The 144,179-nt window shown below is 34.4% G+C and overlaps 1 protein-coding gene across 1 annotated transcript; it reads left to right on the top strand.

Moving 5' to 3' along the window:
• Nucleotides 1-34,525: 34,525 nt before the first annotated feature.
• BCHE (butyrylcholinesterase) lies at nucleotides 34,526-126,231 on the top strand. Its single transcript, XM_074190856.1, has 4 exons — nucleotides 34,526-34,705; nucleotides 41,804-43,328; nucleotides 111,724-111,890; nucleotides 124,019-126,231. Exons 2-4 carry the CDS (start codon nucleotides 41,812-41,814, stop codon nucleotides 124,141-124,143), a joined length of 1,809 nt encoding a protein of 602 aa, XP_074046957.1. The 5' UTR covers nucleotides 34,526-34,705; nucleotides 41,804-41,811; the 3' UTR covers nucleotides 124,144-126,231.
• The last annotated feature ends 17,948 nt before the right edge of the window (nucleotides 126,232-144,179 follow it).

The following is a 144,179-nucleotide window of genomic DNA, read 5'->3' as shown; positions in this document are numbered from 1 at the left end:
TGGAGGACAGAAGACCAAGGCTGTCTGTAAAGATGAAGGAGGGTCCAGGAAGAACTGGTCCTCCCTTCCAGGGGCTAAGAACAGTGCTTCCTTTGCACTCAATTTGCATGAAAAATACTTAGCAAGGATTGGGGGCCTAGAATGACAAGAGAGAAATAGACTCAATGTACCCATTCTTTTCCTCTATAAGTCCTTGCTCATAATGTTTCCTAGACTGTAAATCATGGTTCACCCACCAATATCTTCTACTTCCAGCCATGTAAATATCTTTTTAATAGACTTTGATCTTCCAAATGTACCCGTTTCCTGTCCTTATCTCTCAGCGGCTAGAAATGCCCTCTCTCTTTCTGAGTCTTGGATAGCCCTTATCTGTATCCTTCTCTGTCATTCATGTTGTATGACCAGTCATTTGCTTTCCTGTTCCCCTTATTACTTTGTGTCTGGCAACACAGTAAATGACTGATAAATGTCAAAAAAGAGAAAAGATTTAAACTAATTGAGAGCAAAGACTCATCTTTTTTCACAGATCTTAAATATTTTGTTCATTTATTTATTATAGTTCTAAATCTATGATATTATAAAATATGCCAGACTAGAGAGAATGTTTCCAAAGTTTTTCATTTCACACCCCACACCCCCAAATATAAAGGTTTTCAGATTGAGATGATTGCTGTTTTATTATGATGAAAAAAGTTTTTCATATTCAAAAGTAATATATAGACAAAGTATGTAGACAAATTTATTAGAGTTCTAAGTATTATAAAGGATAATGGAGGTGCGGCTAAGTGCCACAATGGATAGAGCACCAGGCCTGGAGTCAGGAGTACCTGGGTTCAAATCTGACCTCAGACACTTAATAATTGCCTAGCTGTGTGGCCTTGGGCAAGCCACTTAACCCCATTTGCCTTGCAAAAAGCTAAAAAACAAAGTTAAAAAAAATAAAGGATACTGGAGAGGAACTAGATTGAAGTGTACCCTCCAGGGAAAAATACAACAAAAATAGAAGGTCCTCATGGCAAAGTGATAATGATTAGCAGCTAGACTAGTGAAAGACCTGGGAAATTGACTCAGATCATAGTCTGTGACCAGACATTGAGCAACTCTGACCAGTGAGGTCAGAGAAATTTTTCAATACACTGTGTGAGGAATGACTTTTCTAGAAGAAACAAAGAAATTGACCAATACACATTTTTTCACCTTGTCCCTGATTATCATTAATAGCAGCTGATCTTTATTCCTGTTGCACAATCTTATCTTTTTAAAGCAAAAGTAGTAAATTATAGATACTCTGGAGAGATTGAGAGGAGGACTAGGGTGAATAGGAAGAGGAAGAAAGAATAAAATGGATGACTTTCACTGGATATGACCTGCTGTGGTTAGGGAAGGGTGTGTGGGAAGTGACATAAAAATTTTTCTAGCATTTTAGTGTAGTGATTTATTTGTCCTTCATCTAGACTTCTATTACCCCTCACTGCTCCCAAGTCTTATACCAAAAAATACAAATATACAAAAAAATTAATTATATATTTGTGATTTTTTCTTAACATTATTGAGATGCTGTTTTTCAGATTTTCTTTAAAAAACAGAAGGGTAAAAAAAGTTAATACAGAACTTTATTATCAATTAACTTGCTTACCTATATTCCTTCACTCGATGTTATCCTTCCCAGATTTCTCAAGATAGACCTCATTATTATTATTCTGATGTTATAGATGAGGATACTGAAACTATTGTATGAGTTGTCCAGGGTCACAAAATTAGATAGAGGCTGAGCTAGAATTAAGACTCAGGTCAACCTGACTCCAGTTCTATTCTTCTATCCATTATGTTACCCATATTGAGAAAATAATTGAATCAATAGTATAAGAAGTACAGCCTGGCTTTTTTACATAGATATTAAATAAACTTGTAATTATGAAAACATTCTAATCATGGTAAATGACACAATGATAAATTTGCAATTATCTTAACAGTATTCCTGATTGAATAACTTTATATCAAGGGTTCTTAATCCTTCCATGAATGGATGTTATGTAGTTTCTGAAATTAGATAGAAAATTATTCTATCTTCAATTCAATAAAATTGGTTTCCTTTTTAATCCAATGCATTTAAAAAAACATCATTCTGGGAAATACAAAGTTTACTAGGTTGTGAAGAGGCTCATTACAAAAACAAATCAGAAACCTTATTCTATATAAATGGAAAATGTTTAATTATCTGTTATGTGAAAGGTACAAGGGAAGTAAGGACAAAAATTAAATATCTCCTTACCCTCAAAGTGCTTATATTTTATTGTGATGGCAATTTGTACATTTTATAATAATTATTAAATAAAAATATATTATTGATCATAATTGAAGAAATATAGAAATAATTCAAAGGTATCCCATCATTCAATTTATTCACTATTATGATGAATAGATTATGAAGCATGGAGTCAGGAAGATCTGAGTAAGAATTATGCCCTTGGATTCTTTACAGCTCTGTAATTCTCTGAAATTCACCTGACTTCTTTCAACCTCAAGGGTGAAAGGGTTGCATTTCACAAGGAGAAATCTCAAGTATTGTCAAAGTCTAATGCAAATGAGGACAGGATGGATATATTATGCAGTTTCCCATCTGAAAAATGGGAACAATAATATAATAAACCACATAACAAAGGCTAGTTGTGAGGATAAGAAGAGACAATACTTGAAAACTGCTTTGCAAACTTTAAAAATATTTTTTTATCAACATTAGGTTAAATAACCAATATTTATATTATTTAGAGGAGAAATAAGAAGAAAAGGAAGAACAGGAAGAAGAGAAGGAACCATTGTTAGTGTTTCATCCTCTCTCAAACTTGGATTTGCTTTTTGTTTTCCTCATTTATTTCCAAGTGAAATGTAAGTTTATTCAAGGGCAGGAAAATTTTTCATTTTACCTTTGTTTCTCTGGTACTTAGCATAGTCTGCATATATAGTCAGTGTTGAATAAATGTTTGTGAAATGGAATTCAAACAAAATAAAATGTCTATAGAGAGGTAACTAGTGACCCCAGGGAATGATATTTAGAAAAATGTGCTACACTTCCAAGCTTTCAGAAGGAAAAAAAAGAGATATTTTGGCTGTTAATTCACTTTTTTGGGGGTTTTTTTTAGGTTTTTTTCAAGGCAATGGGGTAAGTGGCTTGCCCAAGACCACATAGCTAGGTAATTATTAAGTGTCTGATTCTGGATTTGAACTCAGGTCCTCCTGACTCCAGGGCCAGTGCTCTAACCACTGCACCACCTAGCCACCCCTGTTAATTCATTTTTGAAGATCAGTGACAACCAGTGAGAGTTTTACTTGATCATGAATTGCATTCATGTGAGGTAAAGTTCAAAGTCATCAATCTCACTCTCTCTTCCACATTCATTAATGTGTAGCTGTTTAAACAGAAATGATGATGACTGGTGGTAGTCTTCAGTGTAGTTGTTGACCTTGGCATCTTTGATGTCATACCAAATTCAGAGTTCTCCAGTTTACCCTGCTTCACTTGTGTTCACGACCATTAGAACAAATCTTTCTCATCCACCCATTTAACCAGGGAAACTGTTCACAAGCGTAGATAAGCATCCCCCTAGCTCATAGATGGGTTTGAAGTCTGTTAGTTATTTTCAACCTGCTTTAGTCTGTCTGCTGAGAAGATTTTAGTGGTGTATGACCATTGCACATGCTATATAGCTTCCTGGAGTCACAGGTGACAGTTGGGTGAAGGCAGACATCAAAAGTGAATGAACAACTCTGAAAAAAGCTCAACAAGCCCTTTCCCCAGAGGTGTTAGTGCTCCCCCAACAGCCTATATGCATTTATTAACATCTGCTAAGTAAAAATAAATCTATACAATATGATGCTACTAAATAGCAGTGCCATGCAAATCTAAATAAGAGAATGTATTTAGAAGAACAGTGTGTTCTACAATGTTGGATGCATCAGATGGATTTAAAAGAATCAGAACTGAGAGAAGACTATAGGATTTGACAGTTTACTATTTACCTTTCCCAAGCCATCTGCAAGTGGGTGAAAAATGAAATATGCTGGAGTAAATGGGATCTCCAATAGAGGGCATTATTAGAAAACAAAGGCAATAATGTGACACAAAGCAGGAGCTAAAAATAATGGTGTATGTTCCTCTTTATGGGAACAAGAGCATAAGGACTTCACAAAGAGCAATCAGAAAGATAGGATGAGAATGATCCAGAAACCCATTCACTAAAACTTAAAGGAGTTGTCAGCAAGTGGAATGGGTGTTCCTCCTATCAAATGAAATCTCCTTCACCTCCCTTTCTCCCACCATTCCCCTGAGGCATTTGCCTCTTTATCTTAGAATGATAATTAAGGAGTCTCAAGGGGAGTAATTCCTCTCCTTTTCATCTCAAAAAAAAAAACAAAAACCCTTGCACAATATACCCATCCTGTCCTCAATTCCATTAGTCTTTGACAATACTTGAAATTTCTCCTTATGAAATCCAACCCTCTACAGAGGTGCTTGATCCCATTTCACCTTACCTTCTTTAAGAGGTTACATCCTCGATGCTTTCCCCTTTCTCACATCTTTGACCTCTTCCACCTTTTCTCTTTCTACATCATCTGATTCTATCCCTCCTACCTTCAAATATTCCTGAACTACCCTCGTCCCCTCAAAAAATGATCTCTAGCCTCTGCCTGGACCTCAAACTCTTATCCCATATTTCTTTCCTCTCACAATCATTCTAGATACAATCATTCTAGATGAACTGTTTTCAACTATCTTTCCTCTTACTCACTTCTCAACCCTTTCAAACTGGCTACTGACCAATAATTCAACTATAATTGTTCTCCCCCAAATTCCTGATGACCTTTAATTATCAAATTAAAAAAAAGTTTTATCAGGTTGCATTCTTCTCTCCTGGGACTTGACATCAATGACCACTTTCTCATAAATCCTTTTCCTCAGTTTTCATAGCACTATTCTTACTTGTCTATTCTACTTACCTACCTTCCTATTCTATCTAGTCTGGCAACAGCTTCCTCCTCCACCTCACACTTCTTAGGTGAAGATGTCTCCAAAAGTTTTATCCTATTTTACTTTGTACATACATTCTCTACAGCTACATAATTTCTCAATAATCTTTTTAGTTGGTTTAGAAATATCTAGTCAATGATTCATTGATGTTTGTAACTAGCCCCCATCTCTTCACTGAACTCTATCCAGATATTACCATTTGGTTATTTAAAATTCAAAGTGAATGTCCTAGAGACATCTTCAACTTGGCAGATCTAAAGTTAGCTTCATTAGCAATCACTTTAAGCTGTCCTACATTGCAAATTCAATTATTTTTGTATTATTCTCCTGGCTGATCAGGTTCATAATCTAAGCATTATCTTTCACTCCACACTCTCTTTCATCATAGGTAGCCAGTTGTCATTCATATCTTTGTTTCCTCTATCATAATATCTCACATCTAATCCCTTCTTTCAGATTTATCATCTTGAGTCAGCTTTTATCATCATTGCATAGATTAGCACAATAGCCTCTTCCTAGTGAGCTTCCCTTAACTTCCTTACCACTCTAATGCATTCTAAAAATTTCTGACAAAGTAATTTTACTTAAGTGTAAATCTGATCATGTGATGCCTCTACTTAACCAACTTCACTGGCTTTCTATAAACTCTAAGACAAAATATAAGATCCTCTGTCTTAGTTTTAAAGTCCTTTATAACTTGGTGCAGTTCTACTTCCTCATCTATGTGCTATTTTGCCTCTCAAATTTTATAATCCAGGCACACTGGACTTCTCTTTGTTTCTCCCTAGAAATGATCCAGGGTTCATCTTTGTGCCTTTGTAAGGATGTTTACTCCAGGCTAGGAATGTACTCATTCCTCACATCAGCTTTAGAAAAGCCCTCTCTTCCTTAAGTATGTATAATAAACAATTTCTTCTTCATGAACTCTTACCCTAACTGTCCAACAGCCAGAGTCCTTATTTCCAAAATATTCATATTTTAACTATTAGTACTCATTTATATTTTTAATTTCATATTTTTTTATATTTTAATATTTCATTTATATAGAATTCCCTTGTTTTTGCTACTTCAATAAGCAATATAATATATATTATATATAAAATATATATTTTTATAGCTTGTGTAGTAGACAAGTACATGGGGCAGTGGATAGAATTTTGGACTTGGATCAAGAAAATCTAATTTCAAATAGAGCTTCAGAAACTTGCAAGTTTTGCAACAATGTCCAAATCTCTTAACTTCTCTCAATCTTAATCTTATCTTTAAAATGGAGAAAATAATATCATCTAACTCTCAACATCATTGTGAGAACCTAAGGATATCAAAGGTTAATTGGTTTACCAAGCTTGAAGCTATAAAATAGCAAGATGATTCATAATTATTAATAGAGGAACTAATATTAAGATTATTATTAATTTCCAGCTCTCCAATAGAATATAAATTCATTAAGATTGGGTTAAAAGGATGCCATTCCTTGTGCTTTTAAATCTAAATCCTAAATAGTTCTTGGCTTGGTATTTGATTATTATTAATAGATGTTATAAACATAGTGTTTAATATGTACCAATTGACTGATTGAGGATGAGAAAAAAATTATAATTATTTAATGATTAGGAGTTCTGCCTCCTGACTTCCTTTCAAGTCTTAGCTGGTTTTGCCTCTGCAAAGAAGTTTTTCTCAATCCTTCTTAATTTCGTTGCCTTTCCTCTGAGTTATCCACAATTCATCATATATAAAGATTCTTTTTGGTGCAAGATGTGTTACATGTTGTTTCCTTCCTTCAGTTGTGAAGTTTTGTGTTCTTAGTATGTGATAGGTAGGTATGCAACATAGTCTGGTTGACCTGTCTAGCTGCCTTGAGAGTTAATTCAATGTTCTGGAGGTGGGCTGCATGGAGAGGGGAAAGGCAGGGAGTTGGGATACAGATAGAAGGGGATGGGGAGTGAGTGAATTTTCTGTTAGTGCTTAGAATATATTTTTAAGAGAAATGAAGGTGAGGGGGATTATTTTAAGTTTTGGGGAAAACTGAAAGTTAAAGGTGTAATTAAAAAGGGAGAGTTAGAAGATTCACAAATCAGGATAATTAATGAATCCAGACAGTGGTCTTGGCATTAGCATTGGCAACCAGTTCGCTGCCCTAATGACCAATTTAAGTATACAAAAAGATATACTGAAAGGTAACTTAATATTTCATGCTTTTAATATGCAATAAGAAGAATAAATGAGGTACACCAAACTAGATGATGTTCTATTATTCACAGTAAGTAAACATATCCTTAGGGCGCAAAAGCAGCCCAAGTGACCACAGCAGCCAATGTTGAAGCACACTCATAACCAAAACTCATTTTACCTATTCTAACTCATTTTTTTCTGCTATTTTCATGGTTTCTGAAATGGGTGATGAGATAACCCTTGAAATCTATATTTCTATTGGGTGATGGTGTCCCAGATTCTTATTAGTTTCACTGTTCAGGGAACACCAGCACACTCACAATATCTCAGGGGAATTTTGAGAGTAAAACAAAAGAGGAAACAAATGATAACTTGTCACCCCCTGTTTGTTTGGCACTTTTTCTCTTTACCTTATTTGTTTGCTTACTGAAGTAACAAAAACAAGGGAATTAAACTGTTGTAATTCGTGAATGGTGTAATCAGCTTTAAGAAATAATTAAATATTACAAGCATGGTTCCCTCAATTTATTTTCACCCTTGGATAGAATGAACATTGCTACAGGTGCTTAGAAAACACTGTTGCACTGATGAATGTTAAAACAAATAGAGTAAAGAATGTAAATTTGTGATTTCCACTTTGGGCAGCTGTCCAGGCCCTCACCTTAGAGAGAACCTTGATTACAAGAGCCATTTTAACAGCCAGTTTCCCTAAAAGAATTATAAAATTAGATATGGGTTCTGCTAAATTAGTGAATCCCACCACTGGATCAAGGTCAGTGAGAAACTCAGAGGGAAGACAATTGAGACTACGGGTAGAGGGATGCCATTAAAGTATAGTCTATTTGTAGTGGCAGCAGTTTTCTCTTCAACTAGATGCAGAAAGTGAAATCTTTTCTAAGCACATCATCAGCCACCTTGATTCCAGCTTCCGATGTCTGAAAGTTTTGTATCTATCCCTATTTGATAGGTGTCAAGAACATGGGAAATGGTGAATTCAGGAGAAGTCTGCATCACGAGTGTGACCTCTTCTGAAAAGAAAAATGTTACCTAAGACATTTCTGAGTTATGACACAAGGCAGTAAATGTTAAAGGTGGAATTGACAAATTCCACAAATAATTAATAAATGTTCAAGCACGTCAGGCTGCCAAGACTGACAAGATAGAGGCATGTTTTATCTCAAGAAGCACTTACTGAATCTTTGCCATATGTCTAGCTTGGAAGGAGGTAGGTTTGTAGAACTCAGAAGATAGTTCAGTCTTTCTTTGGTCCTTGGGAGAAAGGAACTTCTCCCAATTCTGGTAACTGAGCTAGCTGCTCGGGGACTAAGAGCAGAAAGACAAAAGGACAAGTTGTCTTATTCCTGTGCCACATGTTAAAAAGAGATGAGAGTGTCACCACAAGAATTTTTTTTAATTTAAGGCAACCAGGTGAAGTGATTTCCCCAAGGTCACACACCTAGGCAATTATTATGTGCCTGAGGCAAGATTTGAACTCAGGTACTCCTGATTCCACAACCAATGCTCTATCCACTGCGCCACCTAGCTGCCATTCAAGATTTGTTTTGTTTTCTGTTTTCATTTAAGACTATTCTTGATCAGGGTTAAACCTCTTGACTCAGCTGTCCTTTCCTCCACCCTCCTCACCAACACCACAACTTCCATCAAGGAGAACAAAGAAACAACAAGGGAATTCTCTATCATCCAAAATTGCACATTCATCAGCGTTAAGATACCTATATTAACTGGGACTGGACAGGGAAACTCAATTTTATCTCCAAGTTTGCTCTAAGATTCTCCAAGGAGCTGATCAGTGGACTCACTTGGATTTGATACTAGTCAAAGATATTAACAACTCTTCCCCTGATCATCCTCAATACATATGAAACTTTTCAAACAATTTCTGTGACAATTCTGGGAGATAACTAAGACAATTCTATGTTTCATTTTATAAATAGGAAAAATGTATTAATGAATACATTATTAATAAATTAGAAATTAATAAATAGGAAAAAGGTATTAATTTGCCTAAGGTCTTGAAACTTGTATTTGTCAAAGTTGAAATCAGACATTGTCTTGAGGCTCACATCAGTACCCTATTTTCATTCTTTGTTCCACTTTATTAATACACTTCAATAATCTCTAACTCATGGTATCCATTATAACTATGAAATCATAACATGAATAAGATTAATTTCTGAAAATGAAAATATTATGCTTTATATTACATGGGATCATAAAAGTATAGGTTTAAAGCAAGAAGAAGTCATAGATGTTAGTCAGTCCAAAGTCTTCATTTACTGGGGGAATTATTTGACTCCCAAACAGAAAAGGTGATTTTCTCAGGTCAAACAAGTAGCAAATGACAGAGGTGAGATACTAACCCAGGTCTTCTTGTCTCTGCTGAATCCAGCCATTGAACCATGTATCAGTTTGTTTGTCTGCTTTTTGAACAGGGCAATTGTTTATTTTCCATTAATTTTGAACTATTTCATTAACATCCTCTGTCCTTACCAAAATCTATGTCAACGAAACTTGTATGAGTATTTCCAAAAATACAGCTCACCACATGAGGGCTCCAAAGATCAAGACCATTTTCCTACCCCAAATTGAAAGTGTTTCCTTTTAATTCAGTAACTATAACCTATGGGAGAAAAAAATCCAAGAGAAAACCCCACAGTAATTTGGAAAAGATACTAGAGGCTTCAAACAGTGAATGACACAGTTCATATCAGAGCTTAAATTAAAAAAGTCTATCAGTCTTCACTGATAAAGTTCAGTAAAATGAGTAAAATACTGTAATGGAAATAAATATTAATTTTTAGTTTGCTGACAGATAAATTTTAAATTTGCAAACCTTAATATAAAAATATGGAGTGCATCCTAGGGATAGATTGAATTAGATGGTTTTGGAATCCCTTCCAACTCTAAGCTGCTATGACTCTGGAATATATTAATTTTATGTGGTATAAAGTCATTTTCAAAAAGGATAATAGATTGAATCATTTAAAATAGCTCTGATTATGGAAAACCACCTAAATAGATATTAACATAAAATTGCTTGTGATAAGAACTAAGGAAATTGTATTAAAATAGTAGAAAATCAAATCAAATCACTCCCTTGAAGAATAAGTTTAATAAAATCAAAACCAACATATAGCACTTGGGGTTTGCTCTTTTTTTCAAGTAAATTCCAGAACAGAAAATAAAACTTAGGTCAGAAGGGACCACTTAATATTGGGGAATTGAAGAGCAAAATGAATTGGTAATAAAGCACAAATTCAGGATTATTTTAAGGTAGTCCTTAAATTAAAGGGCATTTTTCTATTTTAGTAAGATTTACTCATACCATAGAGGTGTATTTATTAAGATAGATATCTCATTGTATCTCACTAGTATTTTTCTTTCTTTAATAATTGAATAATACTACTTTTAAAAACACCATAGATTTAGAGCTGAAAGTTTGTCTTAGAGTTCAGAATATAATCCTATAATCCTTTGATTTTAGAGATGGAAACTAAATACTATACTAGAGAAGGGTAATAGCTTGTCATATTAAACTCTGGCTCCATGTAGGAGAGGTGAACTTTGAAGACAAACTCATAAGCATTTCTATTAAATTTCTAACTTTCAGATACTCTATCAAGACCCAGGCTGTACCCCTAAAATATGACACCTTTAAAAGGAAAATCATAACTAGAAATGTATTAGAAAATAATTAGACAGAATGAGGAGATAAAATAAAAGCATTTTTCATAAAAGCTCTAAGTACCTTGTGTGATATATCAGAAATGAGTTGGAAAAATACACTTTCTAATCTATGCAGAAATGGCCACTAATTGGTGTATAATATATAGTGCATTAGTAATTTATATACTGTTGGGACAGCTAGATGGCACAGTGATAGAGGACTGACCCTGGAAGCAGGAGGACCTGAGTTCAAATCCAGCCTCAAACACTTAATAAATGCCTAGCTGTGTGACCTTGGGAAAGTCACTTAACCCATAGCAATAAATAAATAAACAATTATATACTGTTAGTATCTTTGTTAGTGTTGCTGAACAAATTTTATCTTCTTTCTTTTTTTACTTTTTTTTTAAGAGATAGCCTTCTTAGTAGAAAGATTTGTGTGAGGTGTCTTGGAAAATTAGTGTTATATAGAGATGAGTTTACTAATTAGTTTTAATTTTTTTCAATTTGGAGAAAGTCATTTGATTTATTTTGGTAATCGCTAGGGTCTTTTCATTGTCTTTTCATTGACATTATCTTTCTTAAAGCATAACATAATTCATTTGGTCAAACTGCACAGTCTATCTATCGGACTATGGGATTAAGTATGAGAAGCTGAAGGTTTGTAGAAACTTTAAGATGTTATATGATTTTTAATCAACTTTTTCAGGAGTTGGGAACTGGTTCTTATCCAATTGAAGAGATCCCAAATATTGTACTGATTCACAGGGGATTGTCAAAGTTTTAAGAAAAGTTTCCAGTCCATTGGATAGATCTCTTAAGTGGAATTCATAAGAAAAATTACAGGAAATTAGAAAATTGGTTTGTAAACTGTACTGGAAAAGAGATCAACCATACAGATGAGATCATTGATTCAATGAAGAATGGACATATAATTCTCCAACCAATACTCTTATTACTGAAAACAGATCAAAACATGCAATTTTGATATCTTATAATTGGAAGCTGTCTAGTTCAACTAACTCTCCTATCAAGGTAAAAGTCCATCTATAACATTTCTAATAGGTGGTAATACACCCTGTATATGAATGCTTCATGTTTTAAGGAACTCATTGCCATATGTGTAAGTATTTTCCCTTATGATTTCATTTTCATATAGAATCAAAATTTGTTCTCCTAAAATATTACTCAGTGGTTCTGATTCTACTATTTTTTTAGGTGATGGAAGAAATTTGATTCCTATTTCAAATATTTGATAAAAATATTCCCAAAATTACTTTGTCTCTAGGGCAAAGAAATTAAATTTCTCAGTCATGCCTTATATTAAATCACTTGAATTCACTATCAATAGAAATGTCCAAAGGACTTGCAAGAAGAAGGGATTTGGAATCAGAAACCCTGAGTTTTGATCCTCATTCTGATACTTCCAAATGATGTGATTTTGTAAAGGTAACTTCATTTAGCCTCTCCTCAGTTTTCTGAATTGCAAGAGGATAAAGTTAAAGTAGATGTGCTCTGAGATTGCCACAAGAACAAAATCTATAATCTACCTCAAAAAATGTAATATCCAGAATAGAAACTAACATTTACAAATGCCTAATAACTTGGAAAAAAAGTTTTTTCCTTATGTAACCTTAAGAGATAGGATAACTAAATTTCAAGTGAAGTTAACATTATTTAATTAGTGAAAACTACTTGCTAGACATGGTGATGTACTCTAAAAATACATTAAAAATCAAAAACAATTCCTGCTTTCAAGGAACTCATAATCTAATGGAGGGGGAGGAGGGAAATAATTATATTAAAAACAAAATATATAGAGGAAATGAGAAGTAATCTCAAAGGAAATAGAGATAGCATTAAGGAGGATGAGGAAAGAATTCTTGAATAAAGTGGATTTTAGTGTGGGCTTAGAGAAAACAATAATAAACAAGGACAGAGCTAATGCCAAGCATGGGGAAATAGGGATTAAAAATGTAGGTATTCAGAGGCTAGATGGTCTTATTTAAACAACAGCGGGGAGGCCAAAGTACATTGAGAAGAGGAACATAAAAGAAGACCAGAAAATGTGAATGGTTCAGTTTATTAAAAGTTTGAAAAGCTAAACAGAAAACTTTAGATTTAATCCTCAGAGTAATATGGAGCCACTAGAGATTATGGAATAGGGGAATGATGAGCTTTAGGACAATCACTTTAATAGCTAATAGAATGAATTTGAGTAGAAAAAGATTTAAGGTAATGGGAAAGGCCAGAGAACTATTTTAGAGTAGTCCAGAGAAGAGGTAATGAGGACTTGTAACAGGATAGCAAAAAGTGTAAGAAAAGTGATAGAAAGCATGTACTATTGTAGTTCCCTGAAAACAATAATATTAATGTTTACTCCCAAAGATGCATTAGTGCTTCTTTTCAGTTGATGTCTTAATTTTTTCATATAAAACAATATATAACATATATAGATATAGATATATAAAACAATCTAAATTTATTCATGTACAAAAAATCTACATTTATTCAAATTCAATCATGTCATCTTCTGGAACATTGTCAAAACTCTCCAATCTCTGAATTCTGACCTGAATTTCTTGCAACTCCTTTTCCTGTAGAACCATTGGCCCCAATCTCTCATGTTGTTCCCCTTCAATGAATACTTCTTTTCCATGTAGCCTGTACATAGTGCATTGGCAACACAAATGTCAATGATTTTATCCCATGAATTCTTCAACCAAGTTATGTCTTGCAGGCTCAGCTTCACAAAATTTTCATGCTGATTTCTCTCCATTCTATTTCAATGATTCCATTGTGCAAATGCTCCTTGAATGGATGAGATAGGCAGGGATTCCTGTAGGAAGCATTATTTGGTCTATTCTCCTCTCTGCAAGACAGTTATTCATATCTTTAGTGTGGTGAGTGGAGCTCAGTCTCAGATTGGCAGACCTCTTTGACCACTCATAAAACAAGTGGCAGCCTTAAATCTACCTACTTCCTTATAACTATTTGTGTACAAGAGGGTTTTTTGGTTCTGAGAACATTAGAGTCTGAACCGAGTACAATCTTACCTGTCTTACCCTTAGTGATAATTAGAGGTGGGGTTTTTCAGCATTTCATATAATATCATTGGAAAACATTATTCATAGATTGTGTCAACTCGGAATGGTCATTTGGCAATTGATTTCAAATTCATCTGTTTACATAGCGTTTTTCCTCCTGTCCAAAGACTTGGGCATTTACAAATACTTTATTATGATTTATATTATTATTTCTTTTAAATATTAATGTCAACAATGTTATTCATTTATGTTTAATTATATATAAAATTAATGTTTTATAGTTAAATTCATCCATCATATGGTGCAATAGAAATAGTAAGTGCATCCATCTGGTTGATGATCTTACTGGAACTTATTTTTGGTTTGAGGTTTATATGACGAACATTCTGAAAAATCATGCTACTTCTTATTTTCAGGAAATTAACTGGACTTGGGGAAAGAGATCAAAAGAGAGAAAAAGAGAGACATAGACAGAAAAGAGAAACAGAGATGAAAACTGAGAGACAGAAAGATTGAGAGAAAAAGAGAGAGAAACAGATAGAAAGTTAGGAATGATGACTTAGTTGTCTCTCTCTCAATGATGAGGATGGTGCTACACTTAGTAGTAGTAGGGAAGTAATATGGCTGACATGGTTTTCAAGTAAAATTAGCATGAGGGCTGTTGAGCCCTTTTCAAGACTTCTTTTCACCTTTTGTTATCCATCTGATTCAACCATGTATATCTCCAAGAAACAAGAGCATGCACTGTGACTACACTTTGGAAACCATTTTAGCAGATGGCCCAAATCAGCTTAAGGGTAACAGAAGGATATCAAACTCATCAGTAATTTAGGGGTGTATATCTCAAGTATGGGTAGATACAGATAAGCAGGTAGAATTTGTCTAAACATTGAAGATGTTATTCACTGCATCCCCATTTGCCAGTCATCTTGAATTTTGTCTTTTCAGTAGACTCCAAATACTGTCTCACTCAACCTAATTTTTGAATGAGACAAAAGACATCACCTGGACTTCCTGGGCAGAGCCAAGAAGGCAGTATGAAGCTAACATGCTCTATGAATTTTTCCTTACCAAAGATAAATGAAGCCTCTGAACTGATATTCAAGCTACAGATACCCGCCAAGAAAAAGAGAAGCTCCAAAGAAGTTTTCAATGGTAGACATCATGGGGGATCTTCAGTAAAGTTCTGTCTCTTTGGGGGGAAAATGGAAGTAAAGTTCAGGAGGCAAGAGAGCAAGAAATCCAGTGGGAAATTTTTAGCCACAATGTGATCCAGGTCTGCTGACAATGAGAAAAAGAAATGAGTCATGCAGGAAAATTATGAAAAATTGATTAGAAAATTCAACAACTTTTAAGGAAATGCAAAAGATAATTGAAGAAAATGAAACCCTAAAAATTAGAATTGAACAAATAGAAATCAATGAATTTATAAGACTACAAGACTCTATCAAACAAAATAAAAAAGTTGAAAAAATTGAAGAAAACTTAAAGTATCTCATTGGAAAAATGAACGACCTGGAAAATAGATCCAGGAGAGATGATCTACAAATCATCAGGCTACCAGGAATGCCTTTACCAAAAAAAGAACCTGGAAAACATCATGCAGCAAATTGTAATGGAAAACTCTATGAATCTGCTAGAACAAGGAGACAATAAAACCACAGAAAGAATACCAAGAAAAAATCAAAATGGAAACAGGATTTAGACATTAAAGAAACAATGGTATAAACAAACCAGGAGATCAAGGAATAGTTTACCTCTAAGACCTATGGAAAGGGAAGCAGTTTATGACCAAGGAAGATATGGAGAACATCATTAAAAACAGACTAGATAATTTTGATTACATTAAATTAATAAGCTTTTGCACAGTGAAAGCCACTATAACCAAGATCAAAAGAAATATAGTAAATTGGGAAAATAGTTTTACAACTAGTACATCTAACAAAGGACACATTTATAAAATATACAGAGGACTGAATCAAATTTTTAAAAAACACAAGCCATTCCCCAATTGACAAATGGTCAAAGGACATGCAAAGGCAATTTACAGATGAAGAAATCAAAGGAATCCATAGTCATATGAAAAATTGCTCTAAATCACTACTTATTAGAAAAACAAAATTTAAAGCATCTCTGAGGTACCACCTCACACCTGTCAGACTGGTCACTATGACCAGAAAGTTCAACGATCAATGTTGGAAGGAATGTGGGAAATCTGGGACACTAATATATTGTTGCTGGAGCTGTGAACTCATTGGACAGTTTTGGAGAGCAAATTTGAAATTACGCCCAAAGGGCAACAGAAATGTGCATAACCTTTGATCCAGCAATACCACTACTGAGTCTGTACCCTGGAGAGATTATGAAAAAGGGTAAAAACATCACTTGTACAAAACTATTCAGAGGAGCCCTGTTTGTGGTGGCAAAAAATTAGAAATTGAGTGAATGTCAATCAATTGGGGAATGGCTTAATAGACTGTGATATATGTACATGGTGGAACATTATTATTCTATTAGAAATCAGGAGGGATGAGAATTCAGGGAAGCCTGGGAGTATTTGCATGAACTGATGCTGAAGGAGATGAGCAGAACCATAAAAACATTGTACACCCTAACAGCAACATGGGGGTGATGATCAACCTTGATGAACTTGCTCATTCCATCAGTGCAACTAGCAGACACAATTTTGGGGTATTTTCAATGGAGTATACCATCTGTATACAGAGAAAGAATTGAGGATTTTGAAGGAAGAACAAAGACTTCACTGTAATTTAAAAAACATTATCTTGTGTGTAATTTTGCTATCTCTTTTGTTTATTTTTTTCCTTAAAGATATGATTTGTCTTTCATGAAATTCAACTTAAGTCAATGTATACCATGGAAACAATGTAAAGACTAACAGACTGCCTTCTCTTGTGGGTGGGGGAAGAGAAATGTGATCAAGGATTCAAAATAAATAAATATTTTTTAAAAAACAGAAAGAATACACAGATTTTCCCAGAAAGAGACTCCAGGATAAAAACTCCAAGGACTGTTATGGCCAAATTCTAGGACTCTCAGATAAAGGAGAAAATACTGCAAGTAGCTAAAAATGAAATTTAAATACAAAGGAAATACAATCAGACTCACATGGGACCTATCAGCATCAACACTGAAGGACCAGAGGACCTGGAATACCCAATATTAGAGGGAAAAGGACTGGGGACTGCAACTAGGAATTTACTACCTTGTAAAATTCAGCAAACATTTTCAGGGGAAAAGATCAACTTTCAATAAAATAGAGGCCTTCCAAAATGACACAAAGACCAGAACTAAACAGACAAGTCAAATACATAACTCAATAGATTCATAAAATGATAAATGAAATGGGGAAGACAAAAAACAGAATAAAACAAAACAAATGTTAGTTAAATTGTTTACAACCCTAAAAAGCAATTCATGAGAATTTTACTTCTCTTAGTATAATTAAAGAGTTGAATCTAACTGAAAGATTGGACTTAATGGATAGGATAGAGTTGGGTCTTGTCTCTTCAATGAAGAGGTCCAAGCTGGCATCACTATGTTTGAAATAAAAATCCTCAATGAAAAGCAGAAGTGTTAACTCTAAAGTAAAGTGTCTCAATATTTTTTGACCCACTTCAGTTCTACTGTGGGTAAAGTTTAGCACTTTCTCTGATGAGGGCATCATAAGTCTTTACAAAGTTCTCAAGTGAGATCTTTAGAGCCCTTTAAGATTCCTAGAGTTAATTAAATCAGTTTGACTTAATCCTTTTTTCACTTATCAAGGGGTTAAGAACCCTAGGGGGGGGGGTGAAAGAAAATGGACTTGGAGGGAGGTGAAGGATACAAATAGTTCATGAAATGATTTGGCTTTAGATAATACTTTGATTCATAAGGATTGTGTGTCTTTGGAGGGTACTTGAAAAGGGCATGAGGAACAAAATGATTATAATTTGATGTAATTCAAAACTCTTGACAAGTGTACTAAGGAGACACAAGAAGTGTGAATACTCAATGAATTTGAAGCAATGCTGCTTATCAGAAAGTCATTCAATCAATCAATTTATGATGGTACTTTGATAATAATTTGGGCTTATCAAGCAATCAATTAATCAAGCTGGAATTGGAGATACCTGATTAATTTTACCTAAGTGACAAATAACACCGGGTGAAGAGGCACAAATATTTATAATTTTAGAAGAAAAGAAGGGAGGATGTGAACACTGGGTTAATTCTACTCAATAGACTTAGTTCAGAGAGGGAATAAGATACATTCCCACTTCGGTTTAAAAATCTACCCTATTCTACAGGGAGGGGGAGGCAGGGAAAAGTAAATATAAGGGAGGAAGGCAAACGTATAAGTAAATATAAATTGAAAGGTAAGTTTTTAAAAGAAAAGTCAACAGGGAATGGGATAAAATTTTGTTGAGGAGGAATGAGAGAAAAGGAACATAAAACATTTAATGGGGAAAGATAGCATGGAGGGGAATTCATAATTAATAATCTTAAATGTAAATGTGAATGGGATTAACTTTTCTATAAAATGGAGGTAGATAACAGAATGAACTAAAAATAAGAATCCTACAACATATTGTCTACAAGAAACACATTTGAAGCAGAGAGATACAAACAGGGTAAAGGTAAAAGGATGAAGCAAAAAATACTATGCTTCTGCTAAAGTAAAATCATCAGCGGTAGCCATTCTGATCTCAGATAAAGTAAAAACAAAAATAGATCTCATTAAAAAGGATAAGGAAAGAAACTACATCTTCTTAAAAGGCACCATAGATAATGAAGTTATATCATCATTAAACTTGTATGAACCTAGTGGCAAAACACACAAATAAATAGAAGAAAAATTGAGTGAATGACAAGGAGACATAGACAGCAAAACTTTAATAATCGGGGACCTCAACCTTCCTTTCTCAGAACAAGAGAAATCTAACCACCAAATAAACAAGAAGGTAGTTAAGAAGATAAATGAAATCTTAGAAAACAGCGATGAAGGACCTCTGGAGAAAGCTTAATGGGGGATAGAAAAGAATATAGCTTTTTATTTTTTTTTAAAAATTATTTATTCAAGGCAATGGGGTCAAGTGGCTTTTCCAAAGTCACACAGCTAGGCAATTATTAAATGTTTGAGGCTGGATTTGAACTCAGGTCCTTCTGACTCCAGGGCTAGTACTCTATACACTACATCACCTAGCTGCCCAAATATAGCTTTTTTTTTTCTGCAGTACATGGCACCCATTAAAATTTGATCATATATTAGGGCATCAATACTTCTTAATCAAATGTAGAAAGGCAGAGATAATAAATGCATACTTCTCAGATTATGATGCAATAAAAATTACATATAATAAAGGATGATGGAAAAAGAAGCTAAAAATGAATTGGAAACTAAATAACCTAATTCTAAATAATGATTGGATTGAACAGCAAATCCTAGAAATAATTAATAATTGTATCCAAGAAAATTATATTGATGAGACATCATTCCAAAATTTATGGGATGCAGTAAAGGCAGTTTTGAGTAGAATTTTTCTTTATCTCTAAGTACTTATATGAATAGAATAGAAAAATTGGAGATTAATGAATTGCAACTAAAAAATCTAGAAAAAATATTAAATATCTCCACTTAAATACAAATTAGCAATGCTGAAAATCAAGGCAGATTAATAAATTGAAAGCATTGATCTAATAAATAAAGCTAAGAGTTCCTTTTATTAAAAAAAGTCAATAAAATAAACTTTGGGCTAAACTGATTGAAAAAAGGAAAGAAGACAACCAAATTACCAGTATCAAAAATGAAAAGGATAAAAAAAATGAAAAGGGTGAACTCATCACCAATTAGGAGGAAATTAAAGCGATAATTCAGAACTATTTTGCCCAACTATATGCCAATAAATTTGATAAATGAATGAAATAGATGAGTATTTACAAAAATACAAATGGGACCTGCTAGGTGGTGCAGTGGACAGAACACTGGCCCTGGAGTCAGGAGTACCTGAGTACAAATCCGACCTCAGACATTTAATAATTACCTAGCTGCATGGCCTTGGGCAAGCCACTTAACCCCATTTGCCTTGCAAAAACCTAAGAAAAAATTAAAAAAATTAAAAATACAAATTGGTCAGATTAACAGAAGAGGAAAAACACACTTAAATACCTTCATTTCAGAAAAACTATCAAATAAAGAAACTATCAAATAAACACCCTAAGAAAAGGTCTCCAGTCCAGATGGATTTAGAAGTAAATTCTATCAAGGATTTAAAGAACAATTAAGGACTATTCTACATAAACTATTTTAAAAAATAAACAGAGTTCTACCAAATTCCTTTAATGACACCAAATTAGTGCTGATATCTAAACCAGGAAGAAGTAAAAAAAAAAAAAAAAAGAAAATTATAGAACAATCTCCCTAATGAACATTGATGCAAAAATCTTAAATAAATTTTTTACAATTAGAGTGCAAAAAAGTTATTACCAGGATAATACACTTTAATTGAGTAGAATTTGTGCCAAGTAGACAGGGATGGTTCAATATTAGGAAAATATTCAAAATAATTGAACAAATCAATAGCAAAACCAACAAAAATCATATGGTTAGTTATCTCAATAGATGAAAAAAATTCTTTGATAAAATACAGCATCTATTCCTATTAAAAACACTAGAAAGTTTAGAAATAACTGAAGTTTTCCTCAAAATAATAAGTAGCATCTATCTAAAATCATCAACAAATATGATATGTGATGCAGATAAATGCAGCACATTTCCAATAAGATCAGGGGTGAAACAAGGATGTAGTTTTAGAAATGTTAGTTCTAGCAATAAGGGAAGAAAAAGAAATTGAAGCAATCCGAACTGGCAATGACTAAGCAAAACTTTCACTCTTTGCTGATGATATGATCGTATCCTTAGAGAACCCAAATAAGTCATCTAAAAAAAATCTCCTTTAAACAATAAACAAAATTCAGCAAAGTAGCATGATGTAAAATAAACCCACATATATCATCAATATTTCTATATATGAATGACGAAGTTCAAGAGAAAGAGCTAGAAAAAAAAATTTCATTTAAAGTAACTGTAGACAATATTAAATACTTGAGAATTTACCTCCTAAGACAGACCATGAAACTGTATGAAGACGATTATAAAGCACTTCTCACTAAAATAAAGTCAGTTCTATATAATTGGAAAAATGTCAATTGATCATGGTTAGGTCAAGCTAATATAATAAAAATGACAATTCTATCCAAATTCAATTACTTATTCAGTGCCATACCAATCAAAAAACCAAGTAATTATTTTACTGAGCTAGAAAAAATAGTAACAAAATTTATCTGGATCAAAAAAAAGGCTAAGAATAGACATGAACTGATGAAAAAAAGGTGAAGGAAGGTGGCATAGCCCTGCCAGATCTGAAGCTATACTATTGAGTAGTAGTTATAGAAACTGCCTCTTACTGGTTACAAAATAGAGTAATGGATCAGTGGATTAGGATAGGTTCAAAAGAAATAGTAGTAAAGGACTACAGTAATCTCCTATTTGAAAAACCCAAAGACATTAGTTCCTGCGATAAGAACTTGTGGGAAAACTAGGAAATAGTATGACAAAAACCAGGCATAAATCCGTATCTCACACCCTGTACCAAAATAAGTTCAAAATGGATATGGAATTTAGACATAAAGGACGAATCATAGATAAACTAATAGACCAAGAAATACTCTTTCTATCTTATCTATGGAAAGGGGACAAATTTATGGCCAAACAAGAAAGGGAGTACATTATAAACTGCAAAATGAATGATTTTGACTATATTAAATTTTTTTAAATTGCATTAATAAAGTCAATGCTGCTAAAATTAGGGAAAAGCAGAACTCTGGGAAACAATCTTCACAACTAGGAGTTCAGATAATGATCTCAATTCTAAAATATATAGAGAACTGCATCAAATTTATAATGTTGCAAGTCATTCCCCAATTGATAAATGGGCAAAGGATATGAATAGCCATTTTTCAAATGAAGAAATTAAAGCTATATGTAATCATATGAAAAACTGCTCCAAATCATTATTGATTAGAGAAAATGAAAATTCAAATGACTCTGAGTATCACCTTACACCTATGAGATTAACTAAGATGACAGAAAGGTAAGACGATCAATGTTAGTGAGGTTGTGGGCAGATGAGATATTGATGCATTGCTGGAGGAGCTGTGAAATGATCCAGCTTTTCTGTTTAGCAATATGGAACTATGCCAAAAGAGCAAGACTACTGTTCATACCCTTTGACCCATCAGTTTCAATTCTAGGCCTATAACCAAAAGAAACCATAAAAAATGGGAAAAGTCACACATTTCAAAATATTCCTAGCTCTTTTTTGTAGTGGAAAAGAATTGGAAATTGAAGGGATGCCCATTAATTGGGGAATGACTAAACAAGTTATGGTATATGAATATTATGCAATAGGATTGTTATATAAGGAAACATAAATGGTCAGACTCTAGAGAAGCATGGAATGAATTACAGGAGCTGATGCTTATTGAAGGGAGCAGAACCAAGGGAACATCACCCACACTGTGAGATGATCAAACTTGATGGGAGTAAGCCCTCTCAGCAGTTCAGAGAGCTAGGACAACCCTATTAGACAAACTATGCACAATGTTATCCCTATGCAGAAGAAGAAAAACAAAACAAAAATCTAAAGAACACTACATTCACTTTTTTAAAATATATCTCTCATGCACTTCTTTCCCATAATCCAAATTCCTTATATCAAAAATGGCTAAGCTGTAAACATATTTAACACAAATGTGTACATTAAATATTAATCTGATTATTTACTGTTGAGGGGAGGACAGTGGGAAGTGAGGGTGGAAGGAAATTTTGTAACTTAGAAATATGCATAGGTATATGGATGAATGTTAAAAAAAACTTTCATAACATGTATTTGGAAAAATAAAACATCGATAAAAAATAAATTAGGAAAAAAACACCCAATGTTTGCAATCCTTTGTGCTTAATGTTGGGAATACAAAGAAAGGCAAAACCTCTCTTCCCACATAAATCTTACAAATGAACAATGTTGACAAGATATGTATCAATAAGTGATAAACCAAAAAAAAGACATCTCCCATACCATTTTTCCATCGACATGCATAATTGATTACGAGATGTGGTAGACAATGGCACAGGCAACATGGCATGCCTGCATTAAAGAAGGCAATGTTCTGTTAGGAGCAAAGCAGAATATTAGTATTTCAAAAATATGTGAGAGCTACAAACATAGAGATATTTCCACACCAAATGGTCATATGGCGTGTTTGTGCCTGTCCTGAGCAGGTATCGTTTGCTATGTTGTACCTTGACCACAGCTTATTGATTTCAGTTCAAGAATGAAGGACAAGAACCACAACAAAAAAGGACAGCTACCAATAGGGAAGGTCAGAAGATGTCTGTTTTCAGAGGAAAACATACAGAGTTTAAGGTGTCTATGGGACATCCACTTTCCATTTAGTAGAACAGCAATTTTCTATTTTAGAGTTAAGGAAAATGAGACTTGGAGAAATTAGATGTCTCATCTAAATGAAAATTCAAATCCAAGTCTAGTGTTTTTATTTTGTTTGCTTTTCATTTAATCAGAAATGGGTCTACTTCATATCCCTTCCATTCAATCACTATGGTCCTCTTCCCAACTGCCCTGAAGCCATTATTGCTTTATTGCATGGCATATTCCTCCACATCTACTTCCTACCTATTGCTTTGAATTCAATGATCACATGAACACCCCGGTTCATAAGACAATGTCTGGTAAACATATAATAAATGTTCTTGCTGCCACTGATCATGAAAATTATGCCGATAACGATGGTGATAAATAGGACATTATTGTTCCTGAAAAAGGGTATGTTTAGTGGATCAACTAACTCTCCTTTCTTGAGATTACCCAGATACTCATATACCTGGTTACCACTTCCAATAATGATTATTCTTCATCAGTACATAAATGTAAGTTTCTTGAGGACAGGAATGGCCACATTTTAAAATTAGCATTTCATGGACTTAGAAAGTATCTGGCACATATTTAAGTAGAGAATAAATATTTCCTTTTATTTACCCTTCCTTTTGTTCACCACCACTTTGACAAAGGAGTATGTAGTGCAGAATGCAAGCTCTAGCATCAAGCAGACCTGAATTCTCTCTAGACCTCAGATACTTACTAGCTGTTTTGTCAAGAAAACCTCAAATGGGGTCATAAAGAATTGGCCATAACTGATGACTAAATAGCAACAACTTGGAAGTTACTTATTTTTGCTAGATCGCTTTATTTCTATTCCAAGACAGTGTGTTGGCTGCTGTCAAGGTCTACGGGTTTAATTAAATGGCCAAAACCCTTCATGAATCAATCAAGGTTTACAGTACTTTATCAGATGTTAGTACATCAGAGGAATCTTATTCACATTCCCTTTTAAGTTAAGGTACTGAGCACCTTGCATGTACATGAGTGACAATCACAAAAACTAGTGCAGATAACACTGATTTTGAAGTGACTCTGACTCAGATCAGTCTTCCTTTTTTGGTGTTTTTTTCATAATTTACCATAATTTGACTATATATATATTCTCTTTTACTTGGCTCACCTGGTGATCAACTCCCACTTGGCTTCTATTGTTAATGCTTCTCAATTCCTTCTCCTAGTAAATCCGTGCTACACTCACCCCCCTACTGAGACATAGCTTCCACCTCCGTTATTTTCTCCCTGAAAATAACAATTTAGTGTTAGAAGTCATCCCAGGATTGTATTAACTTTTCTTTTTGGCTGCCACATCATACTGATGACTCAACTTTAAAATTCTAAACCATTTACATATCAAAAAAATATCTAGCCAAACCTTCCATACATACCTGTGCAGTTGATTTTTTGAGCCTACATATAAAACTTTATATTAATTAGTTTTCAATTTTATTTGGTTTTAATATTTTCCTTTTCCTAACTGATTCATCTGCCCTTTTCCTCATCACAATGGCATTTTCAAACATTCTCACTTCTCTTCAAACCTTCTAAAGCATTTCCTATTCTATGCTCTCACTAAAAATCTTGTATCATATTATGTGGTCAAAAATGATAGACTTCCTTTAGAGGCCTCTCTTGTTCCCTTCTCATCTTCCTCCACTTAGACATTTCCCTGACTTTCCTTTCTCCTTTTTTGTCATCAGAAATAAGAGGTGACTATTCCATGCCAAGGCGAAAATCCAAAAATGTACCATTAATGTCATCCAATCCTAACTTTTTAGCAACTTTCCTCTTTTGTCAGTCCCCTTCTTTCACTAATCTTCAATCTCCACCTTGATTTATTTCTTTTTATTTTACTTTCTTCCCTACAAACTTGAGTATCTCTCCCTATTCTTTAAACCAAAAAAAAAGAAATTTCCCCTTGCCTTGTCACTGATAGCTCAATCAGTTCAAATCTTAGAGAAAACTATCTACACTCACTGAGACCATTCCCTTATCTCTCAAATGCTTCTAAATCCTCTTTAACTGAGAAGACTTGATTTCCAAGTAAACAATAAACTTTTTTTGAGAATAAGTATTAATGAAAACCATTTTATTAAAAATGAGATGAGATCTTAAACTCCATAAAATGCAAGCTACTACTATAAAAATCATTCGTATCTACAATCAGAAGATGAAATATTAAAAAAACAACCTTCAATTATGAGTTTAATGTGATGTTTATATATTTTAACACTTTGAAATATGCAAAATTAGGTAAATGAATATTGAAATATTATATAAGTAAAGATCTTTACAATTATTTTCTTCTAATCAACTTACATTATACTGATGACTCAGAATGTTAAAAATCACAAACCATTTATATATAAGCATATATCTAGTCATACCTTCTACAATACCTATGTGGAAACATTTAAGTATTCAAACAAACATTGAAACATAATTTTATGAGGTGATAAATTCCATTAAAATGCTTAACATATATTACTTTAAGAAGGTATAATAATAAAAATATCCATTTTGGTTATTGTGTTCTGTATTTTTTCTTCCATGTGTTATTCTTATGGATGTGATTGATATCATCATCATCATCACCATCATCATATCATCCTCCTCCTTTTCTGCATTTTTCTGTCTTTCTTGCCCATCATGTCTGTGAATACATGAATATATAATACATATATATTTGTATGCATGTGTGAAGGTACGTATGTTTTTTGTTATCAAACTGACAATTATTCTATAAGGGCACAATTAGGTTATGTGACATCCCCAGGGTTCTAAAAACAATATAACCTAGAGGAGAGAGTGAAACCCAAATTCCTGATGACAGGTCTTTTAATATACACTATGATTTTCTTCCACAATTATTACAAAATATTATTTTTCCATTGCTTTCAAATACTATATAATGTTTAGCCATCCTTCAAACATTCTCCAAGTGTATCATGACAGTGACACACAGAATTCTTTAACAAAAATTTGAGTTCTTTGGAATTATGACTCATTAAGGGCATTTTTGTATACTTATATTTTCTTTCATTATCATTCTTAGCATATAGCCTAATAATATGGATGAGTATTTTTGAAAGGTAAGAATATTCTTGTCAAATGTATTTGTTTTCCAAAGACTGTACAAACTGATCATTGACCCTCTAGGAATGTCCTCCTCATTCCTAACAACATGCCCAACATTGTTGTTCCAGAAACATTCATTGAATGAAATAAGACAGCTGTGTCATTTGAGTATACTTAGAGATAATCAAAGGCAAATTGGACATGAGTTATAAAAATTTCCTTCCTTAAGACATGTAGATGGCACAACATAGATACCTAGGTTCAAATATGATTGCAGATACTTAGTAGATTTGTGATACTAAGCAACAACTTAATCTCCTTTTGACTCAATTTCTCCAAGTGAAAAATCTGGGCAGGATTGTTGTTAGGAACAACTGAAATAATATTTTAAAATGTACTTAGGATAGTGTCTGGCACAAGTTAGTGTTAAAAATTTTTTATTTCCTTCCCCCCTTTAAGTTATCTTATGATGAAAAGAATGACTTATGAGTCTAGATATATGGGAAGATAGGCAGTATGAAGGTTACAAGTCAAAATGAATGAATGAATGAACAAATGAATGGAATGAATACATAAATAATAAATAAACAAATAAATAGAAAAATAAATACACGAATAAATAAATAAATAAATAAAAATAATGAAGAATAAATAAATGTTGGCAATGACTATCAGGGAAAATCCATTTTAACAGTGAGGAGAAACATCAGTCATTCCATAAATAGGTTAGGAATGCTGAAATTCAAATCCTGTGCTAGATATTGGTACCAAGGGTAATTCACTTCCCTGATTTTCAATTTCCCTTTTCTGTTGTCAATCGGTTTTAGATATTTTATATGATATTTAAGGTCCTGGATGCTTTACATTTAATGGTCTATCCTAAAATTCTGTGATTCATTAAGTACCTCGTCTGTTCCAGATGCTATACTAGATTCTTCCTTAAACTGAGACATAAATTGATTAATAATTATTTATCTGATTTTACTACTGTAGTGCAAATTAAATAAAGTCTTGGTAAAATTTCTGTCTATTATGGACTAAATTTTCAATAATTTCAAAACTTAAAGAGGATTCTCTCTAGCCCAAAATTTCCAAAGAATTTACATTGTTCTTTTAGTCATAGAATGAAGAAAATATTTCATTGTATCTAGTCTTCTGAATATTTTTCAGTTTTTTTTTCATAAAATTCATCTGATTTCTTTAAAACAGTGGCTAAAACCACAGACAGACATATGTAAAGTATCAGTTTCTTAAGGTAGGTATCAGCTGATATATATCCTGAATGGTTCATCAGCAAATTCAGAAGGAAATTGAATTTCATTAGGAGTTATAATATGTTACTATTAGACCAGAGAAAAGGTATCTGAAAGAAGCAAAGACCATAGGGCACTATATGTTTATGGATGTATTTATGCATACCCACCCAAGCATGCATATTCATGAAATACACACATAGATATAGCTACTGTCTGTGCACATGTGTGCACATGCATATAACACAGAGACCTACCAATGTAGTGCATGTATGTGTGCATAGACATATGTACTTGGATATATACATACGTGCATACCTATAAATAAAAATGTATATACAGCTTTGATATGGTGGTTGTTTCCATCCTTTGTATTTTAAAAAGACCCCAAATGACATCAATATGTTGGAGTCGAGGTACAGTGTGTCTTACAGAGTCTGATCCATCCATTATGAACTCAGAAGGCTCCAGCACATGTCAGAAACAAATAGTCACTATGTGCATTGAGTGTGGAGATTTCTCTAAATTTGTATATCTACCATTTCTTTTAAGCTAGTTCAATTCTGCTTTGCTCACAAAGCATAGAGACTACTTTGAATCAGATATGGTATGTTGCACAGCCCTGTGCCAACATCTTTTATTTCTCATAATTAATTCTGAAGTTCTTTGAACTTTAGAGTACCCTTGATTTGCTTCTTCTGACTTCCATATGAGTATTTGTTTTGGGTGAGTAGTCTTTTAGGCTGGCATATCTTTGGCATACTTTGAACATTGCCAACCCACTCACTCTCTACAATAGATTTTGAATTCTTGACTTCAGTGCCTTATGTTATCAAGTGATCTTTAGATTCTTTCTAAGGCAATTCAAACAGAAGAGAAACAGTTTCCTGGAATTGTTGAGGTTTCACAGGCATAGAAAAATGAAAACTATGCAAAACTTCAGGGTTTTAGGCAGTCAAATAACTCTTCTCTCCCATATTTCTCCTTGAAGTTTCCCAAATATTGAGCTAGCTCTGACAATGTGTGCATCTATGTTTGTCAGCTTTTTGCAATCCTTTTGATCTTGGTTTCATTGGTTTATTTGTGCAAACTGTTTTTAATTTGATGTAATAAAAATTATCCATTTTGCATTTTATAATGTTCTCTATGCTTTACTTGGTCTTCTACTCCTTTCCTTTTCATAGAACTGACAGCTAAACTATTACTGGTTCTCCAAATTGGATTATGGAATCATATTTTATATCTAAATTATGCACTCAATTCAGCCTTATTTTGGAAGAGAATGTGAGATGTTGATCTATACCTTAGTTTTCTTGCTCACAATGACTAAGAGACCCCACTGAATCCCCCACTACCCCATGACTGGAATAGAATGACCTGTTTACTTTCTCTTTATAGAGATGAACATTGGAGAAATCCCTCAACTCCTGAGGCTTAAGGCACTCTTGCCATATAACCTGAAAAATTTTAGCCAGCTTTTGTATTAGCAATCTACTCCCTGTCTTGTAATCTCAGTTGGAATAGAATCAGCACCATTCACTTTGTCACATGGTAGGAGTCAAATAGCATTCAAAATCTTCTCTTCAGGTGGATGTTCGGTTAGTGAGAGATTGACCTGAGATATGTGGTCAGTGACTTCTATATAGTTGATAGCAGTTTTTAAAGAAAAACATGGAAGTGTTCAGCTCATTTCTCCATGATCTCACTGATCAATATGGTTCCATAAACATTGAGTAATTGAAATGCATCATAGATGTCTGGCCCCTAAAAATAGCCTTTAGAATATTACAGAAATGCTAAATTTATGTTTTTTTCTCTCAGGGTAAGGCTTTCATCTGCCTTCTTATTAAGCTAAAACTCCAAATTTTGCTAAATGTCACTTGTCCTTTATTTTGAATAAATGCTTCCTTCTTAGATACAGAAACAGAAATTATCTTTCTAGAAAACCTAGTGGAGTTCTAATTTATTATTTTACAGCTTCTGAATTTCCCCTCATTTTTTATCAAATCAATGCTGACTTTGCAATGTTTTGACCCAGATGAACAAACAAGAGTATCTCTAAAAGCTGCCCACTCTTTTTCTGTCCCACTGTTGCCAATGATGTGGACTCAGCTTTCCCTTCAAGGTAACAACAAACTGTTCACACATGGTGAAGCTCTCTAATCTCATGACCTTAAGTTTTCTGGGAGCTGTCTGGCCTTGAGTATGCATTTTTTGTTGATTGTAAATGTTTAACTTGAAAAGGGTAAGTCTTTGATTGGCACAATACTCTGTCACATATCACCATCATCACTCTGTGTCTTCTTAGAATAACAATCTATTAAATGTCATTTTTTTTGTAGAGTGCATATATGATGTTTTATCATATTTAAATAGGGGGAAGACAACATTGATGACGAAAAGGGCATGGGACATAGGTCTTCAGTATTAAGTGACCTTTGCTATTACTGTTTCTGACTCCACTCCTTTCAAGGACCCTTACAATATTTGATAATTTGTGCCTATTCTGTCATTAAAGTCATTCAGAATTCCAATCTTGTCTTCTTTCAGAACATTGATGATGAAGGTCTCCAGGTCCTCTTAAAATCTTTCCTTGATGCAATCAGGGTTCATCTTTGTGGGAGCATACACCCTGATGATGATGGTATGGCACTTTCCTCCAAGGGCAATCTCATTGCCCTAAGCCTGTCATTCACTCTTTTGGGGGAGGCATACAAGCTTTTTGACTTTCTAGATTTAAATGCAAAAGCTAAGCCAGCTTCATTGCTTTTCCCATCACTGTGCAACTCATGCCTCCAATTATTTGATTGTTTGGTGTGGTCCTCTTTGCTGCTGAACGTCTAGTAGCAGTAGCAGTCGCTTCAGAAAAATGTGGATCCAGCTCCAACTCTTAAAGGCCGGTCCTCCTTTGCCAGCCTTGTTTCACTCAGTGCTTCTATTTAGATGGGAGTTTTACCTTACAAGCTGTGTTTCTCTTCAGGTGTACTACATTCTGTTTTGTCCATAATTGTGTGCTCATTCCAGTTATCAATGGTGAGTCAAATCATGTTCACAAAGTTTTTGTACAAACTGTGATCTCTGCCTGCCACAGGGGGAGATCTTAGGGGGAGCCAACAACTTTTAACGCACTTTTCTAACTCCTTCCTCATGTCAGGGAGTGAGAGTGTGATCTTTTTAAAAAGTTGCTCAGATACCTGGTGGGACTGCTGAATCCCACTGATGCTTCAGTTCAATAAGAGGATGACCTCATTTTCCTGCGCCACCTGTATGCAGATTTGTGACAGTTCCCATGGTATCTGCATTTTTTTGTTTCAACACTTACCTATAGCCACAGGACTTGGAGCTAAGTCTAAAATAATAAGAAAAAGAAATAGTAAAATGTAAAATGGCAAAACAGTTTGGGAGATTTCTTTTGATTCATGAATAAATTGGATTTAAGTTAGGCAGAGTTGCATGAAGTCAAAAACTTCATTCTCTGTTCCAGAGACAAAGAGTGGCAAAAATAAAAGACTGACAAGGGCCTAGGATGAAGTGAATGACCTTGATGTCATTGAAGACTAATTAAGCTCTAAGTACTCCACAGTACCTGCTTCAATTGCTTTGTGGCCATTGGAACAAATTTCCTCTCATCTACCAGGGAAAGTTTTCACATACATGGGATAGACTCCCCCACCCCCCAATTCACCAATAGTTTTGAGACCTGTTAGTTTCCCCTCAACCTTCTTTAGTTCATGTTGTGAGATAGTTTCACTTAGGGGTGGTCTCTGCGTGGGCTACAACTTATTGGAGTCACAATTTTCCTTAGACTAGACAAAGAGTGCCTCATATTTATAGCTAAGTAATTACGTAGATAGATTGTTGAATGGATAGATAGATGATAGATAGATGATAGATGATAGATAGATAGATGATAGATGATAGATAGATAGATGCATATACATATTACACTCATGAACATATATACAAATATAGGATATATGAATGCATACACATACACAAACTAATCTCTGACCTTTGAATTTGGAAGCGATGTTTCTGGCCCTTAATTCCATATTCTGAACTGTTTTTTCTATTAAATGTTCACAATAACTGGTCATTCATTCTTTGTTTGAAATAATCCATTAAGATATTCCAAGGTAGCCCATTCCATTTTTGAATAATTGTAACTATCAAGACATGTGAGTGTGTATTCCCTTATATTAATCCTAGAGGATTAATTGATGTCTATTGATGAACACACTTATTTTGTGAATCTTGTTCTGTTCTCTAGGTCCAAGAAATAAAAGTTTTCTCCCTCTGCCATGTGAAAGCCCTTCATATATATTTAAAATATTTTATTCATTTACTCAAATACAAAGCAGGGGAAAAATTCTTGTGTATACTATCGAACACAGAGAAATCAGTATAAAAGCATAAATTTTCATTGTCTGTTTACTTTATCAAAATATATAATAAAGTCTAAACATTGTTTTCAAAATTAACATGGCTTTCTGTGCTTCCCTCTAGGCTATGAATATTTTAAATTTTTTTCCCTCCTTTATCCTTATTCTGCCTTTAAAAGACAACAATTAAAATGAATAAATACACCTATATTTCACCCGTATTTGCACATGCATAGTCATAGAAATAATTATGTATAATTATGTATATAAAGCCATAATTCTATGAGTTCTTTTGCATTGAATAGCAGCTTCCCTCATAAGTCCAAATCTTTCCATATATTTTAACCAGCTCATAACTTTTATAACCTTTCATATTTTTAAAACTCATAATTTTTTTCTAGTCCACTGACAAGCACAGATATTTTTTCTTTTTATTTGTATATTTATTTATTTTTAAATACATATAGCTTTGCTGATCTCTGTATATCATGATCTGAAGACACTTTCAAACTTTCTCTTTTTCATCTGCAAGTCCTCGAATTCATCAATATCTTTCCTAAAAGGTAGCATCAAAAATCGCCACAAACACCCAGATGATGTCTGGCAAGAGTCTAGCAGGGAACCTTCCTTGGCATATCCTGGGTAATGTTCTCTGCTCACTACAATGAGTTTGGGATTCTTCAGTTTGATTTTATGTCTTCAACAGAATTCGGAGGCATTTTCTTCTCATTCATTGTCGCAACTTGTTAGGATCATATGTCATATGCAGCCTAATCTGATCAAGTATGTGCTCCATTTTCTTGGCTCTGCTTTTTTTCAGTTTGAATAATTGTACTTTTCAGCCTTAATTGCCTGAGAGTCAGCCTTGGCATTGATGTATCATGATTTATTTAATCATTCCTCATATGTTAAAAATTTAGGTCACCTTCCAGGTTTTCTTTTTTTCTTTCTCTTTCTTTCTTTCTTTCTTTCTTTCTTTCTTTCTTTCTTTCTTTCTTTCTTTCTTTCATGGTTTAAAATAATTCTTTTCTAACAATAAATAGCTAGTTCTTTTTGTGTTTTTTAACGCAAACCAAAACTTTTTAGAAGACTGTGAGAATAATCCCCCCAAATTATTGCGTATACTATTCTATAAACACACACACACACACACACACACACACACACACACACACACACACAAATTTATTAATATCTATCTTGGGGACAGCTAGGTGGCACAGTGGATAGAGAACCAGCCCTGGAGTCAGGAGTACCTGAGTTCAAATTCGACCTCAGACAATTAATTACCTAGCTGTGTGGCCTTGGGCAAGCCACTTAACCTCATTTGCCTTGCAAAAAAAAAAAACTTAAAAAAAACCTATCTTGATATTTTTATCTATTCTCTCTGTGTCTGGATCTTTTAGTTTCTGTGTCTTTGTGTCTGTCTCTGTCTCTGTCTCTCTCTCTCTCTCTCTCTCTGTCTCTCTCTCTGTCTCTGTCTCTTTCTATCTGAGTCCTCTCTATCCCCCCCCCCACTTTTTTTCTTCTCTCTGTCTCTTGACCTGCCATATCATTGTTTTGAAACCCCCCAGACCAGGCTGGAATATCCCTTTTAACACAAACTTTGGCCAAACCCCTCACTCCTCCTTTCCCTCAGACAACCCTTTACAAGGGAAAGCCCAGCTGAGTGTCTGCTCTGCCTCCCTCTGTGCCTGCAGGTTTCCCAAACTGAATTCCTCCCACTTACAAACCCTGAAGTTTTCATTGAGAGCCAGAGCCACAGATAGAGATGGGGGGTGGGGGTGGGGGCCATCTAATCCACCAGGCAGCTGGGGGAAAAGCTCCAGCTTGGCTATGTACTCTCTCCAAATTTACATAGCCATTGTGAATCCTCTCCTGTTTGGTTAGGGGGCAGACACATTGAAAGAATGACAAAATGCTTCTTTAGCCCCAAGGGGCTATTAATCACCCTGTGGCTAATGTGGAAGCCTCTCTAATGGGTGGGGATGGCAGCTGCCTGGCACTGCCCACAGAGAACTTGTGGATTTCAAGGACCACAACCCCCAAAGGGACTGGGAATGATGGAAACTTCCCAGATCTGAACGACTTGCATTTCCCTGGAAAATCCAGGATAAAAATAACAAAATAACTTTATCCCAGATATGAAAGGGTTAATAGACCAACAACCCCCACCCCACCCCACTTAGCTCCTAGGAAGCATTCCATTGTTTCAAAAGTGTAGGTTTTGCCCCCTCTGAGTTGTCTCTCTCCTTTCTCTTTCAGATAAGCCCCCAACCCACCCCCAGGAACCCTGTAAGCTCTGGTAACTGAATCATTGCTCCCACCACCCCATTAGCCTGGAACAGATGTCAGCAACTCCAACTGGGTTGCCTCTGGATCAGATGGCTGGTGCCAAGTCTCGCGAGCTCTGTATTAGTGACAGTTGATCAGGGGCTGCCCAATTCCCAAGCTAAGAGCAGCAGCTGCAGGCTGCCTTCCTCTGAAATAGTAAGTGATCCCGAGTCCTGCCTAACTTTTCCATCTGTGCCTGGGGAACGGGGTAAGTAAGGCATTGTGCATGGAAGGGGTAGGGCTGCAGGGCAGGGGCGGGCAAGGTTTCTATCTGGGCATCAGCAGCTACTTCTCCATTTTTCCCCCTGTCTTTTTAGGATGCTTCAGGGGGACAGATGAGGCTAGAAGGGGTGGGCATCAAACCCTTGTTGCCTTCCAGGGATTTCAATCTTAAAGGACTTTCTCTGCACTGGGGGGGGGGGGGGGCAAGGGGGAGTGTTCCTGCAAACTTTGTTTTCTGCTGGCAAAGGAATTGTTTTGCTTAGATTTGGATCTCTTTTGATATGACACTTTGAGTAAGGATAGGCTTATATTTTGAATCCATTGAAGGCGACATGCTACTTTCAGAAGTTTAGCAAGGTTGATTATTAACTTTTCTTGGGGCATTTCCTTCTTTTTTTATTAGATTTTTATGGACTGAGCTTTAGCACTTAGAAATTCAGCTGTATTTGTCCACTTTCAACTTTAGTGAAACCAAACAATTCTTTCCATCTTTTATCCTTTTCCATTTTTGAAATGAATTCACTGGAAATTTGAATGAAAGGGGAGAATTGGACCAAGTTGCTCTTAATAGCTAATTGTTTCTGTAACAGTGCTAAGGTTTATTGATTCTCTTTCTGGAACAGAAATCAATGACTTTTCATTTTTAGTGACACATGCTAATACCTCGACAAGTTCATTCGGGTTGAGTTTGACCCATAATGTGATATATGAACAAACGATCATTAAATTCAGATATGAGTAGAAGACAGTTAAAATGATTTTAGGAAATGATGAATATTTCTGAATAAGCAATGAGGAGAGGCTGTAACAAATTTCCTACCTGGAATCCCAAAGCTGTCTGTCTGCATTATTGCTTCCAATCTACTAGAGTAGTGAGGATTTCCAATCCAATAGAGTAGTGAGGATTTCTCTTCTCTATTATCAAGCAAGACATAAGCAAATTGAGTACCACTAACTTTTTCTTTCAAATCCTTCACTTCTTACTCTGAAATCCGCTTGGATAGTATTGATGGTCTTTAGTAGATGGTTAACCACTAGAAAGCAAATACCACCAAAGGCTTTTACACTAAAGATTTTCTTGATTTCAAAGATTTCAAACCGAAACCCTGTTTAAATAGTGAACATCTATTCATTCCAACTGTGTACTACTCCTGAAGTGGAGTCAACATTTTATTTGCATTTCAGATCAATTTCTGATTTCAAAGATCAAGACAACCTTTCCCACATATAACTGGTTCCATTTTGCCCAGTGTCACATGCTCTAAAATGTTTCAAAACCTCTTCTGACCCTACCATATACCAGCCAGCATACTAGTAATGATAAGTTTAAATGTACATCGTGCTTTTTGGTTCGCAAAACTTTCTCTAAATGCAATTTCATTTGGTTCTCACAAAATCCCTTTATAGTAGGTATGATAATTATCCCTATTTTGCAAGTAGGAACAGGATTAGAGAGTTCATTTGACTTGGCCAGGACCTCACAGCTTAAACCTATTTGGATCAGAATTTGAATCCAGGTCCTCCAGTCTTCAGGAATAGAGCTCTATCCACTAGGAAATTTAGCTGCCCTTAGAGATAAAAATTTTGAGACCCAGAGAAGTCATGGTCAGAGACCTGGGACCCAACAGTCAGCTTCCAATCTTGTAAAATCAGGGACAACAATGCAGGTAGTCAGAGAAAGTTTAAAAAAAAAAACACTGATCTGCCATAGGAAGTTTTGGAGAGGGTGGGTCTGAGTTCAAATCCTGCCTCTTGTACTTACTAAGGGGAGTGACTTAGGATAAGTTACTTAACTTCATTCAGCCTGTTTCCTCTCCTGTCAAACAAGAGGGTAGGGCTTGGAGAGCTCTAATATCCCTCCTTGCCCTATTCCCTTGAAGACTGTTTTTTCCTAGTTCCCTTGGGTCATGTTGACGTCACTTCCAGCAGGGTTATAAATAACTGCTCTCTGGCTTATAAATAACTGTCTATGGCTAAAAAAATTCAGGAGGATCAAATGAGGGATGTCATTTTTTCAATAGGGTGATTAGTTTGTTGAACCATCTCACCCCCGCTTTTGTTTTTATTACAAGGAAAGCTTGTCGAAGTGTAGGAGCATGGGAATGAAGAGAAAGTAACCATACACATATGTTCACACACATATAGATATAGATATAAATATAGATATATACATTGATATTGTTCTAATTGTAGTAGTTAATCAAATTTTGATGGATAATGTATATGTTTATATGCATATGTGTACATGTGGATGTGTATTTGGATGTATTCATTTCAAATCCAGGGGCAGACTGTTTAATACTTATTACCAGATTGGTTTTGAGATGAACTTCATTCTGAGAAGAGCTAATTAAGGAAAATTCCTATTGCCAATTTCCTTTCTTTTAAGTGAGGTCATTTTAAAATATTTCCAGATTGCATAATTTATTATAATTTTTGATATTTATCTCCCCAAGCTTTTGCTAGAAAGAGAATGTTGTATATTTCCACCATCTCCTTCTTTTCCTTTTCCTCTACTCTTCTTTCAAGCTTTTTAAACCCTTTACTTCTCTCATTTTCTTCCTTTTTTCATATCTGTGATAATTAAATAAGCAAACTGAATTGTTTGAGTTTATACTTGCAGCTGTACTTGCCAAGAGAATCAGCCTCTCTCCTTCTTAGGACAGAAGTGCTTCTCTTTTGAAAAGAATAGTTTATTTAAAGTGAGCATGCACTGTCTGAAGTCAAATCTCATTGGGGAAAATGAAACCGCCTTGAATAGTTGAATATTTTTCATGAATTCGAATTCTAAATTGGTCATGTATTAATCATTTAAATAATTTAAAATGATTGCTATCTAGTGTTATTTGAATATTTCTTTTGGATTAATTAAACATTTAATTAAACATTAAACATTAATTAAAGAATTAATAAAACATTTTTCATCCCTCACACTAAAAGCAATCATTGAAATTGGCCTGAATACCAAAACTACCCATAAAATTGTGAGACTATGAAATCCAAAAGAATGTCATCTCATTGTGACTTCTTTCATGGGTTTAATCAAATAATGGTGATGGCAAAATAGATATTTTTGCATTTAAAATCAAAACCTGAAAAAAAGTAATATATTTCTATATGTATATTTCTTGTGTGATCACAACTGCACCAGAGACAAGTGTGTGCATCTTTGTGTGTTTGGAAAGTGTTGGGGTATGACAACTCATTTATTTAACAGGAAGACAGACCCATAGCCTGAAAGGACCTCATAAGGGAGGGAAACCTAGAGAAAGATAAGAATGTGACCCCAAGATGTCTCCACTGTTACAAAGCAACACCAAACAGACAGTCCGTATATTCAAGGGAGAGACTCTTTGATGGAAAGAAATGGTCCCTAGAATGGGATGAGGATGTTGAGGGGGAGGAATTGTAGAGGAAAGGAATCACTTCTCATTTGATGTGGGAGATATGCTCTCAAATCCCCTGCTTTAGAAGGAAGCTTAAAAGTTTGCTTATATTATGGTTCTGTAAATAGACTTGTTATATACACTAGATGATCTCTTCACAGTGGATAATATGACGGGGGGAGGAAACTATTTGCTGAACTGTTAATTAACAACTATATCATCAGTAATTTTAATATAGACTAAAAGCAGTAATAGTTATGAAGCTAACGGTCTTAAACGTCATACAGACAAAAGAAGGAAAAGCTTAAGTCGAGGCCATAGAAATAGTTTCCTGGAATATGATTCTGGTTTATGAAACATATATAAAAATCGGGGAGAAATGATCAGATATGATGGAATGCTATGAAATGCAGACAGAAATGAACACAGCATTGTGTTCATAAGCTAGCTATGTCAAATTTTTAAGATGTACCAAAAATTCTAATTTAGAAATAAATTGATGCTTTAGAAATGGGTTTTCTAATAACAAAGATCCTTAAAGGAGTCTATATGCTTTGAAGCAACTATCTGCAATGTTGGGCAAGTCTCTTAATTTCTGTAGCCTCTATTTTTTCATCTAGTATGGATTTAGGCTTCATGATTTCTACAGTCTCTTGCAACATTAGATGAAGGTATCTCCAATAGAGTAAGAGTTAATGCTCACCCACCCCACTGCCCCCCTCAAAAAAGATTAATCAGATTTACATTAGTTCTTGAAAGGATTTTCTCAGGGGTAAGGACCTCCACTATTCATTCTCCCACACATACCCCTTCTCATAGAGAATGGTAAAGAATCACATCATTGAATTAAACAGACCTTGTTTCATGAAGTCATGGCAATGAAGACACTGCCTGAGGTCTTATTCTCTAACAACTCTCTGTCTAAATCATACACAGTGTATGCAAAGGAATGACTTCCTGCAAGGAATCGCAGTAATATCAACTCTCGCCATTTAGAACATAGTGATCACATATAATTTTGTCACTCAAATTATTAAATGACCATTTTGTGAAAGATATGATTCTGTGAACAGGAGGAGGAAAGGGGAATGTTATGATGTACAAAGAAAAAAGTATATCAAAAATATAAAATTTAAATATATTTGTAAAAATTTAAATGAAACAAACCCAGTTTATGACATATAAATACCTTTTGATTTTCCTGGGGTTAGCATAGTATGTTATTTAATTTCTAAATTCAGGCCAACTCTCTTGACACAGATCTCTAGAGTTGAGTTTAGGAATTTTAAATCAGGGAAAGTTTTCATCACTTTATTTTGGAGTAAATTAGATTATTTTTATATCAAGGATTTTTAAAATAATTGTTACTGTTTGAATTTTATGCTCCTTAATTATTTCCTAGAAAGAAATAGCTATAAATTTGTTTCTGTTTTCTCCCATCCCTCAGGCCTAACCCATTTTTAGATAAAGATTTTTTATTTGTTTTCTTACTCTAATGCAGATAGTCTTTAGCTTATCTCTTAGAACATTGTCTAAGTCATGGAAAATGTAAGTGACTTGAAGTTGGTCACATAGCTAGTATGTGGTATAGTCAGGTTTGACTCCAAAACACTTCCTGCCTGAAAGTCTGCAACTTTATCTAGTATGTCATATTGGATTTCTCTCTCTCTCTCTGATTTTTGCAAGACAATGGGGTTATAAGTCACTTGCCCAAAGTCACACCACTAGGTAATTATTGAATGTTATATTGGATGTCTCTTAAAAGATTTATAGAATTCATAAAGTGATATGCTTTTCTCAACACCTTGAAAATTTAGGGGAATATCAGCTAAAGTCTGTGTCTTGGAGGTAAGGTTTTCTTCTTTCTGTTTTGCAACTTTTACAATCGAGGTTTTTAAACATTTGTTAATTTTTTGGACTGAATAATCAAAGTTTTTTTCTAAATATTGTTTAAAAATATTTTCCCTGCTATTATAAATTCTGTCATCTTTATATTATTGTTGTCTGACTTTTTGTGACCTCTTTTGGCGTTTTCTTGGCAAGGATATTGAGATGGTTTGCTATTTCTTTCTCTAACCTGTTCTACAGATGAGAAACTGAGATAAACAGGATTAAGTGACTTACAAGGGAGTCACATAGTTAGGAAATGTCTGAGATTAGATTGGCATTTAGGAAGATGAGTCTTTTTTACTTTCTTTTTTTTTTTTTTAAGATGAGTCCTTTTGATTCCAAGTCCAGTGGTCAATTCACTGAGCTACCAATCTTCCCCTTTGCTATTTATAAGAAACTTCAAGACATCAGTTTATCCTGCCTTTGTAATGATCTTTGAAAATAATTTCTAACTGAAGTGAACTTCTAGCCCTCATATGTTGATATGAAAACTGGGGCACACTTATCCTTGGGAAAATCAGTTCTGTGCCTACATGGTAATCTTTCAGAAATACATAAACGTGCAGTCAGTCTCTTTGAGCCTAGTACTGGAAAATCCACAGATGTGTTCCTTTGCCTTAAGATTTATTATTTTCTATGAAAATCCCAATGCCCTGAGATTAAAAGTCTAATTTAGTTGCTTATTCCTCGATTAATAAACCAAGAACATGAGCTAATTTAGCTTTGAGGAAGCCTAGAGTAGCCCTAATGTGATTTAATTTATTCACTCTTCTTAACAGCAGCTTTTTTTGTGGAAGAAAATGGGATGAGTCATTGAGTGCTTAAGTAGGGTGAATAGAGAGAAACAGATACAGAAAAGGAAGATTGTGGACATTTCAATGTCATTTGCTTCTCTGTGTCTAAATTTTCACATCTTTAAAATGGGAGGAATAATACCTGTAGTTAACTCTTTCACTATTGTGTTGTGAGTTTCCAATGAAATCTGAAATATAAGATTTTGTAAACCTGAAGGTACCATTTGAGTGAACTTTCATTATTCTCCTCTTTGAACTCCTTTTCCTAGTCTTTCTCCTCCTCTTCCTGTCCTTCCTCGTTTCACAATTTTGTCTTTTGCTGGTTCTACACAATTAACAGTAGCATGGTCCAAGTTTCAGAAAACACATCAGGAGACATTGCTTCTGACTTTTCTATCCCATTGGCTTCCCAGAAATCCCATTCCTAACCTTCTTGTCCCATTTCTCATGGGATTTGGAAATAAATATGGAAATTTTCAGAAGATAAAAGGACAAAATAAAAAGTTAATTCCCTTCCTCCTTAACCACTTGCCAATTTAAGACATACACACATATGTATATATATATATATATATATATATATATATAATTTTTTATTATCACAGCACAAAAGATTGAAGCAGAATCCCAAATTAGAAATAGACCACAGATACCATGTAGTTTGCCCCTTTTCTGCACCATGTTTCGCTCTGTAACGAGTGGTCATTAAACCTCTAGTTAAAGAATTCCATTTCTAAATCTACAAGAATGTATAGTTTCATATTAAACTCAATTCCTAGGCAACCATTCTACTTTTGATCAACAGTAATTGTTAAGAGCTTTAATGCAATAGGGAGAAAGATCTCTCTTGCTGCTTAACTAATTAACTGAGTAGGATTTTAATTGGATCACAAGCCTCTATTTTGTCTCATATTATGAATAAATAATAAGCAGCAATATTTTAATCTCTTCTAATTTAAATAAATGTGAGTATGAAAAGCACCCTGGTTAAGCATTTTATTTATTGCATTTCAGACATCAGGATGGACAGCAATGGACCTAGTGTACCCATCCTATTTCTGTTTTGTTTTGTTCTACTCTGCACACTTATCAGGGAATCTGAAACTGAAGAAGACTTCATTGTTACCACCAAGAAAGGAAAAATCAAAGGACTACAACTCTCAGTTCTTGGAGGGACAGTAACAGCATTTCTTGGGATTCCCTATGGAGAAGCTCCCATTGGTCGACTTCGATTTCGAAAACCACGTCCCCGGAGCAAATGGTCTGATATTTGGAATGCCACCAAATATTCTAACTCTTGTTATCAAAACATTGATGAGAGTTTTCCTGGTTTTCTGGGTTCTGAAATGTGGAATCCAAACACTGAACTCAGTGAAGACTGTTTGTATCTTAATATTTGGGTTCCCTCTCCCAAACCCAAAAATGCTACAGTCATGGTCTGGATCTATGGGGGAGGTTTTCAGTCCGGGACATCGTCTTTACCTGTTTATGATGGCAAGTTTCTGGCTCGTGTGGAAAGGGTAATTGTGGTTTCGATGAACTATCGGGTGGGTGCTTTTGGATTTTTGGCCTTGCCAGGGAATTCAGAGGCCCCAGGAAACATGGGATTATTTGACCAACAATTAGCTCTTCAGTGGGTCCAGGAAAACATAGCAACCTTTGGGGGAAATCCTAAAAGTGTAACTCTGTTTGGAGAGAGTGCAGGGTCTGCTGCAGTGGGTTTTCATATCCTTTCTTCTAACAGTCACTCATTATTTACAAGAGCCATTCTCCAAAGTGGATCTGCAAATGCTCCATGGGCCATTATATCTCCTTCAGAAGTCAGAAATAGAACACTGGATTTAGCAAAATCCCTTAGTTGTTCTAGAGAAAATGAGACTGAGCTTATTAAGTGTCTTCGAAACAAAAATCCTCAGGAAATACTAGAGCATGGAAATTCCATTCCTTCCTCTGGTTCTCTCTTAAAAATGAACTTTTGTCCAATTGTGGATGGGGACTTTCTGACAGACATGCCAGAAGACCTCATTCAGCGGGGACATTTTAAACAAACCCAGATATTAGTTGGAGTTAACAAAAATGAAGGGACATACTTTTTGGTCTATGGCGCTCCAGGTTTCAGTAAAGATAATAACAGCATGATTAGTCAAAAAGAATTCCAAGAAGGGATAAAACAGTTTTTCCCAGGTGTGAGTGAACTGGGAATAGAAGCCATACAATTTCATTACACTGGCTGGTTAGATAACCATATTCCTGAAAATTTTCGTGATGTGATGGATGATATCATTGGAGATTATAATTTTATATGTCCTGCTTTGGAAGTTACACAAAAATTCTCTGAACTAGGGAATAATGCATTTTTCTACCATTTTGAGCATCGGTCATCTAAAAATCCTTGGCCTGAATGGATGGGAGTGATGCATGGTTATGAAATTGAATTTGTCTTTGGATTACCTCTGGAAAGAAGAGCTAATTACACAAAAGCAGAGGAAATTCTGAGTCGTTCAATTATGAAAAGCTGGGCCAGTTTTGCAAAATACGGGTAAGTTTCTCCCCCTCCCTTCCTCTCTCTCTCTCTCTCTCTCTCTCTCTCTCTCTCTGTCTCTCTCTCTCTCTCTCACACACACACACACACACACACACACACACACACACACACACAGGCAAGTGTACAAATGTACAAACACGCTTTGTCTCTCCTCCTCTTCTTCTTCCTCTTATTTTTCCTCAAACCCATATCTGTGTGAAGGGATGCCAAATAGTGGAATGGAATGGAATTGCTTTATTTTTTTCAAGCCACATGGTTTCTGCCAATGTCACTCTATACACATCAGCTGAAATAGGATCTTGTGAGCATTTGGAAACTCGTATTAACTGATGTTTATGAGGATATATCTGATATAGATGTGTTTTCTTTTAGCACAAACTTATGAAGGAACAGAGTAGATAAATTAGAAATGTGTAGAAAGAAGAAGACTCAAGATTAATCAATTAATATAAAAACTAAATATGCTTAAGTATGTTCAATAGAACAGTGTAGAGTATAGGACTTGGGAGATGATGCTCAGATCAATCTGAGTTACATTTTAGAAGAAACATGAATAACCTGCAAAGTGTCTAGAGGAGAATGACATAGATAATGAAAAGAAAGCAGTTCTTGCCTATATAAATATCCATTGGCATAATTAGAAATGTTTAGCATGGAAAAGAAAATGTGTGTGGGGTGGGGAGAGGAAAGCTAATACTTATCTGAGATATTTTAAAGCCTGTATTGGAAAAGAAGGGTCAGACCTGTTTTGCGTGGCTCCAGATGACAGATCAAGGAGTATGGTTAGAAGTTTCAAATTCAGACTTCATATCAAGAAACACCTCTTTCCAATAAAATGCTTCCTTTTAGGAAGTCTTGAGTTTTCCTTCATGAAAGTTCTTCAAACAAAGGCTGAATGATCACTTGAGGTTATAGGTCACAAGATCATAGATTAAGACTCAGAAAAGACTTTTTAGACATTAAAAGAAAATGTGTTTGGATACAGAGTCAATTAAAAACATTCTAAGATCCCATATATCTCTAAGATTGTATGATTCTGTCCTTTTGTTTTCTTTTCATGACTTTGGAAGATTTGTCATCTTTAACCATTGCCCAGAAAATAAAGTTTATGCCACATCTTCCATAGGCTGGCATTGACATGCAAGACCATCCACAAACTATCCCAAATGAAACTCCCCATTTTCTCCCTATTTTCTAAGGATATTCTACTTTCATTCTTTGTCCTGTGACTGTCTTGTGAATTTTTTATGTGGTAGAAAATTTGTGTGATCTGGAATCAGAGAGCACATTTAGCAAGCCATTTCATCATTCCAGGTCTTAGTCTAAGATCTTGCCAAGATATTTGTATAATTATTTAGCCTTTACAATATGTAAAGTCACATAAAGTCAACACATAAAGTCACAGGTGTCATATAGATATGAGGGAAGTCAGAGAGTAACAGTAACTAATAGTAGGAAGAGACCTGAAATGCACTGTGGAAGAGTGGATAGAAGATTCTACTTGGTGACATGAAAGAGAGAGGATTAGGTTCCACATCATTTATGCTGACACATCCCATCTTTGAACTTTCAAAGACCTTATGATGGGAACTGTTAATATTGGCTCTGCAAATACTGTCAGTATGTCTTTTTTCTCATCATTTGCTTTGCTTTTAATATATTTATCATCTATCCATCTTTATGTCTATCTAGCCATGTCTATTACTTATTTATTTATATTTATGTATATAACTATTTATATCTTTATCATCTATGAAAAACTGATCAGGTAGTAACAAATTATCATTACTGATATTATTCATCTTAATTTTCTCATAATTTATTGTACTCTTATGAAACTATTGTAAGGAAAAACCATATCCACTTATTATATTATTTTTATACAATGTTCTTCTGACTTTGTCAGTTACATAGGTGGATACAATAACTTCATTATATAATCAATAGTCCACTATAATGTGCACATTATATAATCAATTGTCTAATCAAATGTCCACTATTAGTTTGGGAAATGGAGATATCTACCTAATCTGTTACTCTATCTATACTATGGGTCTAATCTATCCATTCATTCGTCCACCCATTTTATTTCTTTATAGATCTAGATATAGTTATAAATATAATCTAGTCATCTCATTTCTTTTCCTTCTCTTGAGCCCTACATTTTGAAAATTCTTCATTGCATTTCATACTGTCCCCATGATGATGATGATGATGATGATGATGATGATGATGATGGTGACTTCACTCCAGTTCAATTTGCCTATTAAATTTTCTAAGATCTTTTTCATCCTTAATTTAAGTAGAGGAGTTTGGATTCTCTTCACTTATAAATCCTAATGCCATGCTAGGTTTCTGGTAGTTGCTAAATATTTGCAACCTTTAGTAATATATAACAAAATTTCAACTTTTTTCCTGTTATAATTTCTACATGTCACTAAATCTATATTTCTTAAAAATACCCTTTCTAAGATTTCTGGTAGTCTTGATCTGATGCTGAACAGCAATTGCAAATTGCTCTGGTTCTAAACACATATTAGCATAACTCAATCAAATTTTTTTTGTTTCTAAAATTATTTAGTTCATATGATTTTTGACCACTTGTGATCTTATGATCTCTTGATTAAATCATACTCAGGGGCAGTGAATAACTTCAATGATGTGCACCTGTTAATCAGCCTTTCTGATTCTTCTTTGATATACCATAAGGACCTAAGTGAATGCTTGTTTCTTATCTGCAGCAGTACAACCTGTTAGATTGTCTCCTACACATAAACAGACCTCTAAAATGTCCATCTCAGTCTTATTTTTTCATTGTACTATAAGACTATTTTGGAACATGCTCTGTCTAAGCTTAGCAAGGTTAGTCCATATCCTCATTATTGTTCATTTTCTAATCCCAGAGTAGATGGAAGGAATGTGTAGTGATCTGAAAAGTAGACTATGAAAGATTACAGAAAATCTCAAAAATCTTAAGCATGATGAGCAACACTAGCATAGATGACTGGGTTTTTCTTCAACTCCAAAGCTGGGAAAAGGACTGGGGAGGGGTCCTGAGGAGCCAAAAGAGGTCACAAAATTACATTCGCCATCTGGATTTTGGACTAGGATTTACAGCTGTTCACTTGTGCTTCTTTCCCTAATGAGGAATTCTGACTAAGGCTCAAGTGAATTCCCAATAGACTTCCCTCTACCCACCTCCTATAATTGTAGGTTGGTAAAACTGGCAGCTCTTAAATCATTTTGGATTATATTCTAACTGGTTTCTTTAATCCTTCTTGTATCCAAAACAAAACTGGTCTATCTGTAGGGGTACATTTTCTTTAATATATTTTGTTGCAAGTTTGAGAGTAAAACCAAGGATTTTTGTAGTATTGCTGAAGAAATCTAGATTAGAAGTACTTTTTCTAGGTTACGGTAGAGATCCCTAACTCTTCCCAACAAGTAGAGGAGATATATTTTTTTTAATTTAACCATAGGAGTTGTATTAATTTACTTTGTATATTTATTAAAATTCCAATCACTATGGGGCAGCTAGGTAGCATAGTGAATAAAATACCAGCCCTGGAGACAGAAGGACCTGAGTTCAAATGTGACCTCAGACATTTAATAATTAACTAGCTATGTGACCTTGGAAAAGTCAATTAACCCCATTGCCTTGCAAAAAATCTGGAAAAAAATCCAATCATTTCCTCCAAAGAACCTGGGAGGGATTTTTTTGCATTCCCAGGGACTCTAAATAAATAAGTCAATGTCCCTGTACTCTTATAATTTTGGATATGTCTCATGGGAGAGAAAGATTTGAGGGCCCCAAGGATTTGATGGATTCTTGTACTTGGGTGTGACTGATAATATTTCCCTTTTATTACCTTGGATAAAGTGGAGGGAAGTAGAGAGGAGAGACCAAAGTCCTATCCAGAAGCAGAAAACCTGTGACTTCAACCTGAAGAGGGAGGGGTACTCAGAAGAGAAACTGTAACTAGCGATGATATGGTATAAGAGAGGTAGGTTCCTCTCCCTTTTTTGTTGGGATGATAAAAACATATTGCTAAAAAGCCAGATTGTTTCTCCATGACTTCTGTTTACACCAGATTTTTCTGTCCTGTATTTTTTTTTGGTTTTTTTTTTTTTTTAGGTTTTTGCAAGGCAAGCAGGGTTAAGTGGCTTGCCCAAGGCCACACAACTAGGTCATTATTAAGTGTCTGAGACCAGATTTGAACCCAGGTACTCCTGACTCCAAGGCTGGTGCTTCATCCACAGTGCCACCTAGCCGCCCTATCCTGTAGTTTTCTTTTGAAGTCATCTATTCATTCCTCATTACCTGAAATTATACTTAGGTGCTTTCTAAGCAGATTGAAAAAAATATGATTTATAATATAGGCACTAAAATATAAAATATCAAATCCAGTCAATTGATAATAATCTCTATCCTATTTGAGCAGGGACCTACACTTCCTCAATTCACAGTTAGACTATCCATAAGGCTGATCTGGCTCCTTGTCATTTACCAAGGAATTAAGTAAAGAAATTTATTATTATTATTATTATTATTATTATTATTTAAATTTATATAGGATTTTAAATTCTACTCCCTTTGTATCATCCAGGTGTAGCAGAAAATGAAATATTATGTTTATATTTCAAATGAGGAACCTAAAACTTAGGCCCTCTGATTTGAATTCCTAAGCTCTCTTAAGTTGCCCATGTCTTATCTTCATTCATTTTCACTTGTATTTTCTTTGAATGCTAACAGCAACCCCTGGAGATGAAAAGGAATTTTACATATTCAGAAACTGAAAATCATGGAGATAAAGTGACACTGAGCAGCAGAATAAGATCTGGACCTTTGTTGTCTGATTCCTATTACTGTACTTTCTATTGCAACAGATTGACAGAGTTTGAAAAGGAAACTCAACTGGCATTGTCCAGATAAATTTTTCTCCAAAATGTATAATACACAAAATATACAAAAACAGTTTTGCAAAAATTCTATATCAAGAATGATAATGTTGCTATAGTATAGGTTCATCAAAGATATAAAAGGAAAGAGCCTTGACCTTTACATTTCCCCCCCCCAAAAATGCTTTTCATGGTTTTAGAGAGTAAGATCTTAGAGCACTGAAAGTTTAAATGATTTCCCCGGATTTAAATGAGATGTGTCCCAAAGCAAGATTTGGACCAGGTCATCATGATTTTGAGGCTGTTTCTCAATGCATTATGTCCCACAGCCTATTATGACATAACAAAAGGTCTTTAAGCCATGACATAGCAATGAAACTTTCCAGATTTGTGAGTTTGCATAGCCCTAACCATATTCCAAAATCTGAAATGACCTCCTAACCAGCAAATAGTAATAGGCCTCATTTCTTTTTTTTTTTTTTTAGTTTGTGCAAGGGAAAGGAGTTAAGTGACTTGCCAAAGGTCACACAGCTAGGTAATTATGAATTGTCTGAATCTGGATTTGAACTCAGGTCCTTCTGACTCCAGAGCTGTCCTCTATCCACTGTGTCACCTAGCTGCCCCCAGCAAATAGTAATAGGAAAAGAAAAAAAATAGCTAGTCTTTTATCTAGGAAAAAAGTCCAGAATTTTCCAACATACTGCTGAAAGCATGATTTTTTTTAACTTAGGTTTTTATTCTTTAAGCTTTAAATTTGTGTATGTTTAAAGGAATCTTAATCCTTGTGTTTCTCATTCATTTACACTGACTGTTGCTTGTGTAAGAGCTGGTCTATGTCCAAGAAGCTTTCTAAGTTTTTTAAGATGCTTTCCCTTAGCAGATAAGTCATTTTTGGAAAATGTTAAATGGAATCTAAACTTGGAAATTTCTGTGCAGAGCTCCCAAGGTTCAGTGCAAAGTCTATATTTCAGCCAGACTTATTGCCCAGCCAAGAGAATGAGAATCTCATGATTACTACTCTTGTTCCTGTCATCCTAACACATAAATCCTTTGCTCTTTGTCTGTCTGTCTGTCTGCCTGTCTGTCTGTTTCTCTCTGTCTCTGTCTCTGTTCCTGTCTCTGTCTCTGTCTCTCATATCTTTCTATCCCCAGGTGCATTTTATTTTCCCTTGACTCAAGCTCGGTCAGTATTAATATCATTCAGTCATTATTAACATTATTTTTTCCATTCACATCAAAACATTTTTGCATTAAAAATGATGAAAACTGAAGGGAAGAGGGGTCTTCTGACTTTAGTCCCTTGGGCAGTGAATGTCTGGCAGAATTGGATTCAAACATTAGCCTTCTTTCCTCTTCATCATCCTACCTCCTGAGTGGTAGATGCTCTGTAGGTAATGGTGAGGGATGGATGCTGCATTGCTCTTCTCCGCATGTCTGGAGGCAGGGCTCTTTCTCCATGGGTTAGGGCTTCTTCAGGCTTCATGACAAACATGGTGTATCATTGGATATTATATGATGGGAAGAAACTCAGCTGTTCAGTAGAAGATGGAAGGGAAGGTTAAGGAAATAAGTATGTTCCTAGTGCCTACTAAAAGTAAAGCATATTTTCGTATTTGATTCTCATATCAAACCTCCAAGGTAGTTTCTGTATTGTTCTTATTTTAGAGTTTATTAAACTGAAGCAAATCATGATTAAATTACTTTCCCGGGGTCACATATATAGTAAGTCTATGAAGTCAAATTTGAACTCAGGTCTTCCTGATACTTGACCCAGCACTCTATCCGTTCTAAATTCCAGCCTCAGGTTTTGAGCCAAGAATTGGAGGTGAGAATGTACAAGGTCCAATTATAACATAGGGCCCAATAATACTAATGAAGTCTGTGAATTTAAGGGACTGCCACAATGTGGTATAAGAACAGTCCATCTTAAAACTATGTTGACTTAAGTTTTGTAAAAGGGATATTTTTATTTCTCTGAATTTTAGAACATCATGACTTGATAGGGAATTTATTAACATGGAAGAAGGTCATGAGTTTTTATTTGGAAGACACTTTGTGGGTCATCAATCTTAAGGCCTTCATTTTTCACATAAGACAATCAAAGGCCAGAGATATATGAAGAAACTTTTCGTATGGATTCCAGTGTTCCACTGTATCATGCTATGTCTCATAAAAATTTAATTTCTTTTTTTATTTTAAATTTATTTGTTATTCTCATTTTGTACAAATGTTTTTTTACATTAATAAAATATTCTTGTTTACAAGTAAACACAATACCCCTCCTCCCCCATGAATATAGATAGACTTGTTCGGGCAAAAAAAGGAAAGGGGAGAGAAAAAAATAAAATAAAAAAATAATAATAGTAATAATTGTAGATGTGGCCAGGTGGCGCAATGGATGAAGTACCAGCCCTGGAGCCACGAGCACCCAAGTCCACATCCAGCCTCCTAAACCCAACAATCACCCAGCCATGTGACATGCAAGCCACCCGATCCCCACTGACCTGCAAAAAACAAAAAAAAAGAAAGAAAGAAAGAAAAAAGAACCAAAATAAAATAAGATAGTAATAATAGTAGGGGTGGCTGGGTGGCAGACAGAGCATTGGCCCTTGAGCCAGGAGCACCTGGGTCCAAATCTGGCCCCAGACACCCAAAGATCACCCGGCTATGAGGCCCCAGGCAGGCCACCCAGCCCCACTTGCCCTGCACCCTCCCCCAAATAATCATAACAAAAAATGTGCTTGAGTCTTTGTACCAACACCAACAACTCTGTCATGGGTGGATCTCATTCTTTATGATAAGTCCATCACAAAAGTTATTTCCATATTTTTCTACCTTTGCCATTGATGATTGCAACACCCTCCTTTCTTATTTCTCCACTAACATGTACTATATTTTCTCTCTCTTCTTTCACTATGACTCTGCTGGAGGGTAGCTGAGTGGTGCAGCAGACAGATCCCTGGTCCTGGGGCCAAGAGGCCCTGAGCCCCTATACCACCCCTTAGGTCTAGCATCCACCTGGCCCTGTGGTCCTGGACAGGCCTTCCATTCCCAGCCCCTTGCAAGAAGTAAGAAAGAAAATGTGTTATATCTGGTCACTCGCCCCCCCATGGTCCATCCTCTCCTCCTTTATTCACATCCCCACCCCTTCCCCCTGCTCCCCCCTCCTTCTTACTCCAGATGCCTATACCCCATTGAGTATACTTGCTGTTTCCTCTCCTAGCCACCTCTGATGAGAGCAAAGTTTCCCTCATTTCCCCTTGCCTCCCCCCTTCCATATCATTGCAATAGCTCATCGTAATAAAAAAAATCTCATGTGAAATATCTTGGACTATTCCCCCTCTCCTTTTTCTTTCTCCCATTCCATTTCCCTTTTTTTCTATTGACTCCATTTTTACACCTTATTTTATCTTCGAATTCAGCTTTCTCCTGTGCTTCAACTATAAAAGCTCTCTCTACCTGCTCTATTAACTGAGAAGGTTCATATGTGTATTATCAGTGTCATTTTTCTATGCAGGAATGCATGTAGTTCATCCTCATTAAGTCCCTCATATTTCCCCCCTCTCCTCCAATCTCCATGCTTCACCTGAGTCCTGTATCTGAAGATCAAACCTTCTGTTCAGCTCTGGCCGTTCCAAAAGGAACCTTTGAAATTCTCCTGGTTCATTGAAAGTCCATCTTTTTCCCTGGAAGAGGACATTCAGCCTTGCTGGGTAGTTCATTCTTGGCTGCATTCTAAGCTCTCTTGCCTTCAGGTATATTGTATTCCAAGCCCTACGAGCTTCCAATGTAGCTGCTGCTAAGTCCTGTGTGATCCTGACTGCAGCTCCACGATATTTGAACTGTGTCCTTCTGGCTTGTAATATTTTCTCTTTGACTTGGGAGTTCTGGAACTTGGCTATAATATTCCCAGGGGTTGTTTTTTTGGGATCTCTTTCTCTGGGGGATTGGTGGATTCTCTCCATTTCTATTTTGCCCTCTGCTTCTAGAATATCAGGGCAATTTTCCTGTAGTAATTCTTTGAAAATGATGTCAAGGCTCTTTTCCTGATCATGACTTTCAGGTATTCTAATAATTTTTAAATTATCTTTTCTAAGTCTGTTTTCCATATTAGTTGTTTTTTCAATGAGATATTTCACATTTTCTTCTAATTTTTCATTTTTTTTGGTTTTGAAATATTGATTCCTGATTTCTGTTAAATTCATCAATCTCCCTGAATTCTATTCTTTGTCTGAAGGATTTGTTCTCCTCAGAGAGTTTTCTTATCTCTTTTTCCATCTGGCCAATTTTGCTTTTTAAAGCATTCTTCTCCTCAATAACTTTTTGAACTGTTTTATCCATTTGACCTAAGCTGGTTTATAGCATGCTATTTTCTTTGGCATTTTTTTGGATTTCCTTGACTAAGCTGCTGACTTCATTTTCATGTTTTTCCTGCATCTCTCTCTCCTTTCTTTTCCCAGTTTTTCTTCCAACTCCCTCATTTGATTTTCAAAGTCTTTATCATAGCCTGAGCCCAATTTCTGTTTTTCTTGGAGCCTTTAGATGCAGGAGCTTGTGCTTCCTCATCTTCAGACTGAGTATTTTGGTCCTTCTTGGGCTCATTTGCAAAATATTTCTCAATAGTCTTCGTTTTGTTTCTCTGCTTGCTCATTTTCCCAGCCTGGGCCTGATTTGGGGTGTTTCTTGAGCTTTTGGGACACTCCCACAAGGGTCTCAGTGTATGAGGCTCTGTCCTCCCTCATGGTCTGTGAATGACCATAAACACCCCACTCTGCCATGGGGCTGAGGTGGGGGGCCCCTGCTGTTCTGTGGGGGGGCCTGGACTGTGGTCAGGATCTGAATGTGGTCAGAGCCCCAGAGTCCTGTTCCAGGGGCAGAGGACAGAGCTCTGCAGTCTCTCTTCACTCCCCTCCCTCAGCTCAATGGGCTCATGCCCTGGGGGCTCCTGCTTACCTGCTCCACCTGCTTCTGTTTCCTGGATCAGGGCTGGGGAAAGAGCAAGCTGCTTGCTGTGTGCCCTGAGGGCTGGGCTCCACATGCTGGCTTTGGCAGAGGTTCCCTGCTGTTCCCCCACTTCGTGCCCGGTGCTCCCCGGGGTGCAGCTCAGGAGACTCTGCCGCTGCTGTGAGCTGAGACTCCCAGCGCCCTGGGGCTGCTCCGGGAGGCTGAGGTTCTTTGGCTGTGGCGGGCCGCCCCTCTGGGGGGCCGCCCCACCGACGCCAGGGAGCAGAGCCTTTCTGCTCTTTTCCCGGTTACCTTGAGTAGGAGAACTGCCTCACTGGGTCCCTTTGCGGGTTCTGTCTCTCAAAAGCTTAGTTAGAGTCCTTAGCTGATGAATTTTATCAGAGAGCTCCTAAGACTGGATCCCTTCTTGTCGCCATCTTGGCTCTGCTTCAAAATTTAATTTCTTTACTAGTATTTTTTCTATTTCCCAATTCTTGAACCTTCATCCTAGGCAAGGGGCTAAGAAAAATAATACCATAGTCTTCTTATTACTTTTTGGTTGAGGCAATAGATTTAAGTGATTTGTCCAGGGTCACATAGTAAGTGTTAGCATATTTCCCTATGTACAAGACATTCCCATGTATAATAAGGCACATCCTAATTTTGGGGCCTGAAGCTTGAAAAAAATGTATTAGATAAAGTTACTGAACTCAAGTTTTATTCATCATCAAATTCATACATCTCCTCATCATTGTCAAAACTCCCATACTATTAGCTTATTCTCATCTGTATTTGATGATGAATCACTATCTTAGGAGAGGCTCTGACCACTCTCCTGTCTGGGCTCTCGTCTGGGGTTCACCACAAGTACTACCTGGGCAAGTCTGGTACGTGAATGCATGCTTTGTCCATTCTGTTTCCTGAACCTGAAGCACCAATTGTCTTCTCCTTGGAAATCAGTCACTTCTTTTTCATCAGTCATTCTTCTGGCCTCCTGGAACCATCTTTGTGGACACAGGAATTCCAATGTCCCTCTGCTCTTCAATCCATGTCCTCAGTTCCCTCTCAAACTCAGGTCATTTGGCTGCCTTGCCTGTCATGGCCTTCCTTCTGCCATGGCGTTTTCAGTCGGGTTTCTTCTTCCTGTGGCTAGTTTCAGATTGTTTTCTCAGTTGGAGGAGGAGCAGACTGATGTTCAGCAGCATGATTTCCATTCACTTCTACAAACTGGATCCCTTTGAACTTGAATTCAGCACTGGATGAAAATCTTTTCTGAGCCATTTCTGGGCAGAACGAGGCCAAATGAAATGTAATATACTGGTAACAAATGAGAAACAATGAGAACAAAGACAGAAAGTGCAAAAAAAGATGGAAATACAAGTTAAAAGAAATCTACAACCACTGTAGAGTAGAAGAAGATGCTCCCAGCTTTTAGACACCAAATTTTGCAGTAAAGTTTGTGTCTTATACATGGGTAAATACAGTAAATATCTGAGAACAAATTTGAACTCAGGTGCTCCTGATTCCAGGGCCAGTGTTCTATGCACTGCCCCACCTAACTGCCCCCCTAAACCAAAAGTATTATAATGATGAGGATAGTCAGGCAAAATAAATGCAGACATAGGCCATGTTCAAAAATGTTTGTCTTTTACATACCTCCTCTCTATTAGGAAGTGAACGTCTTTCTTTGGCATCAGTAATTTGGAATCACTGAAGCCATTTTTAAACAAACTCTTTAGAGATTTTTCATAGAATGCTATCTATTATGTTCTTCACATATGGCTATTTAAGTATATCTGCACAAATACTTATATATTTGTATATACCTATATATTTATGCATGTATGCATATATGTAGAATGTGTATATATGTATTTCCTTTGTATTTCTGTAATTTGTCTAAGAATTTTATTGGAATGGACAAAATCTCTAAAGTGAAAACAATAAATATAACTGACTAAACATTACAGATTTTCAGTTAATTAATCTATATAAAATAAACACAGGTGTCATTTATTTAGCTGCTAAGGATCATGTAAGGATAAATGGCAAAATAATGTACCACTAATAAGCTGTTACTTCATATGCATAGCTAAATATTGGAAAACAAAATCAGGATTCCACATTTTCTTGGCAGGTAAGAACATTAGACCAAATTAAGTAAGAAAAATGCAAAAAGGGTAGATGTAAAGACTTATATTTTAGTGTAGAACATCAGCTTTACCAATACAGGACTTGGAAGGCTCTAGACAGTGGTTTAAGAAACATTCTAGGAAATTTATAGACAGCAAATTAAATGTGAATCTATAGTGGCATATCTCTCTCCTAAATGAAGATGGGGAATTCAGTGATATAAAAAACATTAAACAAACAACAAAACATAACAATATAATAGGAATAAGAAAGTGATGATCACATTATATTGGACCTTGCTCAGACCAGATCTTGAGCATCATTTTCCATTTTGCTTGCTTTAACATTGAGCAGCATTGATGAGAAGGAGAATGGCCAGAGAAGGGCAGCCAGGTATTGTGAGAAAAGATATGGATAATTGTGCTTGGCTCCAGGAAAGAATCTAGGAACAACGACTTGCAAATAATAAAGGTTACATCAACCTGAAAAGAGCCTGTTTGTTACTTTCAAATAATAGAAGTAGCAAACAGGGAGTTTTCAGGTTGATGTAACCCATAAGTTTCTAGCAATTTAATCCAAAGTTGAATGAACTGCCTTGGGAAAAAAACTGACTTCTCCCTCCTTGGATGTCATCAGACAAAGGCTAGATGACCATTTACAGGGCCTGTTGTAAAGGATTTATTTTTGATCACATTTGATTAGGCTAGACAGCTTTCATTGCCATGACTTAACTCTCCAGATATCTCTGAGGCACAGTCAGATGGGAACTTTAAAAAATCTATGCCACATATAAAATGTTCACATCCATTCACTATATATTATATCCAGGAGTCAGAAATATGGGAAACTAATTTCTAAAAGTCTGACCTTCTTTTTAGGTAATACTTTAAAACTTTGAAAAATCTGGATATAATGTCCATAGAACTTTTCCAAAGAGATATGCCTTGAATTTCTATGACATGTATTATGAGACATAAAGGCAACTATTTTATTTAACAAAATGTGACAAAGATAATAATAGATTTGTTTTTCATAAATATATGAATATATAAAAATATTATAAATATATTGGCATATAGAAATGGAAATGAGATATAGTATTTAAGTAGTCAGTCCTGTTTTCCACCCCTGCAAATTCTATGTATATTTTCAAATCTCTGAAATTAGAAAACATTCATTCACCATCTTTTCTTTTTCAAGAGATCTCAAAAATCTTTGAACAACAAATAATTTCCTGAATTAGTGGAAAACAGGGAAAATATCAATGGAACTCTGGTCTTAGCACTCTGAAGGTTTCCTAACAATTACAATTTCTTGAAAGGTTTTCTGGTAAACCTTTAGGCTAGAAGGTCCTTCTTCTCTTAACTGTACCATGGTCCCAAATATTGATGTTCAAATTATAATTTAATTTAGGAGTATTACCTGGATCTTGAATTCTCTTGGAATTCAGGTCTTTGAGAGGAATTAGAGACCTGAAGTGATAAGGGACTTTTCCAGGTTCAAAGAGTAAGCAAGTATAATAGATGAGTGTTAGATCCCAGATTTTTCCCCCACTTGCAGATCAGCTTTGTTGTATGTTGACATATTTTTTCATTTCATTTAAGAAATATATTTTTTCCTCTCATAAAATGTCTATTTAGAACATAGAAGAACCTCAGAAATCCCATAACTCAACTCTGCTGTGTAATAGATAAGAAATATCAGATTGGAAGACATGAATTGACTGTATCATTCAGTAGTTTGTCTTCTGATTACAAGTCCCATTTTCTTTAGAGCTGAGTGAAACCATTTTTTTCCTGCCAAAACCATTTGGATATTTATAACATTATTTGCGGACTCCACAAAATTATCAATTTAAAAATTAACCTGCTATATTTTGCCATATGTTTAATTAGTTCCCCCTATAAAGCTCCTAGATTTTTTGAATTCTGAGCCTCACCTGAGATTGTCTTGGAAGCCTCCTAACAAATTATTTTATGGATTAGACATTTATATTGCTTCTGGTTTATACCATAGCTTGTTCTTCTCCAAATACATTAAAGGGATGCTTTTAATTTCTCACCGACTTTTCTATTAAAACATGAAAAGCAAAAGGAAAACCAAAAAGTGGCAATTGATCTTAAGAGGTGACATAATGCAATGGCTAGAGGTCAAACCCCAGAGCCACTGTGATCTGGATTCAAATCTAGCTTCTACCCACAAAGGTTTTATGATCCTTGGCAGGTCCCTGAAACTCTCAGAATTCTTGGGCACTCTTGAAGACAGGAAGGAACAAGTAAGACAGAACTATATGTTGGTCAAATCCCAGGACCAATTTCCATCCTTATCTTTTATTTTGAACTCATGACAGCATAGATCTGGAACTGGATTGCATGGCAGTGAAACCTGACTTCTCCCTTACCATTCAACTAAAACTGTTCTCTTGGGGTAGCTAGGTGGTGCAGTGGATAAAGCACCAGCCTTGGAGTCAGGAGTACCTGGGTTCAAATCTGATCTCAGACACTTAATAATGACCTAGCTGTGTGGCCTTGGGTAAGCCACTTAACCCCATTTGCTTGGCAAAAACCTAAAAAAATAAAAATAAAAAAAATAAAACTTCTCTTAAAATTCACTAGTGATTTTCTAAAGGCCAAAAATATTGATCTTTTTCTCAAAAATCACAAAATTTTTGAACTGGAAGGAACCTCATGGGCTTGCAATATAACCCATTCACAAGACAGTTCTCCAACTCAATTATCCACCTGAAGAACTCCAGTATGGATGAAACCATTGCTTCAATTTTTAAAAATCAAATTATATTTTAATTAGTTATTAAAATTCATCTATTTTGTCTTCCTCTCATCAATATAATGCTTGTTCATGGTTTTCAGACAGATACTGTTTATTATTCTAAGGAACAATCTATTTATTCCTACACTCTCTAATGTTTTAGTAGGAATGGGTGCTATATTTTGTCAAAATCTTTTTCTGCATCTATTGATGTAATCAAATGATTTCTGATAGGTTTATTATTGACATAATTAATTATACTGACAATTTTCCTGATACTGAACCAAACTTGCATTCCTGGGATAAATCTTACTAGGTCATAATATTTATCTTAGTGACAAATTGTTGTTGTAGTCGTTTTGCTAAGATTTTATTTAAGACTTTTGCATCTATATTCATCAGGGAGATAGGTCTATAATTTTCTTTCTCTGTTTTGACTCCTCCTGGTTTAGGTATCAGCAACATATTGGTGTCATAAAAAGAGTTAGGCAGGGTTCCATCTTCAACTATTTTTCAAAATAGTTTATATAGAATTGGAAAAAAGGTGTTCCTTAAATATTTGATAGAATTCACTTGTGAATCCATCTGGTCCTGGAGATTTTTTCTTAGAGAGTTCAATAATGGTTTGTTGAATTTCTTTTTCTTAGATAGGGTTATTTAGGTCCATAATTTCCTCTTCATTTAACCTGGTCAACTTATATTTTTGTAAATATTCATTCATTTCATTAAGATTATCAAATTTAATTGGCATAGAGTTGGGCAAAATAATTCCAAATTATTACTTTAATTTCCTCCTCATTGGTGGTGAGTTCACCTTTTTCATTTATACCAGTAATTTGGTTTTCTTTTTTCTTTTTTTAATCAAATTGACCAGAGGTTTATCAATTTTATTGTTTTTTTCATAAAACCAGTTCTTGGTTTTATTCATTAGTTCAATAGTTTTCTTGCTTTTGATCTTATTAATTTCTCCTTTAATTCTTAGAATTTCTAATTTGGTACTTAACTAGGGGTTAATTTGTTCTTTCTCCATTTTTAGTTACATATTTAGTTCATTGATTTCCTCCTTCTCTAAGTTATTCATATAAGCATTTAAAGATATAATATATCCCCTGACAGCTGCCTAGAGTGGATCCCATAGGTTTTGGAGTGTTGTTTCATTATTGTCATTATGTAGGATAAAATAATTAATTTTTTCTACAATTTGTTGTTTGATCCACTCATTTTTTAAAATGAGGTTATTTAGTTTCCAGTTAGTTCTGGATCTATACCTTCCTGGCCCAGTATTGCATATGACTTTTATTGCATTGTGTTCTGAGAAAGATGTATTCACTATTTCTGCCTTTCTGCAATTGATCATAAGGTTTTTATTCCCTAGTACATTGTCAGTACATTTTTGTATAAGTGTCATGTACTGCAGAAAAATCAAGTATATTCCTTTCTATCCCCATTCAATCTCCTCCATAAGTCTATCATATCTAGGTTTTCTAACAATCTGTTTACCTTCTTAACTTCCTTCTTGTTTATTTTATGAATATATTTATCAAAATCTGAGAGTGGGAGGTTGAGGTCTCTCACTAGTAGAGTTTTGTTGTCTATGTCTTCCTGTAGCTCCTTCAATTTTTCCTCTAAGAATTTGGGTGCTGTAAGCATTGGGGGCATACATATTTAGTATTGAAATTACTTTATTGTCTATGGTACCTTTGAGGAGGATATAGTTTCCTTCATTATCTCTTTTAATGCTATATATTTTTGCACCTGCTTTGTCTGAGATAAGGAGGGTCAGCTAGGTGGCATAGTGGATAAAGCACTGGACTTGGAGTCAGGAGTACCTGGGTTCAAATCTGGTCTCAGACACTTAATAATTACCTAGCTGTGTGGCCTTGGGCAAGTCACTTAACCCCATTTGCCTTGCAAAAACCTAAAAAAAGAGTCATGAGCCTTCATCTCTTCTGGCTAATTAAATTCTCTTTAATAGAGTTACAGTTCTCAAGAGCCATTAAAAAGTCTTTCTTCTAGTAGGGATATTTCCAGTTTCATCTTATTTGATAACATTTCTCCCCATCCCCCCCCATTTTTTGAATTTTACCTTTCCATGTGTCCCCTGAGTCTCCTGTTTGAAATCTAAATTTTCTAGTAAAAGCTCTATTCTTTTCACCAGGAAAAGTTGGAAGTCTCCTATTTTATTAAATGTACATCTTTTGCCCTGAAAGACAAGGCTCAGGTTTGCTGTATTCTTGGCTGTATTCCAAGCTCCCTTGCTTTTTTGGGATATTGCATTCCAGGTGCTTTGATCCCTTAATGTTGATGATGTCAGGTCCTGTGTAACGCTTATTCTAACTCCTTGGTATTTAAACTGTTTCTTTATGGCTGCTTGAAGGATTTTCTCTTTTATCTGATAGTTCTGGAATTTGACTATAATATTCCTTGGTATTTTCATTTTGGGATCCCTTTATGGAGGGGATTAAAGTATTTTTTTCAATAACTATTTTGCCCTCTGGCTTCATGATATCAGGGCAGTTTTTCATCACTAAATCCTGTAATATTGGGTCCAGGCTTTTTTTTGCTCTTCAATGTTTTCAGGAAGACCAATAATTTTTAGGTTATCTTTTCGTGATCTATTTTTTTTAGGTTTTTGCAAGGCAAATGAGGTAAAGTGGCTTACCTAAGGCTCCACAGCTAGGTAATTATTAAGTGTCTGAGACTGGATTTGAACCTAGGTACTCTTGACTCCAAGGCTGGAACTTTATCCACTACGTCACCTAGGCACCCCTCCTTGATCTATTCTTGAGGTCAGTGGTTTTCTTGTTGAGGTATTTAATATTTTCTTCTATTTTTTCAATTGTTTGGTTTTGTATAACCAATTCTTTTTGTCATATGAAGTCATTTGTTTCCATAGAGTTCATTCTTTCTTTTTTTTTAGGTTTTTGCAAGGCAAATGGGGTTAAGTGGCTTGCCCAGGGCCACACAGCTAGGTAATTATTAACTGTCTGAGACCAAATTTGAACTCAGGTACTCCTGACTCCCAGGCCAGTCCTTTATCCACTACGCCACCTAGCCGCCCCCATTCTTTTTTTTTTAGGGAAGAATTTTCTTCATTTACCTTTTACAACTCCTTTTCTAATTGGTCTATTCTATTTTTGTAAGAGTTTTCCCTTTGATCATTTGAGGTTTTGAGAGAATTACTTTTTTTTTGCATTTGTCCAATTGTATTTTCTAAGAATTTGTTTTCTTGTTGCAAGGTGTTCATTTTTTCCTCCCCAATTTTCCAATTGATTTTTAAACTCCTTCCTAATTTCTTCATGGAAATCTTTCTGTGCTGGTGACTAAATCATATTTTCCTCAGGGGTTCTATGTCTGTCTGAGTTATGCTCTTTTCCTTCTAGGAATTTTTTTTGATCCCCCTTTCACAGGCCTCTCTTCATTTTCCTAAGATCTTGTGTTGGGGGGTGGGGTGGGTTCACCAGGTTTGGTATTGAGATCCCTAGAGGCGTTACTCAGAGTATAGTATCTCCAGAGGCTTTGCTCACTGAGTAGTAGGGGGTGTTGGAGGCTTTTCTCACTGAATATTATATCTCCTCCCAGCCATTACAGGATGCTAGAGGCCAGAACTAGCCTCCAGCCCTTCCTGTAAGTCCCAGACTGTCAATCTCATGGCCATACCTCTACTTTCTGGTTTCTTCTCAGAGTCAAGTAGTTCCCACAGGAAAAGGCTGTGGGGCCAAGCTTAGATTAGTCTCCCACCCCTCCCCCACTGGCTGTCTGCACCCTGCACTCACCATGCCCCCAATCCCCAAACACATACATTGAGGTCCCTGTTGTTTTTCTAGCTTCTCTTTCTGGGTTTTGTTGATAGGACTTATATTAAGAGGTTTGTTTCATATTGTTTATGAGGGAAGATCAGGAAACTTTAACACAGGTAGGTCCTGGGTTCGCTCTGCCATCTTGGACAGAATTCAATACTTTGAAATCTTAATGTTGACTTTTTTTCTCTTTCTTAACTCATCCTTATATAGCTTACAAATTTTTTCTTTACCTCTGAATCTTTATTTTATACATCTACATCACCATCACCACCACCACTTGGTTCAGACCTTAATTACTGCATTACAGTGTTATTTAAAAAAAAATCTATTTAGCTCCCCATCGAGCAGCTCCATTTTCTTCTATATTTTTCCCATTTAAAGTAAATAATATTTTAGAAATTCTTTTTTGGGGTATCATTCTAATAACAACTCAGATTCTGTGACTGAATAGTTGAGTGTAAATTCATCTAACTCCTTTATGTCTTGCCCACCTTTGCCCTAACATTCACCCAGAAACAAAGCCCCAGTGGTGCATATTACCCTTTTACTTTTTGCTGCATGTATTTCTCTCCCTTCTCTACATCTTTCTCTAATAGTTTAAAAAGTGAATTGTCAATGGCTCCATTGACCATATTATTGACTTCCTAGGTCAAAACTAAATCCCTGAGAACAATTTTCTTTTACGTTTTGTATCCTTCGTAAGAATGTGAGTTCCTTTAATGTAGAGATTGTCTCACCTTTGAATTTGTGGGCATGGTATCAGTGATTCATTCCCTCCAATACTTCCTCTCTACAATCTGACTTCAGCTATAATGTGACACCACCCTAATGATAACTCCAGTTCATAAGGACTTGATAGTTTTGTCCATTGTTTACTCAGCAATATTTAAAATGAATGCTTTGGAAATAGATTGACCTCCATGTTGATCATTTTAGAATGCCTGAAATCTAATGTGCAGAACCTACAAAGTACAGTTATGCTAAAATTAGAAAATGAGAGGCCTATGGGCAAGCTGCAGTTTGTGAAAGATTGTCATCTGGCCATCGAGTCTAATTATTATCAGGACTATAATTAGATTATCTGTCAGATAATATTTCAAGTGGTTTTCGTAGTGAAGGGAAAAATCCCTTACTCTCTTCTGATTCTATGCCTCATGGTTATTAACTTAACTGGAAAATTTGAATCTTTTGGATGAAGGTCCAATGTGGAAAAATACTCTCTGGAATTAGTTCAATGATCATAATGAAATCAGTATCCTTTTTTCGTAATTTAACATGAACAAAGACAAAAAGAGGAGGAAGACAATGGGGATCTGTTAGAAATATTGGATTGAAAGTTAGAATAACATAGAGGATAATTTAGAACTGGCACAAATTAGCTAAACTCGATCTTTTAGGGGAGTAGAAGCCAAACACTTTTATATACTTATACATGTGTATGTGTCTATATATATGTATATGTATACATATATATATATATGTGTGTGTGTGTGTGTGTGTGTGTGTGTGTGTGTGTGTGTGTGTTTCTGTGTGTGTGTGTAAAATGACATTTATTGCTGATGAGGAATGCTTATGTTTAACTCAAATCACTTTAGAAAGAGAGGGGGCATCTATGTGGCACAGTGGATAGAGCACTGGCCTTGGAGTCAGGAGGACCTGAGTTCAAATCCAGCATCAAACAATTAGTAATTACCTAGCTGGGGCAAGTCACTTAACTCCACTGCCTTAATAAATTAAAAAAAAATAGAGATGTGAAAATCAGAGCCTCCAATGATAAAAATGAGGAAGAACAATAAGTGTTAAATTACCTCATGATGACAACATCACAGATTTAGAGTTCAAACCCCTTACTTTACTGTTCAGTTAACTAGTCACAGGTTGCAGAACTAGAGATGGAGATATTTAACACAAAGTTTACAAAGAGATATATAACTACATATAACTAAATATTAGGTATAGATTTAGAATTTCTTTCCTTCCTTCCTTCCTTCCTTCCTTCCTTCCTTCCTTCCTTCCTTCCTTCCTTCCTTCCTTCCTTCCTTCCTTCCTCTCTTTCTTCCTTCCTCCCTTCTTTTCCTCCTTTCTTTCTCCCTTCCTTCCCTCCTTCTTTTCTTCCTTTATTACTATCCATGTATTTATCTAGCTACTTACCTACCTCCTAATTTTAGTCTCACAATGGTATTTTAAAATAATTATGAGAAGTGTTACCTCCATTTTATTAACTGGGAGGTTAACTGATTTACTCAAAAACATTCTGATGTGAAGAGTCAGGCCTTAGTAATTTCCAATATATTACACTATCTTCAATAAGCAATATTGTCTGTCTTAGGGAGACAAAATACCCTAGCATGTATTTTAACTTAAATTCTAATGTTCATTATCACAAAACAGAGAAAAATGAAAAAGGACCTTCACTGAAGAGGAACTCACCAGGGCAGCAAAGAGGAAATGTATTCATATGATTTTGAATGTATTTGAAAATCATTTGGAGATTTTTCTTGCTCATCTCTTTCACAATGTATTCCTCTATTCTGTGGACTTTTATTGTATCCTTCTACATTTATTTCTTTTTGCTCACCCCATAAACTGTCACAGTCCACGCATTGCAATAAAAATTCTAAAACAGAAATAATTCACATTGGAATCATCATTCTAAAAGTCATATTTGTTGGAATCAATTATGGCATCAGAACATGCCTCTCTTAAACTTCCTACGTGAGTATTCTGAGACCAATCCCATCCCTTTTCTGAGTTTCCATTTCATCATCTGTTCAAAAACAAGGCTTGGTAATACAATCAATAAGGATTCTTCAAGTTCATAGTCAATGGTTCACATATAACCATGAAATGTTTTCTATTCAAATGTCATATTCCCTCCCTGACTGATTTGATAATCAAATTATATAAATGTGTATATTATCAAGATTGAAAGAAATGTTTGCTTGGACAAATTTCTCAGTTATGGATTGGTATTGAATCAAATCTATTCAAGTACCTACTATTAAAAAAATCATACACATTCTAACAAAGTGTCCTCCTCATTCTGAACACCACCAGCTTTGACTAATCTTTCTAATTTATTATGATAGATTTATTGTTAAGGGACTAATATTAGTAGAAAATATTAAATATGTCCATCAAGTAAAGGATAATGGATTCCTTATCCCAGGCTATTCAAGTGTCTTTAGACTTCTTTAAACATTTATTTAGATAATTAAGCAGTAAAGAATTATGTTTTCAGTTATCTTTGGCCTAAGACTAGAGATAAATATGTGTTAAGCAAAACCAATGAATCACCAAGCTATAGACAGCCTCAAAGTCCAAGCGTGAATCTTGTATGTAGTACCATTTAGTAAAGAGAAAAGAATCAAATTAGTTTGGGTTTACTGAAACTTATTATGCACAAGATGAAGTTGGAGGCTAGCAAGTTGGATTATGAAAGATCCAGTTAACATAGAACATATTTATATATAAATTATATGCATATATTAAAGATGGCTACAAATCTATGTTTATAGACATATCATATCTGTCATTTATGTTTATCTTCATCTCTAATCTCTCTTTATCTCCTCTCTGTCTTCCCTTCTTTCTATGTTGTTTTCTCTGTCTCCTCTCTCTCTCTCTCTCTCTCTCTCTCTCTCTCTCTCTCTCTCTCTTCTATTTATTTGCATTGTCTTCCCTGATAAAACATAAAGTCCTTGCCAGCAGACACTTTTACAGTTTTGATTTTATATCTCACATGCAGAATTCCACAGAGTCTGGGGTTCTAAAAAAGTAGTAGATTCTAAACATAGTAGAAGATAGTAGGTTCTAAAATGCATCTGGATTGAGTTTTTACACATAGACCTTATCTATGAAAGACAGTAAAATATAATTTAAAGACTTTGTAATGACTTTGTTTTGGAGAAGTAAGTCACTTTGGGATGTTGTGACATGTTTGCTTCCCATTTTTGAATTTTCTTTTGTGTTGTTATTGTTCAGTCCCTTCAGCCATGTCTGACTGTGACTTCTTCTGCAGTTTTCTTGGCAAACATACTTGGCAAAGAAATGGTGCTCACCATTTCTTTCTCTAGTTTGTTTTACAGAGGAAGAAACTGAGTCAAACAATTAGGTTACTTTTATCTGAAACTAGATTTGAATTTGAAAAGATTCTTCCTGATTCCAAGCCCAGCATCCTACCTTCTATACCATCTAGTTGCCTCTTGACTTCATTTTACCAATATCCAAAATGAAGGAGTTGTCTTTGTCTTCCCTTCCTAGTTTACATGAATCTATGAAAATATCTTTGAATAGCCAAAAGACAGTTCCCTTTGTGAGTGATAGGAAAATATCTCTTACTATAATTTGCACCCTGTTTAATTATTTATTCACAATTCTAATATCCTTTTTTCTGATTTCTCAGTTTACGAGTGATTTGGATTTCTCATTGACACAGAGTTGGAAAGGCACTCAATGACTATTTGTTCTAGGTATAATGAATTGCTCAAGATCATAAATATATATGGTAGAAATGAAATTTGATTCCACAGCTAATATTCTTACATCATGTCATGCAGATAGATGGACAATGGAAATGACAAATAAAGTAAAGGAGAGGTCATCCTTCTTGGTTTGCTCTCATCTCTGCTTTCTTTACCTCTTAATCTTTTTTAGAATGTTTTGAAATGATATTGAATTTATGATTTTGTCTTATCATTTGATTCTCTTTATCACAATAAACTTTTGATTTTTGCTTTAAATTGCTGACTAAAGTCAACTATAATTCATTATCAATTTCAAGATATCATTCATTTAGATGTATTAGATATATGTGTATATAAACAAGTATACATACAGAGGACATATGAGGTATATATATATATGTGTATAAAGGAATATATATATATATATGTAATATGCATATAAATATATTTATATATATATATATTCATGTATGTATATAACATGTTTCTGTGACTGTTTAATGCTTTGGCACACATCTTTGATGGCTATCTTCACTTTCTTCTTCCAGGATTATACCTCAACAGCTCTATACTTCCTCATGTGGTATTTAAAACTATGACAAAAAAAAACCCCTGTGCACACTCTTTTGTGTAGATCCTGACAACTTTTTATACTTTCTTTTAGATATTCTGGGAGAATGCATTTGTTCAGAATAGTCAAAATAAATGACATTAAAAAATGCCTTGTCTTAGCAAATGCATCTTCTTGATTCATCTATCCTATCAGACAGCAAAAAACGTCTTTTCTGAATTCCAATCTGAGAATGCCCATCTCCTTTTTCATAATCTTTTGAATTTTCAGTATTGTGTTTGACATCTCTTTCCTTATTAAAAATAAATTGATGAAATCTTATATGAAACAAAAATTTTCAGTTGTCTAAGTTTCTTCAGCTTTTTGACCGGTTTAAGTAGCTATTTGGCTTCATCTCATATCTAAAAAAGGCTTATGGATAATTTCTCCTCTGTTGTCTTTTCTTTCTCCATTAGATCATATGATTCCTGAGTACTTAGAAAATATTTAATACTTCTTCAAGTTATTCAAGGCTCCTATCTATTTCTATGCCTTATAGTCAGTCATTTAAGTTCTTCCTTTGGTCAAGCATAATTCTCTTGGAATTTTCAATTTAATGGTTGAGATTCAAAATTATTGAAGAAGAGAATTGTCCTGAAAATATAATATGTAGTGACTGTTGAAAAATTGTTTTAAAAGTGGAAATCACAATGTCACATCCCTGAGGTCCTCAAAGGGAATTTCCCAGACTTAAATACTAGAAACTTCAATACTGCTTTTATGTGCCAAAATCTCCCTCATTCTTTGGCAAGCTCCTTTTGTTTATGAATTGGGAGTTTAGTTTCCTTTTAAAGTAAACCTCTGAGTGTTGAATTCTTTATAAAGTTTAAACTTAGAATTCTGGAGTTGTGTGTGAAATTAAAGTATGATATACTGCAAGGGAAAGGTAGAAATAAGTTTTGCTTTTTTTAAAAAAAATCATACTTAGAAAAAGTTTTGTTTACATAAATCCTCAAATGAATATTGTATTTCCATTTTTTTCTTTTCAATTAGAAATATCATTTCAAAGTACTCCTAACTTAAAATGATCCTTTATATTTATACCATTTACAAAATCATGTCAGGAATCTTAGAGAAATAGAGACCAAATCCTATTTGTAGTTGCAAAGTTTTGACAGGTTACAACCTTTCCCAGTTTGTTTAACTGGGAAAATGAAAGGTTTGGATATGATGACTTTTATGGTCTCTTCTCTGTTTGACTCTGTAATATTTGGATTTCATGATTCCATCATCATCTCTTCTGATAGAGATTACTCAAAAATATTCTCTTTCCCTAGAACCACATCAAAGGTATCATACACATTTTGTTCAGAAACACCATTATCAGCAGAGCAAGAGGAGGATTAAGAAAATGATAATAACTTCAAGGACAAGAAATATTCTAGGAGTCAAGGTGATATTCTAGATTTGAATGTTGTTTATTCCATTGGAAATGTATAAAGTATAAATTCATAAGATGAAATATTGCACTAAAATATTGTCATTAATACAATTTTTCTTTCTTTCTTTAGATTTTTTCAAGGCATTAGGGTTAAGTGGCTTGACCAAAGGCCACACAGCTAGGTAATTATTAAGTGTCTGAGGTTGGATTTGAACCCAGGTACTCCTGATTCCAAGGCCGGTGCTTTATCCACTATGCCAGCTAGCCACCCTATTATGGTTTTTTTTTAATACATTCTGCTATCTGCTTTCATTTTATGGGAGAGTTCATCCCATTCATAATTACAGTTAAGATTAGTAATTTCTCTCCATGCTGTCTTTCCCCATTTATACTTTTCTCCTTCTTTTCCTCTCATTCCTTCTCACAATATGTTGCTCTTCTTTTAAATTTTAACTTTAACTTTACTGTTACCTTTGCCTTCACTTTTATCTGTTCCTTCTTCCCTTTTTATTTCCTTTTCCCTGTACTTACCTGTAGGGTAGGAGAGATTTTTATACCCAATTGGAAATGTATGTTATTCCTTCTTTAGGCAAAATCTATTGAGAGTTGGATTTGTTCAATGTTCATATACTCCTTTCTTTGCTCTACTATATTAGGTCTTTGTGCCCCTTCACCTGATGTTATTTATCCAATAATGGTCTTCTATTATAGATTTTTACTGTTTTAACTATCTTGTACAAGAAGCACTATGTCAAAATTTGTCTCCTTTTGTCTGTTGTGATCAAAATACTATACCCAAAGTTTGGTTGATTTATTGATTGATTAATAAGTCGCATTGCCTCATAGTCACTAAGTATGCTCCCCTCTTCAGTTCCATTAGAAATAGACATTTCAATAGTCATAAATCACATCAAATTATAATCGATTTCTTCTTCCAACTCTTTTCAAGCACTCTCCATGGAACACACTCAATTCTCATAAGCCAAAGCATCATGGAAAACTAAATAATTTCATGAACTGTTTATTCCTCCCCAGTCCCCAAACACACTTGCTGTAATTGTAGCCAAAGCATCAAGCATCTTTTCATGTCCATTTCCTCTAAGTACACTTTCTTCTTGTCTCTATAGCACTTGAAACATAGCCCTACTATCCTTCCCAAACTTTTAGACATACACACACACTCCCTCTGTCCTTATAACACTCCAGTCAAAGCACTAGAACCTTGTTAACTAAAGTATGGATTAAGGCAAGATTCATGTCTTCATCTATTTATGTTCAACCCTTCTAAATATACTCTTGTACTACAACCTTCCATCACTTAAACACCTAATAAAAGAGATCTCTTCATAATTTAATTATAAATAGGCTTCTTAAGTATTTTTCCTTCCTGTCTAGATAAGAAATACAGCTCATTGCTCATATCTTCATATGTTCATCACTTCATATCTCCTTTATAAAATCTTCTAAGTACAATTCTCTTCAACTATATGATACCCTTTATCCTAAGAGAAATACAATTCTCAAAAGTTACAGCTGTTATCTTAGCTGGTAGGAATGTATACAGTTATTTTTTATTAGTGTCCTTTTCCCCCTTTCCATTTACCTATTTAGGCATTTCTGAGTCATGTATTTGAAGATCAAATTTTCTGAATTTATCAGAACATTTTAGAAGTGCTCTGTTCCACTGAAAGTTTGTATTCTCTCCTGACAGAATATACTGGATTTTGATAGGTAGTTTTTTCATGGTTGTAATCCAAAGTCCTTTGCCCTCCAAAATATCATATTCTAGGCCTTCTGTTCCTTTAATGTTGAAGTTGAGTAGTCCTATATTACTCTGATTTTGTCTGTATTGTATTTAAATTGCTTCGTTTTGACTGCAGTATTTTCTCTTTTAATCTTAAATTTGGCTATGATATTCTTTGGAGTCTTTATACTGGAATCTCTTTCTGAAAGTATTCTGTTTTCTTGATGTAATATATTAAGACAGTTTTCCATGAAATTTCTGGAATGCCATTTTCTAGGCTTTTATTTTTTGATCTAGGCTTTCTGGAAGACCAATAATTTATAGATTGTCCCTTCTGGAGCTATTTTCCAGGTCATTTATTTTTCCTAAAAGGTATTAAATATTTTCTTTGATTGTTTTTGGCCTTTTGATTTAGGTTGATGGAATCTTGATGTCTCTTAGAGTCATTCATTTCAATTTGCCAATTCTAATTGTTATGATTATGTTTTCTTCAATTAGCTTTTTATGTTTCCTTTTCCAGTTGAGCAATTTTGCTTTTAAATGAGTTCTATTCCCTTGCCAGGATCAATTTTATTTTTGGAAGAGTTACATTAATTTTCCACTTCATCATTTTTACTTTTTTAAGGAAAATGAATTCTTTGATTAAATTTTCATAATTTTCCTTTTTTTTTCATATTTCTTTAAAAAAACCTCATCCATGAAGTTATGGATTTGGGTGCTACTGGGGTAATTTTTGAGCATAGGTCAACATCAAAATGAACAAGAAAAACAAAAAGAGTGATAATCATAGAAAGCTACTTTTTTAAAAGTTTCTTGCAAGGCAGGCCACACAGCTAGGCAATTATTAAGTGTCTGAGACTGGATTTGAACCCACGTACTCCTGACTCCAAGGCCAGTACTTTATCCACTACACCACCTAGCCACCCCGAAAGCAACTTTTAAGATAGACATGAAACATCATGACCTAACAGTCAAGAGCAATAAATATTACAATACAATATCGACTTCTTATGGGATGAAGCTAAGATGGCAGCATGAAGCTATGTTGCTCCTGAAGCTTTTCTCTATATAATGCTAAATGAAGTCTCTACACAGAAAATGAAACTACAGATCACACCAAAAATATTTTAATAATTTAATTTAAAATGTTAAATGATTTAAATGGTCTTTAGATGCTTTTGATTTCCTTCTTGTCACAATTGTTTTAAAACTATTAAGGTTTTCTTAGTAATCGCAATGGATATCAATGTCTTTATTTTTACTAATTTCACATTTTAAGTTTTTAAGTTGTTTTAACAGGTCAGGCTGAAACCATCCAACTGCTTGATGTCTCTTAAAGATTTTTCCAAAATACATTAAATTTATGAAGATTTTTTTGATAGAAAATCTATATTTTCTCAGCTTTCCTATCTATAGTGATAACAATTAAAGCTAAAACATAGATTCAAATGCTGCCAAAGATTCATTCAAAGTTGTCATAGAGAATGATCTGCACAAAATCTAAAAAGAAGAGAAAATATTTTTCTAGATAGACTCTTCATGGGTCTCACCATGACATTATGATATTATTAATTTTACTTAATTCATGATAACAATTAGGCTTTCTCATTGAGATCCTTAAATATCCAAAAGTCATTGGATAAGAAAATCACCAGAATCAAAATGTTGTACATTTGTGTAACCCAGAACCTTGTTCTACAGAAAAAAGAATGCTACATATTAAAAAAGTCAAGTTGCATAAAGAATTACAACAGGTTTATTTTAAGTTATACCTGTATCCAAGATACAATAAATTATTAACTTTTGCTTCATTTTAATGTCAATGAGATCCCAGATTCTTTTAAAATTATACATACATATTTATATATACACATACATATATTTATTTTCAGTTCCAAATTTTGTTTTCTACCTCCATTGAGAAAGCAAAAAATATGATACTAATTATACATAAGAAGTTAGATAAAACATTTCCAAATTATTTATCTTGTGAAAAATGAAAGATCCAAGAAAAATAGAGAGAAAAGATATTATTCACTCTACAATGATTTCATCATTTCTTTTTCTGGAGGTACTAACAAATTATAAGTCGTCTGAATCATTATATTAATCAGAGTAGTTGAGTCTTTCATTTTTAATTATCATTGTAAAATTTCTATTAGTGGGTGGATTGTTCTCTTGGTTCTGTTCACTTCACTTTGAATCATTTCATAAAATTTTTAACAGATTTTTTCAGAAACATTCTCTGCTTCATTTCTTTCTTCCTTCCTTCCTTTCTTCCTCTCTTCTTTTTTGCCAAGGCAATGGAGTTAAGTGACTTGCCAAAGGTCACACAGCTAGGTAATTTTTTATCTGAGCTTAGATTTGAACTCAGGTCCTCCTGACTACAGGATCAATTGCTTTATCCATTGTGCCATCCACTTTCTCCTTTCTTCTTCATTTCTTGCAACTTTTCTTCCAGAATTCACAGTCACATACAGGAATAATAAATGTAGTCATTCATCCATTGATAAGCATGCTTTCAGTTTTCAATTTTTTGTCTCCATAAAAAGAGTTGGTATAATTTTGCACTCATAGATCCCTTTCCTTTTCCCTTGTCCTATTTGTTATACAGACCTAGTAGATTTTCTTTGTATTTTTTTATGTGTCAATACCCTTTTCAACCCTTTTGTCCTATTTCCAAAGGAATCTTCAGAATGATCAGACTTATTATTATCCTTACATCCCTTGCAATCTCGGGTCAATCTATCAGATTTGGAGCACTTCATAAACATTCCTGGTTTCATTTGCTATGTTTGTAATTTAACTAATAACCTTCTTTTTTTTGGTGGGAACATACACATCTTTGAAATGGACAGTCCTAAACATATTGAAGTCTGTCCTAAGCAAGCTAGAATGTGTATTTTCGAGATGTTAAAAGAACAAAATAAAAACAAGCTTAAGAATAGAAAAATTCACTTGTAGCATGTGTTTCAAGCAAAGTTTGCACTGCTATATAAATTGACCAAATGCTCCATTGCACTCAATTTCTGGTCTTGTCCTACCTGATTTCCTCAAACTACTATTTAGGAATTTGAAATGCATTGGCTATATCAAGTTCTTCCATTAAAGTATATACTAATATGTCTAAGCATTGCTTACTTATAATAGCGCTAACAGAATGAGGACAAGCCAAGAATTAAGTCAATAGGTCTCAGTCTTTCTGGAACGTTTACCCATTCTCAAGGACAGTTTAAAAAGGCTTATTTTTTTCTGGTTCCCTTGAAAACAGGGTTAAATGGCTTGCCCAAGGCCACACAGCTAGGTAATTATTAAATGTCTGAGACCAGATTTAAACCCAGGTATTCCTGACTCCAAGGCCGGTGCTTTATCCACTATGCCACCTAGCCACCCCATTCTGGTTCCCTTTTTACTATATACTTTAGGGTATAGTTTTGGATTTTCTTTTTTTTTTTTGTTGGGGAGGACTGATTAGAATATTTGAAAAATTCGGAGAAGTCAAGGGAAAATCTCTTATAACTTTTAATTCAAACTTCTCAACATTTAGTATTCTGGAGACTTTACTGATTTTATTTGTCCTCAACTAAGACAGAATGAGAATAGAAAAGTTAATATCTACTTTTGAATCTCTAATATGTATACCCACATCATTGTCATCACAGATTAAAGATGGATATTTTATTTGTACTTTTGAATAGAATTCAAGTATATCTACCAATAAAAAATCAAGAAATTTAAAAGTTTTTGATATTTGATCTCACTAATGATAGCATTTCTTTCAAATGTCAATCTCTCTTCCATCTTTTGATCCAGTTTGATTCATGCCTATAGCCTTTTGAAATTTCTCAATTGGGAAATACACCATTATGGAACATTCATTGAGATCCTGCCTTGATCACTAACTAGTTGTGGAACCTTGTGAAAGTAATAGTAACTAAGATTCTTTATTTTAAAAAACAAATAAAAGAATAAAAGGGGTTGTGCTAAATGAAATTGCAGTTACCTTCCATCTCTGATTCTAAGATTCTCTTTTCTTGGCAGTGAATCACACAGGATGTCCTTCATTATCTGACTGGTCTTTTCCCTTGAACAGTCATTGCTTTGTTTTTGGTTTGTTTCTTTTTCAATAGTATCTTTAATGATTTTTTGAATAATTTTTTTTGTTGGTAATCTGCAATCCATTTGAACCACTCTACATCTCTCCACTAACAATGCAACTTTATTTCATGATTCATGCATTTTCCCCATTTTTTGTAATCTATGAAACCAGACAAGAGTGGAAAACAAAACAAAAAAAGCAAGAAAATATAGTGTGATTTACAAACAGTATGTTCTTTCCTGAAAAGTATTAAAAACTCTGGATATATGTCAGGATAAATGACAATTTTTCCCTTAAGAGAGATAATGAGCAACATTCAAGAGAGCTCAGATGCCATGATGTTCTCTCTGAGCAATCCACCCCATTGTTCTATCAAATCTACACTTCACTCTTACTGTTTTTCCTGTAGTTCATTTTGAGACCAATAAGAAACCGAGGCAATTAATTGAATCATCACAACATATAGTTGAAACAAGAAATACACTTTCAAACTTGGAAAATATATTTAATATTAAAAGCCACACAAAACACTTCTCTTCAGAATGTAGGAATCATCTTCTGCCACTATCAAGTATGTGTGAAATAGATGGATGTTTCATCACGTTTTAAAAGCAAAAGAATAGTTGGTTGCCTTATTACTTCCTCCATAAGTGTTAGGTCAGATGGTGGAGGATCAATAGACATGAAGAATATCCTTCCATAACAGAATACTTTTAGGCTGTGGTTACACATCATTAATAATTAATTCTGAACAGATTTCTATGGATGTTTGATTTCTTCATAATCAATGAATAAATCTTGTATTGTTTTACTTACTGTTTTATCTTGCTTGACAAAAACCATCTGTAAATATTATGAGCTCAAGATTTTTGCAATATTATGATTGATTAGTTGGCATGGAGAGAGATTTAATTTAGAAGGATTCTGGCTAGAATCTTGACACTCATGAAGAATGCCAAGTTAACTGCTCTTGATCTCTTAAAACTCTACTGATATTGGGGGCGGCTAGGTGGCGCAGTGGATAGAGCATTGGCCTTGGAGTCAGGAATATCTGAGTTCAAATCTGGCTTCAGACACTTAATAAGCACTCAGCTGTGTGGCCTTGGGCAAGTCATTTAACCTCATTGCTTTGCAAAAACAAAAAAAAAAACCCTAAAAAACAAATTGCTTTTGGGGTGGCTAGGTGGCACAGTGGATAGAGTACCGGCCCTGGAGTCAGGAGTACCTGAGTTTAAATCCAGCCTCAGACACTTAATAATGACCTAGCTGTGTGGCCTTGGGCAAGCCACTTGACCCCACTGTCTTGCAAAAAATCTTAGAAACAACAACAACAAAAAACTCTACTGATATCAAAATTGGGGAATTGTGTATATACTCCTTCCCAAAATGAATATAAATATATATGTATCCAATCAAATACATATATAAACCTACACATATCTATGTACATACATGCATATGTATGCATGCAATATGTATGTCTATAAACAGAATTAAGTTGAGAGTTAATGCAACAGAGTGTATAACAAGATGATCTAAGTGTCAGAATGAACTGAGTTCAAGTCTCTCCTCTGATACTGATTGTGTAACTTTGGGGAATTCACTCAACCTCTCAGTACTTCATTACCTTCATTAATTTTAGAAATATTGCCAATCATTACAAATTAACTTATTAATTAGTTATGATAACAATTTCTTTACGAGAACTTTCCAATACAAATAAAATCACAGGTCTAAACAAAGGCAGATGTATAAGTTGAAGCATTTTATCCATCAATTTAAACACAGACATTTATTTTTTAAAATTCTTTATTTTCGCAAGGCAATGAGGTTAAGTGACTTGCCAAAGGTCACGCAGCTAAGTGAGTATTAAGTATCTGAGGTCAAATTTAAACTCAAATCCCCTTGATTCCCCAGCCAGTGCTCTATCCACACTACCACCTCACTGCCCTGAACATAGATATCTAATATATTTCTTGTATCTTTTCAATTAAATTAAATTCATCAGACTTTTATTAAATGAGTGTGATAAGCTCTAAGTTCAAAAAGAGGCAAAGGCCAACCCGCTCTCAAGGACCTTAAAGACTAATGGGAAAGAAAACATGTAAAGAAAGACAAAAACACTGTTGCCTTCTGTGTAAATGGGAAATACTTAAAAGAAAGAAAGCACTGGAATTAAGGAGAGATAGGGAAGCTCTGTAGAAAGCAGGGTGTTGTTTGGAACTTAAAGGAAGTGAGAGTAGTCTGTATTCTGAACAGAGGAAAGAGAAGATTCAGACATGATAGACAGTCAGAGAAAATCCCCATTATAGGAGAGGGAAAATCTTTACAAGATTTATCCCAAAAGCCAATGTCAATGAATTGAAAAGTTTGTTAGTGGGGTAAGATGTAAGAAGACTGAAAAAGGAGGAGACAGTTAGGGTAGGAGGTGTTTTCAATGCCAAACAGAGGAGGTGACTTGATCATACCTCTCTAAGAGAGAGAGAGAGACAGAGAGAGACAGAGAGAGACAGAGAGAGACAGAGAGAGACAGAGAGAGACAGAGAGAGACAGAGGGACCGAGTCAGAGACAGAGAGAGAGAGACAGAAACAGGGAGACAGGGACAAAGATAGACAGAGACAGAGAGAGAGATAGAGAGATAGAGAGACGGAGATAGAAAGACAAAGAAGAAAGAAGCAACTACTAGGAAGTAACAGTCTAAAGTAACAACTAATGACTGATTTCCATCAAAAAGGCTGCAAGTTCCTAAAGTCCTGGGAATACTGGCATGCTCAAAACCACTGGCAAAGCCATCATCTCCATTTTCAAGTCATTAACCTGGGAAACAATTCTTGTGGAGAATGAATGGTCCAGTCATCCCCATCAACTGGCAATCACCTCCTTTTCCACAAATAAGCCCTACTTGCTTATGCAGAAAGACAGCCTGAAGAAGAGACATCAGGCAGTGTATCCCAGGAAAATCAAACCATTGTCATCATCTTGACTACCCTAGTCATCTTCCATATTGACTTCCAAACTCATACTGATGATAATCAGCCCCTGAATGTCAGCTTAGTCATCTGATGAGCGCTACCTTTTCTACAACTCCTGTGCCTTTTGGTGGCAGATGGTAAACAGGTGCAGTAATGATTAGGATGGGGCCCTTCACCAAAATTTTTCTCCCTGCAGTGATGACTGTAGTATCTGGAATGGAAATGAGACTAATTATTAAGGGGTAATTACTATATCAAATGCTCATAGATTAAGGATTCTGTGTTGTCAATCTGAAATGGAAATCTCTTATATGTGTTGTCACCCTTACTAGAAGGTGATCTCTTTGAGAAAATAAATAGGTTTACTTTTCACTTAGGGTCATGAAGCTTAGGATAATGGTCTGTTTCTATTATAACTGTTTTCATTCATTCATACATAGCTATATATGTCTATGTACACACATACCAAAATATATGCATATGTCTATATGTGTGCATATGTATTAATATATGTACATACACATATCTATATCTAGTTGACTTATTTTAAAATCTATATAAAGTCACTATACATGGACTTTATATAGACTTTAAAATATCAAATTTTAAAAATTTATATACACACATATTATTTATGATTACATAATATTGATAAATATTAATCATTAACAATTTTATATTTATGTATATTTATGTGTATATATAAGTATATATATCTATATATCTATATCTATCTATCTATCTATCTATCTATCTATCTATCTATCTATCTATTTATCTATATTAAAGTCCTTTCTGCCTGCCCAATTCTTTGTGACCCCATTTGAAACCTTGGCAAGGAAAGATATTGGAATAATTTGCCATTTCCTTAGTCAGCAGATTTTACAGGCAAAGAAACTGAGACAAACAGGATTAAATAACTTTCCCAGGGTCACATAATTAGTAAGTGACTGAGACCACATCTGAACTGGTGAAGATGTATCTGTCTTACTCCAGACCCAGCACTCTATCTACTACACCACCCATTGTGCCACCAAGTTGCTATATATGTATGAAAATTATATATGTCATATATAACAATATTTAAGCATTTTGTGGTTATTGCAAAGACAAATATCAGCAATCACAATCACTCATACTTATTATATTATCAAATAATGATCAGTATCTAGCAGATTTTTTAACTTAGATATAGTACTATATATATAGGAGGATGGTATCCAGATACATACACTTGGTTCATGTTTGAGGTCCTGGCTCACAAACTGACAAGCTGTCATAGTGACTGAAAATGAAACTTGCCAGAGATTTGGTTCAGCTACTTTTCTTGTACTGGCATCTAGTGCATGATTGTTTATATTGGCTTAATGTCACAGGAGAAAAAAGTGGCAGTGATTTTTCATTGAAGAAACAGCAGATCACAGAAGTTTTATCTTCCATGGAAGCATGGATTGCCTTGTCTAATGCCCTTTAAACTGATTATAGAATGAACACTTCCCTTTTGCCAACTCTCTGATTGCTGGACACTTACAATTATTAAATATAATTTTCTGTACTGAAAGCCACTGCATAGAGCAATGTTTGTTCACATAATGCCTTTAAAATTTAGGGGATCTTAAATCCTGAGCTAATAAATCAGTCTCTCATTACCCTAAGTCACTCATCAAAGACTACAAATCCTGGAACAGTTGCTGCTTGGTATGTAAAGGAGGTTTTATTTCTGAAATTTCCCATTATCAATAAAATTACAAATCTAATTAACAAAGAAATACATTTTTTTGGAATATTTTCTTTTTCTTTTTCCAACCACATGTAATGAAAGCTTTTGAACATTCATTCACTTGAATATTCATGCGTTGCATATCTTTCCATCACTCTACCTTTCCATACCATGTACCACCCCCCCCCACCAGTGGCGAAAAGTTTGGTAAAACGTTGTACATGTGCACCCATGTTCCACATACTCACATATTAGTCATTCTTTTAATGAGGAATTAGGATCCAGGAAAATGAAAGAAAATCAGGGGATGGGGGATAAAACATAAAAGAAGTTTTTTTTTTTAAGGGAACATACTATCCATACAGATTCTGTTGGGTTTTTTTTGTTCTGTTTTGTTTTCTTTTGGGGGTTTTATTTTTGGGGGTTTTTTTGAGAAAGAAATACACTTTAAAATTCTCCTATTTATTCATCTATTCTTTTCATATTGGAAATTTCAAAAGAATAAGTCATTAGCTTATTCTTTACTGCTGAGTGGCACCATTATACTTAAAGCTTCAAAAGGACTAGTCATTATAAGCATAAAACAAAGGGGGCCTGTTGAACATGCACCCTAGGGGTTTGGTTATTACCTTTTTTGAGGTTTAGTAAAATGTAATGATAATTTTAATATGGATCTTATACTAGAGACATATGCATGATGCGACTAATATAATTCCATAACCCAGAGTTAAGCTACAGCTGTGTCATGGAAGTTCTGAGGAAGTCATTTCACTTCCCATCATATCCTTGACAGATAGCACCAATACAATGCAAAATACATTGGAGGTTCAGCAAGCCAATTGCCAATATTGAAGAAGTCAAGATAGAATGGGCAACATTTGTTCTTTATTCTTGATTGAAAACATTATCTGTCTTCCTTATACAAGGTCATATTCATTTAGGAAGATTTTTATTTAGAATGCATATTCTTTTACTAAGCTAATCACTATGGGAAATACCATATTTTGTTTCCCTTAGTAACCTTTGACCAATTTTTAAACAGTCCTTCAAATGATGGCACATTTGAATGACATTTTGGAAATGTATACACAAATTAACTGGGTATGACTCAACATCAGCTTTCTCATATTCTAGAAAAAAATACATGAAAAAGAAAAGAGGTTATAGAATATGTTATCATGTACTGACTGATACTTTGAGGTTTACTCTGCTTAGCATTGGGCTAGGGTCCCAGACACCTGGGCACCATAATTGTGCTGTTTGGAAAAAGTCCTGGGCATGAAAGGCTATGGACTTAATATATACTGGTCATGTCTCAGTGAGTACTGTTTAGTGTACTTTCTTTTGGCTTCCATCAATCTTGGTTTGCATCATTCATGGCTATCATGATAGGGACTTTTATTATCATCATTTTTATTATTATTATTATTATGGCTTCCACTAAAAAGGAATCCTCAGATTCTGCTGGAGGCAAACAGCACATATATAAATAATTAAGTAGAGTAAGGGAAAAAGTAAATCAAAGTGGGTTTTGGTCATGAGTGCAAGGCATTAATATCTGGATGTTTGCAGTCATAATTGGATTATATATTTATGTCTAGGAAGGCTTAATTCACCCTCATTCTATTACCTACTTAGGAAACCAAGGTTCCAGGATGCTTACAAAGCAAGAGGAAAAAAAAAGGCAAGATTTGAATACAAGTTCTATTACTCCAAATCCACTGTGACCTTCAAATATTTGTATAGGATAGATTTTTTTTTTCTTTTGAGTCATGTCTAACTTTCTGACTCTCTTTAGGGTTTCCTTCACAAGGACATTTTTCCATTTCTTTTTTCCTTCTTCAATTTATGGATAAGGAAACTAAGGCAAGCTGTGTTAGGTTATTTGCTCAGGGACACACAGCTAATAAATGTCTGAAATTAGATCTGAATTAAGACCTTCATGACTCCCCATCTGGCACTCTATCCACTGTGCCACCTAGCTGCTCATAAGATAGACAGTGAATAATATCTGCCTTGAAGGAGGTTAAATATTCTAAGTCAAAATATCAGAAGGGAAAAGTAGAGACATGGTTGACCATCAGGACAAAGGCATGGAAAAAGGAAATGCAATGTTATATCAGATGCAACTCTAGGCAGATTTTGCTGGAATGATTGAATGAGGAGAAGCAAAGTGTTATCTGGACAGATTAACTGGATCTAGAATATGAAAGAATTTAAATTTTAAATAGATGAATTTATATATATATATATATATATATATATATATATATATATATATATATATATATGAAGGATGGCATATATGCAGACTTATATAACATACTCTCCAGTTAATCTAATAAACTATTGACTTTTTTAGCCTAATACCTTTATTGGGTCTCTGACTGAATCACATACTCAACCAATCAAAGATATTAATTAGATATGACGAGTTGCTTTCTTTATCTATTGAATCTTTCAATCAAAAACATGAACTAGAAGACAATGAAGGATTGAAGTAGATGAAATGATATAATTAAAATACTTGGAATTGTTGAAAGAAATGTATGGGGGGGTAGGTGTGTGTTTGTGTGTGTGTGTGTGTGTGTATTATAATACATAGAATACTGGACAAGGAATAAGGAAGCTTCTTTTTTTCTGATTTGAAATCCAATTTTAGAATTTAATTACCTGTGTGATCCTGGGCAAGGAACTTAACCCTGTTTATCTCAGTTTCCTCATCTGGAAAATGTACCGGAGATAGAAATAGCAATTCACTTCAGTGTTTGTGCCAAGACAAGTTTCAACATGATAATGAAGAGTTGAACACAACAGAAAAATAATTTAAAAATACATATGTATGTGCATGTGAGTGTGACTTTGTATTATGGTATGTATGTATGTATGTATCCTGAGTATTGGGATAAAAAGGTGAATTGGACTTGGAAAGTAACCCTGGGGTGTAGTTAACATAGATATTTTTATAATAAAACAATAAGAAGTCAGTAGTGCTTTTTTTTGAACAGGGGAGTGACAGAGACCCATTATTTAGGAATTTAAATTTGCCTATGCATAATTTATGATTCTGTAATTTTTCCACTCAAAAAACCCCCCCAGATTTAAATAATATACTTGAAGTTTGCAAACTCTTTTCTTTCTAAGAAAAAAATGAGTTGATGCATATAATCCATAGTTTACAGTTTTCTGAAATTTGGGGCGTACTCAGATTGATATTGACATAGATTGAGACAATTCCAAAAGAATGATTTTATCCTTGGATCATTACTGCTATTAGGAATTCCTAGAGAAATATTTTCTGTTGCAATTTTTTTTCATTTCATGTCTAGATAGTTCCAGATGTTTTTGTTGTTGCTGTTTTTGTTTTTGCAAGGTGGTAATGAGGTGAAGGAATTTGCCCAAGTTCACACAGCTATGTAAGCATTAAGTGCTGAATTCAAATTTGAATGAAGGTCCTCCTGACTATAGGGCCAATACTCCATCCACTGCACCACCTGGCTGCCCTTTCAGATTTTTTTTAATGGGTCCCATGATTCAATAAAATATTCAATTTGCCCAGCAGCTACTTTCAAAAGGGAACTGAATTTGTTTTTATGAACCAGGTCATCCGTTGAGGTACTGGTACTATGAGTCCTATACAATGTTCTTCAAACTATTTTGTGTCATTCTGTGGCACAATATAAAGTTAGAGGATAAGAAGGAGGAAGACACTGGCTATATAAAGCTTTTTGGTTTTGTAAGTCACTATACATATAACATTTCATTTGATCCTCACAATAGCCTCATAAGAAAGATCTAATTATTATAATTGTTTTCATGTGAGAACACTAACACTGAGAGATGTTACATGACTTCTCCAGAATCCCTCAGCTAGCTTACCTCTGAGGCTATTCTTGAACTCAGTTCCTCTTGGCCTCAATTAAAACACTATCTGTTGCACCACCTAGGTGGTTGAAACTTGTGATGAGGCACAAATATAATAAAGATGCTACTGAACAAGTAAGACCCTCCTGTTTAATGTTCTGGTTTCCAAATAACTATTAGAGTTGGATAGCTTCTCCACGTAGAAAAATGTTTATGAATTATCCATTAATTCCTTTTTTTCCTTCAAGAGGATATAAGAACTCTTTTCTTTCTTTGAGGTCATGTTCCCAAATTTTTGAACTTGGAAACTCTTAGGTCTTGGAGTGACTTTGAAGGATAAAAACAACATAGGAAATTGCCTTTATTTCACAAAAGACTGAATTCCAGGATCATATATTTGGGGACTGCACTTCGTAAACTTTAAATATGTATTGAGTTTATCATGACCATGTAAGTTGGCCACATGTTTTACCCTAATCATCAGGAATATCAAGTCCTTAGGGAAGAAAACCATTAATGGATCTAAATCAGTTGTACATTGATTAGATCTTTGAATAAAGATGAAAAGATAGAGACAATTTGGACTAATAGTATATTTCTTTTTCATTTTATTTTTTTTTTGCTAGGCAATGGGTTAAGTGGCTTGCTGAAGGCCACACAGCTATGTAATTATTAAATGTCTGAAGCTGGATTTGAACTGAGGTACTCCTGACTCCAGGGCCAGTGCTCTATCCACTGTGCTACCTGGCTGCCCCTTTTAATTACCAGAGAGAGGGCTATTCTTTAAGCCACCTTACCTCCTCCCCAAGTCTTTTCAGTTCTTTTCAATACAGTTCCAGTCAGCAGTTTTCTGTGTTTTCTAAACACAGTGTCAGTGGACATACCTACTTGGATGGACAATGAAACTCAATATTTCTCCAAACTCAGGAATCTTAATTTTATCTTTGGTTTTGTAAGGATCAAATGGGACTTCATTAGATTAATTGAGTTCAGCCATTTCCATTATTAGCTCCTCTGGTAAATGATGGGAATAGAATAGAGATAGTATTTTTTTAAAGGAATAAATACTTTGTTTTGTACTCAATTTTGCTTCATATTCTATAGTGGATTCTAGACAAATCAACACCATTTCAGTCAAATTGTTTTGGTCTTTTGATTTTAACTTAATAATCATGTGTTTTCATCATCAATCAGAACAGGCTAGAAGAGAGTACAAATTAATCAGTGGAACTGTTGAAAATTATGACTCAACTATTCTTTCAACTTGTCTTCAGTCATAAATGAGAATAAACTGCAATTATTATGAGATAAACACAATCAATTACCTCATTATTTGAGTTTTTGATTCAATGATTATGTTGATCTCTGCAATACAAAGATAGGAATACTTATGGAAAATCCTCACTACTTTGTATCATTTAAGGAAGGTGACATTTTAAAAAGGTAAATGGAAATAGATTGTCTAAAGGAGTTTTTCAACAGCTTCTCCAAAATTAATATTTTATTCAATGGTCTTGCTTGACCATGGGGATGGGGGGCCAATTGTTGACACACTACAGATTTCTACATTTCATTTCATATAAGTTACCAATCCTTTATCTGTCTCTCTGTCTACTAAGGACCAGACATTGTGCTAGGTGTTGGAATTATGAAGAAACAAACAAAATAGTTCCTGTCCTCTAGGAGCTTACATATTGATAGATGGAAACAACAGGTGCAAAGATAAATAAAACAAGTATATTCAAAGTAAATGCTTAGTCATTTCCACATTCTAAAAACACTAATAGCTTAGGCAGATTGTGTGAAATGACTACTCAAGATTGTTCCAGAAAGAGTCATTAGAAGGAACTAGAGATACTAAATCTAGAAATGAAAATGGTTAGAGATAATTGTTTAGCTACAACTATTTGAAAGGTTATCATGTAGAAAGAAGAAAGATGAAATAAAGGATAAATTGCTTCCTTTGCACTCAGGAAGAATTGTGTTCAGTCTTACCTTGGACACATAAAGATTATCTGATGACGGACAAATCATTTAACCCACACAACTCTAGAGGATGATAAGTGACAGACAAAGCACAGGTTGCATTCATGCAAGTATTTTCCACTTCCAGAAGTCCCCAAATCAATTAAATCACATATCTATTCTCCCAGGTAGGAAAGGATGTAGGCTAAATGGTATGGAAAATTCAAAAATTCAAAAATTCTTCCATACAAGACTTTATAATTTCCTGAGATGTTTGTAATACAGTCGCAGCAAACAATATAAAACAACATGGAATAATTTCCTATTAAGCAGCCAAGGTATAATAGAGCTCAAGATTTCGAGAGAGATCAATGTCACCAATGTTGATATACATGAACAAGGTCTCTTGTGAATGGTGCACCAGTAAAGTAGTTACAAGGATATGGGTTCAAATCCTGTTGCTGATAACTGAAGTGTCATAATGAGCGAGTCATTTTAAGACTTTGAGATTTGTTGTTGTTTTTTTTTAATTTGAAATTAAGGGTGAATAATGTTCTCTGTAACAATTGCTTCACTTGGTTATATGAGGCTCAATGGAGACTTCAGATTACAGATTTGGAGCTGGAAGAAACATTAGAACTTTTATATGTATTTATCTGTTGGTATATAACTCTATACATAGACATATAAATGTATGTGTATGCATGAATGTATCTTATATATTCATATGTATTATATATATATATATATATATATATAATGTAACATAAATAGCATATTCTTGTTCTAGCAGGGGTAGATCTAAATAGTCTGAATATTCTTCAGACCTGACGTCCAATAATCATAGGAACTGAAACTTGAGAAGGGTTTTTTTTAAAGACTGTCAATCATTAAGTATTTTTAAAGTTCTCTTTATAGGTCAAGAAAGATTTAAATAAGCAGATTCTACTTTAATAACTTGGGGATTCCCCCTAGTAAAACCTATTAGCATTTATTTTAAACATTTAAATATATATTGATTATTAGCTTATAGAAGTGATTTCTCAATAGGACACATTAATTTGCAGGCAGTTTATGCACAGCTATAGATAGCCATGCATCTCTCATTAAAGATAGCATCTGATGAAATTCAAATAAATGGAAAAAAATAGTAAAGTGTGAATGTAAATCCTAAACTAATTACTTTCCTTACACCCCTTACAATTCCTAAAAATCAGATGCTAGAAATACCTAACACTTTGTACAACTCTGCTCCCTGAAGGACTACTCATTTCCTTTGCTTAGAAGAGCAGAGAAAAACAGTGGAATAAAGGAGTGTATGTGAAAATGTGTGAATTAGAGAAAATTCACAAGGAAATATTTAGACTGGGTAAATATTTTCTCCTCAGCTTCAAATGCTCATTATTTATTCCAACTTTCCCCATCAGTTTGTTGTTAATGTGTGTAAGTGTGTGTGAATGTGTGTGTTTGTGTGTGTGTATGTGTGTGTGTGATGGAACTGGGGATATTGATTGTTTGTAGGGTAAATTCTAAACGTAAAATTATGTGAATTTGTTGATCATTATTTTCTTCTTTTTTATTTGTGATTTCTATTTTCTTCCTGTATTGTCTTTCATTTAAGTGGTACACCAAAATTTAACTAAGTGTGACTTAGAGAAACCATGATAGAAAGCTCAGACTCTCCTCTCCTAAGGGGGATGTCTAAGAAAAGTCAAGATGAGAGGTTTTTCTCCCTGAGGAGCCACAGCCTCATCTGACAATACCTTGAATCCCAAGTGGTTCCATCATCTGGGCTACCAGAGGTTAGATAATCTTTAGCTTCTAAAAGATATAATGGAAAAAGAACAGGGGAGATTCATAGGGTCCATCAATGCCCCACTAATGTCACTGCCTGGATTGTGGGTAATGTCCTCTGAAGAGACATAACTGTTCCTGTTTATTTGAGGAATTTAATTTATTCCTTCTGCCTTCTATCTCATCATTTTTATTTTACTTTAATCTTATTTCCCATCATAATTTCTTTTAAAGATGTATTTGTTTTGTCCTATAATTTTAAAGAAATCAGGTTTTCCAAAGTAGTATGCTAACTCATTACATCATGGCTGTGTTTGTGTATGTGTGTATGTGTGTGTGTGTGTGTGTGTGTGTGTGTGTGTGAGTGTGTGCATGTCTTCTTTTCTGTAGGAGGAGAATAAAATGGTAGAGGTGTTAACTAATGGAAAGAAATAGATTCTTGCCCCAATGGCATGATTTTGTTTTGCTTTGTTTTGTTTTTTTTAACTAAAGAAATTTACTTTAGCTAGGAACTCAAGATGAATCAGAGATATTTTTTGATTCTCATTACCTAGATCCCCTAAAGCCGAGAAAAATAATAAGCAAATCCAAATGCGTGACCCTCAAAACAGTTCTAAACAATGTACACAGAGCTTTAAATGGTAGCAAGAAGTTTGATAAGGAGTAGGGAATTACCCTAAGGAAGGACATATTCTAACACAAGTTTTCCCTTAGTTTTCTTTCCCTTGAAGCAAATTGAAAACTCTCAGTCCCCACAAGGGACAGAGAATACATTGGCCAAGACAAAGCAAAGGTGCATTTGTTTAGAACGACTGAAGTAAAGGGAAAAACTAAGAAAGTATGTCTTTACTAATTCTATAGTGAGAGAGAGAGAGAGAGAGAGAGAGAGAGAGAGAGACAGAGACAGAGAGACAGAGAGAGATAAACAGACAAACATAGAGTGACACAGAGATATGACAGAACCTAGATCATTTTCTTTAAGCAACTTCTCACACTTCCACTTACCAAACTTCCTCCTACCCATCAAGTTTTATTTAGTACAAGCTATTTAGCCTGAATTTGTTAATTCCTCTTTTTTTGGAGGCTATCACAAAAAATGCATTTGAGTGGTATTTTTAAGATTTAAGTAGATGAATCCTGGAACATCCTCACTTATATTTTAATTTACTGCCTTTTCATCACTACGTTCACATTACAATACTGATCATAGAACAATAGTAGCTGTCATTTAACTATGACTTTTAAGGTTATCTCATGTTATCACATTTCATTTTCATAAATATTGGAATTAAATGAGATTATTGTTCATATTTTACAGAAGAGAAAACTGAGACTGAGAGGGATTAGATGACTTGCCAAGGATGACACAGCTAGTAAGTGAATCAGGAAATGGAGTGAGGTTCCCCCTGACTGTGAATCCACTACTCTATACACTAATCCACTTGGAATAATTATATATATATATATATATATATATATATATATATATATATATATATGTATATATACATATATATATTTATGTAAAGTGTTCTGTAAATATTAAAACTATTTAAATATCTGTAATTATGATTTAAATATGTTTTTATATAAGGTCATGTTCACCCAGGGCTTCATCACATGCCATTGACCATCTGCTTCAATTCAATTCATCTTAGCAAACAAATTGTCTAAACTATATGCTTAAATAATGATAAGAATTATACTCTTCTAACACTTTCTCTGCAGAAAAAGGTCATGCATACATACATGCAAACATACACATATGCTCACTCATATTTGTACACATTTATATTATATATGTGCAAATATGTACATGCAAACATTCATATGTACACATATAAAATACATGTTTGTGTGTGATAAGCTTGGGGTACATGTGTATATATGTGTATGAATGCATGGATTTTATATGATCATATATCCATGTAATTTGAATCTCAACAAGAATTATATCCATATTATTATCCACATTTTATCAGTGACATCAGTAATGAAATTAACCTGAGAAAGTTTAAATAAATTGAAGATGATCACATGGTTGTATCAGAAGCAGATTGAACCCAGGTTACTTTACATACATATACGATGTTTTTCTGCTAATTCTAGTTTTTAAATATAGTCTATGCTATTATTGGGGTATTTCATAATCATTCAATGAGTAACAACACCAAAAAATGCCAAAAGATTACCAAAAATAAACAGATAAATAAATATAAACAGATAAGAATAGAGTTTGTATCTATTAAATACTATGGGCTTTTGAACACTGCCATTTACATTGGTTCAGTTATTCATTAGTTTCACATGTTGAACCTTCACTTTCCAATGTTAAAATTCAAATATACATTTTAGCTACTGAATGTATATTTTTTTCTATCAAATATTCCCTGAGTTATGAAAGACATTTTTGTTTTTTGGTTTAATATTTAACTTTGTGATGTGAAAGACATTTTGACTGAAGTTTCAGGAGAGTGAGTTACTTTCTCAGTTATATTTTCATGGTCTGTTTTCCAATTAGTTCATTTACAGGCAATGTTAAATACTGTTGCTTTGTATTTCCTCCCAATTTATGCACCCAAGCAAGAATATTTTAGTCAATTGTATTTCTGATTCCAAAAAAGAATCAAAAAATTCTATAGCTGAGGAACTTTAGAAATAGCTTTTTTTAGAAGGAAGAAATAAGAAATAGCATAAAAGATATTTGTCCAAGTTAACAAACATTGGTAGTGCCCATGGCATCCTTTCTTTAATATATTGATCTCTTCACTGTATATAGCTATCAAAATTTTATATATAAATTGCAATGACAATCTCTTTGACTAAAGAAAGTGATTATTATATCACTAGAATTTTAAATATCTCAGACTTCAGGTAGTGTACAACCAACAAATGTCTAGGACCCATTTTGATTTTCAGTAGTTCGAGGAGATTAGAAAATCTCTTGCCATAAAACAGTCCTGAAATCTTCCATAACCCAAAATTATTGCAGAATTTCAACTCTGAAAATCATGAACTAGAAAAAAAGGGCATTATGATATTTCTGAAATAGCATCAGTGGAATTGACATCAAACCCTCTTTTAACATTTATTTCTACCACTTTGAACAATCTATTTGGACTCTGGAATCCCTTCTAGTTGAAGCTCAATGACCTGCTGCTGTTGCTGTTACTGAGGTTGATGGTGGTGGTGCTGGTGGAGGTGGTACAAGTGATATGATACTAAGATTAAGACATATAAATACATTCAGGCTATCAAAGATATTTTTACTTTATTTCTTATCCTATGGTATTACAAACTCTATGCTTGCTTCTGGTAAAATTCTAGAACATATGTTTAAAATGAACAAAAAAAAAACAGAGCAAGTCATAAAGACAAGAACAGTTTCCTGACAAATTGATAATAATTGCATTTCCTTTAAAAGAATAAAAGGATTACTTGAAGGATAGAACAGTAAAGACAAGTTAAAGAGTACCTTAAGTTACTGTGGAAAAGATGTTGGACTAAGGCATTAAATTAAAATATAGATTCTGAACTGGTTGAATGGTTAAAAACAAAGATCAGCATAATACTAAATATCACCTTTAATGGAAGGGATTGATAGAACATATCAAGGATCTGTACTTGAATTATTGTTTTTAAATCTAATATTCCTGTTGTTTCTTAAATCCTTGACTTTGATGAAGCTAGGTTTAATATGCTTCTTGAATTTGTCAATGATACAAATTCAAGGAGAGAGATAATATGTAGATGAAAATGTAAGAAACTGAAAATATTGAGAGGTTATCAATCAACCAGCAATCTAAATGTCCCATACTGTGATAGACTGAAGACAAAAATAAAAATAAATCTATAAATATAACTGTCATCTAGATTTATCTCCATGTGACCATAAGTCTTCATGTGTATATTTCATGCATGTACTTGTATGCACATGCCTCTAGGTGTACATATGACTGCATTATTTTACATGCATATGTGTTTTGTATTGCATACAGATGTATCCGTACATATATATATATGTGTATACATATGTATATGTCTTACTATATGACCCTAAGCAAGTCATTTAACATTGCTTTTCGTTGCTATTTTCCTATAAATACTATGGTAACAGTAATAGCGCCTACTTCTCACAGTTTTTATGAATCTCAAATGTGATAATTATTATAAAAAAATATCAAAGTGTTGGTACCTAAGAGTCCCACTATGTTGGTGAGATACATATATATGTAATATTATTTGGATACATAGCTAAGCATACCCATATGTATTACACACAGGGAGAGGGTCACTATAAATTCATATATGTATACTTTATTTATTTGCCATTCCAGGCTCCCCTCATCTTGAAAAAGAAATTGATTAGCTGGAAGATGCCTAAAGGTCAGTCAGGAAGGTGATAGGGTATTGATATTATGCTACATTATTCGTCCAATTCGTTATTCAAGGAGAATTTCTGTACCTGCTACATGATACAGACTGGGAGAGCAACACAAAAAGCAGGAATGGGTCATTCCCTTCAAGATTTTATATTTTGATGGGATGAATTAAAGAAACAGAAGACATTTAACAGGGAAGATGTAATCTCATCAGGAAGAAGATAGCAGGCTTGAGATTTTTGAAAGGCATTTAAATGGAAGTTCCTGTTGGAATCCTTCTTGACCTTAGAGATCAGGACTAAAATCAAAGGAAGAAATTCCAAGAAAGCAAATTTACATTCATGGAATTAAAGAATTCTTCATTTAGGAGAAACAGTCACAACTGAAATGAGGTACCTGAGAATCTAGTATATTTTCTTCACCCCAGCTCCTCCCTGTCCAACTTAACAAACATTGATAGTGCCCATGGTATTCTTTTGTTTAAAATATTGGCCTCTTCACTTTATGTAATTATCAATATTTTATATGTAAATCACATTGACAATCTCTTTGATTAAAGAAAGTGATTAGTAGATCACTAGAATTTTAAAAATCTCAGACCTCAGGTGGTGGTACAACCAACAAATGTCTAGGACCCATTTTGGTTTTCAGTAGTTAGAGGAATTGAATGGAATGTGGTAGAGAAGATCCTCTCCAGTTTGGGGGAGATTAGAGGGACTCTTATCATTGTAAAATTCTGAAATCCTTTCTTCTCAATACAACTACCCTCCTTGGAAGCCTTAGAGTTTATAATAAATGTTATTTCTGACGGAAAACTGTCACTCAGTATGTATTTTGAACCCTTCTCTTTTTAGTGAAGACTAGAGAATTGACATGTAAAAGTGACATATAAACATATATACATACATACATACCTCCATGCTTAGGAAGAAGTTGCATTTCCACCTTTGTAGATGTTGATAACCATGCGTTAGCCATCTGATCTTCATTCTACTATCTTCAGGAGGGATTACTGGGCTAAGAATCTTATCAATATTATAATAGAAAATCACAACTAGAGACATTATTTTATTATATATAAAATAATGGCCAAAATCTAGTTCACAAATGTTTTGAAAACTCCATTTTTCCTTCTCAAGTTTAATATTTTGAATGATGGGAAAAACAGATTTTGACAAACAGACACTACCTATAAATACACATGTCCTTTCCCTTTCTCAGCATTCAATCAGCTATCTGTTTTTCGCTGTGGTAGGTTGGCATTAGATGCATGAAATAGAATCTAATAATTTGCTTCACTATAATTAGCCTCTCATTTGGATTCTAGAAACTTTAGTGTTGTCAACAAAAATGAATCTGGAAGGACATACCTGGGCTGGATTTGGCTTTTGTGAGTGCTATCAAGTTAAGTCAGTGGAATCTTCTTGGGTTTCTGTCAAATTGTTAAAAGTTAGCAAGACTTTATTCAAGAAACAGTGGAAAGATTTCTTTATAGTATGCCAAAGTTTCACTACTATTTTTTTAAATAGAGTCAATAAGAATTTTTGAATGACTGTAGGATAGTCAACGATTTTCCTATTAAAAGTTAATGTGAGATTTGGTAGACTATCCTCTGAAGACAATGATCAAATATGGTCAACACATTGATAGGCATTACCATGAATGTGTAACAAATCAAATGGGAAATATAAAAATCCTATTCTTATTTATAAAATTGTGGTATACTTATCATCTGGATGATAAATGAATGAATATAACAAAAAGACAAGTCTCCGAGACCAGCTAATCCAACTGATTAAACTGATATAGTTTTTGTCTTCTGAGAATATCATTAAGCAGTAGCATTTTTCCATTTAGAAAGATAAATTTTGAATGAAGATGTGATTGAATTGGAAGATATCCCAATGGTGAATAGTCATGTCTTCTAAAGGCAGAATTAGAAATAATGACCTCTCTCCCAGTTTTTCAGTTTGTTTGAGGATAAATAAAAGTATAAACTTATGGGTTGTTTAATCATCATCAAATTTATTCAATGAGCAGCCTATATAACATTATTTGCTTAATCTTTACAATGTGTTGAAAGATCAAAAATATAGTAAAATATAAAGAAGTTTTGGATAGATTCCAAAAGGATCATCAATATGTTAAGGAATAATTATGAAAAACTATAATATATAGATTCTACACCCTAAATTTATAGGTAATGCCACATAATAGTGTTCTCCTACTCCTTATCCTCTAAGGGCCCATTCTATTAAGCTCATTAACCAGTTATTAGGCATCTACATAGGAGGGACCATGACAAATTAGATAGAAAGTCAGTCTCAAGTCCAAGAAAGTCTTGGCTCTCAACCTTCCCTCCCCTTTCTCCAGCCTATGGCCATAGTCTTGGTACATGACTCTAGGCAATCTTTTTGTGTAGAATTCTGGATAACTCTTTTAGACACTAGGGTTCAGTGTTAGCCTTCATTGATAGAGTGAGTTTCTATACAGATTTCTATACATTCTAAGCTATACATGCCCAAGTATCCCTTTTTTTTTTTCAAAATTCCTTATATATGGTCATCAAAAGTCTAATGAGCAAGAATCTGCTGAAGTAGTACATTCCATTGCTGGCTAGTTCTATGGTAGGAAGAATGTGAGCTACTAATATGGCTCCCAGAGTTGCTTAAATGTCTACACTCTTAGAAGTTAGGGTAGGAACAAGGCAGCACTACCCTCACTTTATGTCAGAAATGGAATTGAAATTGCTAGGCAGATTTACAAGCTACAAAAGTATAGGATGAATATATTATTCAGAAAATGGATGTAAATTATTTTTAAAAGAATTCAGTTTGTTCTCTCTGTGGTAGTAAAGAAATATAAACAAATGAGATGCCAGCATGTACCCTTGAGATACCTAGACAAGCCTGTGAGTCAATTGCAATTTTCTCCTTGAATTTATTTTCCTAATTCTTCTCTCTTTTCAAAGTGTACACTAAAAAATGATTCTATTTTTAGTTCTTTTGCTTACTGCCATAAAATAATTTCCAGGACTGTTTTCCTTGGCACTTGTTCATCTCATTCCTGAAACTAAGGGCTTCCTGCCATCAACCTTATGGCACCAAAGAGGGAGGTTTACAACAAGAAAAGTGTAAAGTACCTAGAGTTTGGAAGAAGATAGAAAGGAGTCCAATAGTTTTGGGTTGGGGAAATTTTCTTTAATCAATAGTTAATGGCAAATCAGCCATTTATTAAAATAAATGCCTGAGTAGCCTCATAGCAGAGTTTCATTTATATCTTTCTATTCACTGTAAGGTGGGAGGCCCTCTGGGAATCCCACACTTGTATGCAAGCTGGCAGTTACGGTGCTGTGACTAGGAAAAATTAAAATAGGTATACACATAATGCATCATGGCCTTTAGAAATTATAGGAGACATCTGGATATGTTTGCCTGACTAATGAAAAAACACCAAAATATTTTATGCCATATGCTGAAGTGACTTAGTGTCTAATCCAATTTGATACTTTTTTGAATAAGGTAAAATTACTGGGTGCCACACTTTCACTCTCAAGTTAATTAAGGTTTCCCTCTCATTCAAAAAATGAAGAGGGATAAACATCATAGGTGGCAACAAAATATATTTTTTTGTTTCTCATACACATAAAGGGACACTTTGTCTGGTTTCAGCATGATGAACAAGGGATGATGTTCTACATTAATATAATTACTAAACTACAACTGCTTACAGAATAATAATTTGTTCTTGTGGTTAGATCCAACGCTTCTACTGAGGCATCTAAGAGAATTTTTTGATAAAAAATAAACCTAAGCTAATGAGTTCTAAACATTCATATAAGAATGAATTTTATCTTGTTAAAAAGGAAAAGAAACGTATATGGGAAAACAAACAATATTATGTTAACCAAGGAAGGCACGTGATCCTTCGATTTTGACTCTGTGATCATCCATAAAATCCTGCTATTATTCCTCATACAGGCATGATGTCTCTCCTGAATTATTCAAGTTTATTGTTTTCGATGGCAATTTCTAGTAAATGCTGCCATTTGGGAAATGACTCTTGTATTGGTCTAGACACCCATTATACTGGCTTTCCAAGGATGAGTCTAGTTAGGTAATGACTATTCAACTCCTTACTGACTGTCAGTGGTCTATGACAAAGAAGCAAAGGAAAATATAAAATGTTCCTCCGTCCTATGTGACCCTCTTGCACTTTTCATGATGATGTCAGAGTGTAGAAAATGGGTCAACATAGAGTAATGCTCATATTGTTTGGAGAACATCTACCACTATCTTTATTCATTTATTTGGATAGACTGACTTCTCTCTGGACAGATTTCTGGATACACATGATTTTGGAAAATACATTTTCTAAACTATATTCTACTTGGTTTCTTTTGTAATTGCATTTATTTTATAGATGCAAGGCATTTTTCTATGAAGGTACTTAGGTTTCAACAGACAATGAAAAGATTTTAATGACATGCTCAAAAAGGTTTAGTTCTACAGAAATTAACTTAATGTTTGGTTCTTGTATTCAGAGCGTCTAGTAAAAGCCAGTGAGAGAACATACAGTTAGAGACATTAAATCATAATAACTTGATATTCTTACTATACATTAGCATGAGTCAAGTAGGCACTGTGTTACAAAAGTTCCACTCAGTTATCAAGATTATCATACACTGTGTTGCTAAGACAACAACAAAGAGAAAAAACGCAAACCAAAACAATAACAGAAGAAAAGAAACAATCCCTTTGACAAATCTTGAAGATGATGATAAGCTTATTTAGGGAAAAGGAAATATATGTGAAGATTATGTCCTAAACACAAACATACACCCACACACACACATAATTTGGATGGAGGAAAGTCATTATTTAAAATTAATGTCTATTACAAAGCACCTCATGTCGAAAGTAGAATGTGAGGGGTGGCTAGGTGGCAAAATGGATAGAGCACTGACCTGGGAGTCAGGAGTACCTGAGTTCAAATCTGGCCTCAGACACTTAATAATTACCTAGCTGTGTGGCCTTGGGCAAGCCACTTAACCCCATTTGCCTTCCAAAAAGAAAGTAGAATTTTAGTTCAAACTTGAAAGAAATTAAAACTAAAATATGAATTAATGTAGGAGAAAATTCCAAGGATTTAGGATACGGAGTATAATGATACAGAGAGAAATGAGAGTTGAAGAGGACCATTAAGATATCAGTTTGGCTTCATGTCAGGGTATATGAGGGAGTAAAGGATCATAAGACTGAAAAATTAGAATGGGGAAGTATTATAAATGTCTTCAAAATGGCAAAGTTAGTTTGTTTTTTTTTTAGTACATGAGATAATAGGGAAACATTGGGGAGTTTTGTGTGGGAGAATGATGCATACTTTGGCAAAATCACTTTGGCAGCTATTTGGAAGTTAGATCGTGAGGTTCCGATCCAAGATAGAAACTGGGTTTGTAGACAGAAGGGGACCAGAACAAAAGATCCTATGAAAGTAGAAATACCAAGATTTGGCAAAGGATTAAATATGTATAAGGAATAAGAGTGAAGAGATTATTATGATCCCATCTTGAAACCTGAGTACCTTGAAGGATTGTGGGGCCCTAACAGTAACAGAAAACTTCAGAAAAGGAAGAACATTGGCAAGGAGAGTAAATTCAGTTGTGGACATTTTCAATGTGGGTTATAATAAGACACTAAGCTGGATAAGTCTGATATTTTGGGAGAATTAAGAACTCAAAGGAGAACCTAAGCTTGGAAATGTGGATCTGACAGCTATCTGCATAAAAATATTAATAAACTCAAGTGAACTGAAGTAGTCAACCAGAGAACATATGTGTGAGAGACAGAGACAGACAGATAGGAGAAAGAGAGGCACAGAGACTGTCAGAGAGCAAAGACAAGAACACACAGAAAGACAGAGAGAAAGAGGGAGAGAGGAGAGAGGAGGAGAGAGAGAGAGACAGAGAAAGACAGAGACAGAGATACAGAGAAAGAGAGAGATAGACGGAGATATAGAGACAGAGAAACAGACAGACGGAAAGAAAGAGAAATGTGACAAAGTCTTAGCAAATACAAACATTTAAAGAAAATAATATGGATTATGAGAATGCAAAGGTGATTCCAGCATGGTCATAATAAGTAATAAAAGAACCGAGAGAAAAATGTTTAAGAGAAGATCTGGGGAAAAAATTTCACCAAAAATTGACAAATTCCAAATATAGAGAGATAAAAGAGTATGAGAACTCAGAGAAAGTATTTGTCAACTAAGATTTACAAGCTCTAAATATCAAGATTAACAGAAGTAGAAGTAGTAAATTTAAACTGCTAGTCTCAGAAAACAAAAGAAATGAATAAGGCTAAGTATTAGTTCCCAAAGAATAAAACCCTGAGATCAGAAATATTTTCAAGTCACTTCTATCAATAATCCACAAAATAACTAATTCTAGTATTGTGTAAGCTGATTGCCAAAACTATAAATAATATAACAAATTAGTTTTATAATAAAGATATTGTGCTATTTAAAAGAGGAATATCTAAGAGAAAGTACTCTCTTTTTCACTCTCCAAATATAATGTATATATAATATTTGTGAGTATATGTGTTTTATATATGTATGTAGGAATTTATGTGAATATATATGTATATACCTGGATACACATATAGAGCCCTAATGAAAAGTGAAGTATATATTTGTAATAAATTATAAGAAAAGAGGATATAGCAACAAATTGATACTCCTGGTTTGAGGAAACTTAGTGGAACCATGGATAGAGTGCTGGGTCTGAAGTCAGGAAGAAATGAATTCAAATTTGTCTCCAGACATTGACTAACTGTATTATCTAGACAAATCAGCCTTTGTCTACCTCAGTTTCTTTAACTATATTATTGGGATATGCAACTTCTGTTTTGCAAGGTTTCTTGAGTATCAAATAAGGTCATCTTTATAAATATCATAGCACAATGCTTGATACATAGTAGGTACTAAATAAATGCTTATTCCTTTATAGTAAAATTGTAAAGTTGATTTAATGTTAAGAAAAATATGCATATATGTATGTATAAATGAATACATAAAAAACAACATTGATAATAGGAAGAACAAAAGTTATATAACTGTATCTATAGCAGCAGTAAAATCTTTTGACAAAGTATCACTCATCTTGTTTAAAAAACACCAGGAAATAAATAATGCCTGGAACTTTCATTCCATGATAAATTTTTTATATCAAGAATCAAGAGTCATATGTATTTGAGTAAACTAGAGTCATTTTCTGTAGAATCATGTATGAAGCAAGGACATCCATTATCAATTCTATTATTTGATAAGAGGACTTCAAATAAACTTTAGAAGCCATTTTCCTAATCAGAAGAAAGAAGGAAATTGCAGTAAAATTGAAGGATAAAAATGGATGTTTTCTTGTCAGAAAAAAAACATAAAGGAACAGGGATTTGCTTTTTTTTTATATGTCCCAAATCAGAAAAAAAGAAAAAAATATTGTATTGGAGGTTTGATCTCTCCCAAATTGTATGCTAAGTCTATACAAAAAGATCATGCTTATTCATTAATCATCATCTGCTACATAGTATGAATATATACAGAGTACATATCCCTCTTCCTATGGATTGATATTTATATGTGTGTTTGTATTTATATAAATATAGGTATATGAATGCATACATGAATATGTGCATATATAACTGCATAAATACTTTATACACCTATTATCTATATTTATTTATCTATCTATATCTACCTATGCATATCTATCTATATATTTCTATCTCTTTATCTCTCTCTACCTATATCTATATTTATATATCTATATCTATTTATCTTTCTACATCTACCATATCTATCTATCTATCTATTTAACTATCCATCTGTCTATATTTATCTATATCTATACCTATATCTATACTTGTATCTATAACTATATCTTTCTATCTATCTAAAACATCAGAGGAAAAACTATTGAAATAAAATTTGAATCTGAAGCCTCAGGACTATAAATTAAAAAGACATATGTTATTATTCTCTTCTGGTTTTATGTATTTCTATTTCATGCTCCTTGCATATATACAAAAAGACATGCATACATATGCACACATGCTCATATGCACACAAACTTGATTCAATTGAATGTATAATAGATCAGAAAATATTCATTCCCAATGGGAAAGTGAGTCATGACTCAGCTTCCACTTCACAGTCAAGCAAGTAACACTAACAGAATCAGTTGCTATTTCCTAATGAACTTGGAGAAAGACGTGGATTAGAGTTAAATAGGATAGGCAGACTTTAATAGGGACCAATAGACAAATAGGCAAGAAAGAAGCACATTGAGGAGATTACTGATCCATGTGATTATTATAAAATCTCCTATGCTTAGCAAAATACTTGAATACATTGTCTGCTTGGTAAATATTTGAAAAACATGTTGCATCCATTGAGGAAGCTAAAATAGGAGAAAACACATCAAAATCTTTAGCTTTCTCAAGAAATATCACCATCTATTTCACACATTTTATCATTTCCTTCCTCCAATACCTTCTTCTGTGAACATGGTACATATACTGCTTTACAGGTTTGAGGTGATATTATGGGAATTGGAGATGTTTGTGCTATTTCTTTGATAAGCCATATGGTTATCATTTGCTTGGGCCTATGATTTCCATAGGGACATTTCTAATTATAACTTACTTTAAATGGACTTTTCTGGGTGCTCATCATGTAATGTCACTTCACTGGCTTCAAGCTTCCTCTAAATGTGGTTTCTAGTCTTTTTTAAAGCTAGATAATAGTTGGCAGGGAAATCTGGCCCATCATTCTGTGAGCTTTTAACTAAAAATAATCTGTCCTAATTGGACAAAATGTCCTATTTCATTATTTTTCCTCTGCTAGGATTTATCCATTGATATCCCAGGGTGTTTTTACTCTTAATCAAGTGAAGGTCAGAAGAGAGAACCGATTTTAGTATTCAGAGTTCAAACTTTGCATTTTCTTGCATAGCTTATTTATGAATTACTTTTGTCCATTGAGTATGATTCAAAATTGAATTTTTGAATGAAATATATTCCCCAATGAACGCAGGGAATTTTCCACCTTTACTGACATCATCTAGGAGATATAAAAATAATAAATACTTGTTTCTGGTTTACATAGTCTTTCTGAATCCAATAAAGTCATCTTCAGTGATTTTTTGAATGACAGGTTAGTGCTGCCAGTAAAATCTTACAGCTTTTATTCATCAGTAACACTGGATTATTGCCTAGAAAAAAATGTTGATTAAGTAAAATATGGCACAGAGGATATATATCAGTATGTAGGAATATGAGAAAATAAACTGAAATAATACTTCTTTCCCCTTACTTGGTTCCCTCCCTTTCCTCTACCCCTCTGTCCCTTCCTTCTTCCACAAAGTTTAAATTCCAAGAGAAGACCAAGATACACAGGTGAACATTGGTCTTGGATCAAATCAGATCAAAATTTGCTCAGACAGGAGTCTATGCAGAATCATTTTTGTCTTTTTCCTTCATCCTTCAGCTACTTACTCACATCTTTCTATAGAAGGGGAAAATTTGCAAATACATTTATGAACTCTGGATTGGAGCTAGGCTGAAGATAAAGTTAAGATGAAACTCAAGTCAACTGGTGTTTAATAAAGGTTTATCAGACTGAGTAGAAGAAACAGTGATAGATACTAATAATAAAAAACCAAAAACAATGAAATCACCACTGCCCTCAAGGAGCCTGCATTTTTTATATTGGGAATATCTTTAGACTGCAGTTCAAGGAAAAAAATTACAACTATAGAATTAAGAGCCAGGAGATAACTCAGAAACTATATCAATTTGAATTGCCTCATTTTACAAATGAAGAAAATGATGCCCCAACAGTGAAATGAATTTTTCAAGGATACATAGGGAGTAAGTGTCATACTTGCTAGCCAAACTATTTTAGAATGGAGGAAATTGAATCTATGGTGCTGCAGTAAATATCAGTGGCTTTTTGGATTGTCTCAATTACTACATCAGAGTTTAAATTAAATCCTCAAAGAAATAATACAATTTCTTCAAATAAAGATGCAACAGACAGAGTTTTGGGTGGGAGTCAGATTATAAACAGAAATTACATTAAATTTAAATTCAGTTTAACCTGTTTGCCTCAGTCTGCTCAACTGTAAAATGAGTATAACAATAACACCTACCTCCTTGGGCTCTGCTATGGATTAAATGATGGATGGATGGAGAGATAGAGATAGACAGACAGACAGATAGCTAGATGACAGATTGATATATGGATTAATGGATGGATGGATGGTGGATGTGGTTAAATAGATATATAGATATATTGATAGATAAAAACATATATATATATATATATATATAAACATGTAGATAAGTGGATAGGTAAACAGATGATAGATAGATAGATTGCGACATTTAAAGTACTTAAGCATTGTGTTTGGCCCTTTGAAGTTCTTATTCCTTTGCCCTTCCTAACTCACTTTATATATGTAACACATACAATGAGGGTTTAGAAACTTTGGAAGTAAGACATTTCAGGCTGTGTTTTGCATCTTGAAAGAAAGAAGAGGAAATAAAACCCCAAACATTAATTACCTCTGTCTGTAAAACCATGTACAGCACAACACATATTGAAATGATTTGAAACAAGTGTAATATTGGAAGATATCCATCCAACATGGCACTTTTACAGTGAGATTTAGAGGATTGCTCTTCTGAGATAAATGAAAGTCTGATGTAAATAATGTTGGATCCCAATGATTTGAGGAGTACAAACATTCAAGATCCTGAGCATCTGATGTGACACAGTATTTATGACTCATAAAAGGATCTGGGAAAAGAGAATTGTGGGAGAGCGATATATCCAATTATTTCAGAAAAGAAAAAGTCATTTCATCTATCTCTGAAGATTCATCTCAGAAGCGAGTGGAAAAAAATGTTAAATTTCAGTATGAGAAGTTTCAAAAAAGTAATCAATCAAACTTTAGACAGTGATTTGCAAATAAAACCAGAGTCAATATCTCTGTGCTGTGCTTCTCTAGGGAGACAGCATAGCAGACACGAAAGGGGGCGGCTCTGGGAATAGAGAACCAGTGAGTAGATCCAAAAGCATTTATGAAACTCATACCATGTTCCAGATATTTTGCTAAGGGCTAGGGTTACAAAGAGAAGCATGAAAAGAAATAAAACAAATCCTAGGAGCTCAAATTCTAAGGAGGAAAACAGTATTATAAACAAAGCAAATTGAAGGTCATGTCAGAAGGAAGGTACTAGTATTGGAGGAGACCAGGAAATGCAGTTTTAGCTGAGACTCACAGAAAATTGAGGAATCCAGGAGGCTGAGATGACAATAGAGATGCCTATTACAGGCATAAGGGACAGTCAGGGAAGAGGCATGGAGTCATGGGATGTAGTATTTTATATTAGAAATAGCAAAACTGTTGATGCCACTAGATCAAAAAGTGCCAAGAGAAGAATAAGGTGTAAAATGATGGGAAGCAGAAGGACAGTCATTGAGGACTTAAAAAAATAAAAGATATTTTATCTTTGATCTTAGAGGTAATAGGGAAACATTCAAGTTCATTCAGTGGAGTGGGAAGTTACTTAATGAAACCTCTTGTTTAGGAAGATAATGATGTTGCTCATCCTTCATTATTGAAGAGGGCCATGATATAATGACATGACTTGCACAGTTATACTTATAATGAGGAGAATGTTGTACAAAGGCATTCTTCTCATTTGCCTTTGCCAGAACACTTTGCCCCACAACCGGATTTTACAGGAGACAGGACTTTTGATGAAGGTCTGGTTCTGGGGGTGTTCTTAGGCCTTGATTAAAATATTTTTCTTTGCATATCAGTGAGGCATCCTATAGTGCTCCATAAAAGCTGGGCAAGGCACCAGATGTGATATCTGGTGCTATCAGCATCCAAGGCAACATGATTTTTCAGCACAATGGTCCCACAGAACCAATGCAACCACACAAATGATCCAAACCTGTCTCATGATGGACTTGTTATCAGTAGACAAGGGTCTTTCCTCTCAGACCTTTAAACAACTTGCCACACATAGGTGTATGCTGCTCTGCCCTATTAGCACACTCACACTCCCCAGAGCTTGCTCTCACTTGATTCCACAGAAACTGTCACACTTTCCAAGGTTCAGGCCCCTCTCTCCAGGTAAACCCTTTCAAGGGTGGCCCTACCTTTAACAAAGAAAGAACTCTCCTTGAGGGTCTCAACTGGTGTAAAGTAGGCACACATGAATCCAGTCTCCAAACATTTAAGGGAATTATGATGTTATTGCCCAATACTTAAGTGACTGACCATCACTTGTCCCTCTAGGAAGTTGGGATGTCGATCACTCAGGGCCAAGTAACTAAGTTATCATTCCACTGTCCGACTAAACAGACAAATTGCTCCACCAATTAAGAACAGTCGAACACCACTACTGACAGAATGGAAAAAGAAATATCAACCTATCAATCTTTTTTGTCTGGACCAGGTGAGATTTTCTGTGTTGTTATTAAATTAAGCAGCAGGCTCCATTTCCAATGCTGTCCTCCTGGCAATTCTTTTAAATTTCAATTTTTTGCAACCATACTCCCCCTGGAACCCAAGAGCTTTGATTTCTCAGAATCTGCCTGGTGGGTCATGGGAATAATGCTGCATCATTTATGGTTAGAACTATGATGGTATCTAAACATCTTCAAACCTCTGACTTTTACTCTTTATTCATGATAGCTTTCTTGAAATTGCTGCTCTATCCAAGGACGGTTGCCGGCAGGTGAATTAGTCACTCCTGACCTAGGGGAGGCAGTGAAAAAAAAAATCACAATTCAGGCCCCTTTCAAGTCTCTACAGTTGGAATGAATATACTTAAATGCTTTATTGAGGATACATTGGAAGGCAATTCAGGTGCCAGCAACTGTGGGAATTTTGGCTCCAATGGCATATATTAAAGTTGATACAATTAAAAAACTCATAGTTAGGTCTCGGGACTGAGTTGGTGGTCCATCACCCCGTCCTCATCCCTGCTCCAGTGCACCCTTAATGCTCTCAGAAGACTTTGTTCTATGAAGTCTGAAGTATTTAGTTTGAAAAACGTAAAGAGAGTTCAAAACAGGCCTGGGTCACCTGGCTATCCCAGCCAGCTTCCAATCTGTTCATCTCTAGCACTTCATTCAGTTCCTACCACCTAGACAACACTGGAAATGTATTGACTGATTGACTAGAAGCAACTAGATAGAAGACTGGATCCCAGAATGAGAAAGACTTGAATTCAAATCAAGATAGTTACTTGTTTTATGACCCTAGACAAGTTGCTTAACCTCTGTTTACCTCAGATAATTCCTTGGATTTCAATTACCAAGTCAGTCATAGAGTAGGTGGGGTTTCTACATTGGCAAAGAGTCTCAATACCTGAATTTCCTTCTCATAGGCTAATGAAATCATGAACACTTTTGCTTATTATACTCCTTAATTAAGAAATTACATTTTAAATTTTCCTATAAAAACATAAATTGCTGTAAAACAATACCTATTTATAACTCAGACATCAACAATCCATTGATGTCTGTCCATCTTGTGTGAATGTTTTGAGAAGTTTGAAATAGGAGATCTGTCAAGTCTGGTGGCAGTTGAATAGAAAATGGAGCTTGTGATTCTAAGAAGCAGACATCAAGAAGGATAGCCTTTCTGGAATTGCAAAGGCTAAAAATGGAGTAAAAATATGTATATATCAAATATAGGTACCATCAGATTGTGTACTACTTGAGGGCAAGGGCTGTCTCAACTCTTTTTTTTCCTTTTTCTTTTGCAGCCCCAGTACTTAGTAAAATTGCCAGGCACACTATAGGTATGTAATGAATAATTATTGACTGAAGGTAAAGGAAAAGACAATTATTTCATTTTGGATAGAACATAGTAGGAGATGGAGAATCAGGAAATATAATTCTGGAAAGATACATTGTGAGGGCTTTAGAATATTAGAGAGTCATGTATTGAAGTTAAGCACAACAGAGAGCAATGGAGTTCTGCAATAGGTAAGGTTTATGATGCTTCAGAAATGATTTAGCATTAAGGTTTAATTAATTAATGTTGTTTAGCCTTTCTTTTCAAAGAAGACCATGACATCAGAGAGGTGATGCCATAACATGTACATGAATTGGATTTGAGTGAGGGGGAGACTGTGCTAAGTCACCAGCCTTACTTTCTCCTCCAGAGTCATCTGGATCCAGTGGTCAGATAGGAATCAGGATGATTGGAGATGCCCCTGATTGCAAGGAAATCAGGGTTAAGTGACTAGCCCAAGGTCATACAGCTAGTATGTGTCAATTGTCTGAGACTGGATTTGGACTACTCTCCTGATTCCAAGGTCAATCCCTATGCCATCTCGCTGCCCCACTAGCATTAAAATAAAGAATGAAAGGGAGAGGGGAGAATCACAAGGCATGCAAATCAATTAAAAAACCCTAGAATTAGTCCAGAGGAGAGATTATAGGAAGCAAAAATGGGAGAGAAGGAAATAAATTGAGAAAGATGTTTGAAGAAATTCTGATATGTGCTTTTTCACTCCCACAAATATAAAACTTATTGAATATGACTAAAGGGGACGAGTCAAGATAATTATGAGATTATGATTATAAGTGTCTCAGAGGCTGATATAAAGAAACAAAGATAAGGAGTGGGCTTTAGGAGGCAATGTGAGGAGTTATATTTTGACATGAGTTCCAGATGCCTGAGAAGACTCCTCATGAATAATTTAACTAATAATTGAAGATATAGACCTATAACTACGAAAAGAGATGGAGACAAAATGTAGACTTTAAAGCTATCTGTGTAGACATAAAAACTGAATTCATAGGCTCTGATACACACCAAGTCAAATGTATATATTTAAGTGATGTCATTAGTGTGAGAACTGCCAGTGAGGGAATTCCTTCTAGCACTGAAAATTTTTATTTGTACATGTTTGTGAGATGGTAAGTGATATTCATAGAGTCACATGAAATGAACTACAGTTTCCTGATTCCAAGATCAGATCTCTATCCATTATGCCATACTGCCTTTATATTGTGTATTTATGTAAATCATCATTTATCTACATATATCACATATGGATTCCAATTATATACAAACACATGCATACATATTTTTTTCTAGAGAAAAATGAGTTCACCATTAAAACTCTAATATTCCTCATAATTGAGGTGTAAGAAACACTAGTAATATGGAGAGACTTTTTAACAAGGCACATAATGAAATCTCCAAAGGCACGGCTCACTTAACTAAGGTAAAAATGTTTGCTCATAAAGGGTCTAGTACTCAGAGTAGAGAATCAACTTCTTAACAAAAGGTGGGAAATCATTCTCTTTGAAATCGTGAAATTTTCTATTGTCTATTGTATTGAATGGTTGATTTTTACTCTAAAGGATTAAAAAGACTTTATAGTAACACTATTACAAAAGTGATACCAAGACAAATATATATATATAATATATATAAATATTATATATAATATTTATATACACACTATTGTTATTATTCAACATACACCAAATTATCCCATTCAATCTGATTTTCTCCAGCAAATTTCTCCATCATTTCTGTTTTCAATAATTTGCAATGTCTTCTTGTCAGGTGAATGTTCTCCTGTTATCTACAAACTCACCAAGGTTTTTCCTTCATCAAAAAAATCAGATAAAGAAAGAAAAAAGAAAAGAAAAGCTCTCATTTGTTTCCTCCTTCCCTGATAACCATCATCTTTCAAGACTGAACTCCTTGAGAAGACTGCACAGTGACTTTTTTACTTCTTATTCCCTCTTTAATTCTCCACATTTTGATTTCTGACCTCATCACTCATTTGAAACTTTTCTTTCCTATGTTGTCTATGATCTCTTAGCTATCATATCTAATGAGTTTTGATTTGTTCTCAGCTTTCTGAACCATTCTGCAGCCTTTGATCTTGTCAATAATCCTTTCTTTCCTGATACTTTCTTTTCTGTAGTCTGTCCTGGTTCTTTTCTTAATATTCTTCTGATCTTTCCCCAGGTCCCATCACTGTCTCCCCAAGACTCTATGCTGGGATCTGTTATCTTCAATCTCTAAATATCTTGATGAATTCATCTCTTCTCATTAATTCTATTGGCAAGTCTAAGTTGATGAATCTTAAATCCACTTATCCAACTCTGTTTATATCCAATCTCATATTTTATTCCCTAATAAATATCTGGAACTGAATATCATTTATACATCTTAAACTCAATGATCTCTTTATTCTACTCTAAAATGCTTCCCTTTTAATTTTCCCCCTTGCTTTTGAGTGCATTACAATCTTTTCCATAGATCTGCCTCAAAATTTTGCTTTCTTCCATAACTAATCACTTTCTCTTCCCTATCCTTGTTTCCCATAGAAAATCTGTTATTTAGAATACCTTCATCGTGTCTTGAAGGCAAATCCATTTACTCTCTGATGCTGCTGCTACTAACTTGAAATATACTCTCAACCCACTTGGCCTATTGTAATGCCTTTCTGGTTCATTACTGTACTCCATGTATTTTCACATGACTATTATCCCTGGAATTCTCTCTCTCTCATCTACATCTCTCCTCATCTACATCTACAATTGATGTGTTGAATTCTTTTAAAGTATAAGCTAAAAACTTACCTTTGCAAGAAGTTTGTTTTTTTCTGGTTCCCCCTTAATGTCACTCCCTTCCTCTGTGGATAATCTCCAATTTATTCTTTCCTTATCATATAAAATATTGTTCATATATTTGCTTCTCCATTGTAACCTGAGCTACTTGTGAACAAGAAATTTGGGTCTGTCTGGTTTTTTTTCCCTTTCTTTGCATCCCTAGTAATTAATTAACACAGTGACTAACACATAGTAACTTCTTGATAAATGGATGTGAATTAACTTGATTGATTAACAAGGCATATTAAAACTCAACATACATCACTTGCTCATGATCTAATATAAATTTCATAACTATCAATTTTTTTCAATAAATTCATACTTAATAATTACCTAGCTATGTGGCCTTGGGCAAGCCACTTAACCCCGTTTGCCTTGCAAAAAGACCCTAAAAAATCCTAAAAAAAAAAGAAATTCATAATAGTCAAGTAGTAGGTGGAATGATCCCACATTACAAATAAAACCAAATTAATTACCAAGAATTAGTTTCAGCCTGACAGTTACCCCTGTCACAAATTTGAGGCAAATTCAGTGTTTTTAACCTCATCAGGAATTCCCATGATCAAAAAAGGGGGTAAACTCCCAGCCCTTTGTGTCAGAAATCAGGATTTGGAGACCACATTCTCAAACTCTGAAACCAACCACATATGATGCATAAATGGAAAAATACAGTTTTCTTGAATTAAGGATGATCCTTACCCTCAAATACAAGAAAAGTTTTTCTTCATATTACAAGAAAGTGTGATAGCAAGACTGTCAATATGAGTGAGTGATTTTCTAAAGCAGAGATATGAAAAAAGTCCATTTTGATGAGATTGCATTTAGACTGGTTGTGTCTTAAACGTTTTCAGTACTGCCTAAAAAATTTGAATGTTTTAGTTTTTAGTTTCCTTACCATCTCATGGAATAGAAAATTGAACTCATTGGTCAAAACTGTATATCAAGGATTATTGTTTTGGAGTTTCCTCCTGTAACCAGAATAGCAAATGATTCAGAGAGAATAAAATATATCAGCAAGTGTAGACTGTTCTCAATTATATTAGTAAGAATATGAGTAGGCTTTTAAGATTGCTTATCTGGGGACTGAATTATAGGCCAATAAGGGTTAAATTGATGATGATAAGTATAATATTTTTTCTGTTTATGCTATTAAATTCTCTAGAGCTTTCTCCAAGTTGTAAATAAAGAGGGTCCATCATTATGATTGTGTCTTCAAACCATTCCTGGCCCATTTTATTTGAAAACTATATTTGCATCTACAGGGCAGAGGCATTCTCTTATCTCAGGACCACAGACTGGAATATCATGAGTTATTTCATAGCCCAACATTTGAGAAATGAATACCGACAGGCCCATTAGCTCTCTGATCTTGAACTGAAGCACAAGTCAACTCTGCTTTAACTTCCCATTATCAGAAGCCACAAATGAATTTTATGGGAAAGTGGTGCCATAAGTTAATTACAGAGAAATTAGGATGAAAGTAGGCAAGAATTGTTGTGGCGGATCTTGTCTACACCTCTGCCAACTTACTTGGCTCCCAGGAGCTGCACCCCATGGTTTCTGAGCCTTTAAAAAGAAAAGCACGTGAAGATATAATTCATCAAGATGAGGGTATCATCTATGACAGGTAGAAGGAATTTTCCTTCTGACCTCTTCTAGAAATTGGGTCATACCCTGAAGCTGAAAATGATACTGTCTTTCCTAGAAATACTATCATTAGAACAGTAATTAATCCAGACTAAATTGGCTTATCCCAATGGAAAGGCAATCGGACCTTCAAGGAACAGTTTCTCAATTGGATATCCTGATTATGAACATGAGGACATTGAATATATGAAGGCTGAAAGTGACCAGTTTTCATGATTGGTAAAAAAATTCTGTTCTGAGAGAAGCAGAAGAGAGAGATATTGCGAATATGACCTAAGAGGATTCAAATCAATTGATCTGAATTGTAATACTAACTAGACCTGTCATTTATTACATGATCATGAAAAAAAATCACTTAATCCCTTGCACTGCTATAAAATGTGGAGACTAAGCAAATTGACACCTAAATACCTTTCAGATACAAAGATTTGAAATTATAGTTTACTTCCTATCTTCTTGTCTGCTGAAATACCTCTAACAAATACCTCATAATCCCCCCCAAAATCACATATTTTTTCATATTAATCAGGTTTGCTCAGTAAGTGTATAATTCATTGAATTAAGGCACATGATAGAAGGCAGAAGTATAATGTCATAAACATAACCACTGAGGTAAAACAATTTTTAAGGCAGAGGATACCATTGCTCTAATAGTGAAAAAAAGTTTATTTGAATATATTTTTTTATTTGGAAAATATTTTATATAATTCATTTGATCCTTTGAGAGAGATACTACAATTGTTCCAATTTTATAGATGAGGGAACAGAAATTCAGAGAGTTTAAATAACTTGCCTAAGTCTCACAATCTGAAACAACACTGCAATTCAGTTCTCCCTGCATCCAAATCTAACACTGTCTTCATTTTGCCAGTTTGCCTCTATCTGGTATGTGCATATTGTAAGATATACTGCACAAAGTAGGGACTTGTTAATTAATTGCTGATGTTTGCATCTTTTCTAGTAAAATGGAGGCTAAGATGGGCATTGAATGGCTTTTTTTTTGTTTTGACCTTGGATGATTAATGACAGTATTAGGTGATCCATCTCTCAAAGTGTTGCCAGAATTTTCTTAATTTATATTAATATTTTGGGGCAGCTAGGTGGTACCATGGATAATTTATATCGATATGCAAATAAAATCTATACAATCTTATTATATTAAATTGGTAAAGATTTATTAGATATCTACAAATCACAAGGCACTATCCTATACTGACAAAATAAAAACTAGCCTCTATCATCAAGGGGCTTACAGTCTATTCTGCATCAGGCTTTTTCCATGTGTCATACATACATACATCATCTTCAACTTATTTGACATTTCTTTTCTCAATTTGTCTTCTCTTTTTGGTTTTAAAATTCTTCTTTGAGTTCTTTCTAAAGGACTTTTTGGATTTGAAACTAATGCAAAATCCCCTTTGAAGCTTCACATTGACTCATTTTGGCATTGTGCTCTTCTGAGATGGCTTTTTTTTCCTTCTCAGTAAACATAATAGTTCTTTTTGGTTGATACTATTTTCAGTATTTTCCACATTTTGAAATTTGAGTTCTGCTCCTAGGGCCATATAGTCCCAAGATTTTCATGCTGGGAGCTAGTAGTCTCTTCCTGGCTTTCCAGACTGGCTTGTCACTGCTCACAACTTGCTCTTTTTGTTAGGAAAATGCAACCTGGGCTAGAAGTTTGCCTTCTAGTTGGTACCCTCACTGCTGGCCTGCTGAGTCGAGATCCAGGTGAAATAATTATTTAATCTCCCCTAGGCTTCCCAGCACCCCTGCCTACACCGGGGCTACACTCTCCTTTTACCCATATGAGGCAGACTTTTGCTGAAGTTCCTCCAAGAGTTCTTGAACTGAAAAGCTTCACTTTGTCTTTTTGTGGGTTCTGTTTGTTGCTTTTGGTTCTGTTCATAGGATTCTTTAAAAGGGGTTTTGAGTAAAGCTCTGGGAGTTTCCTAGCTTCGCAACATAACCTTGGCTCCATCCAAGAAATTCTCACTACTGAATAAATTTTATTTGTTGACATTCACATATAATACATTTAGATTGATGATGATGATGATGATGAAAAAAGAAACATGATGAAAAAAAGTAAAGAGAGAGGAAGATTCATATACATTTTATATGTGGATTAGATTAGATAAATAATAGCTATAAGGTCAAGAGAAGTTTGCATAGATGAGGATGAAAAGAAATAAAAAACTCCCTTTCGCTTTTTTCATGTTTTACTTGATATTTTTTGATCAATTTAAATGACAGTCAGTTAAGATTGCATTATTGATGTCTCAAAATGATCCTCTATTTCTTTGAATAAAATACTTGAAATTGTTTGTTGGGTAATATAGATAAAATAACTAAAGAAAGAAATCCCCCCCCGTATACTATAATTTTTTTTCTAATGTAATATGGAAACATCATTATTCTTGCTAAATATACTTTGTTAAAATAATTTTATCTCTTTTATTATTCAGAAATCCAAATGGGACACAGAGCAATGGAACTAGATGGCCAGTCTTTGGTACCAAAGAACAAAAATATGTTACCCTAAACACGGAATCTCCAAAAATACATACAAAATTACGTGCACAGCAATGCCGATTCTGGAAAACATTTTTTCCCAAAGTCTTGGAAATGTCAGGTGAGAAATAATGTTAATAACTGTAGAATAAAATTTAGCTTCCTGCCACTAACAGAATATTTAACTTCCAATTCAGAAATTTATTACTAAAACAACCAATCGGTTATGTGAGATTCAATTATAATATACATTTTAATGCGACCATATTTTCAGAATTGATTTTAATGAGCATGGAATGGTACATGGCATTGTTCTACCAGAAATTTGCAAATCCAGACTCCATAAAAATGTAATGAGAAGCAATATATGCCTTCCTGAAACCCTGGAATGTGGGTTCTAGGATATAAGCAAATTAACAGATTTCATTTAGATTAAAGACACACTGAATATTTTAACAAATATAAGACTACTACAAGTGTATGTGATTTTCCTAATGTTGGCTTTCCCTCTATCAGTGTTGATCCTTCAAGGAGTCTTTGAAAGTCTATTTCCAAAAGACATATGCCACATTGATGCTTAACTGGTTCTGAACCTCTTGAAATTTTTCTATTTTAAGTAATTGTTATAGCACTAGGTCTGCCCTCCAAACCCTTCCAGTTTGGTAGGATCTTCTAAAACAACCTTGAGCAATGCAGTTAATCTGGAAACAAATGACGAGACAAGACTAAGGGAATCTTAATTTTATTTCAGCTCTTGTTTGATCCTTTTATGGCATGCTTATGCCGTGCGTATCCTGAGAACTAATCTTCACTGGTATAATTCTTGGCCACACAGAAGTTCCCTATAATACAAGGATAGTTCAGAGGAAGACTTTAGTGGAGAGCATCTTTTCTACATGTGAATTTTATAGTGTTTAATTAAGTTACTAAATCAATGCCATCATGATTAATACAATTATAGAGTTGCTTGCTTGGCTGGTTGCTGGTTGTTCTTGCTGCTGCTGTAATTGTTGTTTTTAAGAACATGACCATAGTTAATGAGAAAGTAACCCCCATTTTGTTTTCAGTATAAACTAATAAAATCCTGCTTTGCTATTCTTTGAGAATTATGAGTTTCTCATCAATATTATCATCTGACTTTAAAATCACCCAGTTGTTTGCAACATGTAACTCTTGTCTCATCAACATCCCCACCTCAAAAAAAATGATATTACCACAATCTATTTCTTTTTTTAATCTAGGGCTTCCTTGATTTCAACCTGAGTTATCATCACTTTATGCCTCATGATCCAAAGTCATAGCCTGACTGTGTGGATAATTTCATGAATTTGGCAGATTATATTTTAAATAAATAATTTTGGGTCAATTTCAGGCAAAACGTGGACATTTCAAAACAACATGCTATTGCTTAATACTCTTTTTGATCATCATGCATTACTCATGAAAATTATATTTGCGCACTCCATCTGTTGGGGCAATGTCTCTGATATACAAGTGAACTGAGTGTTACCAAATGTTCTGTGACATAATAGATATCAATAGATGGGCTGCCGCATTTCTTGGCAGAACAGGCCTGCCTGGTGCGTCCTCTGGGCGTGAATGACAATGAGGCAATGCACTAGACCTGCCAAGAGATGTAGAGACATTTATGGCATCACTAAATACTTCTTCTGAATCAACTATTATATTAGAATGATACAAAGATAGATATATGATAGAGAAATAGTAATTGATTAATGATAGAACCAGACAGATAAAGAAATACGTATTTTTATCAGTATTTTATAAAATGTTTCAATAAGTATTTTATTAAATGCCTACTATGTTTCAGACATGGTGCTAAGTGTTGGAAATACAAGTACAATGAATGAAAAATACTCACTCCTGAGGGGCTTATAATCCAGAAGGAGAAAATGAGTTCATGCACATGTTTAAACAGAATAAATATAGAGAGAACAAATGTAAATTAATTATAAGGTAAAGAAACTCATCTTTCATGTGTGTGTGTTTATTCATTCCTTTTGGATGACTAAAAAATATAATTTAATTGACCTAATTTGAATTCTGTCAAAATCTATATCACTCATCTATAACAAAATATAGTAAAGATACAAATGTATGCTATATCTTCAGAATATATGAAGAGTCCCAGAAAATGAGCTATATTTTTGGTTTTATCATTATTATGTGAATATTATAGCTTCCAAAGATCGAACAATTGTCAAAAAGTAAATAAATGAGTTACAACCACTCCTTCCAGAATATGGTAAAATTATATTAATAAAGTATCTATCTGCATGTGTGCATGTGTCTTTCAGTGTAAAAGATCTGTCTGGCCTCTGGGCTGCCTTCCAGCTCTGTGGTTTCTGTGCCATTCAGGAATTTTGTAAAAGATTTTTGAAAATTTGATGGAAAGAAATGGAGAGTTTCTATTTTTTACTTCTAACTCTAACCTTCTATTTGGAGAAAGAATTGAAAGATGAAAGGGTGGTGATTTATGTGAAACAGATACATTCATGGTTTGGTGACTTCAGGGTCTTCCGTCTCTGAAATTATCTCTTATTTCATTTTCAAAACTTTATGAAGGAGGTCATGAGGCCTTTTTTTGCCTAGTCCTATGTGGACTGGCATTAATTGCTCTTCAGTATCAATGGTGGAAATGATGGTTTACTTGGGTGATTCATAACATAACAGGAGAGGAAATGTGATTTTGGAAATCAGAGAAATTTCGATTCAGTAGCTGACCCTGCCACTCATTCCATATTTGATCTTGGCCCAATTCATTTAAATTCTTAAGACCTCAGGTTTCTAACTTACAAGGTGAGGGGATTGAACCAGATGATTTTTAAAGGCCTTGGCATATCTTTCTCTATGATCATACAGTAGGAATATCTAATGATTGCCATAAGTAAGATATCCAAATATTACCTTGAGATATTTTTGATCTAAATACCCCAATATTACAGCTGATGTTGTGGGTTCCACTGATCCTAGTAAAGTGTTAAACCAGAGTTTCCAAGTCACAAGAAATAATCTAGAAAGTAGACAAATCCATTGTTGGATAACTGAGTCAGTTGTAACTAGATATTAATACTCTAAGATTCACTTCTGTCAAAGGAAGGAAAGATAATCTACCAGTCAAATGTTTATAGGTAGTATGTGTCTCAACTTTCTCAACTATTCAATCTATTCTGAAATAGAATATCCTTTCAATGTTTAAGAAACTTTAGAGTCAGCAAGTGATTTATTCATAGGTATTTCTACATGTTAAACTCAAATCCAGCTGTCAAGGGATGACAGAATTTGTTTTAAACTACATAACCTTATTTTTTAAACTGCTTTTTCAAACTTAATATATTTTTGAATTACCAATCCATTCAAAAAGTTTAAGAAAGAAGATGTTAATGAAATAAAATTAATTGAATTGTTATTCTGTATACATTGCCTGGTGTGTAAGTTTATTATTTTTGTAAGCAGTTGAAAGTAAGATTAACATTCTTATATTCTATCATTTTGGGGATAATGGAATCATATTCAAAAGTAAGATCATTTTCTAATCATTATCCACCAAACTCTTATTGCCAAACTCATATTTAATGGTTATTTACCAATAAGGGAAAATTGAATCCAAATACAAAAAGTCTGGTTCCTTCCCTCCAGAAACTAGCAGGAGTCTAAGGTAATATTTTCCTCTCTTGTCCTATACTCCAAAACTTCTTTTTGACCTTTGCTTTTACATTTGATCAATTGGCTAGTGGTCTTGTGGCATTGCATAAATTTTATTTTCTTTCTAGAGAAATAGCTATCTTTCCTGGCAGTGGGGCAAGACGCATCATATGTTTTTAGTGTTTTATATAGTATTTGATGGCTGGCAAAGTGCTTTGTAGATGTTATTTCGATTTAGCTTTATTCTTATTACACTTCTAAAAAGTCAGGTACCCCATTCGCTATCATCATCATTTTTCAAATGATGAAATAGAAGCTGAGAATGGTTTGGTGACTTGCCCAGAGTCCCACTAAGTACATATATAGAAAAGAAAAGTTTCAACCAATGCCTCCCTAATTCTACTTCTCCCTCTCTATTCAAGTACTTTATCCAAAAATGAATATAAATTTTGTCCATGAGGAATATGATAAAGATCAAATTATAAAGGGAGATATAGAAGGGTGGCAGAATTTTGGGGAAGGTGGGTGTAGGCAGAACCAATGCATACTGTTTTAAATATAGCAAGTAATTTGTATTCTCAGTCCTTTCATGTGAAAGTGTCCAGGAAAGAATCTAAAGTGAGAAACAGAAGGATGGTCATGGGCTTGGGAATGGGAGTGAGCAGAGGTTTGGGTCAAAGAAAAGATCGAAAATTATCAAAGTCATGAGACATAAAGTCTGAGAAAAGAGAATTCAATCTGTCAATTCAGAAAACAATAGTGAACTGTGTCTATACCCTGAAGAGATGATAAAAAAGGGTAAAAACATCACTTGTACAAAAATATTCACAGCAGCCCTGTTTGTAGTGGCAAAAGAATTGGAAATCGAGTAAATATCCTTCAATTGGGGAATGGATTTTCATATATGTATGTCATGGAACACTATTGTTCTATTAGAAACCAGGAGGGATGGGAATTCAGGGCAGCCTGGAGGGATTTGCAGAAACTGATGCTAAGTGAGATGAGCAGAACCAGAAAAAACATTGTACAATCTAACAGCAACATGGGGGAGATGATTGACTTTGATGGACTTGCTCATTCCATCAGTGCAACAATCAGGGAAAATTTGGGGCTGTCTGCAATGGAGAACACCATCTGTGTCCAGAGAAAGAACTGTGGAGTTTGAACAAAGACCAAGGACTGTTACCTTTAATTTAGGAGAAAAACTGTTACCTTATTATGTAATCTTGCTATCTCTTATATTTTATTTTTCTTCCTTAAGGATATGATTTCTCTCTCATCATATTCAACTGAGATCAATGTATACCCTGGAAACAATGTAAAGACTGGCAAATTGCCTTCTATGGGGGGTGGGGGAGAGAATTAAGATTAGGGGGAAAATTGTAAAACCCAAAATAAATAAAATCTTTAAAATAAAAAAAGAAACCAGTAGTTATTTAGAAAACATTTCCTATAGTATTTAGCATAAAAGAGACTGAAATGATGAAAACCCAAAGGCAGACAGTCACTAAAACCTTAATATCTGTTAGATAGAAGAGAAAGATCAGACTAATAACTGGAATTTTGATTTCTCCTGATGACTTCATACACAATAAAGGAAGGGGTTGATTGGTAGAAATAAGCATCGATACAGCAAAACCTATGCAAAAGCCATGGAGCAAAGGGCTTTACAAATATTCTCTCATTTCCTTTCATTGAATCTGCACAATAACCATATGTGCTGAAACTGATTTACTTATTAAAAAACCTTGGCAACTAATCTGAGCAAATAGGACCAGATAATAGAAGATGAAGAAACCCTAGAAGAAAGGTGAATCTTCCAGTTTTAAATTTTAATCCTCCCTCAACTGATGATTTCATTTCCTTCAAGTATGTACACTGAGGAAATTTTTCCAGTGACCAGAAGTAATTGTTCTTACTGATGCAAAGTAACAATTATCAGTATTTATTCCAGTTTCCTGCAGAGATTATGGTTAATGGACTGGAGTAGTACTCCTCAATTCTATGGCTCTTTAAAAGAATGGAATAAATACCTCTGGGGAGTCACATTTCTAAATAAATTGGATTAGATTGTGATCTTTTGCAATGCCTGTATGGGTAGCATACCCCCATATATTTTTAGCCTTATCATTTAACATTAAGAACTCAAATGAAGGCATTAAACCAAACATTCCTAAGTGATACAATTATCACTCCCCCATCCCCATCCCTAAACCTTCTCAAAATCAGGAAAAATCCAAGAGGAAACTTGGCTATCGTCATTTCCAGGTCAAGGCAAAGTATGAGACAGACAGAGCATTTATTTATAATCCCCTGTCATCATTGATGAAACACTTCCACCACTCTGAGGCCTGAAGTGACTAAATAATCTGTCTACTCACTCTTTTAATCAAAACCTTCTTTGGAGAAAAAAAAAATATTTCTCCTAGTCATAGACTAGTGGTGTCATTCAAATTAAAAAAAAAAGAACTAATAAAATGCAATAATGCTCCTCTCCTACCCTGAAAATTACATGTTGTATTAGATGTTATTTACTTGGCTAAATATTTCTCAATTTCATTTTTAATATATTCTGGAGCACCAGAAAATCTTCAGACCTGGACTTTTGGACCATCAGCTTGACCTTTCTGGCATATTTCATGAGGTATTTCTCTAAGGTATTTTTACACAAAATAAAAACAAAACAAGATTGTCATATTTTAGGGGCAGCTAGGTGGTGCAGTGTGATCAGGAGGATCTGAGTTCAAATCTATGCCCTCAGCTACTTAATAATTATTTGTGTGGCCTTGGACAAGTCACTTAAGCCAATTTCCTTGCAAAAAAAATTGTCATTATTTCCAAATGGTCTTAGAATTTTGTCTTGTAGCCCTAAAAATTTAAACAATAGTCTCAAGTTCATATAGTAGTAAGCATATATCAGAAGGAGAACTGGAACATAAGTCTTCCTATTTCTCTCTGGTTCTCTAGTCACTACCCCATACTGTCCTATAAACTCTCTCTCTCTGTCTCTCTCTGTATCTCTCTGTCTCTCTCTCTCTCTCTCTCTCTCTCTCTCTCTCTCTCTCTCTCTTTCTCTCTCTCTCCTCTGTCTTTCCCCTCTGTCTCCCCTTCCCCCTCTCTCTCCCTTTCTCTCTCTCTCCTTTAAATAAATACACAAGTGTGTATATGTATGTATGAGTGCATATATACAGAAACATAGAAACATATATAGACTTATTTGCATACTTATATATTATGTCTCTATCTAAAGACAGAGATGAATACATAATTAGTACTCAATATCTCCTCCCTCTTCTCCTGTCTCTATTTATTGTGACTTTGGAATTTCTGATTGTCCTCCGTTCTGTTTTCTTCCTTTAGTTTCTTTATTAGCTGCCATTTCAAGGCTTCATAATTCATTATACAGATCAATGGCTTCTCGAGTGGAGGTTTATAGATAAAGGAAGAACTCCAATTTATAAAACATTTGAGCTCATAAACATCTGAATATGAGCCATCTAGGAGAGAATGTGATACTTGCCTGAACTGCTAATCAGGAATCATTGCATTAGCAACCGTGATTGTTCAACTATAATCAGTCTAGCAAAAGAATTCATAACCAGGTGCCTTCTCTCTAAATAATACTAGTCATGGTCCAAATCCTCAAATTGTCTCTCATTTGACAAAGGGGTAAATGACTTCATTCTCCTCAAGGCATTAATTTCAGGCTTTAACTTAAAGGGGCATTTGAAACTCCAGTATCACAAGTGCAATAGTCAAAGTGGAGCAGAAAGCCAGATGTTTATTCATTCTGGAAGAAAACATGTATTCTTTAGGATCAATCCCCAAAAATAATAGCTAAAAAGTACAGACTAATTTCATCTTTTGAAAGTCTATGATATGACAAATATTTGTACGCATTTCAATTAACAGTGAATAATTCTGGTTTAAATACACTAAAAACTGAAGACATTGAATTTTTATTTAATTTGAATAGAAATTTCATTTTATTTTTCCATTTCCATTCAATGGTAGTGTTTAAACCTTCCATTTGCAAATTTGGGGCAGCTAAGTGGTAGAGTGTGTAGAACACTGGCCTTGGGATCAGCATTCAAATCCAGCCTCAGATACTTGGTTCTTACTAGCTATGTGACCTTGGGCAAGTCACTTGATTCTGATTGTCTTGCATCCAGGGTGATCTCCAGTTGTCCTGATTCATATCTGGCCACTAGATCCAGATGGCTCTGGATGAGAAAGCAAGACTGGTGATTTAGCACAGCTCCCTCTCACTCAAATCAATTCTAGTGCCTGTCATGGCATCACCTCTCTGATGTTGTGGTCTTCTTCAAAAATGAACAACTAATGGGGTGGCTAGGTGGCTAGGTAGCATAGTGGATAAAGTACCGGCCCTGGAATCAGGAGTGCCTGGGTCCAAATCCGGTCTCAGACACAATAATTACCTAGCTGTGTGGCCTTGGGCAAGCCACTTAACCCCATTTGCCTTGCAAAAAAAAAAAAAAAACTAAAAAAAAACCAACGACTGTTATTAGAAAATTTTTGAATACCATGTTTTTCTGCCTCCCCCTTCACCATGGAAGTGAACAGTCAGTAAAAGTTATAAATGTACATATTTATTTATCATTACACATTAGTCATTTTGAGAAAGAAGAATTAGAACTGGGAAAAGAATTATCATATGATAAAGGAAGGGAAAATGACTTATTTAAATGTTAAATGATTTTTCATTTAAAATTTTATTTATTTAGATGTATTATTTGTATTATTTATATTTTTATCTATCATTTACATTTTATCAGCTTTAAAACAAACTACTCTAACTTGAGTATATCATGATTAAAACCAAATCGACAAATAAAATCCCTCTGACATTTCTGACTCAAATAGATTTTCAAAGAATAGTATTTAAATAAAATCCCAAACCACTAATTTCAGGACCATGCAAATATGTCAGGAAAAAAAAATTTGATTTGGTAATTCTAGTCTAGTACCACAATTTGACAGAGGACATAAAGAAATGTCTCAGCCTAAAAAATGTTCAGAATTACCCGAACTTTTCAAAAGTAGTTCTATTCCATTCTGTATAATCAAATCAATGTAGATGATAGAAAGACAAAAGTAGAAGCAGGTAGATGGCACAGTGAAGTCAGGAAGACCTGAGTTCAAATGTGGCGTCTAACAGTGTAAAACTTTGGCAACGTCAGCTTGCCTCAATTTTCTCAATTGCAAAATAGGAATAGTAACAACACCTACCTCAGAGGGATGTTGTGAGGATCTAATTAAGCAATGTTGTAGAACATTCAGGACACTATAGTAGCAGTAGATACCATATAATTGATTATTCCATTCCATTCTCCCATCCCCCTAAAACCAATTCTTGTCCTTAGTACCTTATTTTTTGTATTTTATTTTTTGTTTGTTTTAGGGTTTCTTTGGGTGTCATTCTTTATCACTATCAAAAAGTTTGAGTCCTGGGTGCATAGTATATGCTTTAAAGTGGTTTTTGAATTGAATTGAATCACTAAGAGGCAACATGATACTCTAGTCAATTTTCTATAAGGACAAAATATACAAGTCTGAAGGAAAGATATTAAATACTACAGCATCTCAAAGAAAAATTAAAATGAACTGAAAAGAAAATCTAAAGTCCTGCATTTGAATACCTGCAATACTATTTTGGGGTTTGATCAAGCCATTCAAATATTCTAAGTATTTAAATGGGAAATTGGACACGAGCAAGAGTTCTTCACTTGGGGTCTGTGAATTGTTTGAGGAATATTTTGGTAACTGTATTACAATATGATTGATTTTATTTATAAGCCTATCACTTTTATTTTGTCATTTATAAACATCCTTGTGATAAGTGGTGCAGAGACTTCACTAGATTGCAATGAGAGATCTTGTCATAGATGATAGATAGATAGATAGATAGATAGATAGATAGATAGATAGATAGATAGATAGATGCATGATGGATGGAGAGTGGGGTGTATAGAAAGGCAGATCTGGATAAATACTTGAATAGATGAAAGAATGACTGGAAACAGCAAAAGGAAAAAAGAAAAACAACTTTCTGGATTAGAGCAGAGAGCATCTCAAATACATGCACACATACATGGAAAATATGTGTGTTATATGACTATATACATAAATAAATACATGGAGATATACTTTCACAATTAGAATTCCAGAAATTATAAATAAATATTAATGGTGCTAACTATATAATAATAAATTTTGATTTATCAAACTATGTATATTAATATACCATGCATTGCAAGTACTGGATAAGTATTTGTCAATTCATTTATTCATTAAACAGAATCACAGCTTTATTTTTAGAATTTATGACCTTTTGAGGCAGAATAAAAACACAACTTTTAATGTCAGAAATATAGACCATAGAAGTTTAGAAGCCTGACACTGATGTCTTCTTTCCCTTGTTTCTTGAGAATTAAGAACTGTGTCCCATAACTAGTAGGAAGTAATTAAATACTTAATGAAGAAACTGATTGAAGGAATATAAAGATCAAATTGATATGAATCTTTATATGTGTGTCTGCCAATTAACTGGAAAGCTCTGAGGATGTTTAAAAATGCTCAAATGAAACAAATTTAATTAGACTTCAGAATTTGGGCATATGCTCTCTCAGTAAGAAAAGAAGCCTTCCTTGAAAATGTTTGGTTTCTTTAAACTTTGTCTGTACATTATTCATATTGGAATATAATAATATACCTGAAGGGAGTGGCTCTGTTTATGTATTTTCTTTGAAAGAATTTAAATAAAATGAGAGGGGAGAATTACTTCTTAAACAAAAGAGTGGTTTCTAAATACCATACTTAATTTTTAAAATAAAACTCTAAAAACTTTTGTTTCTTTTAAATTTTTAAATGCTACCATATTTTTTATTTTTCATTTAAATTTAAAGATAATTTTTATTATTTACCTTTTTTGTAAGCATTTTAAGTTCTACATTTTCTCCTCTCTTTTCCCATGAAATCAAGTAATCTGATATACATAATGCATGTACAATCATATTTAAATATTTCCACATTAGTCATTTTGTGAAAGAAGAATCAGAACTAAAAAGGGAAAAACATGAGAAAAAAATAAAAAATAAAACAGGCCTTTAAAAGTAATTAAAAATGCTTTGCTTTCCATTAAGACTCTATACTTTGCCATGTTTTATTTTGATTTTCCATCCTCTGGATGTGGATGGCATTTACCATCACTCATATTTTAGAATTAACCTCAATCACTGAATGATGAGAGAATCTGATTCCATCAAAGCTGATCATAACACATTGTTGTTAATGTGTAGAATGGTCTGGTTCTGCTCATTTCACTAATCATCAATGTATGGAAGAATCAGAACTAAAGAGGGAAAAACATGAGAAAAAATAAAACATAAAACAGGCTTTTAAAAGTAATTAAAAATGCTTTGCTTTGCATTAAAACTCCAAGGATGGCCACTTAATGATTTCTAACAGAAGAATAGTACTCCATCATATCCATTTACCATAATTTGTCCAGCTTTCACCAATTGATGAACATCCTGCTTTCCCAATTCTTTGACATTACAAAAAGAAATTCAGTAAATATTTTTGCTCATGTGGGTGTTTCCCCCCTCTTTAAGATCTCATTATGATATAGATCTATTAGTGATATTGCTGGATGAAAAGGTTTTCTCAGTTTTATTGCCTTTTGGCCATAGTTCCAAATTACTCTCCAGAATGGTAGAATCATTTCAGAACTTCACCAACAGTGCATTAGTGTTCCACTTTTCCCACATCCTCTCAAACACTGATCATTTTCCTCTTTTTGTCATTTTAGCCAATGTGACAAGTGTGAGGTAGTACCTCAGTGTTGTTTTAATTTACATTTCTCTAATCAATAGTGTTTTAGAGGATGCTTTTCATCTGACTATAGATATCTTTAATTTCTTCATATGAAAATTTCCTGATCATATCCTTTGGACATTTATAAATTGGAGAATGACTTATATTCTTATCAAATTGGTTCATTTCTCTATATATGTTAGAAATGAATACTTTGTCAGAAACACAAATTGTGAAAATCATTTCCCAATCTTTGACATTCCTTCTAATCTTTGTTACTTTGATTTTATTTGTGCCAAGATATTTTAATTAAATGGAATCAAAATTATCCATTTTGAATTTTGTAATATTTTCTATTTTTTCTTTAACCATGAACTGCTCTCTCCATAGGTCTGGTAGATAAACTATTGTTTGTTCTATTAATTGGCTTATCATATCACCCTTTAAGTCTAAATCCTGTGCTTATTTTGACCTTATCTTTGTATAGAGTTTTAAATATTTAAAAAACAAAGCTTCTTTTAGATGATCATTTCTTTTGTTAGAATCTCCCAGGGGAAAAAGTACATCTTAAAAGCTGAATTACAAACAACTTGATAGGAAGAAGAAAGAAATAACCCTGAATAAACAGAACAACAACCTGTCATACAGTATACCTAGAGAAATGGCATCTGTAATTAAAATTATTTTTCAATTAATATAACGATCAATTCAACTGTAGATTAACCCAACCTATTTCATGTTTTACAGGAAATATTGATGAAGCTGAGCGTGAATGGAAAGCAGGATTCCGTCGCTGGAACAGTTATATGATGGACTGGAGAAATCAATTTAATGATTACACAAGCAAGAGGGAGAGCTGTGCAGATCTCTAATTAAAAGGCCTGGCCTTTCAGGAATGTTCCTATTCCTGTGGATCAAGGCAAAGGGGCAGGTAGCTAACTTGTGAGTCTCAAAAGGCAGCTGTTCTATAGCTGAACCCAAAAGCCAAGAGGACAGCATCGATTCCTCACATTTTCTCTTTGTATTTTACCTTTCATTTCAGGAAACAATCTGTTAAACAGGCCAAACTAAAATATACACATCAAAACTTGACTATGAATTTATGGACAAATTTCAAATTTTAGCTGTTTAAAATTCCCCTCCCCAAAAGTATTTTAGCTTTTTCAAAAAAAAATGCACTTGAATCTTTTGACATCAATTCTCCAATATAGCAAAAAAGTACTGATTTTATTTTTTTTATCTTTATTTACTTTTTATGTCTATATCTTCCTAACTTGCCTAGACTGGAAGAGTAGTGGTCTCTCCAGGGTTCAATCCTACAGCTGATGGGCACAGAAAATTTGATCTGATCTTTTTTTCTCTTTTTTATGAATCTGGGCTGCTTTTCCTCTCTTTAGACAGTCAGTTGACCTCCCCTAGTACCTATAGTCTCATTATATTGGTAATGGGCTTAGTGTACAATTGGTTTTTGTCTCATATCTCCAGAGTTCTAACCATCCAGCAATCTGTTTCATGAACAGCAAATACTCTACGGATGTACAATTGTGTCCAACTTTATATTAGCTTTCTAAATGTTAAGTTTTGTCTTCCAAGTATCCCTTTTAAAAGGAATGAGAGATGAAGGGGAAGTTAAAAATCGTTTAGGACAAGGTCTCATTTAAAAGTGGGAGAAACTGAAGCTCAGAGAGAATTATTTACCCAAATTCTCAGGAATAGTAAAATAATGGAGCTCTGATTTTTACTCCAAAGTACCTTTCTTTTTATAAAATCATTGTGCCTTTTTTGGTTAATTATGTGATTATTTATTTAAATTGAACCAGCAAAAATTATACCATTTCCTTCAAAATTCATTGTGTCTTTGAAATTAGAGATCAAATTTATCATACCAGCAAAAATGATTATTGTTTTTAATAAGTTATTAAAGCCTGAGCATCTAAATACACTTCACTTTTTGATGGCTCTGTAATCTCATCAATGTGAGTTCTGAGAACAATTAACCAGCCATTACACCCCACACCTCATATTCTGAACCTTTGTAATTCCTAATTCTTGCCTTTTCTCTTCCATAAGGGAGCTCTCTTTTGAATGCATCAAAAGTCATCTTCTGAATCCTTTAACATCTAGTGGTATATATACTATGTCTGGGCTTTCCAACCATTAGAACACAATTTCCTGAGAGTAGAAACTGTTTCATTTTTTTTTTGTGTGTCCATTCCCAGAATTTAACAGAGTGCCTACTCCTAGGAAACTATGTTTCTTATGCATCAATCAGTTTTTATTTACCTGTATACATACATAAACATACAAATATACACACATGTAAGACTCCCCCATTCTTACCTTCCTTCTACATACATGCTGTGTTGACATGCATGTATACATGTGCATACATTTATAAAAACATATCATAGCACAGACTCTTAAACTATTGTAAATAACTGGTATTTGGTGGTATAGAGAGGAAGAAACCTTGGAGCTATCCAAGGTGCTAGACACTTTTCCAATAGGAAGTCCTAAGATTTTAGCCAAACAATGGTTATGATTTATGCAAAGAATAAGTCAAAGTCAGAGTCAAGTTACTTCTGTCACATGTAATAATGAAGGTGTTTATTTAGATATATACAAAAATTCACTGAAAATGCAGGACAGGATCACATGGATAGAAGTTAAGTCTATGCAAAAATATAGTATCTTTAGACAAAAAGTGCCTGTCTTGTTCCCATTGAAATAATTTTCTTTATATCTATATCTATATCTTAATCTATATCTATATATTTATATCTACATCATCTACATATATATCTATACATTTATACAACATATGAAATTTCTATTAGAAATAAGTTTCAATAGTGCAGATTACCTTCATTGTAGAGAGGAACAAGTTTTTAAAGCAAGGTCATACTAATTTTAAAATTAGAGATACAACTCCTACTATTGCTTAATATATATATATATTATATAATATATATGATACACATATGATATATAAATTTTAAATATACCATAATATTTGGATATAGTATAAATATATTATATTCAGAATTCAAAGAATTTATGAACCAGAGCACCTGAAATAGAAAATAATAAAAAAAATATGCTCACTATTTTGCTTAATAGGTAAGTGAACATAGAAATATTCAATGCTAGCTATGTTCTAGGAAAATGGCAGCATGATATAAAAATATATTTAAGAATCAGGACTGTGAGTCACTTTTGACATAAACTGTAGTACCCTAGACAAGTAATTTGTACTCTCAGTCCCAAGAAATTTTCAAAAAATGATTTTCATAAGAACTGGCCATTGGCATTGAAGGAGGATTTTTTTTTTCTATTTTAGTCAGCCTTACATAAACCCAGAACATTTTATATGTGAATCTATGTATACCTATATGAGTGGGCATATATGTAAATATATATATATATATATATATATATATATATATGCAAAGACATACAAATTATACTTGCATATATATGTTTAAATGTATATACACATAAAGAAAGAAGGGAGGGAGATGGAGGGAGTGATTTGAAATGTCACTGATCTCTGATTTTCACATATTTGTGGTCTGGAAGACTGATATAATTAGTACATATATTATTATAATGCATTATGTGGAGGTTGGAAAAAGCTGGGGATTTGTAAGTCATGTTCTGTGATCTTATTTTAAAAATATTTTTATAATTGCATTTTTATATAATTGGCTTCTTTTGTAATCTAGTATGTTTTATTAATTTAAAAATATTATTTTGAGAAGGCAACCACAGGCTTCATCCATTGTCAAAGGCAGACAATGATAGGAAAACATAGTGAAGAAATCCTGTCCTCAATTATCTCTCTCTCTCTCTCTCGCGACTCTCTTTCAATATACATAAATACATACATACATATACACACACACAAAATATGTATATAATGATAGTTACATTAACAGGATTATAGAATGTTAAAATTTGAAGACATCCTAGAAATAACTGGGTTTAATGACTATATATATATATATATATATATATATATATATAATCAGAGAACCAAAAACTAATCCTTTCTCAGGTTTAAAAATGTAATTAATAGAAGAGGTAGAACTTGTACCCATTATTTTCCATTAAGAATCTCTTATTTTGGGGAGCGGCTAGGTGGCACAGTGGATAAAGCACTGGCCCTGGAGTCAGGAGTACCTGAGTTCAAATCCAGCCTCAGACACTTAAAAATCACCTAGCTGTGTGGCCTTGGGCAAACCACTTAACCCCAATGTCTTGCAAAAACCTTAAAAAAAATCTAATGTGCCTAAGATACCTATTAACCAAGAATTGTTAAATTAAAAACTTTGACTTAAATTTCACTTCACTGTTTCAATTAGCATGCAGCAAGACAACAAAAAAATAGTTAAATTCACTACTCAATTATGTCTAAAAATTCAAGAAAGGAGGAAAACTCATGGGCAATTTTTCAAGTCTTCTGTTATTGTTATAGGTTGGATATTAGAAAGACCTGGTTTATGTTCCAAATTTCTTCTGTTATATATTACCTATCATCATATTAACTGTTATTCTGTAAAGAACATTGATGATGGCTCTGAGAGGAGGTGGTAAGGGCATTTATGATTCAGGAAGATAATGCCATTATAAGCCTTCATGAATGGTCAAGAAAAGAGTCAAGAAAATGGTGGATCCTCCTTGTACCTTAGTTGAGTTGACCTCATAAGTAATTTGAGACATTGTGAGGAAACTGACCCTCCTGATTATTCCAGAGTGACTTGGGTGGGGAGACAGGAAAAACCCTAGGGAATCACTACCTTGTCTTAAATGCTGTTTGCTGGGTTTACCAAAAAGATTTAGATCTTACTCCATTACCCAAAACATTCTATGTGAGTCCACATAACTGTGGGCAAGTTACTGAAAATTATCGAAACTCCCTTAACTCATGGATATAAAAGAAATATTTATCAGCTCCACAATATTATTATTATTTGGTTAAAATACAATGATGTCTATAAAACACTTAAACCACTATGCAAAGCTTGTTATCCATATTTTTGAATTTTTTCCTTATGTCTCCTAATATTATAATTATGGAGATTGAGTTTATATCCCATGGTGCTAATTCTCCCAAACATGGAAATTTTAAGTTGGGGCATGGGATGGTGGGTTAAATAAGCATTGTTTTTGCAATCCATATTAAGATACTCTGGGTTTGTTATCCTGGGGACAAGAAATTGAGAGTTCTAGTGAATATTTAAGTAATAAAATAAAACTCAAGAACATGATTTTTTCAAATAACTATAAAAGTAAAATTTCTAGAAAATGAATTTCTATGTGAATAAAGCCATTAAGGATTCAAAAGCTTATGGAAATTAGGTAGATAAAACAGAATCAGCTTTAGGAAGGGTAGGTTGACATAAACAGAAAGAGTACTGACTAGAGTAAGAAACACTAGATTCACATCCATCTTTAAAATGGATTGGCCTTATAGTCTTGACAAAGAAATTACTGGGCTTTACATTTCCTCAACAGTCAAATAAGGGGGTTAGTCATGATGTCATTTTAGGCTCCTTTCCAGACCTAAATCTGTGATCTTATGAAAGTTTTTGCTTTCTCCATGTGACAATCCAATAAATTTACTTTGGCTAAAAATATATTAGACTACTAATTTGTATCATATCCTTTGTTAGGTATTAGAATAAAAGATTAACACAAAACAATCCCTGCCCTCAAAGGTATTTTCTACGGGATATAATATTCCTATGGATATATACAAAAAGAATGTATGAAGTAATTGGAGGCATTGTGTGACATTTGAAATTGTGAAGAAAGCTTAGAGGCTAATGGAAGCAACAATATGCAAATAGCTATGTACCAGCAAACTAAATGTGTAGACTTGGGAGATGGAGTTTGGGATATAACAAGGTAGTCAGTGTCACTAGATCACAGAGTATGGAGTAGAATAGAGACATAAGAGGTATAAGAAGACTAAAAAGGTAGGCTATGAAAGTTTTTGAATACCAAATGGCAGAGAGAGGGAGAGAAGGAGGGAGGGAGGGAGGGAGGGAGAGAGAGAGAGAGAGAGAGAGAGAGAGAGAGAGAGAGAGAGAGAGAGAGAGAGAGAGAGAGAGAGACTTGTGAACTTGTGTCAGATACAAGAAACTGCAGGCTTTTGCAAAAGTTTAGGCATGAAGATATGTGAGCTTCCTTTAGGTCAAAAGAGAGAAGAGAAAACACATTAGAGATATTATTGGGTGGATAATTGTACCATCAATAGCAATGTAAAGCTAGGAAGTACAAAGGATTTCAAGGGCAGATATGCAGTTCTGTTTTGGCATGCTGAATTTTAGATGTTTATGAGAAAAACATGGGGTGGAATGTTATCTTTATTATTCTCTCTATGACCTTGAGCAATTCATAATCTCTTTGGGTCCCATTTTTCTTATTGATATAGAGAAATTCAGTTCCAAATCCATAGCAATATTATCTTAAAGCAATTTAAAGTGATTTTAATAAGAGTTCAGTAACAACAAAGGGTGGAAAGTCAGAAAAGACTTTTTTTTTAATGGATTCACTTTGAAGGAAATGCTAGTTAATTCCGTTGCTTGCTAACTCTAGGATAAGGGAAACATCTAAAATTAGAACAGATTAAAGGATACAGCTGGACTTGAGTTCCAATGATCTGGATTTAAATCCTGTTTCTGACATGTACTGGCTATTTTACACTGAGATTGTCCGTTAATCCCCCCGGGTTTCAAGGAAAATCGTAAAGCCTTTAAATTACACAAGAGTTGTTGATCTGCTTTGGTTGAGGGATTTATTGTATTGTATTGTATTTATTTATTTACTTTCCCCCAGGGAGTTCCTTACAATCGAGAAATTACAAGTTGGCACTAAAATATAAAAAAGTAAAGAAAGAAACAAAACCTCCAAGTCTCATTCACAATTAGAATTAGAGAAGTAAATTACTTAGTTGAATTTTGCAAACAATTTTGAAGGATAATACAAAAAACCATGAACTCCTTTTCCAATTTCTAGCACCAACACTAATTGCAAAAAGGTTGACTATCCCATCTCTCTCAAAAAGGGAAAACAATCATTCTTGCCAGTTCCAACAACTGTTGTTCAGATTAATTGCTTAATGAATATAACAGTAACTGTGCAAGGACTAAGGACTATAATTCATTTAAAAAGACTTAACAATGTTTCTGCTTGAGGTAATCACTATACTAACTTGTTTTAATTCAAAGACAATTTTTTTGTTTCTCTTTTATTTGTGTTTTTGTTGTTTGTTTTATCTTGACTGATACAGAAATGAATGTCATAAAAGAAAACTTTTTGAAAAGACCCAACGTTACATTAAAAGACTTCCATATTTTGGAAATTATACAGACATGATGAGAGAGAGAGAGAGAGAGAGAGAGAGAGAGAGAGAGAGAGAGAGAAAGACAGAGATAGACAGAGAAACAGAGACACAGAGATAAACAGAGAAAGAGAGACAGAGATAAACAGAGACAGAGAGATAGACAGACAGAGAGATAGAGAGAGACAGAGACAGAGAGAGAGAGAGAGAGAGACAGAGAGGGAAAAGAAGGAGCAGGAGACAAAAAGAGAGAGAGAGAGAGCAGAGTAAGACAGACAAAGACACAGAAAAAAGTTGAAATTGGAACTGTATACCATTCAGGGATTTAGATAACAAAGTTCTTGGCTCACAAATATTTTTAGTAATCCTCTGAAATACATCTGGCCAACTCTAGTTTCCTGAAATTTTCCTACCAGTCTCCTGATCATCATTTCAAGGGCCTACAACATCTGCCTAGAGGGATGTTCTCTCAGAAACAATGATATCCCCTTTATTAGACTGTCAAGGGAAAGAGAACAAAAGTTAAAGGGAATTTTAATAGTTATTTGTGTGTGTGTATGTGTGTGTGTGTGTGTGTGTGTGTGTATGTGTGTGTGTGTGCAATCATTCTCTAATATATTTTAGGCTCTAAGCACAAGCTAATTTTAATGTCTGCCTCATATGTTGCAAGTTTTTATTCCTCACTTTTCTGAATCTTTGGAAAATAGATCCAGTGGTATTTCCCTTTGCAGAAGCAAGATTTTAATTTTTCATGGTGACACTGTTTTCATGATGGTATTGCTTTAAAACATTGTGTTCTAGCATTTTGCAAATCCTTTATAAGTGGTGAAAATGAACAAGGGCATCTTGTGTAAATGGGGATTACTGTTTAACTTGTGACCATGTGTTCAATGATGTACAAGAGAAGTCCTAAGCTCCTAGATAGATACTCAAGTTAACTGTATGCATCCTGAATAGGACAAACTCTTTCATTTATCACAAGAATTTCAAGATGAGAGGATTCACAGGAACATATAAAATCATAGGGGATTTCCAGTAAGGGAAGTATAGATCTGTACCTCCTCTGGTATTTTTTTTGCCCAGACCATAGAACCTCTAGGAGGATGAGCCATGATTTCTGATCAGGTATTCCTGACTCTAAGGCCAGTTCTCTATCCACTCTATCAAGGTGGCTCTCAGAAATCCTTTTAGTTACTTCATTGTTCATAAATTCCATCATTATAGGGATTAATAAATAATCAGCTTTATTGACTTGGAACCTGAATTATTCAAATAAATCATGGTGTTTCTTGCTAGTTCTTCATTTCAAAGGTAACCAATGATATTACTGTTGATGTCTTGACTCCATTTAGATGTTTATGAGGAAAACATGGGATGGAATGTTATCTGTGAACTGGACGTAAGGCAGAATTGGAAAATGCCATCAACCTCATTCTGTCTTCCAGAGTCATCAAAGTTTAGTGGCAAGATAAAGGCCTTGATACCTGGCAATTTCTCAGGAGGCAGTGGATGACCCAGGCATGCTTCACAGCACTCCAGGGCTGCCTTCATGGCCACTGGGACAATTGCCCTCCTCTGTCTATTCTGCTAATGGAATGCTTCACATGTTTATGACTCACTGATGGGTTTGAGACTCATTTGTTACTCTCAATTGTAGTTTAGTCTATCTGCCAGATGATTTAATGGGGTGTGGCTACTGTACTTGCTACAACTTTTTGGGGGTTCCAGACAAGAATTAATTGAAAAGTAGACACCAGGGGAAGATAAGCATCCCTGAAAGGGGATCAACAAACACTCATTCCAGAGGTATTAGTCCTCCTTGAACTTCCCATGAACCCCATTAATATTTGTGAGGAGGCGTGACAAGTTTCAAAACTCTTATATCCTAAAGTCACAGTCATTCCAATAACATTATTCTTTCTAGATTTTCTTTCTGTAAGAAACATATGATCTTAAGAAATCCTCTCAACTGTCTACAAGATTGAGTGCCTGAACTCTAAAACTTGTGAACTATTCAGATTGGAATGACAAATGAGACAATTCCCAAAATTCACTACCCAGGAATTAACTTTTCCTTGGTTAGAAAAAAGATTCTACTTGGGAAATAGGTATCCTATATCATACCCCTCAATCCACACAGAGTTTCATATGATTCTAGTATTATAGCTAGAAGTGAGATGAAAGGGTATGGAGCATAAACTCTCTCATTTTTGCAAAAAAAAAGGAAGCTAAGGCCCCAAGAATCATTTTTTACAAATTATTTTTTACAAAGCAATGGGGTTAAGTGGTTTGCCCAAGACCACACAGCTAGGTAATTATTAAGTGTCTGAGGCTGGATTTGAACTCAGGCCCTCCTGACTCCAGGGCTGGTGCTCTATCCACTGCGACCCCAGGCCCCAAGAATTTTAAGTGATTCATGCAGGGTCACTCATTAAGTAGCAGAACCTGGTTTCAAGTAAAGTTCTATAATTTCAAACTCAGGGTTCTAAATAGAAAGTTCATGGTCATGAGTATTACCTAAGATCTCCCCTCTTGGGACAAGGGGTTATTCACATTTCTGTTTTGCGATATGCTTCTGGGGAAATTTGTCAATGCTGGTCTCCTACCACCATATGAACTATGGAAATCTTCTCTCAGAATCTTGGACATAGGAATGTCCTAGTGGCTCCCATGTGCTGCCTTAATGTATCTACTAACACCTCCTTATGGGAAGTATGGACTACACAGAGACTTGCCTTTCTACAGGACTAGTGGGATTCTATGGGATTATGTTCATTGAATAGGAAGTCAATCTAAAAATAAGACTAAAACATCAGAACCATTTTTCAGATGAATTTCTGTAAGCCAACAACAAAAGGAAGTTCCTAAAACAAGAATTGATCTTCCAGAGTCCCAGCCAGTCCCATACAGGAGAAGTTGTTAACCAGAAGTTGTTAATTGTACTCATAAGGTTACATTGAAAATGTCCATATCTGATATATAACCATACTCAACTGCAGGTAAGCACCCTCCCAACCAATCCTAACCTTCTATTTTCTAATCAGAATTCAATCAACTATAAACATCAATTGTAAAGCAGCCCCTCCTAAACTCACCACAGTTGATGTGGGTAGGAGTGGGGGAAGGATACTGGGTCTTCCATCCATTTTCTGGATAGATGAGTGAAGCATGTGAGCAATCCATCAGTAATTCTCTGTCTCTCTCTCTCTCTCTCTCTCTCTCTCTCTCTCTCTCTCTCTCTCTCTCTCTCTCTCTCTCTCTCTCTCTCTCTCTCTCTCTCTCTTCTTTTGGAAAAGCTATTTATTTATAACCCAAGGCAAAAAGTAAAAATAAAAATCATCAGGATAAAAATAACAGAACTTTGAAGATCACTGATGCTTAGTTGCCTCTGTTTCTTTCTCTATTTTTTTATTCTGACTCTTTTTGTTACTTTTCCAAAGTTTGGTCATCAGTTTGCTATTCAGAAGAAGTGAAGTAAATCAGAATCAGAAATTATATGCATTTCTTTTAAATAACTGCAGAACATACAGAACACAACAAAACCTGAATTTAACTTTCTCTGTTAAGTATTAGGTGGATGGAAAGCTCAAATGAGTTAGAGGCTGTAATATTTGCATTTTAAACCAAGCAAATCTATAATATTCTCTTTGGTAAGTGGAATTAACATTTTCCTATGAACTGGAAATACTAAATTGTTAATAACATCCCTTGGAGTTCATTCTTTGAAGCCATTTGCAAAGGAAAAGTTAGTGTCCTAATAGACCACCAGTTCATCTTGCTTGTAGTTTTTTTCTTTTAAGTTTTCAGATGAAGGAGATGCAGGTAGGTAGAAGATTGTAATTAGAGAGAAGTCTGTTTTCTAAGTTCCCAATCAATGTTTTATTTGGGCGAAGAGAACCTTCGTCTCAAATCTCTCAACAAAAGTCCGATATTGACAAAAGACAGATTATCTAATATATATAATTACAAAATTTCAAGCCTAACATATAAATGGTTAAAATATGAAAAAATACTTCTTAAATAATTAAAAATTATTAATAACTGTGAAAAATGTCACTAACAAAGTTAATATAAATTCAGATAAAAACTACCTCAGGTTTCACATTATACTAAGAAAATTACCTAAGATGAGGAAAGACCAGAATAAATAATATTAGAAAGTAATAGAAAAAAAGGCAGATCTTGGAGCTGTAAATTGTTTCATTCTGGAAATAAATTTGGACGTATACAAAGTTAACTATCTTTTACCAAAATATTCCTCTACTAGGAATATATTCCTAATTAGAAGCAAAGGGAGGCTGGTAGCAAAACTAAAAGTATCACATCATATATAGCTTTACTACATCACTTTAAAAAATATTTAAGGCAATGGGGTTAAGTGACTTGCCCAAGGTCACACAGCTAGGCAATTATTAAGTGCCTGGGACCAGATTTGACCTCAGGTCTTCCTGACTCTTGGGCTAGTGCTCTGTCCAATGGGCCACCTTCCTGCTCCTATCAGGTCATTTTGTACTAGCAAAGGATTAGAAACCATGTAAGTGACCATTAATTGAGTAATGGATTGACAAATTCAACGTAGCTGAATGAATGCAAAGTGATGATCATATACATATGTAAAATAATATAGACTATGAATACATCTATGAAATGACCACATCAGTAAAAGTGGAAAGAGTAAAACAAGCAAAACTGATTATTGGAAACATTAATTACTAAGCTTAGTACCAAAAATGTTTGAGAAAGCATCCAATTTTTCTGAGGAGACAAGGAGGAAATGGATATGGATTGTCACATATGAAGTTTTAAGTTTTTTTCAAAGTTTGCAACGACTTTGCTCTGTTTTTATTTTCTTCACCTTCTTCATTTTTTATTTTAAAAAATAACTCATCAGGTGATTGAGAATAAGGATGCATTAGATAATGTTAATGACAAAATAGCAATTAATGGAAATTTATTTGAAAAATAAAAATAAAATGTATGTTCAGGGTAATGATTTTTTCCAAACTTGAGATAATAATATTTAAATGAATTCCTATTATGAAAATACCCTACTGTTAAAGATATATTGCTCATTTTATAAATGAAAGTCTCAAATCTGGGACTTGAGAATTTAAGTGACTGACTCCTAATTTTATAAATAAAGATAGATATTGAATCTATTTGCCCTGAACACTAAGGCCTAGATGTATCAATAACTCTCTTTAAAACTGATCAATAATGAGTTTTTTCCCACATGACTGTTTCCTATCTAAAAGCCAATTACATGGTAGATTTGGTAAGGTGTTCCACTGTCAAGTTCTAAAGTATTTCTTTTTCCCTATGCCCAATTCCTTCTTTAATTTTCCTTTTTTAATACTTAAATTTATATTGTCTTATTAAAATGCAAATAAATGCTGGAAAGATAACACCCTAAACACTTAAAATACTTGTAGGGATATTTTAGAAATAGGCTCTATGACTACTAAAAGTGCAAGATTGTCAATCCAAGGGAAAAGAGGCAACCAGAGATTGTTTCAGGTTTTCTACTTCATTTTCATTTTAGCCTAATTTGCTATTATGAACTCTTTTGACATATCTTTCTAGAAGTTTCCTTCCTTCCCCTTATGCTCACCATGTTCCTAATTGTATCATTTCTAACCTCAAAACATCCTGTATTTATCTGTTTTATATGGTATGGGCTGTGCCTTCCTCTGGCCTCAGGTGTTATCAGCTCCTTAATGACTGAGTCTAATTAATCATCGTCCTTTATAAACAAAGTTCCTAGTGTAGTAATCTGAATATCACAACACTTGCTTCATCCATCTTCATGACTTTTGGAATATAATAGTTTCATCAGTTCATCTCACATGCTTGGGATAGGCACACCTCTCCCCACACATTTAATTTACCAATGGGTTTGAGATTCCTCAGTTACTCTTAATCGGCTTTAGTCCATGTGCTGAAATGGTTTAACCATAGTATAGTCACTGATGGTAGTCCAGCTCTTTGAAGTCACATATGAGCATTTGATAAATTGGGTGGATACTGAAAAGCAGAATTGTAATCCACACATCACAGGTGCTAATTTTTTTCCCTGAAGACCCTCACATCCCAAAGAGTACATATTAAAAAGATAATTAGAGCAAAGTTGCGCCGTGTTTCTATCTCAGCTGACCAAACTCATTCCCATCTTTATGAATGGTGTCAAGTCATAGGTACCAGCACAGTTTGGAAGTGGCTACAATTTACACACATGTCCAGGTGTAGATATAGAGAGAAACAAGCATGTAGAACGTGATAACCCTTCACCAAACAAAAACATTGTCAATGAAATTACCCACAAAGATTTAAAATTTGACTTGTCTTTTTGTAAAAGATTCTGTATGTCAGAAATCCACTTAAACTCTTCCTGATCTTAGATTGTCATGACCAATTCATGTCACCATGGGTAAAAGCAGATGAGGTTTAAGGAATAGGATTAATTTTAAAAGATCAACATTTTTTTTATTTTTTTGTTTTGCTTTTCCCCTTTCATCTGATACATGGTGTTGCTTATGTTTCATTGATACCTATATTTTTGGGAGGAATTTAAATTCCAAAGTCATTTTAAAAATGCATAGCATGTGATTTAATAAATGGAGTACTACTATCTTTTGCCGAGTCATTTAATAAGAAGTGAGAATACCTCTGAGAGTACTTGATGATCTCAAGGACTTTTGATAATGTTTCTAGTCTATTGAAATGAAAGAGGACCTCAGAGAATTTAGAAAATGTTCCAGGACCAGCTTCCAGAACCCTTATGTCCTTGAGCATAGTTACATAAAGTGAATGGAGTGAGGGTGAATTTTGTCATGAAGTTATACCTTCACTGTTTGCTATGGAGAAGGAGTCAATTAAGATAAAAAAACAACCTATTACTCGTATGTATTGCATACTTCTGAATATTTGCTCCCTAAGAAATTCTTTTCCATAACTAAATTTCTATGGTTGGGTCCAGGATATTTTGGGGGGGAACAAATGTGGCTTTGGTTTAGAGATTCTGACTGAAAATAGAAGTAGCAAAGGCAATAGGAAACATCCATCCTTAAGAAGAGATTGAGTCAATATTCAGTTTGAGATCAATAAAGAGAAAATAGAATTATACTACTCATACATGTTTATTAGTATTTGAAGCTTGTGAACATACATACAACAGTGTTCCAGTTATAAAGCAGAGACTCAAAGTTGGGCTTTGGAAAAGTATATTTATAGAACTGAAACAAAAGACCATAACATCAGATGGTGGGATTAAATCAAGACTGGCATGGTGTCATAAAAGCTTCACCAGGATTCGTTGGCATTCATTCTAGTTCCTAAGGGAAGTGCCCCTTGACTCCGAATGTCTCCTTCATATTACAGTCTCTTTAGGGAAGGATCCATACTGCCAGATCTGGAAGGAGAATCCCCTCCTGATTCAATGAATCTGTGAATTACAGTTTCATAAAGCAAAACAGCTTCTCCTCCTCTTCCAGTGTGTCTGTACTGTCTGGTGATGACACAGGTCAAATGTATATTTTTAGAGAGACAAATAGATGAATTTCCACTTGATTTTTAGACAATATTGTCAATGATGGCCCTGCATTCCCTTCTCTTTCTACTATGCCACCTCTGTGTTGGATGATGCAGAGACTCCCACCCAATGTGAATGCCTCTGGAGTTTGCCTCTTCCTATTTCAGGGACATAATGCCTCAGTCCTGGGATCTTTCTTAAGATCCTTCCATATGTTCCAGGAGGACCACTGTTCTGCTTATTCATTATTGCTTATTATAATCTTGCTTATTATTGCTGCCCTGCATTTGCCCTGAGATACTTGTTTTTTGACTTTTTAGTGGAAGAAATCTGGAGAGCTTAGAATTTTCTGACCTACTCTGCCATTTAACCAGAATCTTCTCGCAAAGCATTTTCTAACAAAATAGTTTCCATATAAATTTAATGACCATAGGAAGTCATACCTTTAAAAATTATCAACTATTGTTACATAGTTCTCCCAGAAACAATGATCCATTTTTTGCCATCTTTCTTCCAATGGTGTTGTGTGACTGGGAAGTCCAGAACACTATAGTCTTCAAGGTTAAGGATCAGTCATAAGGCAAAGAAGAAATAGCATGGGGAGTTTGCAACACATGTCAGAATAGGTATATCATGGAAGAGAAGAGGTGAAGAGGATGTCAGAGAAATATGTGACTAGAAAAATATTATAGATCAGCTTGATGTTGTTGCATACGGCAGTAACAAGTGGCAATCCCATGAATATAGACATTGACCATCATTGGTATCCAGAAAATTGAGAATTTGAGAAAGGTCTTATCACATTAGGTTATCTACTTTAAATGACTGTACTGGAAGCTATTGATGAATGCTACACTGGATGGGCAGACTTGGATGAGCTGCAACATGAATATTGATAAGGATATACCAATTGATAAACTCACAGACAATAAATTATGGAGGAAATGCACAATGGCATTGGTGTTTGGGTCCCCCATATTTGTTTGTTATACTAATGAAGTTGTAGGTGGAATGCTTCTGCCTATTTAAAGTTTTACAGACAATAGAATAAGCAGATGTAATTGCTGACTTTAAATTGGATAAAAATAGTAAAATTTGAGATCATTGGCTCCTTGCTCATTGAAAGCATAAGCTTTAGCCCTAGGACTCTTATTTCAGGTTTAATGTTGGGGTGAAATGAAGCACTGGAAATAATTGAACATTTAACAAAAGAGTTTTACTTTGCCTCAACATAGCAAGAATATGTAACAATGATGCAATCAATAGCAGTTATCTTCTCTGGAACCCTCCTCCAAATCCATCTTGAAAAGGGGTCATTGTATCATAAGAGAATGATGTATTCTGTGGTGTAGGCACACACTAAGTCTGAGAGATCCCTATTATATATACGAACTTTTTGTGTTTCTCAACAAGGAAGCTGCAACAGGAATGTTTGGAATAAAGGCTTGGTGCAACTTCAGTAAGCTCCAGAACAATAGAAATAACAAACACCTTTTCCTGTTCCATTTACTCTTGATGACTGATGCTGCTGTTGCTGCTGTCTTTATAGAACTCTGGAAGGGGCTGGTATTTGCTATTCAGGGAAGTATTAAGGAGTTGCTCCAGGGTTGATATTTGCAGAACAACTTGGGGGGTAGTAAATATTGAAATGTGCTTTGCTTGCTAGGAATTGTGCTCATAGAATGTTCTGCTTTGATTGGGAGAGATTGGAGAGGGGGGGGGGAATGAGAGAGAGAGAGAGAGAGAGAGAGAGAGAGAGAGAGAGAGAGAGAGAGAGTTGAGAAACTGAGAGTGAGCCAATTGAGAACTTGAGAAAGGTCTTTGTCATATTAGGTTATCTATGAAGACTTCAACATAGGGTGGTCACATAAGGAGTGTGGAGAGAGGGACAGTAAATGTAAATGAGAGCTAGGTGACATTACTTATCATCAGTATTCTGGCATCATGGTTGGTATTATGTTAAGCAGCTGTTTTTTTTTTTTGTGGGGGTTGTTTTTTTGCAAGGCAATGGGATTAAGTGACTTGGCTAAAGCCACACAGCTAGGAGATTATTAAGTATATGAGGCTGGATTTGAACTCAGGTATTCCTGACTCTAGGGCCAGTGCTCTATCCACTGTGCCACCTAGTTGCACTAAGCAGTGTTCTTAAAAGAGAAGTGATGAACTGACTAAATAAACTGAATGAAACCTTTTTGGAAAGAGCCAATGGAAGCTTTTGTTTTGCTTAGATATCCATATTTCTTACATTTCTTATCTTTTGTTATTTGTTTTATTTATTTGAGGGGATTGGATAGGAAGTAAGAAAAAATGTTTATCTAAATCAAAAACATAAAATGAGAAAAAAATATGTCCTCTCTCTCTATATGTATAATAAGTATATAAGTATACATATATTTATATATGTATATATAGAGACCTAAAATTCCAGAAACACACACATTTATGAATTCTCAAGAGCCTTGGCTATGCATTCAATCATTCGACAAGCTTTGGTTTAGTGGCTGTTACATGTTATATACAGAGAACTTCTATTCAAGAAAGATTATGTTTGAGAATTTTTCTAAGCTAAACCTAGGTTTTTGTTGGTGGTTTGGTTTTTTTTGGGGGGGGCAGTTCGTAGGAAAGCAGAGGAGGAGCACATAGGAAAGCAGATAATGCCTGCTATCAGTGGGGAGAAAGAGAGTTTTGTCAAGGTTGTTGCATCTTTCTGTAGAATTTGAAGACTTCTACAAAGCAGGTTAGACAAATTCTTAGATAGCCAAAGTGCTCTTCCTTCTCCTTATTGGGTGGTCAATAAATGTAGATTACCTCTCCCTTCCACATACACATATTGGCAATCAGGCAAATGTTCAAGTTCACCCAGGGCAGTGTCATTATGCATCTGAACTGGCCAACACACTTCCCTTGAGAGAGGCAAGGTGAAATTGTTGTTTCAAGAAGATTCCAATTCTAAATTACACCCAAAGGGCAACAAAAATGTGCAGACCCTTTGATCCAGCTATACCACTACTGGGTCTATACCCTGAAGACATGAGGAAAAAGGGTAAAAACATCACTTGTACAAAAATATTCATAGCAGCCCTGTTTGTGGGAGCAAAGAATTGGAAATCAAGTAAATGTCCTTCAATTGGGGAATGTCTTAATAAACTGTGGTATATGTATGTGATGGAGCACTATTGTTCTATTAGAAACCAGGAGGAATGGGAATTCAGGGAAGCCTGGAGGGATTTGCATGAACTGATGCTGAGTGAGATGAGCAGAACCAGAAGAAAACTGTACACCCTAACATCAACATGGGGGTGATGATCACCCTTAATGGACTTGCTCATTCCACCAGTGCAACAATCAGGGACAATTTGAGGCTGTCTGCAATGGAGAATACCATCTGTATCCAGAGAAAGAACTGGGGATTTTGAACAAAGACCAAAGACTATTACCTTTAATTTTGAAAAAATTGATCTTGCTATCTTTTATACTTTATTTTTGCTATCTCTTATACTTTATTTTTCTTCCTTAATGATATGATTACTCTGTCATCACATTCAGTTTGGATCACTGTATACCATGGAAACAATGTAAAGACTGGCAAATTGCCTTCTGTAGGGGGTGGGGGGGAGAGAAGCAAGATTAGGGGAAAATTGTAAAACTCAAAATAAATAAAATATTTCAAAGGAAAAAAGAAGAATATTCCAATTCTAAAAACTGCCATCACAGCTTTAAACTAAAGGACCAACTTCCATTGTGTTATGGAGGCAGTGAGGTGGGGAAGAGTGGGAGTCAAAAACAAGCAAGCCACCACCCCATCAAATAACTATTCCCCTATTATTATTTTATTATTTGATTCCCATTTACAAATAATTATCAACTCCAATAATAACAATAAAATGGAAGGTCTGTTGATACTCACTAATGGTGGAATGGCTTCAAAGTTTATAGTATATTACTGCTATGGAACATTGTACAATACATTATGATAAATATGGCCAGTTCAAAGAAATCTTGGAGGACTTGTACAACCTGATGTAAACGAAAGAACTTGCAGAACAACATATACAAGAGTTAAAATAATGTAAATTAAAAAAAAATGAAATCTGATTCCAATTAGGGACCATGAACTTCTAATGAAATCCACTTCACTCCCTTAATAGAGTATAAAACTTACAGTTCAGACTATTGGATAAACCATCAAACATTTTTTCTGGGTCCTTAAGTTTTGCTTAATTGAATTTCTCTAAGTGAATATTTATTTATTTAACTATTAAGACATAATTTATTTAGGGAAGACTATATTCAGGCAAAAGGTGGTGGGATGAAGTATATCAAGGTATCGGGTTTCATATCTGGAAGATATGAATGTTGGGAAGTTACCCAGGAAGTTACAGTGGAAAGTTACCTCCTGTCCGTATACCTGGGAAACTCTTCAAGATGATAACCTACAGTGGAGGTGCTGATCTGCAGTGGCAAAGCCAAATGTTTCACTGGAGCTTCCCTATTGAAATATTTGGAGCAGTCTCTCTTCTCCAAAAATATCTAGATACATTTCTAGGCACTAGGGATACAAAACTGGACATGAAGAAGACTCTGCCATTCCAGTGTTTACACTGCAAGACATCAAAATGCACCTTGAAAATGAAGGAAAAATAAAATAAATCATTTTAGATAAAATTCATAAGGCTATAGATTTGAGGATGGTAGGGATAGTAGAGAATGTTGAGCTTAATATCCCAATTTTACAGATAAGGAAAATCAAGTGTAGATGTCAAATGACTTGACCAAGGTCATATAGGTTTTGTTTTACCATAGTTTATGAGTGAAAGGTAAATTTGGAAATGTGAATAACAATTAAAAAAATCAAACATTGTTTTAAATTAATCTCAGTAACTCCCATCTACAAGTTGGAAGAAGAATAGGCAAAGTATAAAATCCAATCCAGGGGGGCAGCTAGATGGCACAGTGGATGATCACAAACTCTGGAGTCAGGAGGACCTAAATTCAAATCTGACCTCAGACACTTGATTATAACCTAGGTGTGTAACCTTATGCAAGTCACTTAACCCCATTGCCTTGACAAAAAAAATCTGATCCAGGTACAGAAATAACAAAATAAAGTCCGTCACTTGAGTGTCCTTCAGCTTATATTCGATCACATTTTCCTAGATATGAGGTTTCATTTTCTTTGGTGAAGATCAATGTTTTTCTTTCTGGCTGCAATTCTTATTTAGTAGTATTCTCTAAAGAAAGGATATAGATCATTTCCATACCAAAATTCTCCCTGACAATCCCAACCCAAACTTTTCCCCCAATTTGCAGGCACTGGTCAGGAATCTGACAGATTCACAGCCTCAGAGAGAAATTTTGACAGTGAATCTGGTCCAAACTTGGGACTAATTTTGGAGTCAAATTAATACCAGCTGAATGTGTATGCACACATTCTGCCTCTTTGCAATGGCATGGATTTTTCCAATATTCTGTACACTGGCAAGCAAATAGCAACACAAGCACCTGCATTGTCTAATGGTGCTGTTGTATGTTTGCCACAACCAATTCATCTGTGATGTTGGTACTGGCCACATATTGGTTGATTCAAATAAAGTGGGTTGAAGAAGAGAAATTCATTATCCATGGGTCTGTAGAAAAGTTTAACATTGATATTTTCTCCTCTTTCTGTTTAGGCAAAAGTGATGGAAGGAATCGATATCTATAGTGTATTCCAAGGAATCTTGGAGGATTGTAGAATGATAGGGAGGATACCACCCATTGGGGTCAAATCTCATACCTTACCATTGCTCAAAAATAAGTTTCTTCTCTGCTGAGCTAGGAGTTCACAAGTCTTTGAGAATTTTGATTAATATGTGAAGACTCCATGTCTAAGATTGGACAATCTGTTTTGTGTGAGGGAGATTTATCTTAATTATCTTCAGAAAATAGCTCAATTACAGGTTGGTTGGATGATTATAAACTTTTCATTGATTAGAGCTCTCACAAATTGCCTATGAAGACTTAGAGAGGGGCAAGTTCTGTTACTAAGAACA

This window comes from Macrotis lagotis, chromosome 6, assembly GCF_037893015.1.
Source record: "Macrotis lagotis isolate mMagLag1 chromosome 6, bilby.v1.9.chrom.fasta, whole genome shotgun sequence".
NCBI lineage: Eukaryota > Metazoa > Chordata > Mammalia > Peramelemorphia > Peramelidae > Macrotis > Macrotis lagotis.
The sequence above is the reverse complement of the archived record's forward strand: the minus strand, read 5'-3'. Positions and strand labels throughout refer to the sequence as shown.

Bases quoted from the DNA above. Each gene is read 5' to 3' on its own strand.
- BCHE (XM_074190856.1), top strand. From the start codon at position 41,812: ATGGACAGCAATGGACCTAGTGTACCCATCCTATTTCTGTTTTGTTTT. The intron at 43,329-111,723 runs GTAAGTTTCTCC...TTTATTATTCAG, and splicing joins GCCAGTTTTGCAAAATACGG to AAATCCAAATGGGACACAGA. The intron at 111,891-124,018 runs GTGAGAAATAAT...CATGTTTTACAG, and splicing joins CAAAGTCTTGGAAATGTCAG to GAAATATTGATGAAGCTGAG.